The sequence below is a fragment of the Pantherophis guttatus genome, chromosome 10 (genome assembly GCF_059756535.1).
Source record: "Pantherophis guttatus breed Tessera chromosome 10, ASM5975653v1, whole genome shotgun sequence".
Lineage (NCBI taxonomy): Eukaryota > Metazoa > Chordata > Lepidosauria > Squamata > Colubridae > Pantherophis > Pantherophis guttatus.
The window spans coordinates 14,098,680-14,228,268 of record NC_142072.1 but is presented as its reverse complement, the minus strand read 5'-3'; the positions used below and the strand labels follow the sequence as shown (position 1 = coordinate 14,228,268).

Below are 129,589 nucleotides of genomic sequence, written 5' to 3'. Positions count from 1 at the left end.
CTATCCTTGCCAGTGTCCCTCACAGACTCCCCCCTGCCCTCTTGGCAACAGCCTTTTGCTAGATGGTTGTGGTTGCTGCAGGGTATGTTCCCGGCAGCTCGGGGAGCTGTGCTCGCTGCAGGAATCTTGTGATCACCACAAAGGGCTCTACTGTGACTTTTCCAAAACCCAGAAAGACAGTGGCATCTGTTTAGGTGAGTGGTTTGCTCCTATTCTCCTCCTTTTACAAAAGCATAATGTGCATGTCATGGATAGCAATTATTCCACTCAATATCTGTGCTGGTCCCTCCCACTGCTCCCATTTCTGGGGAACCATTTGGAATAGCAATGAAGAAAGGTAATGTTTGAAAATGTGAGCTTTCCCCCCAATAGTATGCTTGGTCTGGCACCTGGTGGGAAGAGTTTTGTTTTATCTTGCTGTTTTTATTTGTTAGACTGGACTAGACTAGACTCAATCCCATTCAGTTTATTGCAGCCTTAGACCAGACACCAGAACACATAAAAACGCTCCGTAAATATACAATTAAAAATTCTAGTGTAAAATAATACATAACAACTACACTCTATAATAAAATCCAGTCTGTCAATTATACATGGTCTAACTATACTACATTTACAATCCATAAACTGTGTGGCCCGTTGTAGGTTCAACGCTAAAAGGGAAAAGACTAAGCAGTGCAGAGGGTTTGCCACATTTGTTATATAACATCGCTATGCTGGAGAAGACATGTGTTTGTGATGAATCCCCAGTGCTGCTGTGCAGAATCTGGCCACCTGGGCTGTAGTTATGGACTGTTCATCCTTAAGCAACCACTGAAGATAGGTAGTATCGGAATGGCCAGGATACCTAGCAGTTATTGGCAGAATATGTTTTTTCCTAATCTCTGTGTAAAAGGAACATCTAAGGAGAATGTGACCCACAGTCTCCACCTCTCCTAAATCACAGGGACAGAGTCTTTCCGTCAATGGTATGGACTAGACTAGACTAGAATACATGTTATGATCCACCAGCAGCCTACGGAGCTGGCAGCAGAGTCGGACAGTGAGGAGGCTGGGGAGGACCATGGACCAGTCCTGGAGTCTGGGGAAGGCTCGGACGAGGGCTCTGCATCGGAGGCAGAGAAAGGGCCATCTGGGATGTACGTGCTGCCTCCGGAGCCTCCAAAGTCGGACCTTAGCGAGGCAGAGAAACAGGGGGAGCCTGTTCCCAGTGCGTGCATGTGCAGAGCTGCCAGAAGTCAAGAACAGCTAAAACAAAGGAGACGACTTGGGAGTAGGGCTTGGAGATGATTGGCCCCTCCCATAAGACTTAAAAGAGGAGCAAAGGCATGTGGGCCTTTGCATGAAGCAACGTTTGTTCATTCGGTTCAGCTTAAAGCCTGAAGCTCTGTTTGATTCTGGACTCCATGTGGTTTTGCCAATTAGGTCTTTGGCAGCGTATTAAGGGAGATAAAGGTGGGTGATTATCCCGAAGGACTTCTCCCAAAGGACTCTTTATAACTAATTGGGACTCATCTGTGAATGAACAGAATTCACAGCTATTGCAATAAAAGAGGTTTTTGGGACTACTCGTGTGTTTTAAAGACTCAGGTAGCCTAGGTCAGAACAATAGATTAGATTAGACAGGCAGGTAGATATACAGTACATACTGACAGACAGACAGACAGGCCATGCCAGAGGAGGAGGGAGTGAAGGAATTGACTATGTCTAGCTTTGAAAAATGGGAATACAGTAGAAAGCAACATACGGTAACATTTTTCAAGTCCCTGAAAGAATATTGCACAGAAGAGACTTCTTCTCTGTCATCCCAAGACATAAGACCGAATAATTTTCTTAACTTATAGGAAGGCAGATCTTTTCGAACATCAGAAAAAGCTCCTTAATACCAGTTTAACACCAGTTTAGTGGAACCAATCATGGAGGGAGTTGGTGGGTTACCTTCAATGAAGTTTTGCAGGTCAAGATTGAATGCCTTAATTTGGATTTTTGCAGAGAACTGGATTTGATGGTTTAAGTGACCCTTTCCCATACTTTGAAGCTACAAAAAGTTTGTTCTTTATAAGAAGATTATAGACAAGTAGATTTATAAGAAGATAGATTTCATCTGCACTTTAAGGGTAAAAGCATTGTCCAATTACTAAATGGACAATAGGCGAAAATAATCTCTTGTGTGGTCTCTTGATATGAATGACCTATGACAGTGTTGTTTCCCAGTCTGGAAAATCAAGATGTATAGACTTCAACTCCCAGAATTCTTAGTAGTGTCTATGCTGCCTAGGGGATTCTGTGAGTTGAAGTCCAATATCTCAAAATTACCCCAGTTGGGAAATACTGTTCAACACATTTCCCATTTCATTGGTTCTACGAATCCATACTTTTATGTTCCAAGATTTCAGTGACACATTTACTAATCTCTTTTCAAGGACTTTAATGTGTATTCATACTGTTCAGGGGGAAAAATTCAAATGAACCAAAGCAAAGCAAAGCAAGAATTCATTCATTTCCAATCAATGGAAACTTGAATGAATGGAAATGCATCTATTTTTGTTTTTATTACTCTGTAGTGGGAGCATTATTTTGCATGGAAGAAGAAGAACTTTAGTTCATTCAAAGGTCATGAAGAGTAGCCAAAAAGAGAATGTTAATAAAATTGTAAGTTTTATTTTGTTTAGATAAGTGGCAGTCTTTGTGTCCAGTCTTTAGCACAATATACTAAAAATGGCTACCCTTTTGACATCTTCATGGAATTTGGCAAGCTGGGGACTAATACACCGGAAATGTCATGCCATTTCATTGGAAAATACCAAAGGTTACAAACATCAGAAGACTCATTGGATGGTAATTGAAATGAAAGCAGAAAGAAGGGAGGGAGGAAAAATTATTAAACTGTCTAAAACAAAGACCAATTTCCTGGTATTAATGATAGATTTGCTGACATTTGACTGCTTTTGTAGAAAATATGGCTATATCTATATATATATAAATGGCTCTCTGTGTGTCTGTATGTTCCAGCATAACTCTGGAACGCCTCGAGCAATTTCAACCAAACTTGGTACACAGATGACTTATTCTCTGGAAAAAAATACTGTGGGGGTAAGACATCCCTAACATCCCTCGGGGGTGGTGGTGTTCTGTTAAGATACAGCTCGTTGTGCCTTAAAATGGCTTCTACTGTGCAGCACAGTGGAGTTGCCATGGTAACGGTTTCACAGTACTCCACAAGGGGGCTCCCTCTGATAAGGGGGAAAATCCAACATTAGAAATTACGTTTGGTCCGGACATTTTCAACAAGGCTTTGATTATTCTTGAAAACAAATGTATGGCCATGATCAATAAAACATTACTGCAACTCGGCCTGCCTGCACCACTACAAGACTGACACAACGTACTTCACACTGATTACATACAAGAAAAGAACTACAATGTCAAACAGCTTAGTGCATATATCGCGGACAAGAAGCCGCTTCTAAATCAAGATCAGAAAAAAGCATACCAAATGATCATGGATCAACTAGCAAAACAACAAGGTGGTATCATTTTACTTGACGCTTCTGGGGGCACAGGGAAAATATTTTTAACTAATTTAATTCTCGCCGAAATCAGGACTCAGGGTGAAGTTGCTCTTCCTGTCTAATACAGGATTGGGATAAATAAATACCCAGGCAATGCCGAGTTATCAGCTAGTTTATAATAAAATATGCACAGCTTTCCATTTTGAGTCCACTAGGAGAAGGGCGGTATATAAATTGAATAAATAAATAAATAAATAAATAAATAAATAAATAAATTAATGCCACCCAATTCAAGTGTGATGGTTGCTTATGTGGACTGTACATATTCTGTGTTAAACTCTTGCTCACACACACCTTTGTGTTCCTCCTCCAGCTCACAAAGGGTCCTCCTGTGTCCTGATGGGAAAAACCTATCTAAATGGAGAGAGCTTCCAGCCCAGTTGTCAGCTGCAGTGTATCTGCATGGGCGGGTCCATTGGCTGCATTCCCCTTTGCCCTGATGGGGCACGTCTCCCGCCCCCTGATTGTCCCTTTCACCACTGGGTAAAAGCGCAAAACAAGTGTTGCGAAGAGTGGGTCTGTGAAAGAAGCAGTGAAAAGACCCCTTCCGAGAAAGGTATGAGTGATGAGATGGGAGAACTATGAACGGGGACAGGGAGGAGATGTTGTAATTGCTGAATCAAGGTAGATCTTATGGCTCTGTAGAAGTCATCTTGGATGAAAGGTCAAGAGGAAGTCAAGAGAAGCCCAAACAGTATTGAGGAAGAGGAGAACGAGATTGTTTTATGCATTTAGGATTGGTAAGATTGACAAAATCAGAAATGAGGAGATGATAAGCCGCCTGGGAAATCATCAAAACCATTAAAAAGCTAAAGTTGAAATATTTCAGACATGTGATGCAACACCCAGAAAAATACAGCATATTTCACTTAATAGCAATAGCAATAATACTTAGACTTATATACCGCTTCATAGTGCTTTTACAGCCCTCTCTAAGAGTCAGCCTATTGCCCCCAACAATCTGAGTCCTCATTTTACCCACCTCGGAAGGATGGAAGGCTGAGTCAACCCTGAGCCTGGTGAGATTTGAACTGCTGAACTGAAGCTAGCACTCAGCTGAAGTAGCCTGCAGTACTGCACTCTAACCACTGTGTCACCTCGGCTCTTAAATCTTTTAATCCTCCAGGGAAAGATTGAAGGAAAACAAGGTCCAGGCAGAAGAAGAACATCATGGCTTCAAAATCTAAGGGACCGGTTTGGATAAAACTCAGCAGCACTTTTTCGTGCGGCTGCTGATAAAAATAGGATCTCCAACATGATCACCAATGTCCGATGACAGATATGGCACAAAAAGAAGAAGGATTGGTAGAAGGGAGAGAGGGTCATAAGAAATTACAGAGTGGTTGCTTTGCGTGCAGAACTATGGTATTTCTTAGGGCTGGGCAATGTTGAAGGAAAACTGTGCTGAACGACACTGAAACAAAATCTTGAAACAGAACCAGAAGCTTGCCTGCTTACCCCCTTCCAAAAAAAGAGAAAAACAAGATGGCAATTGAAAAGAGCTCTTCAAGAACAAGCAGAACTGTCTGAAGATTTCAAAAGAAGTAGTCTACTGGATGACAGGAAAAAAAAGAAGGCTCGTCAGTTAGAAAGTTTTATAAACTATTGGCTGAATTCACACATCATATTAAAGAACACAGTACAGTATAATGTGATTTGCTTGGATTTAGAATAGAATAATAGAATAACAGAGTTGGAAGGGACCTTGGAGGTCTTCTAGTCCAACCCCCTGCTTAGGCAGGAAACCCTACACCACTTCAGACAAATGGTTATCCAACATCATCTTAAAAACTTCCAGTGTTGGAGCATTCACAACTTCTGGAGGCAAGTTGTTCCACTGATTAATTGTTCTCACTGTCAGGAAATTTCTCCTTAGTTCTGAGTTGCTTCTCTCCTTGATTAGTTTCCATCCATTGCTTCTTGTCCTGCCCTCAGGTGCTTTGGAGAATAGCTTGACTCCCTCTTCTTTGGGGCAGCCCCTGAGATAGTGGAAGACTGGTATGATGTCTCCCCTAGTTCTTCTTTTCATTAAACTAGACATACCCAGTTCTTGCAACCGTTCATCATATGGTTTAGCCCAGGGATGTCCAAACTTGGCCCCTTGAAGAGTGGTGGACTTCAATTCCCAGAATTCCCCAGCCAACAACTTTCTCATATTTATAGCTCATGCTGGCTGGGGAATTCTGGGAGTTGAAGTCCACCACTCTTCAAGGGGCCAAGTTTGGACACCCCTGGTTTAGCCTCTTCATATGTTTTAGCAATCCATTTGGTTTAATGGATTGTGTGAACTCCGTTGAGCTGCAATGATATGTTCAGAGTCTTGATAGAGGATACATCCTGATCACCCAGATATTCTACTCTTATTTGTTAAGAGAATAGCTTTCTCATCAGTTCACAGAGATCTTAGCAAAGACTGAAAAAGAAGTTTTCTTAATTAGCTGAGATACTGAATTGAGCCCTGATAATGAAAACCTCTCAGCTGCTAAGATTTCTGTAATTTTATTCTCTTCTCTTCCAATAATTTGTGGGAAGAAACCAGGGGGGAAATGCTCCCGGTTCGGACCGGATCGCCTGATCCGGTAGCGATAGAGGCGGGTGGTTCGGAGAACCGGTAGCAAAAATCCCCGCCCCCCCCAAGGGTTTTTTTCTTTTAAATGCTCTGACAATCCCAGCTGAGTTCTCTGATCGGCAGAGGCTTTTTAAAAAAGCCTCTGCTGATCAGGAAACTCAGCTGAGATCGTCCGAGCCTTTTGAAAACCATTTTTTTACAACCTCTTAGCCGAAGAGGTTGTAGAAAAAATGGTTTTAAAAGTAAAAAAAAAAAATGGCCATGCCCACCCAGTCACATTACCCCCTCCCCCACCAAGCCACACCCACAGTAGTAACAAATTTTAGATTTCACCTCTGGAAGAAACCTTAAGAGACTCTTGCTTTTGATTGAAGTGGGCTGTCAGGAGCTTTAAGAACCATGGTTTGTGACTTAGTATTTACTCCTTAAAACATGGGTGACAGATGAAAGCTCAGCATGATGTGTGAACTAGACCTAGTTTCGAAGAAGAGCAAAACAGAAGTAATCCAGGCACACCAAAGTTTGCTGCTGTCCAGTGATTTAAACATGATTTCATCCCTGCCTTTTGGTGCCCCCTCTGAGAAGACCTTACTAAATCTCTTGCACTTAATCTAATGAATTGGTGGAATGAGAGGAGAGCCTGTGAGACTAATAATGGACATTAAATTTTTTTTGAGTAGAACAACATTGTCTCCAGCAATCTCTTTCAGAAAAAAATGTTTCAGTATTTGTCTCTTGCTGGGCAATCCTTTGAAATTTCTCTGTAAGTGACCAATCTCCCATAAAGGTAAAGGTAAAGGTTCCCCTCGCTAGTCGTTCCTGACTCTAGGGGGCGGTACTCATCTCCATTTCCAAGCCGAAGAGCCAGCGCTATCCGAAGACGTCTCCGTGGTCATGTGGCCAGCATGACTAAACACCAAAGGCACACGGAACGCTGTTACCTTCCCACCAAAGGTGGTCCCTATTTTTCTACTTGCATTTTTTATGTGCTTTCAAAGTGCTAGGTTGGCAGAAGCTGGGACAAGGAACAGGAGCTCACCCCATTACATGGCACTAGGGATTCGAACCGCTGAACTGCTGACCTTTCAATCGACAAGCTCAGTGTCTTAGCCACTGAGCCACCATGTCCCTCCCATATGTATAACTAATTTCTAATGCTGTCCCTCTTGGCCATAAGGTGGATTTCTTTTTAAATACACAGCTGCATTATTGCAGAATGAGATGAAGTGAGTGTGGATTTAGTTCAATGAAAGTCAAGTCTTTATATTAGTCTTCTTCAGCTTGGTGCCTTTCAGATGTTTTTGGGCTGCCACAGTTTGGCCAAGTGAAAAAATGAATGAGGTTAGGGCAAGCTATATGAAAAAGAAATCACATTACTTTTAATCTTCAGAATTTGCTCATGGAAGTTCTTTTGCCCATCTCAGTTTACAGGAATAGATTTGCTCACAAGCCTGAGTTAAAGTTTAAATCCACACCAAATGACCTTCAAGTGAACTGCTTGGTGCAAACCACCAAATGGAGTGTCTGTTCTAAGACTTGTGGGATGGGCATCTCAACCCGTGTTACCAATGACAATCCCCAGTGCCAACTGGAGAAGGAGAGCAGGCTGTGCTTCGTTCGATTCTGCAATGTCTCTCTAGACCGGAGCATCAAGGTATCGTGGCAGCTGAGTGAAGTGGGTGCCAAGTATCAGATACCAACTTCTGCAAGGGGCTGGGAGCAGAGTTGGTGGGGACCAGAAATGATGGAGACAAGTTGGATAGAATATGTCAAGAATCTCCTGAGTTTAGTAGGCTGAATTGAACTCATTTTTGTTGAGGTGGCAAATATATCTGATTGTGCATTACAGGGAGGAGCATATATCTGGGGGCTGGATGGCTTCCTTGGACCTGGGGGAGAGATGGCAGAGTATGGGGGTGTTGGTTTGATGGGGGAAGGGCTAGCAGTGGCATCTTGGCAGTGATGGACAGAGGGACATATGACAAAAGACAAGATTATGGTGTTCTGTCCTAGGCTTCCCAAGAGCATGAAGCAGACTCCTTGTCCCGACAAAAAAACCCTTTTTATTAAGTTACTGTGAATTCCTCTCATTCACAGCAAAGTCTTTCAAGGGGGAATTTACAGTCACAGACCTTATCTGGCTTGGAGAGCTGCCAGGCTGATATCTTCAAAAGTTGGCAAGGAGTCTCTGAGAATCACGAACCAATTAAGCGAACTAATTGTCTCCTGCAAACTCCCCTCCCCTTTCACTCCTCTTTATTCCCTATGGGAGGGGCCATTCACCATCCACCTGTGGCTTTACTCCTGAGTCGACCCTTGTTCCTTAGCTGTTCCCTTCTCCTGGCAGCTCTGCGCATGCACACACTCGGAACAGGCTCCAGCTGTTCTTCTGCCCCACTGATGTCCAACTTCAAAGGCAGCTGACAACTGTAAGACGGTCCTGGTCCCATCTCTGCCTCTGACGCAGAGCCCTAATCAGGGCCTTCCCCAGACTCCAGGACTGGCCCATGTTCCTCCCCAATCTCCTCACTGCCTGAGTCTGCCACCAGCTCCACTGGCAGGCCACAACAGGTGGTATCTAGTACCAATTTTGCCTTTCAACCCTCTGGACTGAACCCTGTTTCCTGGTTGTTAGATCCTCAGTGGGCCTATCTTAGGCTGCTCCAGCTTAAAGCCTAGTTAGCCTGTAATGAAATAATCATCATCCTGGACTTTTTCATATCCCCATGTTTGCTCCCTAGCATAAGAAGAAAGAACCACTTGATTGGTCACTCCAGACACCTGATGGACCATGTTGATTTTCAGAGAACACTTATTTATTTATTTATTATATTTTTATACCGCCTTTCTCCCGTAGGACTCAAGGCGGTGTACAGTCAAGAAAAATATAGACACACAAACATCATAAAATTGCTAATTAAAATTATTACTTAGTTTGGTCAATTAAATAAAACCCAGAATTAGATAACATTTAAAAAATCATTCACATGTTTGTATGTTTAGCCCCGCCTGTTGGAACATCAGGGTCTTGAGGGCACGGCGGAAAGCACGGAGATCAGGGATATATGATAACTTCTTGAGGGAAGTTCCTGGTGCATGGGTTGACCAAGATCTTTATTTCAATTAGATCACTTGGAAGAGGTTATCAAGGCACCTCAGTCCAGCCTTTGCAGCCTTTCAGATTAAAACATCCTTGTCAAATTCTATCCAGCATCTCCAGCAAAGGGGAAGCTGGAGCAGGTATCTTAGTATGTTTTATATGTTTTTTTTGGAGTTATCCATTCTGAAAGATCCTTCAGAGGGTGATGGGGTGGGTTTTTTTTTTCCATAATAAACATTTTGTAAGTAACACAAAGAAAACTGTAGAGCTGAGAGAAAACATGCTTTGAATTGTGTTTTTCATATTTATGCCCTGCTTTTCCACTTAATAATTCAAGATAACATTCTCACAGTGTAGATGTTATTTTCATAATAAATCCATAAAATGTGTTTGGTTGAGAATAACCCAAATGGGTGAGCTGGTTGAGTAGTTCAAAGATCCCAACTAAGGACAAGTAGCTGTAAATACCTAGTCAAGGCACTTCCGGTTTCTGGTACTGAAAAATAAAGCATTTTCAGAACCCTGGAGAGCTCCATACAGGAACACAGTTTTTTTTTTTTAATTAACTACCATTGTGAAAATTGTTGTTTTGCATCAATCTAACTAACACCTTAAAACAGAGCTTCTCAATCAAGGCCACTTAAAAATGTGTGAACTTCACAACTGAGTGTATATCACCATCCCCCAGGCATTTTATGAACTTTTGCAGTTGCAACCCTGACGCGTTACATACCCAGAAAGATTTCACAAAGTTGTTAAAAGCCTGTAGAGATTCTCAGTCATGGTTGTCCCAAAGGTGCTTTTTCAGGAGGCAACTGGACTTTTTTCTTTGAAGATGTTTCGCTTCTCATCCAAGAAGCTTCTTCAGTTCTGAAGACTCTGAAGAAGCTTCTTGGATGAGAAGCGAAACGTCTTCAAAGAAAAAAGTCCAGTTGCCTCCTGAAAAAGCACTTTTGGGACACAAAGTTGTTAGTTATCTGATGCTGAAATTAGTGCTGATGGTCACAATGGAACGGATAATCCCAGTTCTATCCAAAGTTTGAACATAGACATGGTAGTCCAGGCACAGATGGAAAAACACAAGGCCCGATTCTCACACATGTTGTTTTTCCACTTGATTGTTGTAAGGCACTGTCCCTTAAACCAAAAGATCCAGCTTTCACCTCTGATCATCTCTGGTACCAAAGCCCAAATCCTCACGGTTGGGTCTGCCTGCGATCGCAGCTCCATCCTTCTCTCCTTCTGATGCAAAGTCATATGTCACAGTTTTGATGGTATGACAACTATCAGGTTGAAAAAGGCTGGGATAACTCAGAACCCATCCAAGGGACTTGCGTCTGTCATCTTTTCTTTCCAGAGAGGGAAGAGGTGCCTGCGAAGCCCTAAATCTCGTGAGGTAATCAACTTTGAGTTCACCGGCTGCACCAGCATCCACTCCTATCAGCCAAAGTTCTGCGGCAGCTGTATGGACAATCGCTGTTGTACGCCACATATCACCAGCACAGTGGAAGTGGAATTTCGGTGCCCAAAGGGAGAGTCGTTTATCCGGAAAATGATGTTCATCAAGTCTTGTTCTTGCCACTATGACTGCCCTGCAGATAATGATGTCTTTCTGGCCAGTTACCACCGGTCAATGGTAGAGGACCACTTCAAACTAAAGAATCAGTAGTGCTGGGTCCAACTCTTACTCTAGATCCAGCAGGTTGAAAGTATCTAAAGATGTATTTGCTGATCATCTTTTAGACAAAGTGGAAATGATCTCAAATGATCCAAGAGAGTTCATGTCCAGTGACCAGTAACATACATCTGGCATGTTGTGTTTTGAGACAAGGCTGATATATTGGGTTCTCTATCAACCACACACAATCTTGCAATGGGGGGTGGGGGTAGCTGGTAATCGCTTGTTCTGGCTCCCCGTTTTATGGCTGATGAATAATAATTTTGGACCAGTCCATTTTTAGAGGTGCTTCCATTCCCCACCATCCAGTCAGAGCTGAAGAAGCTTCTTGGATGAGAAGCGAAACGTCTTCAAAGAAAAACCAGAAAGTCCAGTTGCCTCTTGAAAAAAAAGCACCTTTGGGACAACTAATGTTAATGTTCTCAAATTACTTATGTCATTTATAATCTGAACCCAATTTTCCTAGTGATTCATTCATATTCACTCTCTCTCTCTCTGTCTCTTTCTCTCTCTCTGTCTCTCTGTCTCTCTCTTTGTCTCTCTCTCTCTGTCTCTCTGTCTCTCTCTTTGTCTCTCTCTCTCTGTCGCTCTGTCTCTCTCTGTCTCTCTCTCTGTCTCCCTCTCCCTCTCTCTGTCTCTGTCTCTGTCTCTGTTTCTCTCTATCTCTGTCTCTGTCTGTCTCTCTGTCTGTCTCCCTGTCTCTGTCTCTATCTATCTCTCTCTCTGTGTCTCTGTCTCTGTCTGTCTGTCTCTCTCTCTCTCTCTCTCTCTGTCTCCTCTCCTCTCTCTCAATCCGCTGGTGGAGGAAGAGAGAATTATTTTTCCATTTGTTTTGGATTTGCTTAAACTGCAATGCATGTAGTATCATCCCCAGCACTGTCCGCTAGAGGATGCTGTTCGGTAATGCTTAGAAATCCAACCGTATAAGAAATAAACCCTCAGCTTGTTCATTTTTAAACATCTCAACAACAGCCGATATAAAACCCAAATACTTTAGCAAGTTCTACATGACCAGAGCTGTTCCTGCAGAATAAATGGTGCTGTCGATGACTTCCTGGCTTATCATATCTGCTTGCAGGCCAGTGGAAAGGTAGATAACCGACCAAAATCTAAAGCCCCAAATGTTGAGCTTCAAATGGCCACAGAACAGATGTGCAAAGCAGCTGCCTGGTTGTTGTGGCCTGAACGTAAGCAGGCTTTAGGGAGGCTTAGCAGCTTATGGACTCTACTCCATCAGCATATCCTGCTAGAATGCCAAGCCTTCGGCACTCTAAGCTGCAGTGCATGTAGAAAACCATATTCTGATAGGCTGATGTTGGAGGAAGACCTGCAAGAAGATAGGTTCCTGGTAGGCCCTTCATTAGAGACCTCCACCCCACCTCTTGAATGTCTTGATGCCGTTGCTATTGTCTGTTCTTGACTTCCTCAGAGCTGAATTGGTACAGTGGCAACCAGTCAGATTGGCTCCATTAACGCAGTGGCTGATAAAATCGGTAGTATTTCACTTCCACACAAGGTAAGTAGAAGCCCCTATGATGCCCACAACCAAGACACACTAGGCCTTGTTCCCTTCTGCTCATGATTATTAGCAACGGGTATCCAGAGGTGTACCGCTTTTGACTTTGTAGGAGCAGACCTCCTAACAGCTGTTCATGAACTAACTCAACTTGGCAATCAAGAACAACTGTATGACTTTCCAGGTTTTCTTTTCCTTTCTGATCTTTTTTCCCATTCTGGATCCTGTCCTTTGAATCAACCAGTAAATACTCTAAATCAGGGGTGAAATCCAACAGGTTCTGACAGGTTCTGGAGAACCGGTAGTGGAAATTTTGAGCAGTTTGGAGAACCGGTAGCGGAAATTTTGAGTAGTTTGGAGAACCGGCAAATACCACCTCTGGCTGGCCCCAGAGTGGGGTGGGAATGGAGATTTTGCAATATCCTTCCCTCCAGGAGTGGGGAGGGAATGGGAATTTTGCAGTATCCTTCCGCTGGAGTGGGGTGGGAATGGAGATTTTGCAGTATCCTTCCCCTGTCACGCCTACCATGCCTACCAAGCCACGCCCACAGAACCGGTAGTAAAAAAATTTGGATTTCACCACTGCTCTAAATTCAGAAAGAACAGCAGCACAGGGAGAAAAAGGGATGAAACCAATCCAAAACGTGTTTTCTGTTGCAACCCCATAAGACGCTTTAGATGCTTTGTTATTTCTGCCCCTTTTATGACCTTGACCACTAGGTGGCAGTGTGCACTTTGCTAAGCAGAGCAAATAGTAGTCAAGAACATAAGGTTTCAACTCCATTGAACTGAAATTATCATATTTGTGAGAAGATATACATAATGACACATTATTAGAAACAGCCAGGGGTGGATTCTAAATTTTTTTACTACCGGTTCTGTGGGCGTGGCTTATTTTGTGGGCACGGCTTGATGGTCATGTGACAATTCTTTAGGATTTAGCAGAGGTACTGGTCTACCAGGCTTTTAACTGCTTGCAGAGCTGTACCGGTCTACCCATTTGTTTTTGGAGGCACCGGTCTACCCATTTATTTTTGCAGGCACCGGTCTACTCATTTATTTTTGGAGGCACCGGTCTACCACCACACTGCCTTTTAACACTGATCAGCTATAGGGAGGCCCTTTGAAGCCCCATGGCACAAGTTTAAACAGTTTTTTTTTCCTTCTAGCCAATCAGCTGGGACTCGGGAGGCAGCAATAAATTGGTGGTGGGGCCAAATAAAAGGTAAGAATAACACGGGGGGGCGGGGAGGGCAGAACCAGTTTGGTGACATCATATCATCACCGCTACCGGCTTGGCGGAACTGGGCGGAACCGGGCAGAACCGGGAAACAGCCCAGTATAAGGCAAGGGCAGCAAATTCAACCATACATCCACCGGTTAAAAAATGAGGGGTCCTTGGTGCTCTCTGAGTTTGGTTGTTTTCTTGGAGATGTTTCATTATCCAAACTAGGTAACATCATCAGTGCTAGGGTGGTTTGGGTAATGAAACGCCTGCAAGAAAACCACCAAGTTCAGAGAGCACCAAGGACCCCTCAATTCAAGCCTGAGCTCCAAATATTTCCCTTTATTGGTTAATTTACGATGTCATGTATGAGACCCTTGAGCAAAACGGTAGATAGCAATCCCAGTATGACCCAAATTGCAATCTCTGTTGGATTTTTTTTTTTTTAAAAACTATTCCATGCTATCGTTTATTTATTGCATTTATGTCTCACCTTTTTTTTTTTTTTTTAGGAATTTAAAGCATCACTCATATACCCCTCTCCCTTTTTATTCCTAAAACAACCCCCTATAGTACATTTTGCTGAAAGAGTAATTGACCAACGTCATTTCAGGAAAATGGGTGAAGATCAGAGGTTGTATTCAGCAGATTCTGACCAGTTCTGGAGAACCGGTAGTGGAAATTTTGAGTAGTTTGGAGAACCAGTAAACACCACCTCTGATTGTCCCCGCCCCCATCTATTCTCTGCCTCCCGAGTCCCAGCTGATCGGGAGGAAATGGGGATTTTGCAGTAACCTTCCCCTGGAGTGGAGTGGGAATGGAGATTTTACAGTATCCTTCCCCTTCCACGCCCACCAAGCCACGCCCACCAAGCCACGCCTACAGAACTGGTAGTAAAAAAAAATTGAAACCCATCACTGGTGAAATCACTCTGGGTTTCCTCCCCAATCTAACATTTTAACATGCTTGAAGTAAAATCCACTGAGTCTAATGGAGCAAACTAAGGCATTTTGCTGCTTAACTTACAGCTCTGTTTTGTTGTTCAGTCACTAAGTGGTGTCCAACTCTTTGCAACACCATGGACCACAGCACGCCAGCCCCCCCTGTTCTCCACTGTCTCCTGGAGTTTGCCCAAATTCCTGGTGTGTCCAATCTCACTTGGCCAATAAAGAATTCTAATTCTAATCTATTGCATCAATGACATTGTCTAACCATCTTTTCCTCTGCTGTCCCCTTCTCCTTTTGCCTTCAATTTTTCCCAACATCAGAGTTTCCCCACCCCCACCCCCGACTTCTCATTTGATGGCCAAAGTATTTGAGCTTCAGTTTCCATATCCGTCCTTCCAAAGAAGAAGCTGGATTTCCTTTAGGACCAATTGATTTACTTACAGCTCTACATATCTAAATGTCTATGACAGTGGTGAAATCCAATTTTTTTTACTACTGGTTCTGTGGACGTGGCTTGGTGGGCATGGTGTGGCTTGGTGGGAGTGGCAGGGGAAGGATACTGCAAAATCCACATTCCCTCCCCACTCCTGGAGGAAGGATATTGCAAAATCTCCATTCCCACCCCACTCTGGGGCCAGCCAGAGGTGGTATTTTCTGGTTCTCCGAACTACTCAAAATTTCCGCTACCAGTTCGCCAGAACCTGTCAGAACCTGCTGGATTTCACCCCTGGTTTATGGAGATTCTCCGTCATCCAGGTCATGGTTGTCTCAAAGGTGCTTTTTTTTTTCTTCCTAAGAAGCTTCTTGGATGAGAAGCAAAATGTCTTCCACGAAAAACCAGTTGCCTCTTGGGGAAAAAATTACAGCTCTACACTTTTCACTTAGGGTGATAGAAAGAATCCCTCTTGTTGGGAAACTCAGGTTTTGTGGCTGCACAGGCGGGGGGGGGGGAGGAGAGGGGAGGGAAGGAGTTTGCAGCTGTGGCTCATCATTCATGTGCTTTGACATCCACCCCATTCCGTTCCCTGCAATTAATAACAAGAGGGAGGGCTTGATGGCTTGAGCTACCCAGCAGGGAAAGTCAGCTTCGCACATGACTTGTTCCTGCAAGCGGCAGTCAACACACTGCCTTCCCGATAGCCTTCCTCCCCCCTCCCTCCCCGCCAGCCCTGGGCCTCCCTCCGGGCAGACCTATCGTTTTCTTCCAGGTTATCCTTCTCTGCATGTGTGTGCTCGCCAGATGGGGCCCATCCTGGGTGTGCCAGCTGCTTCTGAAAGGATAAGAGAATCCTTTCTTGGTATTTGGTCCTGAATTTTGCGCAGAAACCTAGCCGAGCCAAGGGACTTATCAACCTAGCCCAGCTAACTTGCTGGCGAACGACAAAGATCCAGTGCTCGGGCAGCCCTTGTGACTTTTTGCAGCTAAAATAAGGCAAGGAAGAACTGGGAAGGTTTTTTTTTTCCCTCTTCCCCCCCCCTTTCCAGAGATCTTCAAAAGGTGGAGCTGTTTGCCAGGACAGAAGTTCTGACTTTGCTGAGTTAAAAGAATTTTTAGAATCTTTTTTTTTTTCCTGGAAAAATTCTATAATTTTGCAAGAGAGTTCAAAACAAAATTCAGTCAGAAACTGAATTGAGGAACTGAATATAGCTCTAGGGCAGGGGTCAGCAATCTTAAACACTCAAAGAGACATTTGGACCCGTTTCCCACAGAAAAGAAAACACCGGGAGCCACAAAACCCTTCCCGTGCCTGACTATTTCCTGAGCAGCCACAAAACTAGCATATGTAGTTGAATTAAATGTTCTGTTTTCTTCTGAAATTTTTCTTTTCTTGGATTTAACCATGGTTGGCCTACTGGGGTCGAAAAGCTCAATAAATCGCGTGCCGGTGGGTGTCGCACATTGGCGGTTGTGACACATATTTTGAGCGACAGGGAGCCGCAGCAGAGGGGTAAAAGAGCCGCATGTGGCTCCAGAGCTGTGGTTACTGACCCCTGCTCTACGGGGGTGTTTTACAAACTTTTAAGATGCATGGACGTCAACTCCCAAAATTCCTCAGCTAGCATGCTACCTGGGAAATTCCAAGAATTGAAGTCCATATGTTTTAAAGTTGCCAAGGTTGAGAAACCCTGCTCTGAAAAGACTATAATCCTGCATTAAGCAAAGGACTATTCTGTCCATAGTGCTATGCTGCACCAAAGCCTGTATTAAGCTAATTAACATGTTATTTTTAATGTGATTGAGATGGGTTAATTGGTTCCATTGATTGAGGTTTTGTCTTGGCTGTACCCCATTTTGGAACAGGCTTTCTGAGATTATTACTCAGAAAACAAGGATGACCTTCTAAACATTTTATCTCTCTGTCCTTTTCCAGATCAAATATTTGTGATCAGAACTGGTTACTAATAATCCAGTACAGTAGGGATTTTACAGAGGCTAGGAAAGTTTGTTTCACCTTTAGGTTGTTTAAATTGTTTTATTTAAATAATTTTTTCTATATTTGTCTTTTTAAAAGTGGAATATAAATGCAAAAAGCCATTTTAAAATAAAAAGTAGAATAAGAACAACCTATGGAAAACAAATGGGACAGAAAGGCCAACACTAAAAGTTGAATTTTTAATAAAGGTATCTTAATAAAGGTACAAAAGATATCAGCATTTAGGACCTGGGATACTGCAAAAGGTGTTTTTATTTTTTTTCAAAGTCAGGTGTTTTAATGCTGATGCTTTGCATTATTGTAATAGTTTAATTTTTGTCTTAACTGGGGTTTATTTAAAAAAAAACATGGTTAAGCAAATTGTAGCCTAGCCCAATTACACATAGTTAGTATAATTCTCAACACTGCTGAGTAGAAGCTAAATGACTACATTGATTTTGTAATAAAGGAAATGACAGCTAAATTGGCCTTTCAGCTAATAGTTTTAAATTAAGCACTATTCCTCTAATGCAACAGTGGATTGGATATCTAAGATTACAGTCGCCAAAGAAAATATGAAGTCGGTAAACAGCTGCACAATGCTCTTATCTAATGCCATTCCAAAATCTATCTTTTCTTCTGAATGTTTATATAAACTGGAATAAAATTTAATATTATTTTAATGGCATCAGAGACAGTGTTATACATTAAAACAGGAGTCTCTAACCTTGGCAAATTTAAGACTTGTGGACTTCAACTCCCAGAATTCCCCAGCCAGTACTGGGGAATTCTGGGAGTTGAAGTCCACAAGTCTTAAACTTGCCAAGATAGGACACCACTGAACTAAAAATGGGAAAAAAACTTGACCGAAGAAACCTGCTTTATAAGGCATGTTTGAAAGCAGGAAAAAAAACGGGAGTCTTGTTAGATTTTCTCGAGGAGGAATGCTACTTCTGCTTAATTTATGGTCTGTAGTGCTACGCAACCACAGAAAACTGAGCTGAGTGCCCGGAGGCTTCTTTAAGTGTGGCAGAGGTGTCATGCCAACACAACCGAGAGATCAGAAAAAAAACAGCCTGCAAAGGGAGCTGAGATTAATGAGAACAAAAGCAATTTTTTGGAAGCATTTTCCAAAACCACAGGGGAGGTTGGGCTTCAATAGGTACTGTTTTGCAGGCCGGCAAAAATCCTTCCCTCGTTCATAAAGGTATATCAGTAGCAGGGGTGGGTTCTAACCGGCTTTACTACCGGTTCTCTTCGTGTACGCACTTCGCGCGCAATTGCCTCTTCGGTCGTGTGTTTTGCACGCGATCGCTGCACGCGTGCTCGGTTCGCTTGCAGGGCACCAAACTTGCGCTTTGCGCAAGCGCGTTGCGAATCTGCCCAGCTGAGGTGCAGCAATCCGCTCTGCCGCACCTCTCAGCTGGACGAAAAAAGCAGACATATAAGGTCAAAATAATGCAGGGGCGGGCAGGAGGGCCCAGCTCCCGAAGACAGAGAACCGGTTCGGTGACGTCATATCGTCACTGCTACCGGCTCTCGCGAACCGGGCTGAACCAGGAGGAACCCACCACTGATCAGTAGTTCCCGACTTATACCCATTCGTTTAGTGGCTGCTCAAAGTTCCTGAAAAAAAAAAAAGGAAAGACTTATGACTCGTTTTTCACACTTATGACTGTTGCAGCATCCCCATGATCATGTGATCCAAATTCCGGCACATGGCCACTGATGCGTATTTATAGCAATAGCAATGGGACTTAGACTTATACACCGCTTCACAGTGCTTTACAGCCCTCTTTAAGCAGTTTACAGAGTCAGCCTATTGCCCCCAACAATCTGGGTCCTCGTTTTTACCAACCTCGGAAGGATGGAAGGCTGAGTCAACCCTGACCCTGGTGAGATTCGAACTGCCAAATTGCAGTCAGCCAGCAGGCAGCAGAAGGAGCCTGCAGTACTGCCCTCTGACCATTGCGCCACCACGGCTCATGTTTATAATAGTTGCATTGTCCTGAGTTCATGTGAACGCCACGTGTAACCTTCCCAGCCAGCTTCCAACAAGCAAAATCAATGGGAGAAGCCAGATTCGCTTAATGACGGATGATTCCTTGAACAGCTGCAGTGATTTGCTTAAATGTGCAAGAAAGGTCGCAAAATGAGGCAAAAAACTCACTTAGCAACTGTCTTGCTTAGCAATGGAAATTTTGGGCACAGTTGTGGTTGCATCCCTGTATAAAGATCATAATAGAGCTCTGAGTCTTACTTCCAGGCACCAACTGGAACAAATGAAATGGGGCTACTTAAGTTTGCTGTGAATATATTTACTATGTTAACATTGGCTGACGGAGAGCCAGTGTGGTGTAGTGATAAAAGCATTGGATTAGGAATAGGGAGGGAGATCCCGGTTCTAATCCTCCCTTAGGCATGGAAGCCAGCTGGGTGACCTTGGGCCAGTCTCTCCCTCTCAAGCCTCGTCTGGGTCACACACTATAGAAAGCTGGCAGACAGCAACCCCCCTTGGCACATGATGCACAATAAGCTTCAGAATTAGGGGGAAAACAATTGGACCCTGTAACTAAATGGGACAGACACTAAGGCAAACAAAGTTGAAAAGTTGATTACTTATTACCAAGTTTTCTTTGCTTCTGAAAAACCTGGAAAGGCAGTTCAGCTGATAAACTGAAATGAAAATTGATTGTACTGTTGCCTTTAAAACAGCCGTCACCAATCTTTTCACCTTGGTGGCCTGAGAGGGGAGGATGGGATTCAAGGGTGAAATGCCCCCGGTTCAGACCGGATCACCTGATCCGGCAGGTCTCCAGAGGATGGTAGAGGACAGGAAGGGCTGGAGGAAAGTTGTCCATGGGGTCGCGATGGGTCGGACATGACTTCGCAACTAACAACAACGATGTAATTACTATGATTGTAGCATCATACAGTCACATGATGGATATTTGCAACCTTCCCAACTGGCTTCTGAGAACCAAAATCAGTGGGAGAAGGTGAAGTCGCTTAACGATTGCAAGATTCACTGAAAAACTGCAATAATTTGCTTAACAACCATGGCAAAAAGGTCATAAAATTGGACATGATTCACTTAACAACCGCCTTACTTAGCAATGGATATTCTGGTCTCAATGTTGATCATAAGTCAAGGACTACCTGTATGGAGGGGCTGGGGTAGAAAGATTGTAATAAAGGGCTTCCTTCTATGTTTGATGGAAATTGCAATAAGCATTTTGGAGAGATTTTTAGTGAATTAGCAAGGAATCAGAAAAAGGACTGAATTGTCACCAAGTTTTGATCTGTTGGGGATAGTTGATAAAAAGAATGAAATATTACAAAGGCCTTGCTTTGAACAGTAATGTTTGCAATTGTCCAGCAAGGGAATTATCAAAGCTTTTTCTTGAAAAATTTTTTAGTATGGTTTAATTCAGTGTTTTTCAACCCTGGCAACTTGAAATCTGCCCATCTTCAAGTTGCCAAGGTTAAGAACCATGCTAATTACCCTGCTTGGGAAGGTCTCCGATTAAAGCTTCTCAAACTGGGGAAATCATAATTGTATTGGGATCTGTAAGGCAGTTTATCTGTTGTGTAAACATCCAAGGGAACACCTATGGCTAGGATGCAGTGGTGGGATTCAGCCAGTTCGCATCATTTCGGGAAAACCGGTTGTTAACTTTCTGAACAGTTTGGCAAATTGGTTGTTGGAAGAAACCATTAGGGTAGAGAACCGGTTGTTAAATTACTCGAATCCCACCACTGCTAGGATGTATGGGAAAAACCGAGCGTGGAAGCTATTTTGTGTCCTGTAATGAAAAGGAACTTGATAAAAAAAAAAAAAAGAATAAATAATATAGATAAGCCGGGATTACGGAGGTAAAGCAACCAGATTCATCATTTTAGCAGATGAAGGCTCAATTCCCACACACCAGACTGTCAATCCATGACAGCAGATGGCAGATAAAGCTGGAATAAAAAGAAAGAAAAGAAAGAAAAACAAGAGCAATACTGCAAGAGAGAGGGATTAACTCAACCCCTCCCTCCCTCCCCAAAGAAACCCCCAAAATTTGACTTCTGCCTTTGCCCTTCCTTTGCAGCCAGACCTTAACTCGGGTTCCCCTTAAGAAAAACGAAAACAAAGCAAAGCTTGCCCGCTTCGCCTCTGACGTCACAGCTTCACCTGCGACACCCGCCAGCCAGCTCCGAGAAGGCTGAGCCCTTAGGGAAATGAAGGGCAGGACCGCTAGCCAATGACCGCTGCGAGCGGCGGGGGAAGGCGTGGCCCGGGCCGCTGGCGTGACGTCAGAGGAGGTAGGTGGGCACCCAGGGGCAGGTGGGAAAGGAGTCTCCGGAGCGGCTGGAAGCCGAAAAGTGGGGGGGGGGGGGAGCGCGGAACTGCTGGGTTTTCCCCGCCTCCTTTTAAAAGGGCGAAGAAGTGAAAACTTTCCCACGGCCGTCGGGGTCGCTCCGGCCTGCTGGGCGAAGAAGAACCCGCGCGGTGCAGGTAAGGGTAGTTTTGCGAAGGACAAGGTGGGATGCGTTGCCGACCCGGAGGACCCGGGGGAGTTTTGCCAGCTGGAAAGGAAGAAGGATGCGGAGAACGGCATGGGGATCAGAATCGGGGGGGGGGAGAGGGGAAGGGGGGTTTCCCTCCTTTCCAAGTCGTTGCAGGTGGGGGGGAAAAAGGAGGGGGGGCTGTGGATAAGGGAATCCTCCTCCTTTCCCTCCCCCCTCCCTCCCATCCCCCCATCCTCCCATCCCCAAATCTGGGATTCTTGCGGGGAGGGCGCCCGCATGACTGCAAATAAAAAGACAAGGGGAGGGAAGGTGGGGGGGGGAAAGAGAGAGATTACGGTGGGTGGGATTTCCCCGATCGGAGGGTCGAACTGGCTCCCCCCCTTTTTTTTTTAGGGTTATGCACCGAGCTTGCAAACCCGGGGAACTTGTTCACTCGCGTCACCTGCTTTTATTTTCTTCCCTGGGGAATGCTTGGAATGACTTTGCAGTTTGTGCGCCGGGGTGCGGTGAAGTTCCCGGTGCCATTAATCAGCAGAAAAGTAATTTATGGGGAAAACAAAACAAAACAAAAAAACAGAAAAGGATTCCGAGTTGCTAATGGACGGAGTGTCGCGGACAGGGGCCTGCGTTTGCCCTTGCCTCTTTTTGGGGTTTGTTGACCCTGGGGAGGACGGTGGTAGAACCCGGTGGCAAAAAATAATAATAATAATAATAAAAATAAAAAAGACAAAATAATAGAAGGAAGACCATGATGAAACGATGCTTAAAAATGATAAGATATATATATATGTTGTATGTTATGTGAATGTCATATATGTGTTATAATAAAAATTATAAATTTTATTTAAAAATAATAATCGTGAGTGTGGGGCGCCCTTTTCTAGTTGGCAAATTTTTACGAAAAGGCACCAGCTTTCCTTGAACTGCAGCTGTCTCCATCAGATGCATAGAGCACTCCATGCGTTTGACAAAAAGAGCTGCAGCCTATGAACGCTTGTGCCTCTTCCTAAAATTTGTCAATGGGAAAAGGGGATGCCACCAGATTCCTGGTGGTCATGCCTTGCTCATCACAGAAATGTTTCTTGTCCCTTTCCCTTTCAGGGGAGGGAAATAAAAAGCTGGGAAGGCACAGCTGTTTACTTTCCAAAATCAGCTGATTGGGCTCTTATGGTTGCTTACTGCCACCTTCATTATTTTGATTGCAAAAGGTTTATCCCTTGAAGTTTTCAAATTCCAGCCAAGGAAACTAAATTGCAATCAGGTTGCAATCCTTGAGGAATTTCTCCTGGGGAACATCTGATCTCTTGGATCCTGTGTCAGAGCCTGGGTGCATTTTGTTGTCTGGCTTGGAATTCAGCAATCTACAACAAGGGTGGAAGGCAAAAGAAACTTTTCTTACAGTTTGTTTTGCCACCTCAGCTTTCAGAGCAGGTTAAAGGTAGAGTAGCTGTAATGCCACAACTGGGGACAATAATAAAACCTTGCAAAGAAATTCATTTAATTATTAAACAATGCATATGGTCACCCAACTTGCGCACAGGTGACTGACCTGGGTGACTTAACAATATTAAAAATCATAACAAATATAAATCCATAAAAAACCCACTTTATGGCAGCAGTGATGCAATATTTATGTATTAAATCTGGTGGGGAGCAGCCTGGGGCAGAAACTAAGAAAGGATCTTGGTTTCTGCAAAGAACCAGGAAATGCTAAGGATGATCGTCTCCCATCACAAGCCTTTAGAATCCTGCTTGAGTCTGATATGGCAATCTCCCTTTAAAAAAATAAAAGACTTGTGTTACTTTAAAAATTAATGCTGGTTTGGTAATACAGTAGCCATGTTGACTGGCGGCTGCTTCATTGCATATGTGTAATGTATCCTTAGCTGGCAAGTACTGTATACCCCTAGATGGAGAAAATGCTCTCAAGTACTAACCGTACCAATCACGGGGCTGGGATCTTGGATTTGACAAGCTCAGGGCAGCGCAACCCTGAAACTTAGGAAGCTCTGCAAGACCGACTTTGCAAGGCTAGAACGTGTCAACTTTATGGTGCACATGGCTGAAGGATCAGTATTCCTAAATAGGTCTCATAATTCACAGCAGCTTCCTGAAAGAATGCATGGTTTGCTTACTTGAGATTGGTTTGGAAGTTTCTAATGTCGGATATTCGAACTGCTTGTTGTGCAATTACTGGCTGTCATTTGCATAAGGAGCTTTGCAAACCAGGGAAGTGGATATTTTAATTGGAGCTTTTCCTTCTGAAGCCCTGATCTATAGATGCTTCTCATTCCTGTGCATTCTGTTTCTTGTTCATCTCCATTTTTTCTCTCTCAAAAGATGAGAAAATCCCTCCCAAGATTAATATAAAGTTAGGTGTTTGCCATTAGCACATTTCACTAGATGGTTTTCCCTTGTGTTTCCTTTATAATTTGAGAACTCCCTCTTGTTAATATCTATATTATTCCTACACTGTCTGGGTTAAATTGTGAAGATGCTAACACTATAGCATACTTTGTATACCCTGGAGTTTTTCATATCTATCAGCTATTTACATCATGTTTGTGGCAGATTTTAGTAAGGGGAGGGTTATATATTCCCAAAATGCATAATTTCTGTTTTCCTTTTACATTTCTGTTGCACAACAAACATAATCCTAACTGGAGCTGGCTTAATCAGAAATACTAGGCATGGCAGGCAACAGGAAGGATTGTCTGAATGATGCAGCATGAACTTTAAAAGTGACATTGGAACTCTTCAACTAAGCAAATGATCTTGGACTGGCTTCTTATTTAATTTTTTCAGAAATTTTTTTTGTAGCATCAGGTTCTGTCATGTGATGTTGTGCTTCATCAGTTGTTATGTTTGAAACCCTGCTGTATAACCACACCCAGTCCTGTGGAAAAGTGTGTGGGTTACATCCTGGGGATTTCTCAATGAAATCTACAGACTTCATTAACATGCATGGGCAAGGCTGTGGTGAGAGAGAGAGGGGGGAGGGAGGGAGGGAGCTTGGGAAACCAGATTCACTTAACCGTGTTACTAGCTTAACAACTTCATTTAACATCTGTGGCAAGAAAGGTCATAAAGTGGAACAAAACTCACTTAAATGTCTCACTTAGCAACTTAAATTGTGGCTGTAAGTTGAAGACTTCTATGTTGTACACACTGTGCCTTCGAGTAAGTTTGGCTGGCGTTTAATGTTGAAGAATTACAACATGGGCTAGGATCTTGCATAAACCCTGTCTTTTCTTCTGTTGTACCTCTTTAATTGAGCCTAGCAAGTGAACATAGTCCAGCATTCTAGCAATTCCATACTCCATACTAAAATTCCATACCTATATCCAATAAGAGTCTCTCTCCATTATTCAGAACCAGCATAGAGTTTGGCAAGTGATAGATAAGGATGATGTCTAGGCCAGTTAGATGGTCTCAGGTTGGACAAGGTAGGCATCCACTAAGAAGGAAGACGGATGCCAGAAGAGGTACAGATAGATACTTATAATTGGTTACTTAGGCATTTGAAATGTCATTAGAAATTATGACAAACCCAAAAAAAGCCCCCATAGAACCTGGATTTCATGTTCTGATGGTGCACCCCCTGCAGGCACATGATTGTAGTTTGGGTGCTTGGCAACCAGCCTCTATGACCATTTGCAGCATCCTGCAGCCATGTGACTGCAATTGATGACTTATTTTGCAGAAAGGTGTTTATTTCTGGTTTCAGGCAAAAAAATGCCCACTGCCTAAAATAGGTCTCCTCAACAATCATCATGTACACTTAACAACTGCAACATTCACTTAACCATTGCGAAAAAGGGTTGCAGAATCAGTCACGTTCACGTGATGATCTGCTTAATGACCGCCACAATTTATGACTAATTCCAGGCTCAGTTAGCATTGTAAATCAAGGGCTAGTGTACTGGGAAATAAGAGGTGGGAGTGCAGGATGTGTTTACTGGAAGGAATCTCAAGATTTTGCAAAAGTTAGCCATGCTGATTAGAGAAGATATTAGCAGATGCCTGCAGATAATGGAATGATGCTGAGCAGTTTTGCTGACAAACATATGGGAATGCATTCTTGATTATGAAACATTTAGAAATGGAACAGTTTAGCCTGGAAAAAGAAACACATTGAAAATGGAAAGATAAAACCAGGCAGAATTATCAAAGAGCAATCCTGGTCTTTCAGCTGGTCATTTATAATTCCCCTGGCATCTGAAAGATGTGCCTCATAGCAATAACAATAGCACTTTGATTTATATACCGCTTTACAGTGCTTTACAGCCTATTGTCCACAACAATCTGGGTCGCCGTTTTACTCACCTCGGAAGGATGGAAGGCTGAGTCAACCTTGAGCCTGGTGAGATTCGATCTGACAAACTGATGGCAATCGGTGATCAGCAGAAGTAGCCTGCAGTACTGCACTCTAACCACTGCGCCACTGCGGTGTTCTCATGGTGTTAATAGTGTTTTAACTTTCAGCACTTCTGAAAATACTTCAGCTGAGCATGTCTTTATGAAAGAACAATGTTTTTCAAACGTGGCTAGGGAATTTTGAGAGTTGACGTCCACACATCATAAAGTTCCCAAGTTTGAAAAACCCTGCTATAGAATTTCTTCCTCAGCAAAGCTGCTAGAAAGGGATCAAAGAAAGCTAAGGATGCCAGCAGGGAATAGCAGTCCTTCACGTAGTTGTTTTCCTTGCAAGCCTGGCATCAGATTCTTTGAGACTGCAGCAGGGGTGGGCTTCAAAAATTTTAGCAAGGGGTTCTCTGCCCGGTTGCTGGATGGGCGTGGCCATGGTGGCCTAGTCAGCCTCCTGCATCACGGTGGGTATGTGTGTGTTTTTGCCTTCCACAGGCTCCAGAGGCTTCCTTCGAGCCTTCGGGAGGGGAAAAACGGCCTCCCCAGGCTCTGGAGGCCCTCTGGAGGCTAGAAATACGCCTGTTTCTGACCTTCCTGAACTTCCGGTAGGCCCATTTTTTGCCCCCCCCCCCCGAGCCTGCATCCAAAAGGGGCCACGTGGGGATTCCTGGGAGGGGCGGGGTGGGATAGGCGGGGCCAGCCAGGAGTGGGATTTGGGGGTTCTCCAAACTGCACAGAATCTTAGCTAGAGGTTCTCCCAAACCCCTGCGAACCCCCAGCAGCCCACCCCCCACCCAGACTGCAGGCTTTTGATTTTAAACTGTAAATTAAAATCCATGTAATCCTATCCTTGTTTGCTCAGAAGTACTGTAAATCCTGTGGAGTTCAATGAGACTTATTCCCAGGTCAGTGTTTGCAGTAGGTTGGGCAAACCTAAGACTCTTCATACTTGAATTCTCTAGCATTTTGATGGCACAAATGCACACAAGCTGCCCTTTAAGCCTATCACAAGAGCTTATCCTATTTCGGTTAAATATTTGAGTAGTCAGGGCTTCTTTTTTGGGGGGACGAAGGAAAATGGTTTGTTTGAGAGCTGCATAAGGGAAAGTACACAGACATCATAAGAAGTGGAAGGCTGGGGGTTTTGGCTTGTGGTTCCCTTGAAGGGAGCATTTAAAAAGCATTTGTGGGGATCAAAAATGTTTCCTATCTTTCACACATCAGTTTTCTTTAGCTTGAAAGTTGATGAAGAAATCATTGTTATTAACATTATAACTACTTCGAAGTGACTGTTTTGGCAAATTGAGAATTTAAAAGCCCTGTTGAATGGGGATGTTGCTGAATTCATGCATCAAAAAATTTCAACTGATCCCAAAAGGTCTCAGCAAACGCAGTGAATTTTAAACACATTACAGTTGTTGTTAATGAAGTATTTTTAATCTGGATCATGTATAACCTGCCTCTGCACCATCAGCCTGTCTATCCCTCTCTTTTCTCCCACCTCACCCCAATTTAAAACCTACATCAGTCCAGCCCCCTCTGCCCATCCAAACATAAGCCACACAAAAGCTTATGTTCTCAATGAAACTCGTTACACCAGTCAGAAAAGGCTGTACCAGACTCCTGATTATTTTTACCATTCTTATTTAGTAAGCGCTTGGAAAAATATGTTTCCAGGGGAAATATTAGAAATTTTGCATCAGAAATGCAAATGTCAAAAAAGAAAAGATGTCTTGGGGGGGAAAAACGTTAAGCAAATTTTGACAGAAAAATGCTATCTATTTTTTTTTTCTTAGAAACTTTGAGAAAATTCTGGTTTGTCTCTGACAGTGCTGATTCATTGGCAGTTTTGACATTGCCAGAAGTGCTGCAAGTTGCTTGGAAAATGCAGCCAAGTCAATAAACAGACCACAAGGGGGAAAAGACGCCGGGGAATTTTTAACACATTGCTGATTGATGAAAGTGAAAAACAGAGAAAGAAACAAAAAAAAATTTAGTCATTATCATGTGGTTGCTGATGTATGCAAATAGGTTTCTGTTTAATATTCTTCAAAATGGGAACTACAAGGAAACGTTGTAGTTGAAGTACTCCTTTTTTGGGGCTAACCAGACACTTACCTAGCCAGATTCAGCATTTTGTAATCACGAAGCATGCTCAATTCTCATGAGCTTGCTTTTATGAAAGGGAAGTTAACACCCCTTTTTAATTTCCTTCTTTTTATTTCTGCAAACTCTGACATTCCTCTGATGGTGCTGATTCTCAGCAGTTTAGTTCACGTGGCTGCAAAGCATAAATTTTTGGTGATCCGGGATACTGTATTAAAAATGGATATCTCACGATTTGAATGGTAGGGTGCTTTGTGAATGGCAGATGCAACCGTAATCTTCAGTTAAATTTACAATCTAGAGCAGGGGTGTCAAACTCAAGGTCCATGGGCTGCATCTGGCCCATGGGGTGCTTAGATCTGACCCGTGTGGCCAGCTTGGAAACAGCAAAGGACCGGCGTGCTGTGCCTCTGCCAGAGAAAACTTTCACTGGCAGAGGACTGCAGGAGGCCGTTGTGGCCAAAAATGGGGCACAGGCTCAAGGTTTAGTCAGCCTTCCATCCTTCCAAGGACAGTAAAATAAGGATTGTTTTGGGGCAATATACTGACTCTGTAACCCGCTTAGAGAGGCCCATAAACCACTGTGGAGCGGTATGTAAGTGCTATTGCTGTTTATAATCTTTGCCATGGTTGTTAAGTGAATCGCCACAGTTATGTGACTCATGCAGTCGCTGAGTGAATCTGTCTTTCCCCATTGACTTTGTTTGTTGGAAGCCAACGGAGAAGGCTGCAAAGGATCATCACGTGACCCCAGGATGCTGCAATCATTATAAATACATGCCAGTTGCCAAGCAGCTGAATATTGATCTTGTGATCTTGTGCAAAAGCTGTGACAATTCATAAATGTGAGGACTGGTCATAAGTCAATATTTTTTTAGTACCATTGTAACTTTGGTGGTCAAACAAAAGGTGGTAAATCAAGGATTACCTGTATTATATATTGTACAGATAATCCTCAACTTGCAAACATTCATTTAGTAACTATTCATCTGACCATGGGGATGGTGTGATGGTCATAAGTGTGAGGACCAATCATAATTCGATTTTTTTTCAGTGTCATTGTAACTTTGAATAGTTGCTAAATGAATGACTGTAACTCAACGATATGTTAAGATATTAATTTAGTAGTTGGAACAGTGAGGTGGTACAATGAGCCAAAACACACAGTTATTATACAGTAGTGGCCAAAATTGTGGAAACCTTTTGGGAAAAGTGTATTTTTTAGATTTGATGGCTAATAACACCACTTTTTTTTTGGCATTTCAAAATAATCATATTCTACTGCTGAAATGGCCTGGGAATAGCCCAGACCTTAAGAAACTTGTTAGTCAGAAGCAACCCAGCAAAAAAACCCAGTTAATAGAAGCCATCCTTCAATCTTGGTTTCACATTATAACAGCTGCAGAACTAAAAGACTTGGTTCATTCCATGGGAAGACATTGTAAGGCCATAATTCATGCTAAAGGTTACCCAACTAAGTATTAACTGACATGGTGATCATTTTTGTATATCTCATTTTTTTCTATGGTGATAATTTTTGTATATCTCATTTTTTATACGTGTTTCACTTTCTTCTTTATATTGTAACTGCTATTCTAATAGCAAATCCTTCATAAAAGTTATCGCATTACATTCTTGATTCAATTATCTTTCCATTAATACATAATTTTATGGTACTACTCCCCGCCCCAAAAGTGGTGTTATTAGCTAGTTTTAGAAAATATACTTTTCCCAAAAGGTTTCCACAATTTTGGCCACTACTGTACATGATTGATTGGAGACGGCTAGCTCTTGCCTGAGGCAATCTGCACTGTGATTGGTTGTTATGGGTGGGGAGGGGGAATTTCTCTTTTTTCCGCCTTTTTCTTCTGTGTGCCCTGTATGCTCTGTGATTTACCTCTGGATGCTCTTGTTTGCCTGACTATCTTGTCTGCTACAAATATAGATGTAAAATATATTTATTTATATAAAACTACACCAATCAGCATCTTTGATGTCATTGGGACACCTGCTGTGCAATTCCCTGACAGATTACCTGTACTTCACCACCAGAGGATGATGCTTATCTGCTAACAGACTTCCTCTTTTGACTTTACCTATTGATTTCGCTCTTTGATGTAAATAGCTGCCTATCTTATGCAGCATAAGTTAACTCTGAGCAGCTCTTAAGCAATCATAAAACAATAAAGGCTGTAAAAAACATAAAAGCTAACATCCAGCTGCCATCCAACATGGCTCATCCCCGGGCATCCAGAAATAAACAGTATTAAAGAGGCTCCCTGAACCCCACCCTCATCCTATCCTAAGGCTTGTGGGAAAAGCCATTCATAGGCCAGAAGGATGGGGACCAGAGGTGGGTTTCAGCAGGTTCTGGCCAGTTCTGGAGAACCGGTAGCGGAAATTTTGAGTAGTTATTCTCTGCCTCCCAAGTCCCAGCTGGTTGAGAGGAAATGGGGATTTTGCAGTAACCTTCCCTTGGATTAGGGAGGGAATGGAGATTTTACAGTATCCTTCCCCTGCCATGCCGACCAAGCCACGCCCACAGAACCGGTAGTAAAAATTTTTGAAACCCACTACTGATGGGGACCTGCTGGATCTGGGATCAGAGTCAGATCTTAAAGGCTTTCCAGAATTCCATATATGACTATATTACAATTTAGGGGCTTATGAGCATTTTAATTTGCACCTTTGAAGTACACCGGGAGTGTCCAATCTTGGTGACTTTATGACTTGTGGACTTCAACATCCACTTGAACATCTTCAGCCACTTTAAAAAAAATACTGAAAATACTTCTGCTCATCATGTCTTTATTATAGAACTGTGTCTTTAAAACATGGGCAACCTTAAGATATGTGGACGGCAACTCCCTGACTTCCCCAGCTGGCTAGGAAATTCTGGGAATTGAAGTCCACCAGTCATAAAGTTGCCAAGGTTGTGTAGGAAGTTAGCACCCTGTCCTGGAAGAGTGAAATATTTTAGGAAATATGAAAAAGGCAGAATATTATATTTCCCTGGATGAGAAATATGAGAAGCATATTTTACAGACAAAGCAGCTCCCACCTTCCTGCCCCCCACCCTTTGTCAATGGGCCATTAAGGCCTGGGCCAGTCTATTCTACATAACGAAGATCTGCCTCCTTCAGGCAGAGCCATAGTAGGAATTGCCAAAGAGCCAACAAAGATAGGATTAGCCCTCTACACAATAGCAGCAGAAACTCACCACATGTGACCTGGGAAGCACATGTGACCATCAGCCAGCAAGGCTAGCTAAGACCCCCACCCCCTGGGAGTCTGACAACCAATCAGGATACTCTTTCGGGGCCCCAAGAAATGCAGAGCCAGAGAGAGCATAAAACCTGGGGACTCGCTGTATCTCGCCCCTTTTTCTGTTCAGGAACTCAAGCCATGTGATCCTGTCCACCATTAAACCATCTTTCCAAGCAGTCTCCATGTTTCCAGTGTCTGTTTCCCCACTTGGAGCAGAACCCAGAAGGATGTTTCTTCCAACAGTTGGACACCCCTGAGATACACTATTGCCGTGATGGCGAACCTATGACACATTTGCCCAAAGTGGCACGCAAAGACATGCCACCTGGCACACATGGCCTTGCCTGTTTGTCTTCCGGGTTTCTGGCACGCATGTGTGCGTGAGGATAAGTTGTCCTTTGCACGCACAGCAGTGTCAAAAACTGATGTGTGCATGTGCGCCAACCAGCTGATTGTTGGACGCACATGCGTGCTAGAACCTGGAAGTTTGGCTTTTCCAGAGCGCAATCCCTTTGTGCGCTTGACAATGCCAAAAATCGGCCTGTGCATGCATGTCAGCCAGCTAGATAGTGCTAGAACCCGGAAGTTTAGCGTTTCTGAAGCATGGCCCTGACAAGAGTGCATGTGTGCGCGTGCAATGTTTCCATGCAACCTTTTCGGCACTTGATGCCGAAAAGGTTTGCCATCACTGCACTACTGCAACAACAAGATTTGAGGTCTCGAGCCCAGAGGCAAAACTTAGTATAGTACAAATTTATACCATGTAAAACAATTAATGCAATTTTTCTCTCTTCCCTTTTAGTGTTTATCTATTTTGAGTTTGTTCAAATGTTCAATGTTACATCTTGTTTTTGTTATATTGGTGTATTCTATCGGTCAGTGACTAAAAATAAGATGTATTATGACTATACCAAAGCTGAAAGGTAACAATATAACAAGAGACAAACAAGGTTAGTTTGTAGTTTAATTGCAAGAAAATGAAACAGATAATCCTAGAATGTAAATAAAATTATTTAAAGGAAACCAAGCACATTTCAACTCACAAATATCAGTTGTCTGGGATTTTTTGTTCCAGAAAGTAAATAAACTATTTTTAGAAGTTTAATACCTACTATTAAAATATAATCATTGCTAAGTACATTCCCTGAACTCCAAATAAAACTGTTTTAAAATGAGAAGAAAAACTATCGGGCGTACTTGTTCCTCTAAAGTCAGATATTTCTTTTTTTACATGCATAAATTCTCTGTTAAAGAGAACAAACACATAATAACCATTGACCATTTTTATTTTCTTGTTTTGACAAAATAAAATCAGTAGAGGTTTGGCAACTGCTCTGAGGTTGCTTTTTACTGTAGCTTTTTTGTGTGGTGAAAGCTGACAGGTGAATCACTGGGCCAAGCAAGTGGAACAAGTTAATTAGTTACAGGAAAGACCGCAAATTGGTATGTATAAAAGTCCTCATGAAACCAGTGGGATGTTCTAAACGGCCACACACAATTGAATTGTTGCAATGAAAAGAAGTAGAACACACGAGCTTGGGATGGGCCTCAGATTAAATCAAGAATTGAGCATTGTGGGATCAAATAAGGAAAATGTGATTTTCTTGATTCAGTACAATTGCTGTCTTTCTCCCGGACTCCTTATGGAGTGACTGGAAAGGATGCTCTCAGCAATCTTCCTTTTCTCTAAACTCAAAATATTAACCCTAAGGAAGATGGAAGGCAAAGAAGAACAGAAATGTGGTTGCTCCATCACTGGAGGTTTTAAAGAAGAGACTGGACAACCATTTATCTGAAATGATATAGGGCCATGATGGCAAACCTATGGCACGCGGGCCCAAAGTGACACTTGGAGCCATATTGCCTGGCATGCATGGTGTCACCCGTTCCTCTTCTGGGTTTCTGGCACACATGTGCGCACGATGATCACCTGGCCTTCATGCGTGCGGCATTGCTGGAAACTGGAAGGGCTGGTCTTCCATTTTCCTGTGTGATCATGCGCACCGACCAGCTGATCATCGCAGCAGAAACCTAGAAGACTAGCTGGCCGAAACTGAAGCCGAAAGTTCATTTTCGGCCACACACATGCGCCCTGGGTAGCTCCTCTTCCGGGTTGCGACCCAGACAAGTGTGTGCATGCATGTATGAAGCCCCCTCCCTTTTTGGCACTCAGTGCCGAAAAGGTTTGCCATCACTAGTATAGGATCTCCTGCTTGAGCAGGAGATTGGACTAGAAAACTTCCAAGGTCGCTTCCAACTCTGTTATTCTGTTCTGTTAAAATCTCTTCTGAAATCCACATCCCAGGATAATGTTGAAGGATCCAATCTGAGTAGGTCACCAGGACTAGAGGTTTAGTCTTCCAAGCTTTTGGACTCATTTTAAGAGCCCATTCTCAGAGAACTTCTCTTTCATCACAATGAAATTCTGGTCCCTATTGTGGTCGTAATACATGAAACTGCTTATGAGAGAAACCCAAACTGCCACGCTACAATTAGCAGCCTAGTTGTCAACTTGCAAAGCTTTCACACTAGTATTATTTGGTTTAGGGCAGTGTTTTTCAACCTCGACAGCTTTAAGATACATGGACTTCAACTCCCAGAATTCCCCGGCCTGCATGCAACTTTACCTCCCAACATCTTAAAGTTGCCGAGGTTGAAAAACATCGATTTAAGGCAATGCTTGATTCTCATCAGGGTACCTGAACACCTTAGGCTGGATTTGCTTGATAGAACAGCTGCTAAGATCAGCCTGTTGGGAAGGAATAATCAAATTTAATTTAATTTAATTTAATTCATTAAATTTATATGCTGCCCCTCTCCGAAGACTCAGGGCGGCTCACAATATATTTAAAAAATCATTATAAAAAGACACTGAAAAATTAAAAAACATTAAAAACATTAAAAACTCATTCACACCATTCATGACTGGATCTCGCCAGATCACAAGAGCGAGATCAACGGCCCCAGGCCTGCCGGAATAGCCAGGTCTTCACCGCTTTTTGGAAGGCCAATAGGGTGGGGATGGTCCGGAACTCAGGAGGTAACTGGTTCCAGAGAGCTGGGGCAGCCACAAAGAAGGCCCTTCCCTGCGGGCCCTTCCAGGAAATTGATTTTCCAATTACAGTGTGAATGCACAACTCCCTGTTTGCTTTTAGCTGCCTTGAATCACACCCCGTCCTTAAACTACTCCCCCACCCCCACCCCATTGCTGGCTGATAAATTCAAGGCTGGCCTTTGCCAGCTGGCAGCAGGTTGAAAACTGGTTCCAGTTTCCTTGTTTGCAATGGAATTGGGGGTGTTTTCACACAATGTGGAACCTGAAAGACTGGCTCTCCAGCTAGAGGAGCATTGTTTGCCAGTTGTCCAGTTTTTCAGAGTTGAGCAAACTTCCTGGGTTGACTTCCAAGTCTGCTTTTTAGAACAGGCCGAGGAGAAAGGGGCAAACAGCAGATTTGTTTGTGTGGCTGGGTGGCACCAAGCCTAATCCTTTTTTCAAGGAGACATTGTTGGTTTCTTGCCATAAATTCTCAGCAATTTCATGCCCCTTGGCAAGGCTCTGTCCAGACTCAGAACTCTCCTCTCCTGGCTTAATGTGTGTTTTGGTAAGTTTCAAGCTGTTTGATCTTCAGAGGATCTCAACTTGTCTGAGCAGTAGATGAGTCGTGTGTAGGGGATAATTCCAGTTTTTCAAAACATTGAACTCTTAAAGGTAATGGAGGAAGGAAGAATGGAAATGTCTTCAGAGTATAGTAAAAAAAATAAAATGGCACCTAGGGCAATGCAGCTGAAGCTTGGCTTGCATCCAGGCAATGCTTTGATTGCAGCATTGTAGGCATTACAGATAATTCTTGATTAACAACAGTTCATTTAGTGACCATTCAAAGTTACAATGGCACTGAAAAAAGTGACTTATGACCCCTTTTCACACGTATGACCATTGCAGCATCTCCATAGTTGTGCGATCAAAATTCAGACACTTGGCAGCTGACTTCTATTTACGACGGTTGCAGTGTCCCGGGGTCACGTGATCCCTTTTGCAACCTTCTGACAAAGTCAGTGGGCAAGCCAGATTCACTTAACAACCATGTTGCTAATTTAACAGCTGCAGTGATTCACTTAACAACTGCGGAAAGAAAGGTCATAAAATGGGGCAAAATTCATTAACACATGTTTCACTTAGCAGCAGAAACTTTGGGCTCAGTAATGGTCATAAATGGAGGACTACCTGATCAGTGCAAGTAACAGATTTTATTATAGTAAATCTGTTAGCGGAGGGGTCACTAACCTTTCGGACCTCGGGGACCACTAAATTCATAATTTTAAATCCTGCGGACCGCTAATACGATCTGCCTAATGACCGGCTGGGTGGACGTGGCTGGGTGGTCATGTGACTGGGTGGGCGTGGTCAAATCGATGTCACTCACATCAAGGGGAGCCTCGCCAGCCTCTACTTGCCCCTCCCCTCCCAGCCACTCCTCCCCTCCCCACCTGGGCTCCTTAGGGCCCCAACAGGAGGCAATTGTTGGAGCTAAGCAGCCACCACGAGAAAGAGTTGGCAAAACAACTCAGTTTAAATTGAATCTGACCGAGAAGGAGGCTCAGCAGAAGCACCTCACTGAGGACTATGAGCATAGGCTTTCCAAGCAGAGGGAAGATCTGCGGGAGTGCAAGGCCAGGTACTGGTGCCAGGAGGCTCAGTGGGCTGAGATGGTCAGTCAGTTCCAGGTCATGAGGCAGTCCCACTGGAACAAGGACCTCTGGCTCTTTGCTACCAGTGGCACTTCCCTCCAGCCTTCGCCCAAAGCCCACACCAGGAGGCTGAAGCAGAGCCCAAGTCGGAATTTCTGCCCCCCTCCAACCCGCACAAAAAGTCCCCAAAGGGGGGGATTCTCTGCAGCAACACAAACATTCATTGCGTGTATCCAGCCCAGGGGCCGTAGTTTGAGGACCCCTGATTTAATGCAATATAAAACATGCAAATAATTTTTCTGCGGACCCCCAGTGGTCCATGGACACCATGGATTGCTGTGTTAGTGGGTTTCTAGCTACTAGCAGTTTTATTCCTTGTTCTCGCTTAACAGAAGTCCCTCCCTGCTTTTTATGATATAACTAAAACCATTGTCCATGAATCAAATGCAAGTAAATCCTCTCCTTTGACGCGATTTCCCATTCAGATTGGCTAAGTAGACCTGAAACAATCATAATTTACTACTGGTTGTCCCCGATTTGGCATTAGAGCAAGAGAGTTCAAACAGAAATACTATCTCTTTGTGTATATGCATGCGCTTTCAGCAACCCTTCGAGATCCCCATTTTGCACACAGCAGGATTTTTTTCTGGGGTTAGAAAACATGTCTTGATGGCATATGAGCAAGCAAAACCCAACCGAATGAAAGTGTCATTTAATTAACTTGCGTTGACATTTACATAAAATTTAAATTAAACGTAGTTAGTATGATTGCCCCCAAATCATCTAATTAATAATCCTCTTGTGTAACAACAAATATTTGGTAGCAAACTTTTGCAAGGGGCACTCGAGGCTTTTAAGGAGCACAAGCAAAATTGGATCCTTACATTACGCACCTCTCTTTGGGATGGCCTTTCTCTCTCTCTCGATTCTGTAAAACACCGGTGTATAAATAGTGCAACCTTTCATTTTTCTTTATTTAAAGTACCCGACCAATGAAACACAGATACAAAATTTTAAGCACAGAATAACCAAATTGGAAACAATTTAAAAAATGAGAACAGGGTTATCAACAAATGTCTGCAAACTATAGCTACGTTTAGAAATTTGACAGCCTTCATCATACAGGTAGTCCTTGACACATAACCATAACAGAGCCTGCCATTATGGTTGTGTGTTGTAAATCGTTGTTGAGGAATTCGCAGAGCAACCCTTGAGTAGCAAGGGTGTGCACATGAAAAGCGATGGAGAGTAGTCATGAAATAACACAGCCAACACACAGATACACTGAGTTATGTTTACTTTTAGGAAATAGTAATAAGGCACAGTCCAATAAACAGTTCAGGTTATTCACATATAAAGCAGTAGATGGTTAAACAATAGTCCAGGGATAATCCAGTAACAAAGTCTTCTTACCAGTTGTTGTAGTCATACACATAAAAGGTTGCAAACAGTAGCAAACACAGCAAACAGCAAAGAAGCATCAAAGAGAAACAAACCATGTTTCTAGCTCCCTCTTAAGGACATTGGCTACAGAGCTAACCAATCAGGACAAAGTATGATGCAATACAGCAGTCTTAAAGCTATATTGATGGTTTTTATATTGCCAACCCAACAAGTTAGGTAAAATCATTTCCTAACAATCATCATAAAACAGGTCAGCCAGGTGACTGGCCCGATTTTATGACCTTTTTTTGTGGTGGTTGTTAATTGAATGCAGCAGTTGTAAAATGGGTGCTGCAATTGTTTAAATAAACCAATGATTCACTAAAGGCACATTTTTGTCAAAAACCTGAGACTGCCAGTTTTTGGCAAAACCATCACCAAATGTGCTGACGTAACTGTGGGGCACTGCCATCAGCCATAAATGCAGCTCTGTTGCCAGGTTCCCAGTCACATGATTACAAAGAGGACTAAACCATTGAAACTTTGAATCCAGCTTGGTCGTAAGTCGAGGACTACCTATAAGTAGATTCCCAAGTTAGGCAGAAGGAAGGTGGTAACATCTTGACCAAAAGTCTATGGAGATTCTCAGTCATCCAGGTCATGGTTGTCCCAAAGGTGCTTTTTCAAGAGGAAATTGGACTTTCTGGTTTTTCTTTGAAGATGTTTCACCTCTCATCAAGAGAGCTGAAGAAGCTTCTTGGATGAGAAGTGAAACGTCTTCAAAGAAAAACCAAAAAGTCCAGTTTCCTCTTGAAAAAGCACCTTTGGGACATCTTGACCAAAAAAACAACTTAAGTGTCTAACAGTGGGACATGGTCAGTGGTGAAATCCAAATTTTTTTACTACCGGTTCTATGGGCGTGACTTGGTGGGCGTGGTGTGGCTTGATGGGCGTGGCTTGGCAGGTTTGTCAGGGGAAGGATACTGCAAAATCTCCATTCCCACCCCACTCCAGGGGAAGGATACTGCAAAATCTCCATTCTCTCTCCACTCTGGGACCAGCCAAAGGTGGCATTTGCCGGTTCTCTGAACTACTCAAAATTTCTATTACCGGTTCTCTGAACTGCTCAAAATTTCCGCTACCGGTTCTTCAGAACCTGTCAGAACCTGCCAGAACCTGCTGGATTTCACCCCTGGACATGGTGCTATATAATAAAACAAAAAAGAAGCATATTTTTAAAAAAAACTGTTTCCCTTTAAAAAAATATTAAGGGATAAAGCCACGCAGCTAGAGGGGAGGGATCTCCTTCTGATAAGTATTGATTGTGATGTTGACATTTCTCACATCATTCCTGCTAGTGTTTTTTTTTTTCCCCATCATGTTTCATTCTGTGGCTGGGTGGGAATTCTCAGGAATGCCCGCAGACCCCCTTTGAACATGATACCTATTCTTAACCTTTGGAAAGACCTTGCTTTGATCTGGCCGATACAACAGCGGAAATAGTGGCTGATTTTTGAAAGCTTCCCCTGGCTGCAGAAAGGAACTATTTTCCCTGTTTCAGGGGAGACTGGAATGGCTTGATAAGGGGGATAATGGAACTGTATATTGATCAGGCTGCAGCCAGATCAGATGGAAGGGGGGGTGGGGGAGTACATTAAGGGGAGGGATTGCTAGGCTCCAGAAGCAGCCCTGAGCACTTTAGAATATTAACTTTTTCTGGCTATTTGCTTTGCTGTAGAAAAAGCCATCTGTATGATTTATGGGGAGGGAAATCAATGGAAGCCACCGAAATAGGTCAGGACCATTACTTGGGCCAGAGAAAGCAAAATGTAGTGCTGTTTCACTTGCCTTTAAACTAGGACAAAGGGCACCAGGGTGATGATGCCATGGAAGATAAGATGGGCCTTATAGTCGGGAACTGTGATGCAATAGGAATGTGTCTGCTTTGAAATTGATTTCAAACCTGCCTTTCATTGAGGACCTGTATACTGCACCAGTCAAAAAGAGGGCTGTGAAAATATCTACAGACCCCTCACATCCTGGACATAAATGGTTTCAACTTCTACCCTCTAAATGACTGCACACCAGAACAACTAGACACAAGAACAGTTTTTTCCCGGATGCCATCACTCTGCTTAACAGCTAATTCCCACAAAACTGTCAAATAATTTATTAAGTCTGTATTACTATCATTCTTCTCTTCCTTACTAGTATCTATCTCTTCCCACTTATGACTGTAATCATGTTGCTTGTATCTTTCAATTTATATTGTTTTTATTTGTTTCCTAGCACGATTTGATAGCTTATTAGTAACCTTGACTATCATTAAGTGTTGTATCTTTTTATTCTCGATGAATGTATTTTATTCTCCTTATGTACACTGAGACCAAAGACCAATTCCTTGTGTGTCCAATCACACTTGGCCAATAAAGAATTCTATTCTATTTGAAAGAAATGCTTTGGGGCTTGATCCCAAGCATAGCCACTCCCTGTGGAACATAAAAGCAACCTGGTCTTTTTTTCGGATTCCCCCATGTGGTGGAGAAGAAAAAACCCAAATGGTTGTAAGCTGAGGACCACCAGTAGTATTAAACGTTCCTTGTAAAAGCCCTCTAATACAGAGATTTGTGATTATTATTACCTGTAGTTGTATCACTCAAATAGGTGAAGCTGGTGTTGTGGTTAGTACCCTCTCTGCAGCCAGAGATCTGGTCTGGATGCATTTATCACCCTAAATAGTAATCCTCTAATCAAGAATTGCTCTCCAGCAGAAGCTCGGTTAATTTGCAGCCTTAGACATCGACGACGTAAGCAACGGGCGGAATGTGACCCACTTACTTGCCCCACCTCCCGCCCACGTTGTGCTGTAATGTGACTTGCTGCGGCTGATTTGTCAAGTACAAGTGTTGGTGGGGAGAAGAGAGATTATCCCCACTGCGGTCTGCTAACTTGCAAGCAAGCGGCTTGATGCTTCCAAAAAGCAGATGGGCATCAGCTTGGGGAGCCCCTCGGAAACGGGAGAGAAGCGAGCCTAAATAGGAAGGTTGGTTCCTACGCTGTGGCTTGGCTGATGTCCCAAACCAGGCCATAGTGGCTTTGGCTGTTTTTAGTGCAGGATTTAAGATGCTGCCACTTGCCAAAATGATGAATGAATAGCAGTGAGGACCGAATGGGGCTGGGACGGGAGAAGAAATAAGCAGATACCTGTTCACAGTGACTTTTTAAAAACATATACCCTGTTTTCCCCCAAAATAAGACATCCCCCGATAACAAGCCCAATCGGGCTTTTGAGCGCATGGCAATAAGGCCAAGTGCTTATTTCAGGGTTCAAAAAAAAATATAAGACAGAGTCTTATTTTCAGAGAAACACGGTATGTATTATGTTTTATCAACAAGAATAAAATGCAAAACAGAAAAAAACAAAACACACATTCAGCAGTAGTAACAACAACAAAAATTTACCCCCCCCCCAAAAAAGGGGGGGATGACCCAGAGGTGGGTTTCAGCAGGTTCTGACCAGTTCTGGAGAACCAATAGTGGAAATTTTGAGTAGTTTGGAGAACCGGTAGTAAAAATTCTGACTGGCCCTGCCCCCATCCATTCTCTGCCTCCCGAGTCCCAGCTGATTGGGAGGAAATGGGGATTTTGCAGTAACCTTCCTCTGGATTGGGGAGAGTTTGGAGATTTTACAGTATCCTTCCCCTGCCACGCCCACCAAGCCATGCCCACTATGCCATGCCACGCCCACAGAACCGGTAGTAAAATATTTTGAAACCCACCACTGGGATGACCAAAATATCAAATACAGGTAATCCTTGACTACAGTGGAGCCCAAAAAGTGAGAAATATGTTAAATGGATTTTGCCGCATTTTACGACCTTTCTTGCCACTGTTGTTAAGTGAATTGCGGCAGCTGTTAGCAACATGGATGTTAAGTGAATCCGGCTTCCCCGTTGACTTTGCTCCTTAGAAGATCATCAAAGGGAATTGCATGACCCCCAACGGTCATAAGTATGAGTCAGTTGCCAAGCATCTGAATTTTCATCACGTGGCCATGGCGCAGCTGCAGTGGTTGTAAGTGTGAAAAAGTCACTCTTTTCAGTGCTGTTGTAACTTTGAATGGTCACTAAATGAAGTCTAACACTGAACATACCAAAAAAAAAAAAAAAAATCCATTCCGGCTGAATGGTGGAAGGAAAAAACCTGATAAATTCTCCTCCATAACGGGTCTACAAATAATTATAAGCTTTCTCATCCTTATTTAATGAGAAAAATATATAAACAAATACAGTATTTCAGATGATGAGTTCTCTATCTAATCCTTTTCACAATGACTTTTCAATCTATAGAAGAGACTCTCAATTTCACGCTGCCTCAGCCCTTCGTAGATGGCTTGCCCAAACAAAATAAGAGAGCAAGGCCTGGAGTAAGTTTTGACAGTATCCCTGACTTATGTTTCAATAAGTTTAATTAAGTTTCAGAAATAAAAAAGTTAAAATATAAAATGACAACACCACACAAGGAAAAGGGGGATGGGGACAGTAGGGAAATTTTAAAAAATGACCTTAAACCAACCCACCAAAAATAACATGGGGAAGAAAATTACTTTCAACTCTCTTTAATAGGGATACAGTTAAACATTAAAATAAAATGAAGCAAAAAGGAAGGCACAAAATTAAAAATATGAGATATACATACCCAACAGTCAAATAATAACAATATATATTATATAGTCTCCTACTCTAAATAAAACATATAACTAACAAATGCATCATGCTAACAATTCCACAAATAGACATATTAGCAAATATTTTTATAATCAATTATCTATAATAAACCAACCTCTACTTTAACTTTAATCAGACACATAAAAGTTTAAAATAAAAGGTGTATCTATTAAGCTCCAACAGCACATGACATTTCTGTAATTAAAACTTATCGGATCATCAGATCCCAAAGTAAAAATTTATTTTTATCTTCATCAAGGCCAAAGTCCAAACATGTTTTTCCACGTACAAAGAAAATCAGTCAAATTATTATCTTTTAATCAAAGCAGTCGATTTCGCCATCTCAGCCGGTCACTTCACAATCCATGCTTCCATTCATTGTGAGAATTTGTCTATCAGCATCTCTGCTGATTGTGCGATCTTGATTGGGTTGTAAAACGTTTGCAACTCCCTCTCTGTTTGAAGATGCCGCATGATACGATGCTGGTCATGTGTTTAAGCAGGCTTTTTCCAAAAAGCCTGAAAAGTCTTCAGATTTCTCTTAAAGCTTCTTTTGTGTCATCTCTACAGTTACCCTTGTTTCTGTAACCCAGAAATCTCACTAATTGCCTTTCCATTCTAAGGAAATTACCTTACAAGTACATTGATCAATTTGCTTGCCTGCATCCTTCCTTTTCAGAAACAATGCCAAAATTTGGGGTTTCAAAATTGGACTACATTACACGTGTCCCTGCTGGGAGAAAACTGCACGTGAGAACACACTGAACAGCGTGAAATAACAGGCTGTGTGATAATAGTTTGTAATTTATGAGGTAGCTAAGGATGATTGGGAACTTTCTGGGGGTGAAATAATGGACAAGTGGACAAAAATGTCAGCAAATGCAGTTTTTTCAGCTTGCGGTCCTGGATAGCTAGCACAGGTAGTCCTCGATTTACAACAGCTCATTTAGTGATTGTTCAGAGTTACAACGGCTCTGGAAAAAAGTGACTTATGACCGTTTTTCACACTTATGTCCATTGCAACATCCCCATGGTCACGTCATCAGAATTCAGCCGCTTGGCAACTGATTCATATTTATGACAGTTGCAGTGTCCTGGGCAGTGGTGAAATGTAAAATTTGTTACTACCAGTTCTGTGGGCGTGGCTTGGTGTGTGTGGGGTAATATGACTGAGTGGGCGTGGCTTTTTTTTTTTAACTTTTAAAACCATTTTTTCTACAATCTCTTCAACTGAAGAGGTGGTAAAAAAAATGCTTTTAAAAGCCTCTGATGATCTCAGCTGAGTTGCCTGATCAGCAGAGGCTTTCTTTTTTTTTTTTTTTTAAAGCCTCTGACAATCCCAGCTGACTTGCCTGATCGGCAGAGGCTTTTTTTCTTTTTAAAAACATTTTTTCTATAACCTCTTCGGCTGAGGATGCTGCAACGGTCATAAGTGTGAAAACTGGTCGTAGGTCACTTTTTTCACTGCCGTTGTAACTTCAAAAAAGCAGAGTCAATGGGGAAAGTCAGATTTGTTTAATGACCTCTTGATTTACTTAAACTCTGCAGTGACTTGCTTAACAACTGTGGCAAAACATGTCATAAAGGTTAGGCATGACTCATCTAACAACTACCTTGCTCAGCAGTGAAAATTCTGGTTCCAGTTGCGGTTGTAAATTGAGGACTGCCTACGGATGAGTTGTTTTTGCAGGCTAGGTTATGAATGGGGAGCGAAGAGGCTGAGGGAGTGGAATGAAAGCTGGTAGGACTGAAGTACACTTGTACAAATAAATAGCCCTAGCATTTCAACTTGTATGCCGCTTCAACGGTGCTTTACAGCTCTCCCTAAGTGGTTTACAGAGTCAGCATATCGCCCCCAACAATCTGGATCCTCATTTTACTGACCTCAGAAAGATGGAAGGCTGAGTCAACCTTGAGCCAGTGAGAATCGAACTGCTGGCAGTTGGCAGAATTAGCCTGCCATACCGCATTCTAACCACTGCGCCACCACGGCTCTTCTAAATACATAAAATAAAGCGAAGGAAGTGCTCAGTGGAAGAGCGCACATGCCTTACGTGTGTAAAATCCCACAGCTAATCCCTGTCACCAACAGCTAAAAGGATCAGGTAGCGGATAATGGAAAAAACCCTGGAGGGCCACTGCCAGGCAGAACAAACAATGCTATAAGAGGGTCCAAGGTCATTGTGATTGCAACATCCTGGAGAGCAGGGGGGGTCAGTTCCTTGTGGGATCTGATGCAGGTTGTGCTGTCTCTTAAAGAGTCTGGTAACCCTCTCAAGAAAGCAAGGAGAAGGGAAGGGGCACCCAGAGGCAAAAAAAAGAAAAAAGGTACCCAGGATTCAGCAGCAGTGATTTCTCGATAAAAATGCACCCTGGCTGGCTCAGGAATTCTGGGAGTTAAAGCCCACAAGTCATAAAAGGGCCATTGTTCCATCCACACCCCTGTACATGAAAAGCAGAAGTCAGAGTCACATTTTTGGGGGGATCAGAACCCTGTAGATGCTCCTGAAGCCAGCCAAGAAATTCTGTCAAACCAGTGGCTCTGTGGCCTTGAAACCATTTTCCAGGGAGGCCCTGAACTGTTTTGAAAGTGTAGCTGGGAGTTTCCAATGAGAACCGACAGCTGAAATGCACCTTGTCTATTTTCAGCCTCTCTATCTAGCAAGGATGGGCTATCAGATACCTACAGCATGCCAGCAATGTCACTGGTGTCATTGCTCCCAAGGCAGCTTTCATGAATATTTGCAAGGGATCTTATGCTGACTCTAAATGTACAGACCCCAAACAGGCTCAGTATTATTCCCAGCCTAAATTAGCCAGCTGGGCATTATCCAGATAGTGTGGACATCCCAAAAGAGGAAGGGGGTCAATTTATTTTCCAAAGCACCAGAAGGCAAGACAAAAGAAACAGTGGATGGAAACTAATCAAGGAGAGAAGCAACCTGGAATTAAAGAGAAACTTCCTGATAGTGAGGACAATTAACCAGCGGGACATCTTGCCTCCAGAAGTAGTGGGTGCTTCATCACTGGAGATTTTTAAGAAGAGACTGGACAGTCACTTGTCAGAAATGGTATAGGGTCTCCTGCTTGAGCAGGGGGCTGGACTAGAAGATCTCCAAGGTCCCTTCCAGCTTTATTCTGATTCTGATTTGAAGCATCTGGAGGCCAGTAAGTTACCAAACCTGTAGAAAAAGATAATATCCAATGTGTAATTACAGGTAGTCTTGGACTTTCAGCCACAGTTGAGATCTGAATCTCCATCGCTAAGCAAGGCAGTTCTTTTGCTCCATTTTACGACCTTTTTTACACCATTGTTAAGCGAAACGGAAGTTGTTAAGTGAATCGTGCGGTCATTAAGCAAATCTGGTTTCTCCCATTGAATTTTCTAGTTGGAAGCCAGCTGGGAAGGTTACAAATGGTGTGAACACATGACCCCAGGAGAGTGCAGCTGTCATAAATACAGGCCAATTGCCAAGCGCCCGAATTGTGATCACATGACCATGGGAATGCTATAGCAATAGCGCTGAGACTTATATACCGCTTCACAGTGCTTTACAGCCCTCTCTAAGCTGTTTATAGAGTCAGCCTCTTGCCCCCAACAATCTGGCTCCTCATTTTACCCACCTCGGAAGGATGGGAGGCTGAGTCAACTCTGAGCCTAGTGAGACTCAAACTGCCAAACTGCAGGCAGCCGGCAGGCAGCAGAAGTAGCCTGCAGTACTGCATTCTAACCACTGCGCCACTGCAGCTCTATAACAGTCATAAGTGTGAAAAACATTTGTAAACTTTGGGTCTGGAGCAGTGGTGGGTTTCAAATTTTTTTACTACCAGTTCTGTGGGTGTGGCTTGGTGGGCATGGCAGGGGAAGGATACTGTAAAATCTCCATTCCCTCCCCACTCCAGGGGAAGGTTTCTGTAAAATCCCCGTTTCCTCCCGATCAGCTTGGACTCGGGAGGCAGAGAATAGATGGGGGTGGGGCCAGGCAGAGGTGGTATTTGCCGGTTCTCCGAACGACTCAAAATTTCCGCTACCGGTTCTCCAGAACTGGTCAGAACCTGCTGAAACTCACTGGGCTTGATATGTTATGGAAAACCAGCCTCGAGTACTTTACGCTGCTTTATGCTTTATTTAGGAAACACGGTTAAGCAAAACATTTCTTAATTAAGTCCTGCAATTTAGCCTTTGGATAAAGGGCTGATATAAGAAGGAATGTAGGAAGCTTATTTTTGTTAAGAGAGAAGGTGACTTCTCTGTGCCTCGTTTTTGAGATTCCCAGTTAAGAGCCCCGGATTTCAGAGCAATTCCATTTTTCTCATCTTCAGAAAGTAACTCCCTTCTCCACATTGTACCATCGAAGCAAGCATGCTTGGGGTGGCAGCCATCTGCACCTTTGTGTGTAGGGCGTGTGTGTGTGTGTGTATGTATGTGTGTGTTCGGTCCTGTGTTTTCTGTTTTGATCCGTACCCGCTGGGACCTTAAGTAATTAATATCCCAAATGATGCCATGTCTCATTTTACACCAGAAGGGACCTAGATGCAAACTGAGCATAATTTTCTTATCCCTTTCATTGTTCAAGCTCGGCCTTTGTGGACACTGCCGTGCGCATGATTGCCTTCCTTTCTTCCTTTCTCTCTCTCTCTCCCCACCCCTCCAGCCCCCCACCCCCAGGTTTGGGTCTTTTCAGCATGATAATATCGACCCATTATTTTGCCCCGCAGCAGGACATGTCCCAGCTGCAAGGCTTTTCTTTACAGTAACTTCGTGGCAAGGATGCTGCTGCCCCAAAGCTCATCGTGCTTAGGTAACTAATAAAATTGTCGAAAGACCAGGAACTGGAGCTGGCCAGCATAGCCATTCGCACTGGGCCACCGGCCTGTCCGGATCCTGGCTTGTTTTTTTTTTTTTTTTAATTTTATTTTCTTAGCCCTGGACCCCTATTGTCCGCCCTGCTTTTTTTTTTTTTTTTAATTTGATTTATATGCCGCCCTTCTCCGGAGACTCAGGGCGGCTTACAATGCGTTAAGCAATAGCCTTCATTCTTTTGTATATTTTATACAAAGTCAGCTTATTGCCCCCACAAACTGGGTCCTCATTTCACCTACCTTAGAAAGGATGGAAGGCTGAGTCAACCTTGAGCCTGGTGAGATTCGAACCAGCAGAAATTGCAGGCAGCTGTGTTAATAACAGGGTGCACTAAACCCCTGTACTATCAAGGCTCTTATTCCTTGATGCTTAGTGAGAGGCCAGAGATAAGCCATTTGTCATGATCTCTTCCCTTCCCCAACTTCCAGGGGCACCTGGCCATCCCCAGTGAGTTGAAGGAGGAAATTCATTTGTGCAGCCATGTTTAATTCCCAGGATAGTCTAATCTCTGGCACCATCTGCGTCCCCCGCCTGGAATGGAGGAGGCCAGAAAGCTCTTGGGATTTCTTCCAGAAGGTGAATGTCAAGAGGCCTTGTTTATTCACTGTCTGTCCAGATAACATCCCGGGGTCACAGGAGGACAGTTTTGTTTGGTTTTGAAAGAGCCGCTGAGCCGGATCTCAGCTAGCCACGGAGACTGGCTTTCAGTAACTCCTTCAAGAGAAAAAGGAAAAAAAGGGGAGCTTCAACCGAAGCAGCAAAGAAGCTTCCCTGGGGCAAGATAGCCCAAGTGGATCTGTGGGTCCTCCACCATCAACTGTCCTATTGTACTCTCCTCTGGCTAGGGGTTCGCTGCTGGGGGTTCGGAAGAACCTCTAGCTAAGATTCTGTACAGTTCAGAGAACCCCCAAATCCCACTCCTGGCTGTTCCCGCCTCTCGCAGGAGTCCCCACGTGGCTCATTTTGGATGCAGGTAAGTGCAGGGCACGCGTGGAGGCTTGGGGAGGGCAAAAAACAGGCCTACCAAAAGTTTGGGAAGGCCAGAAATGGGACCGTTTCCGGCCTCCAGAGGGCCTCTGGAGCCTGGGGAGGCTGTTTTCGCCCTCCCAGAGGCTCAAGGAAAGCCTCCGGAGCCTGGGGAGGGCAAAAACACCCCCCCCTCCGCTGTGGTGCAGGAGGCTGACTAGGCCACACCCACCATGGCCATGCCCACCCAGCAACTGGGCAGAGAACCCCTTGCTAAAATTTTTGAAGCCACCCCTGGCCATAGCAGCTGCAGGCTTGGCCAGCTTCCTGTAAGCAGTGGTCTGTGCCAAGTAGTGCTTGATTTACAACAGTTTGCAAGAGTGGCAACTATCTGTAGCTTGGGTGTAGGATGAAAGTGGAGGTTTGTTCTCCAAGCTCTTGTGGGTTGGTTTCCGGATGTTTCGTTACCAGACTAGGTAACATCTTCAGCGGACGATGAATGCCTTCAATTCCAGTGAAGATGTTAGCAAGCTTGGTCACGAAACGTTCTGAAACCAACCTTAGAAGCTCAGAGAACGAACCTCCACTCTTACAACAGTTCGTTTAGTGACCGTTTGAAGTTCACAACAGCACTGAAAAATGTGACTTATGATCGTTTTCCACACTTACAGCCATTGCAGCATCCCCTTGGTCTCGTGATCAATATTCAGACACTTGGCAACTGGGTCATATTTATGATGTGTCTCGGGGTCGTGTGATCCCCTTCTGCAAACTTCCGCCAAGCAAAGTCAAGGGGGAAGCCAGATTCCCTTAACAACCGTGTTACTGACTTCATAACTGCAGTGATTCACTTAACAACTGTGAAAAGAAAGGTCATAAAATGAGACAAAATTCAATTAACATCTGTCTCACTTAAGAACAGACATTTTGGGCTCTATTGTGGTCATAGGTCAAATATTACCTGTACTATAATCTTCTTGCAATGCCTTATTTTGAGGATACAACACCTTGTATCGTGCCTTTGATGCAAGGGGTCTCCAGTCCTGCTGCCAGGTAGAGGTGGAGCATTGCTTGAACTTAGTTCCTTGACCAAAGCAGCTACTTTATTCTATCTAATGGTGGAGCGAGCCCTGATTGCTGGGTTACTAACAAATATCAGTGTTCTTTGCCTTCATCAAATTGTTGGTCCATGGGGAAAGCTGATTTCTTCCTTTGAGAGTAATTAGTAGAAGTTTCATGTTCAGGGGTTGAGGGACACCTCTTGTTGGCCCAAGAGATGGCTATTAGCTGTTCACAGTTTGCAGGCTTTCTCGGAGCATTTCATTGGTCACTGTATGAACTACATTCAATGGATGTTACGTTTAAGTCATCAGAGTTCAAGGGAAGTCATAGCTTCCTGGAGCAGAAGAGTTCATTTAAGCCATCAATTCTCCTGCTTAGTGCAGAAATCTTGAGAATTGGCTTTCCAGAGTCTGTCTGAAGACAGCAAGCAAAATAGATGCCACCTCCTCCCTAGATCATTCAACTATACCCTGATGAACTGATGTTGCCCTAAGAAATGCTCCTAATATTAAGCCAGAATCTATGTTCCTTGCTATTTTCTGTATTATGCTGTGTCCTGTATTCTGGAACCAATTTAAAGATTTGGATCGCCTTCTGTATGACATCCTTTCAGAACTTTGATGGATGTGGTCATCACTCTTTGGTCATCTTCTCTCAAGGCTAAACATATTTAGTCTCTCCAGTTTCCAGTTCCTTGATCAAAAAGTTTTCAAGATACCTATATTTCAACCAAATTTCTGCAGGATTTGAAATCTACCTAAGAAATGAAATTACCTCTAAAAATGGGAATGCCACTTGGTAGAATTGCATGTTTATGGAAGTTGGATACAATCAACTTCAAAATATTTCTGCTGCAGTTATTTATTGCAAAGATTTGTATTCTACTTTGCTTTTATAGTGGAGTTCGAATGGATGCTCCTGAGCTTCTCAAATGTCTTTTACACATATTGATTAATCTTGCTGGACTTCAGCAGCATTGTTGCCAAGCCTTTGTTGTCCTAGGTCAGAGGTATCAAACTCGATTTCATTGAGGGCCACAACAGGGTTGTGTTTGACCTCGGGGGGGCGTGCGTTTCAGTAACATCTCAGGAGCCGTGGTGGCGCAGTGGTTAGAGTGCAGTACTGCAGGCTACTTCTGCTGGCTGCTGGCTGCAGTTTGGCAGTTCAATTCTCACCGGCTCAACGTTGACTCAGCCTTCCATCCTTCTGAAATCTGTAAAATGAGGACCCAGATTGTTGGGGGCAATATGTTGACTCTGCAAACCTCTTAGAGAGTGCTGTCAAGCACTGTGAAGTGGTATATAAGTTTACGTGCCATTGCTATTGCTATCTCTCTGGGACATTTGAGTCAGTGTTGACTCCTGACAACTAGCTCATACAGCTTCTTCACAAGATTTTGCCATTGCCTCCTTTTTATTGGCCGAAGGTCGCCCAGCTGGCTTTATGCTTAAGGCAGGACTAGAACTCATGGTCTGCTGGTTTCCAGCCTGGTGCATTAAACATTCCACCAAACTAGCATTCTCCAGGACATCTAGCTTTTTAAATAAATAACTTTTTGCGCATTAAGAATGCTTGTATATATGACTGTTTTTCAAACCTATATTGGTTGGCTATTAAATATGTTGCTTCTCTCACTCTTTTTTCCATGTATTCTACACTGATGGATTCTGATGAATTACCTATCGGATTCCTGTAATTGGCTCCATTTTTGGGGGGTGAGTATGAACTTTTAATGAAATTCTTAATGAGTTGAAAGCGTTCTTCCAGAAGCAGAGGCTTTGCTTAGTCTCGTTTCTTTTTTTTAAAAAAAATCAGTTCTTCTGGTTTACATTGCTTAATCCTTCCTTTCTAATGTAACTGAAAGCTTACTGGATTCATTTTTTTGATTTAAAAAAAAATATAGAGTAGAATTCTAGCGGGTTAGTTTGTTATTCTACAGCAATGGATATTTTCTGTCGAATGTTCTTCTTTATGTGGTTAGTTCCATGTTATAAATCATATTTCTGCATGGGAGAAGAATGTAGTAGAGGCATTAATATTTGATCGCTGATTTGCATCACGGAGATTTATATGAAACCTGTCCAGAAAAAAAAAAAAAGAATTTATATTGGAAATCTGTCTTGAATTTCTATCGTAAATATAAGCGCATTATTTATGAGTTACATCCCAAGGCTTGTGTTTAGCAAAGACACTGCTCCCATGTTTATTCAGATGTCAGCTGCCTTGGTTTATTGCGTTTTGTTCCAGATAGGCTGTAGGATTGCAGCAGAACAATGCTAATCTTCCTTAGGTCTTCCTGACTTTTGCAGATTAAGAAAGAGGCTCTTGTGAATAAGGTTGGTGTTGAACTTGAGTTGACCAGATTAACATCAGGCACAAAGAATACAGAAGATTATTTCAAGCCTATTCACAAGAATCTGGTCAACTCAACACTGAATGCGCACCAGATAAGGATCAGTGGAATTCAGGAGAGGTTGGACTTGCAGTGCTTGTGGGAATGCAAGGACTCTAGGCTGATGACTAGTTTAACTCCACCATCACCCACCCAGCTCCGCATGCTCTTCTCCTACAGGCGCTGAATTGAGGGGAGGAGTGAAATGGTTGAGTAGCCTTGAGTGGCTTGTGGGGAGGAAGTGGCTAAAGGGAGAGCCTCCCTAAAACTTCACAGTATTTATCAAGTAGCTATGTAGTGAGCGCTTTAGTCTGACGATATTCCTATCTATAGCCGAGCAACAATAAACATACCACCATGATCAGTTCTTTGAGTTGTTTTGGTTTCCTTGTGCCTGACAGAAGGTGACAGTGTTTTTCCTGTGGTCAGTAATCAAACTGAAGAGGTTTGTCAGTTTCAGCAAACAGGGCAAATGCCTTGACAGTTACCGTATTTTTTGGAGTATAAATACACCGGACTATAAGATGCACCTACCTTTTTTGGTGAGGAAAACAAGAAAAAGAAATCTACCTCTGCCTCCCAGCAATTTTGCCTCATTGCAGCAAATAGTAAATAGCCTGCTTTACTTTCATTTTCGTTTTCAGCATAGCTTGATTAGCACAAGAAAAAAAAAAGAAATCTGCTCCAGCAATTTACCTTCTTGCAGCAAGCAGCAGAGGCCCGTGCAAAACAGCTGAGAGCAAAACAGCTGAGAGTCGGGAGGATGATTCAAAGGACAATCAAGTTGTGCTAATTAGGTTGTGCTGAAGCTGAAAGGAGCTGTTTCTTCTTGCTGCTTGCTACAAGGAGGTAAACTGCTGGGAGGCAGAGGCCAAAGGGGGGCCAGTGGGTGGGTGGGGCTAAATTTGGTGTATAAGATGCACCTAAATTTTCATTCCCTTTTAGGGGGGAAAAAGGTGCGTCTTATACTCTGAAAAATACGGTACACCTTGAACCTGTCCCTTTAAAGGAAATACTAGCAAGTGCCCCAGAGTTTAGGCAGGCACATGGTCAAAGTGAGATAGACTTTCTTCTCTGACAGCAGCATGAAAGGGGAAGCTAACGAAGCATATCTGAATGGGTTCATTCATTCAGACTTTTGGATTCTTCTTTTGCCAAATGTAAAGCAATTCCTTCCAACGCTAAAGAAGTGAGAGGGAGGCATCTGTTTTATCATATTTATATCTCTCTTCCACAGAACACAAAAGTGGTGCATGTAAATTTATTTTTGGCTACGCCAAATAGATCTTGTACTGTGCAAGGCTAACTGAATCTGGATCTGTTTAATTTTAATGAGACTGTAGTATCTGGTGCTTTCAGCCTCTTCTTTGGAAGCCCCAATCTAGTTTGCGTGATGTGGAGTTAATCCATTTGAAAGGGTTTCCTTTTGGACTAAAGAGTGGTGGGAGATGAAAATCAAAGATGTAACATGATTTGTTGCTCTGCAACATGATTTGCTTGGTTTATGGCATAGCATGCTGGGTGAACCCAGAATGATGCTGTGAATTGCAAGTCACGGTTGCTGACTACCAGAGCCCTGGTGGCACAGTGGTTAGAATGCAATATTGCAGGCTAACTCTGCATTCCACTGCCAAGAGTTCGATCCTGACTGGCTCAAGATTGACTCGGCCTTCCATCCTTCTGAGGTCGTTAAAATGAGGATCCAGATTGTTGGGGGACAATATGCTGACTCTGTAAACCTCTTAGACTTAGAGAGTACTGTAAAGTACTATGGAGCAGTATATGTCTAAAGTGCTATGCTATGGCATACAACGTTCAGTAGCAAACCATGATTTGTTAAACTATTCATAATTGAATGTCTGAACTGGGCCAGAGACGCCATTCAATTTTACTGCCCACGTTCCTCTGTGCATTTATTAAATTCCTTTTCTGTATGCATATTTGAAGGAGCAGCATGATATGCCAGTGCTGAATTTCAATACTAGATGCTTGTTGCATAACCTTTCCATGTTTATCTGGAAACAGAAGGCTTAGCTGGATCAACAGATGGGCTTTACTCATTGAGGAATGCTGTAGAACTTAAAAGAACATTAACTACCCTCCTGTTGATGATGCTAATAATACAAGGCATGAAGGTAATGTTTCATTGCAAGAAACCTGACCACAATTGATTTCCCCCCCCAAATGGAGTAGTTATTATTTAATTTATGCCAGCTTTTGACTAATAGTTACATACAGCATTTGTAGCTGACAAGAAATCTTAACTCTTTGCGTTAGGGAAGTGAGAGTTCTTCGCTTTCAGCTTTGGGGACCAACGTATCATATACATGGAGATCTCTCTCACCTGAGGATTGAAGGGTATTGCCTGCACAGGATTTTGCAACTTTTCCAACATCCCCTATAAGTGCCAAACCCTGATTGCGATTTGCTGGGTTTTGGCCGGTACAAATCTGTGGAGAAATTGAATGCCCTTTGGTATTGCTTTCTACTTGATAGCTTTGCTGTCTGTGAACACCATTTCTTCTGGGTATGAGGCAGTGGTGGGTTGCCCCCGGTTCAGACCGGTTTACAAGAACCAGTAGTAAAACCGGTGGGAGGCTCCGCCCACTGACCCGGACGTCATCATAGTGAACTGCGCATGCGGGCATGATGCGAACCGGTAGTAAATGTAAATAGAACCCACCCCTGGTATGGGGGTAAAGCAGCCAAAAGGATGCTAAAGTTAAAGAAGACTGGAGAAGCAAAACAAAACAAAACAAAATGTCAACAGACCACGGAAGTTGCAAACATTGTTTATGAACAAGTGCACAGATTGCAGCCCAGATGTTTTTCTTAGGATAATCAGTTTACGTCTTCTCAAGAAGCACGGCTCCTTCCTCTAAGGAAACATCTGAAGTCAACTTTCCAAAAATGGAAATACCGTAATGGCTCCTAGAAAGAACAGCCTTGCTTTTACAATTTCGCCAGCCTGATGATGAAGTGAAAGGATTTGGGTTGTGGTGCTGATAAGGAAACAAGCTAGATCCACATCAACAACAAAATTGAAGGAAGTTTCTAAAATTTGATCAAGGAAAGCTATGATTGACTGGAAAATATCTCATGTCTCTAATTGGGAAGCTCTGGCCGTGTATTAACCATTAAAATTACAGGTAATCCTCGATTTATAACAATTCATTTAATGACTGTTCCAAGATATGACATTGAAAAAAAGGGACTTATGACCAGTTTTCACACTCACGGTCACATGATCAAAATTCAGAGGCTTGGCAACTGACTTGTATTTATGATGGTTGCAGTGTCCTGGGCTGATATGATCACTTTTTGTGACCTTCTGACAAACAAAGTGAATGGGAAAGCCAGATTCATTTAACAACCGTATTACTAACTTAATTGAAGCCATTCATTTAACAACTGTGGCAAGAAAGGTCGTAAAATGGGGCAAAATTCACTTAACAACTCTCTCACTTAGCAACAGCAATTTTGGGCTCAATTGTGGCCATAAGTCGAGGGCTACCTGTATCTTCCTGTCCAAGGAATATATTCCATGGAGCACCAAGGACAGATTGCCTTGGTAGAAAACTATCTTGCCTAGGACTGTAAAACATTTTCTCCAAACTTTGTGTTTTTAACCAGTCTCCACAAAAGCTGTCCTTTGGGAGCTGCTTTTTTGTCTTTGCTGAGCTTTGAATGTGAATGGAGACACTATTTATAGCTTCAGGATACAGTCTTTTTGCTTTTCATGTTCCAGACCACAAGAGGCAGACAGATTCAATTCTCATTATTTTGTCATGAGCTCTGCAGTATTCCACCCCCTCTTCTTTTTGTAAAATAACCTACATAGCAAAGAGACATTCTAGGTTACTCTGTTTGTTTTGGTAAGAATGGAAGGCAAAAGAACTAAAAGCAAATTTCAAAATGCTTTTCACAAAAAGTAATTTTAAAAGTGGCTAATATTAGAGTTAAGATTTTTAAAAACAGGACAGAGTTTTTAAATACAGAGGTTTAACATGTCTGCCACGACTTGTTTAATATATTGGCAAGGAGCTAGTTGTTTTATTGGTTTTAATATAATTATTTGGCTTGATTCTTTGGACTGAAAAGAAAATGACCATGCACTAAAAAAAAATCAACTAGGGGTTATATCAGTGGTGGGATTCAGCCAGTTCGCACCACTTCGGGAGAACCGGTTGTTAACTTTCTGAGCAGTTTGGCAAACTGGTTGTTGGAAGAAATCATTAGGGCAGAGAACCGGTTGTTAAATTACTTGAATCCCACCACTGGGTTATATGTACAATTTTCCTCTTCAGTGTTCCAAGTTCTTTTATATTAAATTGTTAGATATTGTTACTGGACAAGGTTACAACCTAAATATCTGCCATTCAGATTTCTGAGTTTAAATAATGAAGTTAGCAAGTTGTGGGCTTTGATTTACCATGCTCTATGAATAGAATTAGTGAATGGCTGTTCTAAAATTTGCTTTAGGATAGCAAACCAGACTTTGAAGCTATTGGTATTTTAAAAAATTGACTTATTGATTGTAATCCAGGAACAGCACGATTGCAGATGGACATGGTTTATTTCTGCTTTCTGGGCTTTTTCCTTTTATGCTCTTTTCATTTTCCTGACTGATTCATAGCAGTGCAAACTAACAGTTGCTCAATAATGGGGAATACTTTTTTTTCCTGGAATTACTGGAAAACGATAATGAATGTATTTTGCTTATCTGCAAGATTGAGTTTGTCATACATTTGTTTTACTCAACAAACAAATAGGGCTGATTTTGATATGATTTGGTTATCAGCTGCTTTATATTGTTATAGTTGTTCTTCTGGAGCCCATGCTGTAGGCATGAGTTTGCTTCTGGCCATTGGAGTACTCAAGAGTACAGATGATCAAAAGTTTGCTGTTCTTATTTTGTATATGGATCTGCCAAACTGTGGAGGGGATACCAGACTGGATGGACATACAATGTATATAAAATACAGTGTTTATGTGGATTTTTTTCTCTTAAGATCTATAAGGTCATTCATACCTAAATCTCCTTTTTGGGCTTGTATGCTGTATTATGAAGCTGGCCTATGTTAGACCAGGGAGTGAATCTGCCAGTGAGCTACAGCTCCTGAACCTCAGAGGCCTCCAATAGTACAATAGTGGTGAAGTTTAAATATGAACTATTAAAATAATCAGTACATTTACTTCAATAGGCTGTTCCCATTTTAAAGACATTTTTATACATTCTCTCTTCTGTACTAATTTTTTACTTATAGGTATAGCTACTGGTTTTAAACTGTAATAATAATTTACATGATACTGAGCAATATAATGGCATATAAATAGGCTATGAACAGCAGCAGTAAATCTGCACCCCAAGTTTTGGATATTATAGAACAAAGTGAGAATTCAATGTGGTCCATGAGCTGAATTCAGTCCCATCAGATGGCATAAACAACATGGGAGAGACCAGATTTAAAACAGTCTTCTGCAAAAGCCCTGCTATCTAATGTCATCCATTTGACCACAAAGGAAATAAGCATGTGATAAGAGATCAATCAAAATAAGTGTGATAAGAGATCAATCAGTTGATGGTATTGACTAATACAATTTTGAGATTTATTCACATTTTGTGTAATTTGTATTAAATCATTAAAAGTTTTCAAAAGGTAGCTCTGATAATCCACTATCGCAAAAGCAATAAAGAATCTTTAATAAATTCACTGCTACTTTAAAGGCTCATGAATCGCAAAAGCTTATAAAAATTGTCACGAAGATGCCACAAGTCTGTGCTTCTATTTTTAGAAAACTCATAGTTAAAAAAATAAAATATTCTGTTTATGGTTTTTAATGATTAAACTTCATATTGAAATGTACAAAGGTTTTGAAGTGGTATAGCTTGCCTGCCTCACTCCACTTGTTCATAGGGTTCAAGCCTATTTGGCAATTTAATACCTTAAGAGGTGCTCAGCCAATTGTCAATACCATAACAGTATAATAGTTCATTCAAGTAATCCTGAGGATGCAAGAATACTTGTTTGTTCAAGTAATCCTGAGTAATCACGGGAATGCCACATTAACATAAAATCGAATAATGCAAATGTATTACAAATTGTTGTGTCTGGGCAGTGGATATGTTATTATCAAGCAAATCATTGTATAGCAAAATGAAGATTAGGTCGACTTTGAATCCAAGGCATGATAGGTTTATTTTATTTATATGCTGCCCTTCCCCGGAGACTCGGGGCGGCTTACAATGCGTTAAGCAATAGCCTTCATACTTTTGTATATACCTGCTTAGTAGGGCTTTCCCCCCCCCCAAGCGGTGTTCTTCTTTATACAAAGTCAGTTTATTGCCCCCACAACCGGTTCCTCATTTTACCTACCTCGAAAGGATGGAAGGCTGAGTCAACCTTGAGCCTGGTGAGATTTGAACTTGCAGTAATTGCAGGCAGCTGGTGTTACTTAACAGCATTTTAGTCTGCTGCGCCATCAAGGCTTATTTTATGTGTACATTTGGGGCATCTCACAAGGTGGAACCAAGTCAATGATAACATGACTGTGCAACCAATGTGCTTTTTGTGTGTTGCTTGTACTCAGATTTGGTTAACTTGTTGTGGCAATATTGTCTTTTTTTAACTACCTGCAGACATCTTTGCCTATATAGCAGGTAAAATGGACCCAGCATGGAATAGCTATCATTATCTTTTCTCCCCTAGACTGGCTTTTGGTTATAAAAATGAAATAATAAAAATAACACAGTATTTCTGAGGAATATCTCTGGGGAAAAAGTATTCCAGTGTAACCTAGATCAAGTATGGCTGTTTTGCATTTTTAATGCTCAGCCTCCCTCCTCCCTCCAATTTCTTGGGAAGCCTATAAACTTCTCTGGTCTCCCTGTCAGGCGCTCTAATCCTTTTACCTCTCTCTCTCTCCTCTTAATGATTATTCCAGGATCACCACTGTAAACATGTCGTTTCAAACCCTCACTTAATGACCAATGTTTGTTTTTGTGCTAAATGACAAGTTGAAAGAATCTAAGATGCAGCAGATACGCCTCCTCAAATGGCATCCATTCAAGAAGCTGTCAAGGGCCGGCTGCCTTTAATGTAGTCAAATGTCTTTATTTTAGGAAATCTTTCTAGGAGGCCGCCATTATTAATATGCATGACCAGGAACATTTTTTTTCCATAAAAGGCCTTCAGCATGTGGGGGGCTGCATCTGCGTGTTTTTCTGCAACATGAGTGGTCTATTGTTAGTAACTACCACCTCCCGGGCTGCTGTCTGTGCAGGAGCCCCAAGAGAGGAGGGAAAATGTTTTGAAATTCCCTGAATGGAGAGTTTGCAGCCAGCTGGCTCTGGTACACAGACGGAGGTGAAAAGAGGACTTTTTTTCAGACTTTCTTTCCCTTTTGGCTGCTTTCTCTTCCTGGAAAATAAATGCATTGAAGAAATTAAGCAAAATAAAATATAACCATTTACACGTATTATTTACACAATTCTCAATGAATTATAAAAATAACAAGTAAAGTCTGTATCTCTAGCCCCCAGCTCCTTCATGGAGAAAAGACAAATAGAGTGCCTATAGCAGTGATAGTATTTTACAGTTACATCTTATTTCACACATTTATGTCTTGCCCATCAAAATAAATAACATGGCACATAATCTAACTGTGTAGGATTAAAATTAATAAACTGGAGAGTAATGGATTAGATCAGTGGTGGGTTTGCACCGGTTCTATAGAACCGGTAGTAAAATCGGCCCACCAACCCCGACGTCATCAAAATGCTTCTGCGCATGCGCAGAAGAGTGCGCATGCGAGCGAGCAAAGCGAGCCCCGTTGTGAACCAGTAGTAAAGGTAAGTAGAACCCACCCCTGGATTAGATCCAGAATACTCTCAGAACAGTAGTGGCTTTCACATATTCTTACCACCGGTTCACCCCGTGTGCGCCTTGCTTTGCTCGCACACGCCTTCCGCCCATGAGCCCGGCCTTCTGCATGCTTGCTGTGCACGCGCGCACCTTCTGCACATGCACCTGGCCTCAAAAACGTGGCTAAATAGAACGGCATTATGTCCGGGCGGGTAGGCGAGGGCGGGCTCACCCCCAATCACCGCTACCATTTCGCCCGAACCAGTCTGAAGCAGCTGAATACCACCTCTGTCTCAGAATCATTTACTGAGCAGAAGCTCATTCACTGTTTTCTTGCTGATAGGAGACAGTTGTCCCCTTTCTTCTGCAGCCTTACTATCATTTCACACATTGTTCCATGGATCCCTCCAAAGCTGATTTTCATTTTAAAGTGTGTTAACATCAAAGTAAAGGAGGATGGAAGATAGTTCCTTCAGCATAAAGGCATCATTGAATAGAAAATCTTTCAAAGATTGAAGGAACTCTTCTGTTAATGTGATAAACTCGAGACTAACAAAATTGGTAATGCGCTAAAATACATTGTATTAACTTTAAACAGATACAACAGTATATGAAATACATTCCAAAAACTACCCTTTGGAAAATATGCATCCTGTCTTGTCTGCTGGAAGCTAGAAATAGCAGCAGACAAAAATAGGCCCAGGTGCTTTATTTGGCACCACAGAAGAAAAGAGACAGATATATATATATATCTTGCATGTACCTGCCATAATTCCAATCATTAGTTGACCTGGAGCAGAGTGAAAATTTCTCTGGCAAGATATCTGAGTATAATACATTCTTAAAAGGACCGTGTTTTGTTTCCCTTCCAAATACATTTACTTATGTAATCTTTCTTTTCAGTCTTGGCAAATCTCTCTCTTCTGTGTAATATTTAACTGCAGGGATCACAAGACACACTTGTAGCATAGTTAAACTTTCAAATAGGATTATAGAAAATGTCCCTTCTAATTTAAGGGACTTTTTACCATCTTCATGATGCAAGAGGCAACATGGATTTTTGGCACACTATCAATTCAAGTTTGATTCCTGGGAACTATACAGGCCCATCCATATAGGATTTTGACAACAACATAAAGTGATTTGCCATTGCCTTTTCCTTTGACTTCTCAGCCTAGCCTCCAGGCCTGGGATTTCCTGCTAGCCTTCAACCCAAGCATTATTCAGCACTGTCCCTGCTGAGTTTTGTAAAATTTGATGAGATCAGCTCAGTGCTACAATGGAAATAGCTTTGATAAAAATTCTTGGATTATAATCCAGCCCCTTGACTGTGTAATCACATTTAAAAGTGGCATCTATCTACTGTTCCTTAAGTGAAATTTCTCAAGCACTCCAGTTACAATGTTGGCAGGCATGTTATGGACTATTAAAAACGCTACCCAAGACGGTAGCTCTGACTGCATTCACACTCAGTACCACAATGTTCATCCTTTGGATATCTCTTATACAGTTTCCCTCAAAATTATTCCCTCAAAATAAGATATCCCCTGATAATAAACGCAATCGGGCTTTTGAGCACATGGCAATAAGGCCACATGCTTATTTCAGGGTTCAAAAAAATATAAGAAAGGGTCTTATTTTCAGGGAAACACGGTATAAGATTGTACAGGTAGTCCTCGATTTAAGACCATAATTCAGCCCAAAATTTATGTTGTTAAGTGAGTTTTGCCCCATTTTATTACCTTGCTTGCCATTGTTATTAAGTGAATCACTGCAGTTGTTAGGTTAGTGACATGGTTGTTAAATGAATCTGGCTTCCTCCCTGACTTTGTCAGAAGGTCACAAAAGATGATCCCAGGATGCTGTGACAGTCATAAACATGAGTCAACAGTCATAAGTGTGAAAAACAGTCATAATCACTTTTTTAGTGCCTTGAATGGCCATTAAATGAATTATTGTAAATTGAGGATTACCTGTAATTGGAAATATTATACTGTATGTCCAAATAGAAAGTCAGCTATACTTACTTTGGATTAGTATACATAAAGTTGCACCTTTCATATGTAGTTAAAAGACATCCATAATTCTAAAGCTGTGCTTTTGAAATAGTGAACTGCTTTAGAATTGCAGATTGTTTAAAGATGTTGCCGTGGAAAGGCCACAGTGAGACCATACCTATTTTATTGATTAGAGAATATTGCAGTGAGATCCTTGGTCCGATATTTGAGAATGTAGTAAAGAGATAGTACAACAGTTATGGGGTCAAACCTCAATCAGCAAAAACAGACTTAAATCCACACTTGACCACCAAATTCATTATGTGATTTTGGCTAGTCACTTGCTCTGAGCTCATGATGGTTTTAGGTGGAATAAAATGAGGGGAGGCCTTTAAATAAGCATGAGAGAGAAAATATGGCGTCTACATGCAGTCTATAAAATAGTAATTCTAAGGCCTGGTTCACATAGTGGACAAATCCATAGTTTATTGATTTTGGTTTTGGCTTACTGTCTTGCATCAACCCAACCATTATATACTTTGATTTATAGATTACTGCAGTATGCAAAGCCAGTATGAGAGATTACGCTTTCCTTGTATGTAAAAGGGAGATTAAAAACACACACCACCCAATTGAAAATTATAATTCTTTTCCCTTGTAATAACCTTTCCATATTAAGAACCCTGGAAATTTTTTTAACTCTTATGTGTAGTAAATGGCATGCTGTTTATAAATGTTGGTAACACTGTTAGGAACAAAGAGCTTGTTGGATTGCAGTGTTGATATGTGCATGGAGGTGTATCTGCATTAGATGTGTGTGTGTGTTAATACAATTACTTTTCACCCATTTTTTGTGAAAAGGAAGCCATGGGGTTCAAATGTGCTCAATGACTGGGCGTAAAGTATCTCCTGTGCTGAGAGTGTGATACATACTAGAGAGCGCCATCAGATGCCTTTCTGATAAAGGGATGCATCCTTTTCATTTGTCAACACTATGAAGAATACAGGTAGTCCTTGATTTACGACTGTTGGTTTAATGATGGTTCAAAGCTACAAAGTGATTTACAACCTGTAGTCTCATTTATGATTATTGCACCACCCAGTCATGTGAGCTCAACTGGAATACTTAGCAACCAGCTCGCATTTACAACTGGTTGCAGCCGTCCTGCAGTAATGTGATTGCGATTTGCAATACTTATTTCCAACAAAAAAATCCACCCATTGGGGAAGCTGGATTCATTTAACATCTGCATGATTTACTTAATGACCACCATAACACTTGTTGTGAAATCAGGTCCAATTTACTTATGACCATAACTTGTGACTGAAACTCCAGTCCCAATTGTGGTCGAAAGTTAAGGACTACCTCTATATACCGTTTCCCTGAAAATAAGCCCTAGCATGAGTTTTTTTAACACATACATTTAATATAAGCCCTACCCCCAAAATAAGCCCTAATGAGTCTGCACATCCACACTAGCACACCGCATAGCCTCCTGCCCATTGTGAGCAAGCAGAAATGGGCCTCCCGTACATGGGGGGGGGGATAACACCCCCCAAAATAAGCCCTAGTGCTGACCCAAAAGACAATAAGACCTGGTTTTATTTTCGGGGAAACATGGGTAGTTTAAAAATCTCATGCAAGAGATTTTTGCTGCTATAGCAGGAAGGCCAGCTGCATCATTCTTTACCTGCCCAATGTGTGTGTGTATAGTACTCTTCAGAGCAAATATGTGGTAGAAGCTGTTTTTTCCCCCATGAAAGTCTTATTTTGCTACAACTTCCTCCTTCAGTCGAGCAAGCTGGCATGTTTCAGTTTTAAAGTTTTTAAAGGCATATGCTAAACTTAAATATGCAGAGCCAACATTTCCTGATTTTACTGTGCTTGACGTTTAAGTTGTGTTATGATGCCATAGCAAAGAAAGCGGTAGATATTTGTTTCAAAGAACTTGCAGAAGTAAAATGCATAGGAGGGATGGTCTGCCCTTTTATAGTATGAAGCACTGTTGATATAGTAGTTCTCAGGATACTGGCAAATGGATTAAGCTGCCTCTCGTTCAGACTACAGGTGATCCTTGATTTATGACCACAATTGGGATTGGAACATCTGTCGCTGAGGTAGTTATTAAGTGAGTCCTTAACTTAACCTTAACCTTAAGTGAGTCCAAAACTTTTGCTGTGCTTTTTAAGTAAATCTGGCTTCCCCCATATACTTTGTGGAAAGCTGACTGGAAAAGATCACCAATGGTGATCACATGACCCATGGTGCTATAACTGTTGTAAGTATATGCTGGTTACCAAGCACCCAATTTTTTTTCATGTGACCACAGAAGTGTGATGGAATCAGTTTTAAGTGAGAAGATTGTAAGTCACTTTTTCCACCAGTTATAACTTCCAACAATTGCTAAACAAATGGTTGTAAACTTGAGGACTGTATGGAATTTCTCGTGAGTGTAGCAATATTGGGCACTAAGTACTATCAAGGCTACCAAATAGTGCAAGATTGTATGAGAAATTCAGAACCGATGCAATTAAAAGATCATTTTCTCATACAATCTTGCACCACTTGGCAGCTTTTACAGTGTCGTGTTTCCCCGAAAATAAGATCCTGTCTTATATTTTTTTGAACCCTGAAATGAGTGCTTGGCCTTATTTTTGGGGATGTCGTATTATTTTGGGGCACATGGAACAAGACGGGGCTCCTCTTGCCGTCTTACCTGATTTTCAGCTCTGTCTCTCTAACCCTAACCAGAGGAAATAGCAGGGACCGGCTGCACATGCGGTTAAGTATTTTCAGGGAGAGCTTATTTTCGGGGGTGTGGGGTATTTTAGCACATGCGCTCAAAAGCCCGATTGGGCTTATTATCAGGGGATGTCTTATTTTAGGGGAAACAGGGTAGATACTTATCAGATGGGTAGCAGAGAAAAGAAAGGATTTCACACAACATTTAATTGACTGTTCTCACTGCCACAGATATAGGGCAGATCACCGAGTCAGTGAGATGACAGGATTATCAAAAGCCAAAGAGATGGAAGCCTCCATATTCAGAGGCAGTGTACCCCTCTGTATGCCAAATGCTTGGAAAATTTAAAAAGCAAAACAAAAAACAGTAGGCTGATTTTTTTGGGGGGGGGGAAACAGACTGGATGGCCTTTAATGGCTGCTTCTTGAACCTTGAATCATTTCACTAGACTAGATAATCACCACCTTTTCACCACTTGCGTCGAGTGGACCCAGCACCTCAAGGGATTAGCATAAGGCATGCGGAGACTGCCATAGGAAACTGGATTAATTGAGTAAACCGGGGTTCGGGTTCTCCTGCGAACGCTTTTAAGCCGAGCTGCTTTTTTTTTTCCATCTGACGCAGCGCTCGAGATTCGGCTCCATTGGATGCCTCGCTTCCTTCGTCCATTCCGCTCTTACTATTATTACACCACGGCAGCCCCGCCTTTTGGTCAAAGACGTCTGGGCCGACGAGCCATTGTTATCTTCCCCATCTCCTTCATTTTGGGGTGCGGGGGTGGGTGGTGAAAATGTGAAGAAAAAAGAAAGGAAGAAAAAAAAAGCAGGTTAAGTCCCCCACAGAAAAGGACAGCAACTCCCATAGCGGGAAGGAAACGGGGGAAAGGGGGGGGAGAAATAAGAGAGCGCGCCTGCGCGCGCACCTTTTTTTCCCCTCATAACTGACCCAGATGGCCGTTGGGATTCATTTATTTTGAAGAGGGCGCGAGCCTCGCGCGCGGGCGCGCTCTTTCGCTACCTATTTCCCCCCCCCCGCCTTTCTCCTCCTGCGCGCTTGCGCTTTTTTTTTTTTCCTCCTTCCCGCTGCCGTTGCGTCTCCCACGAAGCCCTCCGCGCGTCCCGCGCTCCCTCGTCCTCACCACCACACAGTCGTCTCTCTCTCTCTCCCCCCACTCTTCCCCTTCTCGCTCCGCTTTGGTTCCCGCCCTCTCCGCGGCCGAGAGCCAATGGTTGAGCCCCTGAGGAACTCCGCCTTCTTCTCTCCGCCAATAGAAACTTACTACTATGTTATGGAGCGGGAGGGGGGAGAGGAAAGGTGGGTGAAGGGGAGAGAGAGAGAGGGAGAGCGCGATTGAACGCGAGCCAGCCGAGCAGCGAGACCGTCTGAGGGGGGGGGAAAAGGGGGGGCGCCTTCGACCACTTGCCGGCATCCTCGCGAAAGGCTATCGGTGTCCAAGCATCCCCCACCTGGGGAGGCGTCAGGCAAGTGAGGCGGCGACGCAAGCGACTTCCGTCCCTCGTCCCTTTTCTTCTCGTTCCCCGCTTTACCTCAGCGAGGTGCGTCGTGAGTGAGAGAGAGACGGCTATCTGTCTGGCCGTCCACAGCCATTCGGCTGGCGGTCGGGTTGACTGACTCGGGCGGCTGAGGGACAGGCGAAGGCGCGTCGGCGCGAGAAGGGACCTGGTCTTCCCCCCCCCTCTCTCTCTCCTGGGGAGGGCGGAGCCGCTGCCTGGACGGCCCCGGGAGGCGCTCAGGTGGCCGTTGGCCTTTTGCCCGGCCGCGCGAGGGCAGCGACAGCCGTGTCCCTCGCTCTGAGGTGCCGAAGAAGCGTCGGGCTTCGTTGCGCCGCGGGGTGGTGGTAATGGTGGGAGACGGTACGGAGAGGTGGTGCAGTGAAGGTGTGGGACGGACGGAGGAGGAGGAGGAAAGGGGGCGCTTTTCGTCAGCCGGGGGGGGGCTGTCTCGAGGGTGGGGGGGGACAGAGAGAAGCGTGTTGAGCGGTGTCTCCGCGCCCGCCTGGCAGCCTCTCGGGCCGGAGGAAGGGAGGGGATTATGGGATGGAAGACGGTGTGACTCAAGTGAGGTGAGGGCGTTGGGTTGAGGAGAGCGCGCGCGCGAATGTCGGTGGTGGTTGGTGGTTGGTTTGGGGGGAAGAGAAGAAGAGAGACGAGGTTGAAAGATTAAAAGGCGAGCTGGCGGGTTTAGCTTCCGCGATAGCCTCCTGCGCTTTCCCCCTTCCCTTTGCTATATCCCTGGTCAGTCGGTTTGTGGTCTGGATTTAAAGCCCTCCCTCTTTTATACTGTCTCTTAGATCTTCTTTTTTGGTTTTTTTTTTTTTTGCAATGGCATCAAAGATACAGCGGTGACAGTTTCGAGTATGAAAGGGGGGGAGGGGCCGTCTCCAGTTGTGTAAGCGTTTTGGGGAGGGGGGGACAGAGAGAGACAAAGCTGATCAGGTATAGGAAATCTCGCATGTACTGAGATGAACTGAACGCCGTTCCTTGGAGCTCGACTGGTTATTTCTCTTGACAGCAAGGTTCTGGATTTCAAAATAAAAACAATAAAGGCCTACTGATACCCTATGATTACATACCCTAATTCTGTTTAATGTTAACTGAAACTACATTGCTTTGATTGCCATACATCTTAGTCCTAAATACAGCAGGAAAACATTTTGTTGGTCTGTCTCAAAGGTGCTTTTTCAAGTTTTTTCAAGACGGTTCACTTCTCATCCAAGCTTCATCCAAGAAGCTTCTTCAGCTCTGACTGGATGATGACTGAATCTTTCCATTCCCCACCATGGATTCTTGGATGAGAAGTGAAACATCTTCAAAGAAAAGCCAGAAAGTCCAGCTGCCTCTTGAAAAAGCACCTTTGGGACAACCATGACCTGGATGACTGAGAATCTACATAGGCATTTTGTTGGTCTCTATTTCAGTTATATATGTTAAAGGGGGTATTTTATAGATATGTCTTATTGTAATTTAGCTTGATTTCTTCTGTCTACATTTAAGTTTTTCAGGTCTGAGGATCATATACCAGATGGAAGATTTTGAAAAAAGCTTTTAAGTTGTTTAATGAGATAAATATTAATGAGTTATGTATATTCTTTTTCACTTACAGTAAATAGGGTGGGTGATTCTTTAAGCAATATTGTGATGTACAAACTTTAACAGTGAGATGATATATGGAACTGCAACCAAGTTATATTATATGATTGCTTTTCTTGCATTTAAAAGTATTGTTTTCATTGCAAAATCATATTGTGGTTACTGTAATAGAAACTAATCAGTTAAAAATTAAAGTGCCCAGATCACTTTTTTAAAAAAACCTACTAGTGAGTTTTCACTTAGCTATGGTTGCCTTAAATTCAGTTTGATAAAGCACTACATGCATTAGCCACATGTAGTTGAACTTAGCTGCTCTCAGAAAGTTAGGCAAAGGTAGTACTTAAATGGATTAATGCCATAACCTGGGAAGTATAAATATCCCAGATAAAGTCAGTGACAAACCACTTCCAAAGTACATGGACTGTTCTGTGAAATAGATTTAAGCTTGTATACCTATTTATTGCAAATGATTTTTGATGATAGTACAGTTGCTTTGTGTTGTTTATAGTCTGTTAACAGTCCTACTGCATTTACTGTAGTTATTTAGCTGGCATTATACAATAAATATTCCAGACCAAAGAATTGACGAAGCTTCTTGGATGAGAAGCAAAATGTCTTCATGGAAAAAACAATTCAGTTGCCTTTTGAAAAACACCTTTGGGACAACCATGATCTGGATGACTGAGAATCTCCATAGACATTCCAGACAAATGTTAAATGCATGATATAATTTGTGGCTTTCACTTCATTATATGCCATGAACATTTTGACTATGTTGGATTTAAAGGTTATTTTTAAATAATTTAACCTTAATTTGATGAAGTATTTCAATTCTGATTTCAGGAAAGATTCCCCTCCCCAACAGTCAGTGGGTTAAAAAATTACCCAGTTTGTCTTAAATTCACTGGCAGTGTTATCAGTTGTGGCAGCTGTCAGAGTTTTGTTTAATGTAATCCTGAGTTAATAAGAGTATTCCAACTATAGTCTTTCAACACTACAACTGTACACTAGTAGAGTATTCAATATTGACTGGGCCTATAAATAACGTTGTGAGACTTTGGATGTCATAAATATCAAATTAGGAGAACTGGAATAAGTTTAAACAGACGAGGGACAAATAAAGATATGGTGCTTGATAGTAACTTATCCTCCAAGATAACTTATTTGTTATCTTGTATTTTAATAGAAATGAAGAAACCAATAAGAAATTGCATAATTGAAGGACTGTATAAAAATACTTTTTTTTCTTACTAAGGTATTAGGGCACTCCAAATTCAGAGGCAATATGAAAATAAATGTTCCAGGACAATGAGACCTACTTAAAATACTTTGCCAACGAGACAAATGATAGACTTAGATTTGATAGCATTTAAAGTTAATAGATGATGAATTTACAACTATAAAATACAACTTAGTTGCATATATTCATGTTCTAGTAGCATATTTTGACTATTTCAGTGTGTTACAGTAATTGGAGAGCATCTGAAAACTTCAGTTGGTACAAACAATCTGAAATTTGTTTGCTTATTTATTACATTTGTTATTTACTACAAGGAACTCTGTCTGGCTTACAGCATCATCCATAAGTGTTTCAATTCTTTTCTATGATGTCAGGAGCAAACTTTAAACATAACCCAAATATCTCCTTGATTATGCAAATATTATTAAAATTGATATAAATAATATATTTATATTAGAAAGGTTAGGGGATACTGGTCCCCTGTTTAAACTATGAACTATCACCATAAGAAATGGTAGAGAATTTTAAAAATCTGAATGAAAGAAAGTAGTTCTTGGAGAAATTATTTAACAATAATGCTTTGTTATGAAATGTGAAGGATAATTGAATGACCATTGATACAATAATTTTATCAGTGATAAACCACTTAACAGATAGTATTTGACTTACAATCATTCATTTAGCAACTGTTCAAAGTTACAATAATGCTGAAAAAGTGACTTACAGCTGTTGCAGCATCCCTGCATTCATGTGATTGTGACTGGATGCTTGACAACCAACTTGTATTTATGATAGTTGCAGCCTCCTGGGTTCACATGATCTCCATTTATCATGTAGTCACATGATGCTTGCTTAGCAACTGCATTGCTTAACAAATTTTCTAGTCCCACTTTTTGTAAGTTGAGGACTACTTGTAGTCTTTTCAGTTGTCTTAAAAGTTTATACAGTTCAGGGATTAAGATCTCTGTTTCATAGACTTCATAGATTCATGTATATCTCTGCCAATTTATAGCCCTTTTTGTATAATATAAAACAAATACTTGCTGTTAGCAACTAATCTTATATGTGTGTTGATCATTTATCTATATTTTATGCTTCTAGGTAAACTGCCTAGTCATTATAGTGTTAAGGTTTCAAAATTATATTCTAGGAAATACAGTGGGGACCAGAATTTCTGTTGGTAAGCAAGGCGCAGTTGTTAAGTGAATTGTGCCTGATTTTATGACCCATTTGTCACATTGTTAAATGAATCACTGCAGTTGTTGGGTGAATCATATGATTGTTAAGCGAATCCTGTTCCTGGCATTGACTGCTTATTGGAAGCCAGCTGGGAATTTCCCAAATAGTGATCACATGGCCTCTCTAAGTGTTATATTAGACTCTAAATAGCCATAAATAGATGTTTAATAGAGCCTGATAAATGAATAATAGAAATGATTTTGTGTTCTATAATATGTTGATTAAATATAGAGACAATTTAATGTCATAGTTAAGGTGTCAGGCTAGAAACCAAGAGATGTGAGTTCTAGTTCCACCTTAGGCACAAAGCCAATAACTTTGGGCTGGTCATTTTCTCAGGACTAGGAAGGAGGCAAACTGCTTCTGAAAAACCTTGCCAAGAAAACCACATGAACTTGTCCAGGCAGTCTCCAAGAATCAGACACAATCAGAAGAAAAATGTATTACTGTACATTTGTATTACTGTTGTACATTTTCTTTGTGAATTATCAACTTCAAAGATAAACATAATTGTGTTGCTTCATCAGAAACGGGTGTGGTCTAACATTTCAAAGGTTAGGCATATTTTTACTTCCCGTTGTCTTTGCTACATTAATTGTTATATTTAATATTCAGAGGCCAGTTTTCCAAATCTGCAGTTTTTTAATGAAAAGAAAAATCGCGTTGGTTAAACATAGTTTGTTTATGAATATTTATATTATGAATATTTATATACAAATATCTAAGCCCTTGTCATCACTGGAGACTTTTAAGAAGAGACTGGACAGCCACTTATCTGGAATGATAGGGTCTCCTGCTTGAGCAGGGGGTTGGACTAGAAGACCTCCAATGTCCCTCCCCACTCTGTTTTTTTGAACATTCTGAATCTTAATTCAGTAGAACATTTTTAAATAATTAACCTGAGTGACAACTAGAAAACAGATGAAGCTGCTTTCATTGTAGCATAACTAGAAAAAAAATCTCAAGTACAGTGCAATATATGCTATTGAATATAAAATGGCCCAGTTCTAATTGGATTACTTTTTATATGCAATTTTTTATCCTTTAAGAACCACATAATCTTTTTTATTTTCTTGAAAGATCAGTACAGAAATAAAAAGGCACTTCATTATATTTTACAATATTAAATATGCAATATTATATGATCAGAGATGTTCAATATTTCATAAATGAGTATTTTTAATATATAATGAAGGAAGTGTAATAGAGTAACTAGTGAGAGCCTGTATTTTATTAAGGCATTCTTCATTAACCCGGTTTGCATTAAAAGAATCCCAAAATGGAGAATCCAGTAAGAACAAAGAGAAATACACTACAGTGAACAACCTCCATCAAACCAAAGTTTACACTGTCAAAACCTAGCATCTTGGCTATCAGTGTGGCAAGAATATAGTATCTGAAAGAATTTATTGCAGACTGAGATACTATTAGATTAATTAATATTATTTATAGGGGTCTTCACTGATGTTAGAGTGAGTGAACTTGAGGAACATAACCAAGTTGCACACCACAAACAGCAAAAATATTTCTTCAGTTTCGCCTCTTTAGCATTATTCATTCCATAATTATTTAATTTAAATAAAAAGTATGTACCATTTTAAAATGGGAAAAGTAAATCTTTTATTTTAATTTCAAACTAGAAAAGAGAGAGTCCTTTGATCTGATTTAGGCAGTTTAAAGTTCAGAAAAGAGTATAATAAGGACAGGATATACAGCAAATCCTTGACCTAAGACCACAATTGAGCCTAAAATTTATGTTGCTAAGTGGGAAATTTGTTAAATGAGTTTTACCCTGTTTACAACTTTTCTTGTCACATTTGTTAAGTGAATCACTGCAGTTAACTTAGTAACATGGTTAAATGAATCAGACTTCCCCATTGACTTTCTTGTCAGAAGGTTGCAAAAGGTGATCACATGACCCCGGGACACTGCAACCGTCATAAATATGAACCAGTTGTCAAGCATCTGTATGTAAAACATGATCACGGGAATGATGCAACAGTCATAAGTGTGAAAAATGGTCTTAACCATTTTTCAGTGCCATTGTAACTTCAAACGGTCACTAAATGAACTGTTGTAATTCGAGGAGTATCTGTACTAAAATAGTTGTGCATGCCTATCTCTGCATCCTTCAGGATTTTTCCTTATCTTTATTTGAAAGTGTTGTGATTTAATGTAATTCTCAGGAAACCATGGAGACATTCATTCACGTAACTGAAACCTTAGGTGGAGTTTGTTTGAAAGATATATATCTCATTAATACACCACACCACACTACTATAAACAATCTGCAAACAAACGTTGTCCTATGTCCATATTTAAAATGGGAAATATCCCCCTCCTGGGATTATGTTGTTTACTTTTTTAAAAAAAACAATTATGGCTGTGGCTGCACGTAAGCATATATCTGGTTCTCCATTTCAAAGCTTGAGTGGTAGAGGAATTTATAAAAACATTCTCTTTTGGCTGGTATTTTCCCAAGTTGTTTTGGCATATAGCCCAAAGTATAACTCAGTTTCTCCTCATTCTTTTTATGGAATATAAACATATCTGTATTAAGCACAAGATGAATGGGAAGGAGTCAGCATAACAGCTATGGTTGTGCTTGGCGGGATAGTATTCCTGAAATGGTTTTAAGCTTCTACATTGCTGTGTAATTTCTAAAGTATAAACAGCATTCATTTTATAATATTACAGTTCTATATTATTTTCAAACCACTTTTTATGGAATGCACCAATAGATTATTTAATTATAACATAGAAAAATTAACATTGGCAACTAATGCAATTGGATGAGGTTAAAATCTGAAGAATCAAATTGCAAACATTTTTATTTGAAATATTTTTGAAAATTATTATTCTTTAATAGTTTTAGAAAATCAGCACTGAAATTTGCAATTATTGTATAGTAAATCCTCCAAATGCTTTTACAGTGATCAAAAGAAATATGTCTTCTGATTTTAAGGCTAAAATATAAATTTTGAAAATGTACGTTTTTACCCCCACTTAGGTAGCAATAGTTTAATTAGAAGCACATGGAGTTATTTAATGCCCTATCTGGTGAAAAAATTTCTCAGCTCCAGTTCAGGACTGAAATTTGGACTCTTAAAGCTTTAAAGATTTTATATAGAATTTACAGTTATATAACCCTTATTTTTTATAGTTATGCTAAACATGGTATCACTTGATAAACTAGCTGCTTTCCAACAGAAAATCCTTTCTTTAGAAACTTGAAAGATAATCTGTTTTCTTCTCTCCCCTGAAATATGTATAGTTTCATATAGGTAGCATTGTAAAGCTTGTTAGATTTCAGTAGCATTCAGTATGATGGGATAAAATTACATTGCTTAAAGGCATAAATTATTTTGTAAAGGGGAAAAAAAGGGGTTTTGTTCAGCCTTGTATATTTTATTTAGCTTTTATTGTTTGACGTTCTTCTGTAGAACAAAAGACGAGATATAGAGTAGTAGATAGAATGTTGGACTTCGAATAGTGGATAGAATGTGTTCAGATATTTGCTTTCTGTTTTATGGAACCAGTTTCTGTCTTCTGCCTTAATAGCTTTGATCCAAAAAAATGTTTTCTAGGCAGGTCAAGACCTCATGTTACATAGTAAAGGTCTCCATGTAATTCCACCTCAGTAGCTGCAGTGGCCAATATAATATTTAATCTTTTTAGGAGATTTTTAGGAGCCTTCAGACTAAGATACGGAAGTGAATGAACACCTGATGTCTCATTCTAACCTCCAGAACAAGATACTAAAGCAAAGAGGCAGCCAGATTGATACACCTTGTTTTGAGGGATGTTTTTGCAGAACAAAGTATTGTTGCTTACCTGCTATCCATCTAATCAGTAGAAATAGTCATCCCTACTTTCTCCCTGGACAAATACAGTAAATTAATTCTTAAGTCATTGATTACCTGTTTGATCTCCAAGTTACATTGATCTCCAAGTTTGATAAAATTGTTTTGAATTTCTTTATTTGCAAATGGCTACGCTCCTTTCACTTTCTGGATTCTGTTGTGTTTTCATATCACATTTTGATCTGGACTTGAAGCTTGAACGTGATTTTTTAAAATAATATCAATTATTATAATTTCTCCTCATCTACCTAATGTACTTGAGTCTAATAGATGAAGGAAAGCTGCATTTCTTCTTCTTTAGATATATTGATATGTATTTTTTCCAGAGACATAATTATCTTGGATTTTCCCCTGTATCAAAGTTAGTAGGAAGAGAAAGTGATGGCAGAAATAAGATGGTCAGAAAGATGCATAACTGGCTTTTGTTGTATAATATTACTGCCCAAAATCTGATTTTATTATTGGTAACATAGTTCACTAGTTTTCAGATAATATATAAATAGGGAATCCATGTGCATTAAGTTGTCTTTTGAGGAGTTCTGTCTGTGGCAAAAAATAGTGGGTCTTGTAATATAGAACACCCAATTTATATGCCTTTGATTAGCCTATTATGACTTTTCATTGTACTTTTAGTATACTCATTCCCCTAGGTGTTAGTGGCAGGTGAACCATCTTCAAGTAGACTACTGTTTTGTTTTATAAGTATTAAGCATTTAGAAAGCCTTGAGAGTAATCCATGTAGTACACAACAAAGTTCTCAAGGTTAATTTTGGCAATCTTGCTTAAATTTTAAGTTTTAGAATTTTGCATTGGATTTTATTTTTTGTACCTGATAAACTGAATTTTGTAATCACAAAGAATTCACGTCCAGTACATTAAAAATATACAGCACACATTATCTTACTAAAATGATGCATTGGAAAAGAAATTTTATAAATTATAAATGTTAGGGTTTTTTTTCTGGATTAAGAAAAATCAGGTAGCTATTTAACATAAAATGTGGTTTTATATTAATATTTCATGTCTTTAAGTTTCTTTTAATTTTTGCCACTAGAAACATGACAACTGAAAAGAGTTTAGTGGCAGAGTCTGAGACTCCTAAACAGCAGCCCCCAAAGGAGGAGGAGGTAGTTACTGAAACTGATCCCCAGGAATCTTTTGTGGAGAAAGCACCCGAGGGGGATAATCCGTCCAAGAAGAAGCTGAAAGCATCCAATGGTGACACACCCACCCGAGAGGACCAGAATAAGAACAAAGAATGCAGTTCTGAAACTCGTGGCCTGTCACGCTTATTTTCATCACTTCTCAAGAGGCCCAAATCTCAGGTATCAGAAGAAGAAGGCAACGGGGCAGGAACAAAAGAACTTGGTGAAGAACTCCAGAAAGAGACTGATATAGAAGCTGATCTCAATGAAGAGATTTTGCTGAAAGCCCCAATAGCAGCTCCTGAACCTGAACTTAAGACTGATCCATCTTTAGATCTTCACTCACTCAGCAGTGCAGAAACTCAGGTAAATATCATGTAAATGTAATATTTTCTAGCTGCTTAGATTTCTAGGGAGATTCCTCCTAATATTGTGCAAATGAGTTTAATTTATTATAGTTTATTTAGTAATTTAGTTTAATATAACTAAAACAGAATATATTTTTATTGGGACTTTCATGGATTTTATTCCCAAGAAAATATAAATGCTCTATTACATCAATATTGAAAAAGCTATACTGTCTTCCAGCTCCAATTCAAGGTGCACAAAGCTTGTGTCAAAGATACTTGTAGTTTTCCCCATCCTGTTTTAAATTCTGGCTTTAACATGGGTATGTCTAACATCCACAAAATGTCTGCTTTTTCAGTGATCCAGCCATAATTGAAAACAAACTTCTTTTGGAGTTGAGGCATGCCCCTCATTTGCATAGGAATTTAAGATACTTTTTATGCTGCTGCTTTATGCTTTTTACTGATTATGTGGGTACCTCTTAGAGCCATTTGGCAGTAGGCAGCATGTAAAATAATTAGCCCAAGTTTTACAACTTAATTTTGAAGAAGTTTATTTAACTAGGTTCAAGTTGGGAAATGTTTCACATCTTTAAGGTATAATTTATGGAGGATGTATTTTGTTACATTTTAAATTATATTGGAAACCAATGGCATTTAAGTAGCAATTCCCAGCATACGCATGTATCCTTTTATTTAAAAAGTCTCCCTCCTCCCCCAATGCAGGTTGTGAATTTCAGCTAGAGTGTCCCAGTTTTAAAAAAGTTTATCAAGTATTTAAAGTAATAAAGATTTATAAAATACAAATATAAACACATATTACAGGGAAATGTTTTATTTATGTTAGAATATTTTAATGATTTCAGCCTGCTCAAGAGGATAGGAGAGAAGATCAGGATCAAGATCCAGAGAACTTAGATCTTGAAATTAAGGAAGAAAAAGAGCAGGTGGAGTGTTCCAATACAGGTGAAAAAAAAGAAAACAAGGGAAAGGTGGAAAAAGAATTAAAAAGTGCTCCCAAAACTGTAAGACGACCCCGAAATAGCATGCATTGCAAGATTACCTTACTGGATGATGCAATTTTTGAGTGTTCTGTGGATGTAAGTATATATTTATTTATTTATTTATTTTATTTATTTTATTTATTTATTTATTTATTTATTGAATTTAATATACCGCCCTACTCCCGAAGGACTCAGGGTGGTGAACAGCCAAAAGATAAAATATATATAATACAAATGTTAAAAAATCATTAAAATACAATTAAATAATTTGGCTCAGAAAACAAAATTTAAAAACCCCAATTATAAGACAGATTTAAAATTTAAAAAATTTAAAAACAATTTAAAAAAGAGGTTAGGCCAGGCTGGCCTGCTGGAATAGGAATGTTTTAAGGGCACGGCGGAAAGTGCGCAGATCAATGATCCTCCGTATCTCCTGGGGGAGCTCCTTCCAGATGGCAGGTGCTCCCACAGAGAAGGCTCTCCCCCTGGGGGCCGCTTGACACTGTTTCACTAACAGCACCCTAAGAAGCCCCTCTTTATGGTAGTGTACTGCTCGGTGAGAGGCTACTGGTGGCAGAAGGCGGTCTCGTAAGTACCCCGGTCCTAGGCCATGGAGCGTTCTAAAGGTGGTAACCAAAACTTTGAAGCACACCCGGAAGACCACCGGGAGCCAGTGCAACTTGCGCAGGAGGGGGGTCACATGGGAGCGCCACGTCGCACCCATAACCACCCGTGCGGTCGCATTCTGGACCAGCTGGAGCCTCCGGGTGCTCCTCAAGGGGAGCCCCATGTAGAGAGCATTGCAGTAATCCAGGCGGGAAGTGACGAGGGCATGAGTAACCGTATTTAACGAGTCTCGATCCAGAAAGGGACGCAACTGGTGAATCAGGCGAACCTGATAAAATGCTCTCTCGGCCACAGCCGTCAGATGCCCTTCTAAAGACAGCTGTGAGTCCAGGAGGACACCCAAGTTGCGGACCCGCTCCGTGGGGGCCAACGACTCGCCCCCAATAGTCAGTGATGGCACCAACTGACTATATCGGGATGTCGGAAACCACAGCCACTCGGTCTTGGATGGGTTGAACCTGAGTCTGTTTCTCCCCATCCAGATCCGTACAGCCTCCAGGCACCGGGACATCACTTCAAGGGCATCATTGGGGAGGTCCGGGGTGGAGATGTACAGCTGAGTGTCATCAGCGTACTTCACCCCGAAACCACGGATGATCTCGCCCAATGGCTTCACATAAATGTTGAACAGAAGGGGCGAGAGGACTGACCCTTGTGGCACCCCACATACAAGGGGCCTCGGGGTCGACCTTTGCCCCCCTGCCAACACAGACTGCGACCGGTCAGAGAGAAAGGAGGAGAACCACCGCAACTCTTCCAGCCGGTGCAGCATGATACCATGGTCGATGGTATCAAAAGCCACTGAGAGGTCTAATAGGACCAGGACAGAGGAACAACCCCTGTCCCGAGCCCTCCAGAGATCATCAACCAATGCGACCAATGCCGTTTCCATGCTGTACCCAGGCCTGAAGCCCGACTGGAACGGATCCAGATAATTTATATCTTACTGATTATTTTTCTTAATTGTAAACCTGTATTAAAACTAATATGGGGGAGGGAATGTGATTGTCCTGATTCATTGTATCTTTTTCAAATGATAGAACACCCTATTTTTCTCTATAGTAGCCTAAACAAATCCACCCTATTTTTAAATTACAAAGTTCATTTTTTAAAAATTGCACTCATAAAATAACTATTTGGAGGAACCACTACTTTATAATTGACCCCAGGAATCTGATTAACTTTTTTTTTTTTAAAGCAACCAGTGGGTTCTAATGTTTGATATGTTGTCAGGAATGAATGACATTGGGTGTAAGGTGAAGAGGTTTGATATTGGTATGAGAGGAACTGACTGGAATATACTACCGGCATCTTTGAGCCTTGCTAATACATAAAATTAATAAAATAAAATAAAATAAAAAAAGTAGTACATAAAATTATCTGCTACAATATCCTACCTGTCAATGACTACTTCAGTTTTAACCACAAAAATACACGAGCACACAATAGATATAAACTTAAGGTAAACCGCTCCAAACTCAATTGCAGAAAATACGACTTCAACAACAGAGTGGTCAATACCTGGAATACACTATCTGACTCTGTGGTTTCTGTCCGAAACCCCCAAAACTTTAACCTTTGATTGTTTACTGTTGACCTCACCCCATTCCTAAGAGGACTGTAAGGGGTATACATAAGCACACCAACGTGCCTAGCCCATTTATTCGTATCCATTTCATGTATTCATAATCATGTTTATACTTATATCTGTTACACACGCCTGACAAATAAATAAATAAATAAAATAAAAAATAAATAAAATAAAAACATAGTTGTTGCACCTTTAAAGTTACGGATAATAGAAGTTGCATGTGATACACTACCTTGTCCCTTTTGCTTGATTGTTGCATAGTAGATTGGGAATTAAGTACCACAGTTCTTTTAAAAAGTTTACTGATATTTCGAGTCACTAATTAAACCTAAATGCATGTTTATTGCCAAGTTGTATTTCTGTATCTGATTGAGCAAAATAGGTGTTTTAATTGACTTAAAATGTTTTAGTCAGTGTATGAATGTTACATTATTATATAATGGTATTAAAATATTGCTATTAGTATTATTTTACCCAGTGGTTACTTTATGTGTGTGTACCTCTAAAGTGTAGTCTTTAATTCTACATGTAGAGAATGGAAGTTGAACAAAAAGGCAAATTTTAGAGATTCTTTTTTCATATGGGAGGCTCATGGTAAAGTCGTGATTTCACTGCCTTGGATTCTACATTCCTTCTGTATAATCTTTGATTAAAGATCCTAGGTTGAAGTCCCTGGAGAACTGCTGCTAGCAGGGAAGACAACAGGCTGATGATATAAAGCAGCTTTTTATATCCTTTCAGCCTGACATCTGTTTGTGGGCTGGGAGGGAAAGGCTTGCTGATGCTTGAAGAAAAAAACCTCTCACCCATCAGTGCCTCAAGCAATGCTCCTATATTGATTTATAATCTTTAGGCTCTAGCGAAAAATTATAGTTTGGCCATCAGCCAAAATCATATTTATGAAATTGTGGAGAAATACAGATGAATTAAACCAGCCATAATTCAACTATCTGTTGTTCTGTTCATTTAACTAATTATTTAGTGGATGGTGATTACTAGAACTTTCATGGGTTTGTTAAAAAATAGGCTGTGCCAGGCAAATCTTTTTTTTTTTTTTGACTAGATTATTAGATTCTCACTTGCCATGCCAATTTACAGTGGCAGTCCCAGTTGCCAATGTAAGGTGAATCCTGCAGAGTTACAGCATCTTGGGGTCATGTGCTTGCCATTTGCAACCTCCTGATGGCTTCTCCAATTATTGCTTCTTAGAAGTTAGTAGTGAAGATAATCACTGGTGATCCCATGATTGTGGGATACTTTGAACAATTGCGAGTAAGATGACAACTGCCAAACTCAACCCATGATTATTGGGACAGTGTGGCAGCCTGGCTGCAACTATGAGGATCTGCCATAAGTGGCCCTTGTTCAGTGCTGTCATAACTTTGAATGGTCATTGAACGAGTGGGTTGTTCAGTGAGGACTACCTATAGATGGAGTGTGATTAGACTTCAGTAAGGCATTTAATAAAGTTGACCATATATATATTGACAGCCCATCTTACCACAGGGTAACTCACTACAAGATTCACAATTGGTTGAATATCTGTACCTAACATGTGAAGAAAGGTATGCAAAGTTAGGAGAATTGCTAACATTTCAGAAGATAGGATCAAGGTTCAGAAGGAACTAATACGCTTGAACATTGGACCCTATCCAACAAAATGCTGCTCAGTGATAAAAAAATGTAAGACTCTGAACCTTAGGTAAAGAAAACCAGGTGCACAGGTACAAAATGGGTGGTACCTGGCCAAACAATAGTATTTGTGAGCAGGATTTGAATGTCTTGATAGACCATAAAATAAGCATGAGCCAATGGTGTGCTGCAGCTGCCAAAAGAGCCACTGCAGTCTTGCGTAGCATCAACATAATTATAATGTCAAGATCATAGAATTGATTGTCCCACTCTACATTACACTGGTCAGACCGCACCAGTGTAGTGTGGAGTGGAATTATCATTCCGATGACTTTGATGTGGTAAGACAGCATTTAAAATACTGCTTCCATTTTTTGTCACTACAATATAAGAAGAATGCAGAGGAATTAGAGTACAGAAAAGCAGCAAAGATAGTGACAGGCTAAGATACCATATCATAAGAAGAACTATTAAAATAATTGGTTATGTTTAAAGAAGAGAAGTCTTAAGAGGAAACATGACTGCAGCCTTCCAATACTTTAAAGAACTATTCAAGGGAAGAGAGTATAGATTGTAAATGATGAAATACATGATTCTCTTTTTTGTGAAGGGATATACTTGTATGCCCAGTCAGATTTATTTAAGGTTTGTTTGTTTGTTTGTTTGTTTGTTTCTGTGGTGGTTTATTTGTCCCTCCCTTCCTCTTTCTATGTCCAAGATTAGACATTTAGTCTTCACATCTCTGCAGCTTGCTTTTGGCCATTTTTCATCTGTTTTTCTTTTTCCCCATTTAGGACCAAAGCTAAAAATACATCTTTACTATAATTATCTGTAATTCTCTTAACCATTTGTATTTTTTTTACAGAAACATGCCAAAGGACAAGATCTTCTTAAGAAAGTATGTGATCACCTCAACCTTTTGGAAGAGGACTATTTTGGACTGGCCATATGGGATACCCCAACGTCTAAGGTAAGAAAACTTGACACAAAAATGTTCTTAATTGGGGAAAATTAATTTGCTTAAATTTGGTGGGGTGGTGGGGAAGAACTGAACTTTATCTGGAGAACAGATAATAGAATGCATGCAACCTGGCACTGGTAAATTTGTAGACACTGGCTCTAACACAGAAAAGTACTAAACGGCATAACGCTGCACATAGAAAGTCTTCTGGATAGATCAGTACCATGGACAGCACCTGCCTCCAGTGACTTCTGCTATTTCTGAACAGGGCAATGTACATGCACATACTATATCTACATATATAGACAGAGAGCTTATATAATGGGGAGGGGGAATTGGCAGTTGTGTTTTGCTTTCAACTTGAAAACTGTCCAAAAATGTCCAAGCTTGTAAAATTATAATTCTGCAGCAATTAGTATTGATAGTCTTTGTTTCTTTATTTTTCACTTTATGATTAGAAAATTTTTAAAATACTTCCTATTCATCAGCTTGACTATGTTAGCATTTTAGTAATATGTGTCATTTTATTCTATTACTGTGCTAGCTTTGTATTGTATTAATGCAGCAATAACTGCATTAAAAACATTTTCACATTGTTATTTTTCAACATTTCAAATGATAAATATTTTCTGTTTTCTTGTAGACATGGTTGGATGCTGCCAAAGAGATAAAAAAACAAGTTCATGGTAAGTGGATTTTTTAATAAAGTGGTAGATATGTATAAATAAAAAGGTAACTGATGTCTGATTCCTCAAACAAGTAGCTGTTAAAAAGGATCAAGGTGAAATGCCTATAGGTCATTCACAGAGTCATCAAAAAGTGATGAAAGGATTCAGCAAATATATTAGTGAAATCTGCCTTGTAGTTTATCAAGTACAATAGCTTATTTCTTAAAACTGATTCTACTGTCAGTTAATTGTGCAGGGATATAATTGCATCATTGAGTTGGAATAAAACTTTTTGAAAATAATTGAAGGATAAAGTAGTCCAATTCATACTTGTAGTTTAAGATTCACTAAAGCCTAAAATATAATTTAATCTATTTTTTCCTTCCTTCCTTCCTCCCTCTCTCCCTCCCTCCCTTCCTCCCTCCCTCATAAAGGTGCAGAATAACGATTCAGTATTTACTCACTTAGGAGATTATAACCTTAATTAATTTGCAGCTATAATAAACCATGAACTCACAGTGCATTTGTAGCTCTGTCACTGGGTTCACCCATCACAATATACCTGGTTTGTTTATTGTTGGCTTAGCTTATGTATTGTGTGAATGCAACAATAAAGAGGTGGTGTCACAAATTGGAGGGGTAGACTTGTACACACAAAGCAGGAGCCCAGTCAGAACTTACTCTCATTCTATCTGAGCAAGTCAGCTGTCAGCTTGTCCAAAGAAAGCAGAAGAAACATGGTTTAGAACAAGCCTAGAGCATGATGTGTTAATACTATAACTGTATGTGCACCAAGCCATGGTTTCCATGTGCAAAGCTGGATTTCTATCTACGAATTTTTGCTGTGCCAGTTTTATACCCTTGCATTTTTATTGAAGGAAACAACAAGTTTGGATTTATTATAAATTTTGAATTTATTAGCTTGGATTTATTAGCTAGTACTTAAAGCAGTGGTCTGTAATAGAAAGTCCTGTTTGTCACCCTACTTGCTGGGGATCAATTATTTCCTCATTTACTATCCAGATATATACTCTGGTGTATAGATACCTAGCATATAATTTGCTGTTGATATTCAATAGGCTAATTAACCTATAATTACGTGAGTCACGCTTTTTACACAAGGAAACAATTATTGCTATCCTCAGTTCTCTGGGATCTTAGCTGTGCAGTTAATATATGAAAATAGAGAGGCCAGTACTGGTGCCCATCAGAGCTATATTTAATTAACTTGGAAAGAATACAATTACAACCTGGAATTTTGCAACACTGAAGTTGATTAATAATATTTTTTACTTGCATATTACTGGGGGCCACTGGGGTAGAGGGATAAAGGCAAATCCATCATGTAGGTGTCGGTATAGGATCATAATACAAGGCTTGCAGATAACATATGCAAGTATGGAAGGGAATACAGTGTATTTGGGTGGCACCGTTATAGGAACAATTTGTCATAATATACCAGTGGTCTTTGACTTTGTAGCTTTGATTAGCTGTGACCATTTTTTCTTCTGACCGAGGAGTTTTCCCTCCCTTTCTGAGCAAACAGTACAGTTTTAGCATCCCAAGTGGCATGGTGGCTTAGAGGTGAAGATGCTTGCCTCCCATTTGGAAATTTGAGAGATCAACTTTTGGCAGCGACAGATGTTTCTCTATCAGGACACAGAAAGAAAATATCTGCTGCAAACACCATGTAGGCATCAGGAAGTCAACTGGCCAGTAAATACTCAGCTCCATTTAATTGCCCTGACTTCATTCCAAATAAAGGGATTACAGAGTTGTAAAAGGAAAAAAAAGTACAGTTTTTGCAGCAATTTGTCATACGAGTTGTTGGAATGGTGACCCCTCCAGTTTAGATTGGTCTTTATTTTCCTTATAAAAGATCGGAGTCTGGTTACAAGCCAATGTTATACATTTGGTTGACTCCTTGAAGGTGACTTTGTTTTAACTTTTAGGAATTGAAGTTGCGATATTACAGCTGGTAGGAATAGGATTAAGATACGTTTTTTAAAGGCAGAGAGATTCCAGGTTTGTTGTTTAGTTGTAATTTATTTTTGGTCTATAATACAGTGGAGAAATTTTGCTTGTAATGTTTATGTTTATAATGTGTTACTTCTATATCTTACTGAATTATAGCAAAACTGATGGAAGGAGTGGAGATCTTGTTGTTTCCAGATCTCTTTTAATGTCTGTTAGCCCTTTAGTCAATTGATGATAAGATTGATAATTTAACAATTTGCCAACTATTGCAAATTAACCAAAAAACCTCTCTTAAATTCAGGAGGTCCATGGATTTTCACTTTCAATGTCAAGTTTTATCCTCCAGACCCAGCACAATTAACAGAAGATATAACAAGGTTTGTGATATCCATAAATCACTATTTCTTAACCTTGACAACTTTAAAGATTTGTAGATTTTAGCTCTTCCCTAACCAGCATGCTGACTGGTGTATTCTGGGGATTGAAGTCCACACATCTTAAAGTTTCTAAGGTCAAGTAACACTATCTTAAACTTATAGAAAATGAAAAATAACAAACAAATTAAAATACTTGATTTTGGATAATGTATATATAAAATATTTATATAAATATAAATAAATAAAATATATAAGAGAAGTCTTAACTGGTGCTCCTCAATCTGCAGGAAAAGATGTAATCAGGACACAAGTATAAGGGAATAGGTAAAACAATTTAATGAGCCCATCAGTCTTTGGAAGACAGATATAGTGTTGGTTTAATGGTGAACTTGGCTTCATTACACATGCCTTATTTGTCCTGTTTTTTTTCGTGAGAGAATTATTTTATTTTTGTATTCATCATCTGCAAATAATAGAGAGGAAAATAATAAAATTCTGCTACATAATGCTGATCTTGTGCTAGTTCCATAAGGTCCAGAGTGAGCAATTTTATCTTTTGTCATGCTTATGCCAAAAACAAGTAATACTTGGTTTTAGGAAGCTTTCTTTAAAACTGAAATAATTTTCAATCCATGTGGTGGATTTTTTTAGTTAGACAGTTGCAAGTGAAGAGGTGCTTTTGTAGTTCTAGTCATTGCTGGGTATTGATGAAATTGAATCTTTGAACTCCTTGGTATGATGTTTGTATTTTGCAGGTATTATTTGTGTCTCCAGCTAAGAAAAGATATTATTAATGGGCGGCTTCCTTGCTCCTTTGCTACGTTAGCTTTGCTGGGTTCCTACACAATCCAATCTGAGTTAGGAGACTATGATACAGATCTACATGGTGCAGATTATGTCAGTGAATTTAAACTGGCCCCAAACCAAACAAAAGAACTAGAAGACAAGATCACAGAATTACATAAAACATACAAGTGAGTATTAAACCTGTCATTGATCAAGTGTTGTATAATCCATTAAAGGTGTGTGTGTGTGTGTGTGTGTGTGTGTGTGTGTGTGTGTGTGTGTAAATATGAATATCTTTAGAACATGGATACAGTGATAATTTATTTTTTTTAATTTATTTTTTTTAAATTTTGATTTATATGCCGCCCTTCTCCGAAGACTCAGGGCGGCTTACAATGTGCTCAGCAATAGCCTTCATCCTTTTGTATATTTTATACAAAGTCAGCTTATTGCCCCCACAAACTGGGTCCTCATTTCACCTACCTTAGAAAGGATGGAAGGCTGAGTCAACCTTGAGCCTTGGCGAGATTCGAACCCTGCAGTAATTGCAGGCAGCTGGTCTTAAGCAGCTTAATAACAGGGTGCCTTAAACCCTTGTACTACCAAGGCTCTTTTATTATTGATTTCACTCAGATTATAATTTATCATTATAACTGCCTCTACAATTATTCTAAAAGTTAAAGTAAATTATTCTTGAAAATTAAAAATTAAAATAAACTTAATATTTTGGGTGAACTCAACTAATTGTGAACAAGTTTAATTAAATTTTCATGGTTCAGTAAACCCAGGATACACTTTAAGTGCTGCTAAAATGCTATTTTGGAACCTATTTGTTTATAGATCTATGAGTCCAGCTCAGGCTGATATGGAATTTCTTGAGAATGCTAAAAAGCTGTCAATGTATGGAGTTGATCTTCATCAAGCCAAGGTAAAAGAATATATTTGTTTATAATATTTCCATTCTTTAATATGTTTTACTTATATATCACACCCAATTGCAACTCTGGTTGGTAAACATAGAATTAAAATCAAACAAATACAATGAGCAAAATAAGAAAGTAAGAAAGAAAGTAGTGGTGACCAAAAGCCAGCCCAATTCCAATAATAATAACAACAGCAGCAACAGCAACGAACAATTTACTGCAATAGATTCACCTAACCTCCAGATTCCATGTCTGAGGAAAGAGCCAATTTTTCAATTTTTTTTTAGAAATACTAGCAGGATTTGGGATTCTCTGAATCCAGGGGATATGGTGTTCAAAAGAGCAGATGCTGTAACAGAGAAAGCTTGCTTCCTGGGACCCACCAGATGGCACTATTTAATAGGCAGGCCCCAGAGTATGGGAGACGGGAAGAATTTGTCTTTTTACACACTCTGAATTCCTGCACATAATCTAACCATACTAATTCTGGCACCCATCTGTCTGTACTCTTGAGTATTCTAAACAAAAAGGACGTAGAGCTAATTCAGAAAAGAATGGTTTCCCACTGGATGGAAACATTCTGAGCTTTGCCAGAAGAGAGAGAGTTGGCCCTTTCCATAATGCTGTTTTGTTTTTATGATGCTTCATATACAAGCAATGAAATCCTGGATTAAATTTAGGAACTTTCGGGAGGGATTTTGCCTTTGGTGAAAACACTGAAAAACGACTTGACAATTATGAAGAGAGAGCTTTTATTTTGGGGGGAATATGTTTGCATGAATGTAAACAATTGTGTCTGAAATTATATTTATCCTGTTGGATCAAGGCTAATACAATAAAAATATGGAACATTTAATGGAGAACTGTATTTGAAGAGAGCATTTTACCCAGGTCAGAATTTTGTCAAGAGAACAGTATATAGAAGAAATTAAAAAATAACTAGTGCAGAAGCCATGGATAGAGTCAAGCATTTTTAATGTTGAGAAGACTTCTGATGAGGAATTGTGTTGTGACACATCTTTGAACAAGAAGAGATGACATCATGACTAACTGAAGTACTGGTGAATAGACTGGTACCATGGAACCTCTCTGGCTAAGGGGCAGATGAGAGATAGCCTGCTTGAGAGGAAACCACAGGAAAGTGATTTCTTGTGGATTTGAGCACTGAGAAACAAAGGAAAGGCAATACACATCTACATTGGAGCCTTTTAAAAGTTTGCTAACCTCACTTTCTTATCACTTTTGAAAATTACCTATTTGTCTTAAGAGTATTAGAGATCTTAAAAACTACAAGTTTGCAAAGCCACCTGTTGAGTTTATCTTTCCAGAATAAAAAAAGTTAAAGCTTAAGAATTAAAGGATTTGAAATAGCAAAAGCAAAATAAGACTTTAATCCAAAAATGTTATAAATGAAATAAGGAACCAGACAAATATGGATTATTAGGAGTTTTGCCATAAGGTTTTGGAAATAATTATAAAAAAATAATCCCTTCGTTAAAACTAAATTGTGCAACCTACCTTAAGTCACAACAGAAATGTGAGACTATGATTTTAGAATTTAGAAATTGGGCTAGATGGGGATTAAAGATTCTAGACATAAAAGAAAAAAGAATAAAAAAGTGAGACAAAATAATAGAAAATAGTATGACAATAGAAATACCCCAAGAGATATTTGAAGACTGGGCACCCAAACTAGCAGCTAAAATATCAGCAATGATTTCTGCCTCTATGGATTTAGTAGATTGTTAGATAATTCATTTGAATGAATTAAAGATCAAGATTGCTTGAAGCCAAAGGAAGGAGTAAAAAGTTGGTTTGTTCAACCAAAATTAAACTAAGACATGTTTCTATAAAATGGGTATCTTTATCGAGTTTTTGCTGACATCAAGACTGAAATGTTAGTGATTTATGGGTTTTGTATATGGACAAGGGATATGTAACCTTATAGGGAGGTAAAGAATCACCAAGTATGTTTGTACTTGTAATGAAGACTGAAAGTCACTTCCTTAAATATTTTTTTTCTTACCTTTTCCTTTTTACCTCTTCCACTTTCTCATATTGACAGCAATATGAGACAGCATATTGCCCCCAATAATCTGAGTCCTCTAATTTTTCTAAGGTTGAAATATTAATGTTTTTAATGTTGAAATAGGAACACATGACTATTATATCCTATTTTCTTTTTTCATAGGACTTGGAAGGTGTAGACATCACTCTAGGAGTCTGTTCCAGTGGTCTTCTTGTCTACAAAGATAAATTGAGAATCAACCGTTTTCCTTGGCCCAAAGTGTTAAAGATTTCTTACAAGCGCAGCAGCTTTTTTATCAAGATCCGGCCTGGCGAGGTAGGCTATGGAGTCATTTTATTTTAGTTCTGATTGAATGCATTTGTCTTCTTATCTTTGAGAAACATTAAGGATAAACTGTTTTTCAAATAACAACTGAATCTGGATGCTAAACAAAAGTCTATCCACAATCATGCATAATTTGGTGGATTATGACTTACTTCCTTTGAGGCGGTTTATGAGGAATTGTCTTTGGACCTCGGTTGAATAGTGCAGATGGTTTGAAACGTGGCTTTGTTGATTAGAAGCACTTAATACACTGTTGCATTTTATGTTAGACATACACCAATCTACATCAAATGAACACGTCTTGGGTGAATTCAGAGTTCTTGCTCTAATGTGGATATTGCTATTAGTTATATCAGCTTTAAAGAGTAAATATTCATTTTAGGTTCAGATATATATGTTTCTGATATACATATTTCTATTGATAATAGCATATTTTACCAGTAAATCTGCACTTCTTGTCAGCATTTAAAAAACATCATCTTGTATTGCAATTTGACCAATTCATGCTGTGATTTTAATGTAAAATCATATTGCATTTTTCTCCGTTGGGAAAATGCTTTTTAAGAATGGTATTTTTAATCACTTCAATTAGGTTTGTACCTATTTTAATCCTAGTGAAAGGAGTATGGTAACTTTTCATAAATTATTTGATTTGCTAAATGGTTAGAATGAAGTATTTAATTTGCTATAGAAACAGCTACATAATGCAATCAACCCATTATAGTTTTAATGCAGCCACATAGTTGAAAGTTTTTAAAAACTATTTTTAGGATTTTACTTTATTTTCTATATTTTACTAATTTGCTCCCCCCACTCCTATTTTCTCCACAATCATTGTGTGAGGTGAGCTGAGCCAAGAAAGAGTGACTGGTCCTTTTCTTCCCTATTTTATTTTTACCAGGGCTTTCCGTCCTGTTTCCCCATTGGTTTTTTTCATTTCCTTTATAATTTCCTTTCTTTAGTTGATGATGATTGGGTAACTTTTTCAATTATACCTTAAATTAAATGAAATTTACTGGCTTTGGTCAATGGTTATTTCTTTTTAAAAATCCAATGAAGATATTTTTTAACTTTAATAAATAATTTAATCCAGTGCATAACTTCTGTGCCAATCAAACTTACTCTTATTATTTTCCATAGCATGAACAATATGAAAGTACTATTGGCTTCAAACTTCCTAGTTACCGAGCAGCTAAGAAATTGTGGAAAGTCTGTGTTGAACACCACACATTTTTCAGGTTTGCATTTATATTTTTTATTGCAGGCTAATTAAGAAATGGTGTTTATAGGTGTACGGCGGTTCAAATCCCTAGTATAGGTCTCCTGTGAGCAGGGGGTTGGATTACATGACCTCCAAGGTCCCTTCCAACTCTGTTACTGTTACATCTACTAACTCCACTTCTGATCTAAGCTAGATGAGATCAAATATGGTTTCAATGACCATTCAAACTTACAATGGCGCTAATCGAATAGCAGTTACAACTAATCCTCATATTTAATAGCTATTGTAGCACCCCGATGGTCATGTGATGGTGATCTCAGTACTTGGCTAACTCACAATTATGCCATTGCAGTTTCTAGCTGTCGTGATCATGATTTGTGACCTTTCCCACCTTAGGACTATTAAAGTCAATGGGGAAGGCGGCGGGAACTTGCAAGTCACTGTCACATGAAGTCCTCCCTTAGCAAGCTGTACGGTCCTCACTTGATGACAACTGGACTGTTGACACTAAAAAAATGCAGTCATGTGATTTTTCAAGTATTAACATAATTAGGCAAAAACTACCTGTATTTTAAATTATTTTGTCTATTTGTAGAATAAAATTGAACTTTTGTTACTAACATGGAGCAAAAAGCAGTCACTTCAGAGAGAAGTTGATTGATGGTTGATGGCATAAAAATGGGAAATAGTCAAGGACATTGGCTGCTAAGGGGAGAAAAACAGAAGTGCTGGGATGATCGGGAGGCTCGTTCTTTACTGCTGAGACCATAGTAGAAAATAACAGGTGCAAAGGCCAGTACATTGGCAGCAGGTGAAGGGAGGAGCACAAAGCTTTGAATAGCATAAAATTGTTCAAGCATTGTCTATATTCATAAATGAATAACTAAATGTAAACAGTCAGATTCTTTCATAATAAAAATTAACTAATTTGTTACATATAATGTTCCATTATTTCAGAACATACAAGCCTGGAGGTAGCCCATTTCCAAAGTTTCTCTAAATAAGAAAGCTTTCTTCTATCAAACACTTCCCCTTTTTAGCTAAGCATAGAAAACTGGAAAGGGGGAACTTTAAAATGTCTTGCCCAAAGCCCACAATTACAGAACTTAATAGAAATTGTGCTTATTTTATAAGGGAAAGCTATAGTCCTATGCAATCTTACACATGGGGAATTTAATGAGAAATTCTCTTACTAAATCAGTGAAGCCAAATCTGTAAATATTTTTTACAAATTGGAAAACAGAAATTTTAGGAAAAAAAAAATGCAACAGTCACACATGCTGCCCGAATGAAGAAAATCTCATTCAAATCTATATTTACCTTTAAAAAGCAGAGTGAATTCTGATCATTTGTTATCTCACAGCTTCACAGCCTTGGGGTTCCTGCTGATGGATGTGAATGGCACTTATAAGTCAATAAAATAAAGATACAATTAAGATAGTGCTCGCTATTGAGTGGCAGTCATTTTATCTGAATTGGAAACATATCCCTGGGTTTTAAATTAATAACATTAGAACATTCATGTATCTTTTAGATTAACATCAACTGAAGCGCTCCCCAAGAGCAGATTCTTGGTGCTGGGTTCTAAATTTCGTTACAGTGGCCGGACACAAGCTCAGACCAGGCAAGCTAGTGCCCTCATAGATAGGCCTGCACCTCAGTTTGAACGAACAGCAAGTAAACGTGCTTCTAGAAGCCTTGATGGTGGTGAGTACCCTATTCTCTTTACTATAAGTTCCAGTTTAAGTTGGTTCTTTACAGATTCTACTGAGTTGGATTTGCCTTACGTGTGTAGTAATTGATTTATTTAAAAATGGTATTGGACTCACATGGGAAGTTTGAAAAAAATGTGGAAATGAAAACTGGCATCTGATTCTTACCATACCCTGGTTACCGCAACTCTGTTATTTTGCCACGTTCTGGAGGTCATGAGGAAATAACTATTATCTCCTGTATGACTCATTGTTTCTTCTGTTATGTAACATGAATGCCTCAGGAAAAGACTTCCATGTTGGTGACATAATATGAAGACAAACAATTTTAAAATGTTCATAAAAGTAGCTTTTAAATCTTCCTTAAACACTTAACAATGCTTCTTCTTTATGATGCTTCATATACAAGCAATGAAATCCTGGATTAAATTTAGGAACTTTCATCAATTGTGAATTTTAAGAACCATTTCAAATTTGGAGATAATTTTAACTGAAGGCAGCTGAATATAAAATTGAAGAAATCAACAAAGCAGTTGTATCCATACTGAAATCTAGCAACTTCTTTTCTATATACAATGTTTTGTATATTCTAAACATGTGCAAAATTTCTTCAGCTAAACGTGGCTCTCAAAAAATTCAGTTCAAACTCGTAGAGGAGGAGAAGCAGGAGGATGTGGTGTTGGTTGGGGTTCCGGAATCAGAACCCGTGGAACAATTTCAGGAGAAGCCAGGTATCGCTGTGGGTAGCACTGATTCTCTCTCTGTCCCTGTCTCTGCGCTGCTTTTTCTATCCTTTTGAGAGCTGAGACATCTTACCTGATTCTGAAATGCTTCACATGTTCTTCTGGGGTATATTTTTCCTCCCAGGAAATTCCCCTCCCCCCAATTTCATAAAGGAATAAAATGAGTTCTTCAATGATTGGAACACAAAGTCCCTCCTGTATATTAATACTTGGATTCTTGCATCAACAATAAAGCCACAAATCTCAGTTGCTTGAGAAAATAGTTTGGTTCTAAGGTGTCAGATGACTGAAGGGGAACCACTTTCCGTATTCGCTATTGTAAAATAAAAAAAAGATACTTTGCAAAAGAGTTCTTCAATATCTCAGGCCAGCTATATTCTTCAGAATGGATAGTGTAGCAACTGCTATGCTGGAAATGTTATTTATGCAGTCCTAAAGTTATATTCAAATTTAGGATATCTTTGGGGTTTTTTTTGCTGTAATTTAAGCATTATTTTTCATGAGGATTTCATCCTATTTTTAAAAACATTATGTTTGTCTATAATAGTATAATCTGTCTTGGAAAGCCTGTACAAAGCAAGTTAGATTACTTCTGACAAACATTTCAGAGCACATTTAAGGCATTGAATTTAGTCTCAGTTCTGCTGCTTTCACAATGCTGTTTTATTTTGTCATTCTTCTAAGTGCTAAGTGCTAAGACATATTTAGAGCAATTTGCTAAATAGTTTATTTTAATATTGTTCAGATGAAATAGGATTATTGTTAGATATTTCCTGTTGTATAATTCAGCTTCTAATTAGATTTTTGAGAATAGAAGTATCAGTTTTTGTGTATATTATTAACAGTTCATATTATAAGACTGAAGAAATTTAATGGGAGAACAGTATCCTTTTATAAACAAAGCAGGATACTACATATATAAACACATCCCCCTTGTTCTTCTTGTGTGTTCAGGTAACAGAATGGTAACAAGTAGCAACCTTCAAAATTGTAACATGTTGTTAGAACAGTGATATTAAATTTGCATTCTATCGTTTATACACAGTAGTAGTACTAGTGAATCATTTATCAAGTTGGATAGAGAAAGCAAGTAGAATAATTAGGTTGTTTATATTTAGATCTAATCTAAAGACAGATTACAAGCTCACTTCATATCTTTGAAGCAGTCACATTTTTTTTCTAGAGCTGAATGACTGCTTCAATAGAAAAAAATGCGGAGCAATGTGTCTGTGCATGTATTTGCATGCAAAAATAGCTGGGCACAGCTATGAGTGAGCTTGGAAGAAGAGACAAAATTCTATTACAAGTTTGCTCCTAGTAATTCTCTTTTTAATTCTTTGAAGTTTTAAAACGCATTCATAACTTTTATAGCTATGCATGTTCTTGACATAAGTACAATAAAAGAAGAGGAGAAAGAAGAAAAATCAGTTGTACAGGATCTAGAGCCAAAATCGCTATTACTTGAAACAATTCAGGAAGAGTCAGGTATCACAGTAACAACTTCTTATATTTTGTGACTAATATATTTTCCTTAGTGACTAATATTCATTCTAATTTATCTAATAATTCAATAGACTTATTATAACAATACTTACCAGTAGTATGACACAAAATAGTACCATAACGGGTAGAGTTTAATACTCTAAGCTTAATATATTTATCTGATAGACTTGAAATTGTGAACGGGAGCATTCACAATTAAAGCTGCTCTAAAAGAGTTTATATATGGTTTAGTCCAATTTTGATAGTATGCATGTTTTCCACTGTTTTCCTCCTCTCTGGAACATTGCCAGTGTGAATGAGCATGAACTAGGAGTGGTAGCATGGAATAGATCCATATTGAGGGAAAGGAAGTGAAGTACAGGTAGTTTTCCACTTACACCATTTGTTTAGTGAAATGTTCAAAGTTAGCTGTCCTTGTGCTTTCTGAGCTTGGTTGTTTTCTTGCAGATGTTTCATTCAGCACACTGATGATGTTACCTAGTTTGGTTAATGAAACATCTGCAAGAAAACAAGCAAACTCAGAGTACCAAGGACCCCTCATGCCTACCCTGAGCTATAAATATTCTTTTTTATTGTTCAAAGTTACAATGGCACTGAAAAAAGTGATTTATGACCGTTTTCACACTTATAATCTTTGCAGCAACTCTGTGGTCTCATGATCAAAATTTGGACATTTAGTAATTGGCATCTACTTATGACTATTGTAGTGTCCTGAGGTCATGGGATCACCTTTTGTGATCTAGCAAGCAAAATCAATGGGGAAGCTAGCTTCACTTAACACCCATATTACTAACTTAACATTGAGTCAGTTAACACTGATTCAGTTAATTGAGCTGAGGTGGTGCAGTGGTTAGAGTGCAGTACTGCAGCTACTTCAGCTGACTGCTAGTTCAGCAGATCAGTGGATCAAATCTCACAGCTGAAGGTTGACTCAGCCTTCCATCCTTCTGAGGTGGGTAAAATGAGGACCCAGATTGTTGGGGGCAATATGCTATTTAGTATACTGTCTTTGGTGTAAGCCGCCCAGAGTCTTCGGAGAGTGGGCGGCATAAAAATATGAATAATAAAATAAATAAATAAATAAATAATAAACACCTGTGGCAAGAAAGGTCGTAAAAAGGGTCAAAACTCAGTTATTGCTTAACAAACTTTGGACTCAATTGTAGTCCTAACTTGAGGAGTACCTATATATGTGTTTGCAAATTAGGAGGACTTTAGTAGTGCCAGATCAGCATTAAAGAACCAAAACAAGATATGGAAGAGATAGTATCAAAGATAATTTTTTTAGCTTGAGTAATATCATTTGACGTTGATCAAGTACAGTATACTTAATTGATGAAATGTGTACTTCAATTTTAAATTAGATTTTGAAAATATCAAACTTGAGGCAATATAATTTTTGGGATAACATTTTGAATAGTAATGAGTATGTAAAATAAATTAATATAGATGTAGCATGAAGTACTATTGCTGCTCATTCTTTTGCTTAGTTTTCTTAGGACCCAGTCTGAATGTATTGTTGCATCTGAGAGGTGATCCAATTTACAGTGTGTTTCACTGTCCCACTTAAAAGAGAGAAAGCTGTTAAAGACTCTTGTCATGTAATCTGGACTTTTTCATACTATTCTCACAACACAGGATATAATTGTGAAAATTGCTTTTAAAAAAGCCAGTGTTACGATTGGGCCACCCTTTGAAACAAAAATACTAATTTATTTAGTTTAATCTTTATAGTAAGGATTCTATGTCTGTCAGTAACTCAAGTGGACTTGTTTTGCATTTATCACTATAATTAACAGCAGTAATTAGGTGATGATGTATTGCCTGTGATAACTATTTGCACCAGTTACCTACTTTGTACAGTGTCTCTTGAAATAAGAAGTTTTTTTACGTACTGTATTGTTCACTAACATTAAATGTGTGGCTCTTGGTGGTATTAAATGTTTTCTTTAACATTTTTCTTCATGCATTATTAAAAATAAATTCTGCTTTAGACATGCCAATCGCTTTGCGTATCTTTATTTTGTAGTGTTGTGGCTTTCTTCTTGATTCTGTTCTGTACTATAACTGAAGATGTATCTATTTCTGCTTAGCAGTAGCAGTGGTTACACCTGATAGAAGCCCGCGGCCTACATCTGCACCAGCTATTGCTCAGAGCCATGTTACTGAGCCAACTGTACCAGTTGCATCTATCAGCAAAGAACCAGCAGTTCTTAAAACTGAAAAGGAAACAGAAAAAAAAGAAGTAAAACTTGAAGGAACTTTGCAAGATAAAGCCAAAGCAGAACCAGCTGAAGGATTTCAGGTATGATCGTCCACCATTTTTATCATTATTGGTAAGATGGTTTTGTTTGTTTTAGAATAAATAAAAGATTGATCCCACTCGTAGTTAAATCACTTGCATAGGCAGCCTGGAAAAGTATTTTACCACTTATTCTGGTTTTATCCTCAGACTAAAGGTGAAAGGGCAAATTACACTGATTTCCAAGCAGTGCTTTCACAACCTAAGAAAGTTTCAAGCCAAACATTCTTCAGGGTTTCCTTCTAACTAAATAATTCTGATTGTGTTGATCAGTGTACTTCCTAAACTTTGCTTTCCAATAGTTTTTTTTTCTTTCATTTTGAGATCTTAAAACCATACTAACTTGTAGTCATTTCTTTTTTTCACACAGTTACCCATCATCTCTAGCTGCAATTAGAGACAGTTTTACCTACCTTTTGGCTCTTCTTCGAAGTTATATTCAACTTATATTTTAACTTTCTTACAAAGTTTCTATACTCATTCACTGCACTTCTTGGAATTTGAAGGAATTGTGAGGAAGTCTATCAGATTGACACTATAAGTGGCAAATTGGATTGCTTGAACAATCATTTGTATTTTAATCATCAATGATGAATGAAATATATTACTAAAAAATAGTTGCTTATAAATTCCCTCTTTCTGTATTTTCACAGAGTTGCTTTTACTTATTCAGACTGTCCTAATAATATTTATTTATTTATTTGATTGATTGATTTGATTGATTGATTTGATTTAGAATAACAGAGTTGGAAGGGACCAAGTCCAACCCCCTGCTTAGGCAGGAAACCCTACACCACTTCAGACAAATGGTTATCCAACATCATCTTAAAACTTCCAGTGTTGGAGCATTCACAACTTCTGGAGGCAAGTTGTTCCACTGATTAATTGTTCTAACTGTCAGGAAATTTCTCCTTAGTTCTAAGTTGTGACTCTCCTTGATTAGTTTCCACCCGTTGCTTCTTGTTCTGCCCTTAGGTGCTTTGGAGAATAGGTTGACACCCCCCGCCCCCCCTTGTGGCAGCCCCTGAGATATCGGAACACTGCTATCATGTCTCCCCTAGTCCTTCTTTTCGTTAGATTAGACATAGTTTAACGGTTCCTGCAACCGTTCTTCATATGGTTTAGCCTCCAGTCTCCTAACCATCTTTGTTGCTCTTCTCTGCACTCTTTCTAGAGTCTCAACATCTTTTTTACATTGTGATGACCAAAACTGGATGCAGTATTCCAAGTGTGTATTCCAAATGCCTTACCAAGGCATTATAAAGTGGTATTAACACTTCACGTGATCTTGATTCTATCCCTCTTTTATGCAGCCTAGAAGTGTGTTGGCTTTTTTGGCAGCTGCTGCACATTGCTGGGTCATATTTAAATGGTTGTCCACTAGGATTTCAAGATCCCTCTCACAGTTACCACTATTGAGCAAGGGACCACCTATACTGTACCTGTGCATTTTGTTTTTCTTGTCTAAGAACCTTCCTTTTTTCCCCATTGAATTTCATTTTGTTAGATAGCGCCCAATGTTCAAGTCTGTCAAAATCCTTCTGTATCTTAAGCCTATCTTCTGGAGTGTTGACTATTCCTGCCAGCTTGGTGTCATCTGCAAATTTGATGAGTTCCCCATCTATCTCCTCATTCAAATCATTGATGAAGATTTACCCCACTGCATCTTGGGGTACTCCACTGCATACTTCCCTCCATGTAGATGCAGTTCCATTGAGGACTACATGTTGAGTGCGGTTGGTCAGCCAGTTACGAATCCATCTGGTGGTGATGCTGTTTAACCCACATTTTTCTACTTTATCTAGTAGTAGGTTGTGGTCTACTTTGTCAAATGCCTTACTGAAGTCCAAGTAAATTATATCGCCACTTTGTCAAAGAATGCAATAAGATTAGTCTGGCATGATCTGTTTTTGACAAACCCATGTTGGCTTTTGGTTATTACTTTGTTTGCTTCTAGGTGTTTGCTGATTCGTTGCTTGATTATCTTTTCCAGAATCTTCTCAGGTATTGAGGTCAGGCTGATAGGTCTGTAGTTTTCTGGATCTATTTTTTTTTTTCCTTTTTTGAAGATGCGAACTACATCAGGTCTTTTCCAGTCCTCTGGCAGTTCCCCAGTGCCCAGGATCTTTGAAAGATATAGTTCAGTGGTTCTGAGATCACGGATGCCAGTTCCTTCAGAACCTTGGGGTATAATCCATCCAGTCCTTGATTTATTTATTTGATTTATTATGTGTGCCAACTCCAAAAGAATCCAAATGTTTAAAAGTCAATACAGGATTTAAACATATTACTTCAAAAGTATGGCTCAGCTGCAGTTAGTTAATTCTTGTCATTGATGCAAGTGAATTCAGCGTTTGGAATGGAACTACTGATAATGATTATTAAGATAAATTTCTTCATCATGCAGTGTGTCAGTAATAGGAATCAATAGGCGGGGATAAGTATTTAAGTTCTGATGCTGTGCTAGAAGACATTTTCCAACTATATGCATTTAACTTTCAATAACACTATAAAGGACTTGCTTGAGAGTCTCTTCAAGAGAAAATCTAAAAGTTATGTAACATCATGCATTGTGTTATGCCCTAAATATGTGAAATGAGACATTATTTTAGATATATTATCTTTCAACTGGGATCTAAAGAGTTTGTTATATACATTATTATTGTGCTAGTAATGTTTTATTATCTTGCTCTGTATCTTAACTCTTACTTTTGATGGCTTTTTCATTGTGCCCTGAAATTCCTTACAGATAAATTACAGTAATTGGTATGGATGCCTGTGGTTTTCTCTTTCTTCAAATTCCATTCCTCAGACTTTTAATAGAGAAAAAAATAGAAAATCCTATTTATAATCCAGACGTCAGCATGAAAATGTCTAAAACAATATATTAAAATTTAATTTTGGTTAAATAAACTTATTCTTGGTTTTATTGCAGTTAAATCCCATATTCTTATATTTAAAAATGCACCCAATTGGTTTCAGCAGGATTTACTGACAACAAATGGGTATAGTTCAGTTCAGCTAATATCATATTATAATATTGTATTAAAGTTGACAGTTGAAATATAGTCTGCTATTGCTTATTATCAGTATTGAGCAATATGTTAACGTTTTAATGTTGGTTTAAAACCTTGGACTGTTTAAAAATGAAAAAAGTGTGCGCTGTCTCCTATATTTAATAGCTGCATAATTGATAATTCACCCAATTCAAACATCGAACTTGCAAGCATCTTTAAGAAACATGTAACAAAAATTTCTGGCTAAGTTCTTTTTTCTGCATATTGATACTTTGATATAATCAGTCTATGATTATATCACTTTATGAGAATTGCCAAGGCTATATGTGTAAGAACAAAGAAATCCAAAATTAATAGAAATACCCTGCTGGGACCTTTTTCCTTCATCCTTTCCTCACTTCTATTAGACACTTTGTATAAACAGTTTGGTTTAAAACTTTTTTGTTTATCCTATAGCTCAAATGTATTGCCTCTGTTCATCTTACGCACTAAGTTTTTTGGATTTCTTTTTTCCGACTAGTACCTTCTTGGCTGCTTCTGCTCTGATACCTAGTTTCTCATTCAGTTGATGTTCTACTGATTCTTGATTCCTTGTTCCACACCTGCTACCCTGCCCTGTGCTTGTTCTCTGTTAGACTTTCACATTGGTCAAACCAGCACAATTCCTTCTCAAGCAAATTTCTCTGTAAGGAATGAATTGCAATCTAATCGATTTCCTCAATTACTGCTCCAAAGTATCACCCCAATTCATTTAGAACATTCATTGCAACAAGTTAAATACAATGTAGAGATTTTCTCATGCTTCTTGTGATTTTTAGAAGCTCATCACAGCCAGAAATAACAAGAAGAGAAAAGTTGGAAGAGACCTTTTGAAGTATACAGCTGTATAACATGTTTTAAGCCTCTTTATATATTTATACTTACAATAAAATTGTTTTGAAGAATTCAAAATGCTGAATAAAATAACATCAACTATATGGGACTAACAAACTGTCATTATAAAGTATGGTGTTTATTTATGTCTTCATAAGAGTGCATGTTAATTAATGCATGCTTATACAATGCTTCAAAAACAAATGGTAGTTTTTGAAGCAATGCTATCCCCAAACCTCTACTAACAAAAAATGTTTTTGCCACTTTATTTTTTAACATAGGTGGGGAAAATGCATATAAAAATGTCAATACCCAGCACAAATGGCGACCAAAATCAGGTTTGTCTGGTTAGGTTGCTTTGCTTTCTTTAAAAAGAAAAAGGGGGAAAAAGGCTAAATCAAATCAAAATAAATGAACCCAATTTTTTTTGTCTTTTTTTAAAAAACTATCATAAAACAGCAGCGTGCAGAAAAAGAGGAAGACCCGATAAGAATGAGGAAGGTTAGCTGGTTTTTTTTCACTTCCATCAAAACAAAATTATATCACTCATGCATATGCAACTTACTTAAAAAGACAATATTTTGGTTTCTTTCTGTGCTTTTATCAGTTGATACTTGTTTGTAAATAAACAAAATCAGAATTAGCTAAAGAATTAGTAAAAGTTTTCTTCTTTATACTTCTCATTTCCTAATTATTTTGCAAAAAACTTTCTATGAGGAGTCAACAATTCAAGAAGTAAAAAACAAGTATTACTGTAATAAAGGTAAATAGATGTATTTAAATTTTGAAATATGTATTAATAAATACTAGTTTCAAAAATGTTTTTATGTACACTAGAGAGCCAGGAAGACATTTCCAGTGTTCTGCATAGCTATATTCTAATTTCTTACTTTTTTTTGGAAATATTGTGTCTCTGTGGAAGAACAGCTTGCAGAATGATGGAGCCATGATAACTGTCTTTTTAAAAAGAATCCATTACATTTTTTTCATCATTCATGAGCAGGACCACACACATTCCTCATATTCTCCACATGATCTTATGATTCCATACACTATACCCCATTCACAAATCATTGCTCTATGAATGTTAGTTTAACCTTTTTCTTTTTCCAATCTGCAAATACCTGCAAGAACAACCTTTTTAATTTTTGTGTGTGTGTTTTTTTTTGTTTTGTTTTTCCCCCCCTTTCTTTCACAGAAAAGATCAAAGAGACTAGATGGTGAAAACATTTATATAAGACATAGCAATTTAATGTTGGAGGTTTGTATGACTTTGAAGCTTCTTTCAGTTGCATTTGCCTGGACCTCTACATTCTTTGCTAAACTCTTTTCGCCTCTGCTGTACCATTTGTGTTTTTGGGGTGAGGTGTGTGCGCATGCTCTTTGCATGACTTTGTTAGAAATAGGCTTTTGCATGTCACAATAAACATGACATTATGCAATCATTTTTCTTATCTGTTTACATTGTTTTCTTGTTATCTGAAAATATGTGATTGGGATCATTCTTCACTTAAATGTATTTCTAAATCTTAGCAACTCATTACACGATTATTTATGCATAACAGTCTCCAAGCATGCAATTATTTGACTGACACAAATAAGGTTGTATTTTGTGATGCCATTCTGTAGGCTAGAATCCCAGAATAGTTATATAAAATGAGTTCAATCAGAGTAGCAGACTTTTGCCCTGATCTTCAGTTTTAATTTCAAAGCCTTTTCTTTTAAGCTTCTCAGGTTGTCTTCGCTTAATGACCACTCATTCAGCAAATGTTTCAATTTATGCTGGAGCTTGAATGAGTGATACTTATGACTGGTCCTCATACTACGATGCTCGCTGAGTATTTTTTGCCATATCCTACATATGGGTAGCATGTTGTAAACCATCTCTATTTCTTTCAGTGCTGTTGATATCAAAACTAGAATGGTTATATATCTTTATAGAAAGGGAAGGGGAAAACTAAGCATGTCCATAGTTAAAAAATTCATGTAATTGTTTCTTCCATCTCAGATGTGGCCAGTTTCTCAACAGCATTCAAACAGAATAATTCCTCCCCTTTAAACTTCCCAATAAATTTGAAAGGAGAAAGTAGAACGTCATCACTTCATTCCTGATGTGCGAGATCATTTATTTTATTCAAGCTGAATAGATTTGATATTTCTGGTCATTCTAAGTGAGAATTTTCAATTTCTTTGGTTACATATATGAGATTGGCAGCCTTGACTGCATTTTCCTCTCATTTGAACATGAGTTTGAATATACTGAACATTCCAATCATATATTACTGATACAGGAGAATGTGTGCTTCTTATACTGATTCTGTTTTTGTGTGTTATTATCTTTTAATCACAATTTCAGAAATAGCATAGGAGATTCTTGTGCAGTGTCAGTATTTTTTTTAATGTACTAATTACTTTTTGAATTTTTAATTTTGTGCTATACAGCTTTGAGTTTGCTATAATGCAGAGATTGGGGCAAAATTAAAATGGTGAAATCCAGTCAATATAAGGTGATCTGGCAAAAGACAGTGAATATTTCATCTATATTATTTTAATTCCTCTATAAGTCAGCTTTTTAAATTCTTATCTATTCTTGGTAGTTTTTTAAAAATCCAATGCACTTACCTCTTTTTTGTAGTAATTTTATCTCCTGTTACCATATCAGATTCTAGAATAAATATGTAGCCCAGTGCCACTTTCTAATTTGTTTCACATATTTAGTTTGACTCCTAACTGTGTTGTTGCAGGTATTCACAGACCATCGGCAATAACAGATCAATCAGATAGATTGTAATAATTGCCTGCTATTCTTTTTCTTTCCTTTTTTGATTCTGTTCATGAAGCATTAGGGTTGTTCCCATCTAATTCTAATAAACAGAAAAAATTTGGTCCAAAGATGCCCATCATAAAGTCAAACAATTTTCAAACAATAAGATGAACAGAAAAGAATTTAAAAGTGCACTAGATACAATTAAACTTTGGTATATCTTTCAATCATTTTAAGATTGCAATATTCATCTAATATTTAAATTGCCACACTATTCTTCAAACCAGTAGTATAATTGATAGTAACCTAAAGTAATCCACGATTTACAACCATTTATTTAATGACCGTTTGAAGTTATAACAGCATGGAAAAAAGTGACATGACAATTTTTCACACTCCTGTGGTCATGTGATCAAAATTTAGATGCTTGGCAACTGGAATGTAGTTATTATAGTTGAGGTGTCCTGGGATGATGTGATTGCTTTTTGCAACCTTCTGACGAAGTCAATGGGGAGGCCATTCACTTAACAGCCATGTTCCTAACTTAACAACTGCAGCGATTCACTTAATAACGGTGGCAAGAAAGGTCATAAAATGGGACAAAACTCATTTAACAACTGTCTTCTTAATTGAAATTTTGGTCTCAATTGTCATAACTTGTACTCTTTATCAGAAAACCTTTTGAATTCTTAATATTGCAATAAAGGCAGGATGACTTTTTCTTTTTATATAATATTTTTGGAAGGTCTCATGTTTTAACAAACATTTGTTTGTTTTAACTCAGACAAGTTTTTTTTACCAGATATAGTAAAATAAAATATTTACATGAAAATATAAAATGAATAATGCTCCTATCCAATAAAAATTTTAAAATTAGCTGAGTTATTATTCTTAAAAATGTTAAACATATACAGTATAAAATGAGGTATAGCCCTTCTTTGGACTCTGCTGCACAATTATTCTTATATTGAGCCTTGAGTTTGATTTTGAAATAGAGAAAACTGAAAATGTCCCAGAATAAACAAAGAAGTAAAATACAAGGATTTTTCAAAACCTGAAAACGTGTGCAATTCAATTTTATTATACAAAGCAAAGATTTTCCTTGTTTGGGAGAACAAAGGTCAAATAAAAAAAGACTAATTATTGCAGTGCAAAGCCGTAGATTCAATATGTACTCGCTGAAGATACATTTGTCAACCTGAGAAATGGCAGCATCAGGGTAGAAAGGCTTCCTTGAGCAGTGCAGGCTATGTCCAATCCTTGTAATGAAGTCACTGGCTGAACATTCTGTGATTAAATATCTTTTCCCAAACATGCATATATGTATCCATAGACAAACCTTTCCCGCAGATCGATGAGCATATGAATGATAAGCTTCTGAGATGTGCATACTAATAAAAAATATTAACCTTCTAATCCGAGTGAAATGGTATTGTCCAAATGAGATTTTCTCGTGTATTAAAGGTAAATCAAGTTACTAATGAAGTCATATTATCCTGGATAATGGAAACCAAAATAATTAGTTGGCTTTTGTTCCTTTTTTGCTCACTAAAATGGTTTTCCCACCATTGAATTTTATACACTAGTCAATTATGTCCACTTAATTCAGCAATCTCATTCATTTTTTTCCCTACCAAGGGTTAGGATTAGGAATGATTAACCTTTGTGGATTTTGGTAACACCATAATCACAAAGATATATACCACACCAATCAGTTATGTCTGCAGCTGGTAAAAGCTTTTTGGATATAAGATTAACAGCAGGCAAAAAAGGTACAAGAGCCAAATTGAGTTCCCTATTGTATGACAGTCTGCTCAGAAAGAAGTATCATCAAGCTTAATAAAATTTACCACTTGTGAATATAGGATTGAAACTTTAAAGAGGCGACATGTTTCAGATTTGATTTCCAAAATGATGCTTTGGAATGTGGAGGCATAAATATAACTCCCTTTTGCAAGTGCTGAAAATAACCACATATTTTCCTATGATTGTGTAGCAATTCTGGAAGATAGCTACACTGTCCCAGGAAAAGAAGCATCTCCTTTAAACATTTGCATGTAGACACTACTTGATAAACTTGGGCATGTTCTGAAGCACTTTCTTGGAATCAACTCCAAAGTACTGAATAGTTCTAGATTCTAATAATATCTGCCGAGTGTGGGAAATGTTTAATAGGAAACTGTTCCAAAGTTAGGAAATTTGAAAAGATTGCCACTCCTGAAATAAAAATTGGGATTTTATTTTTGTAAGTCTAGTTGAAAAAAAAAACGTTGCAAATAATGTTGAGCTTTATTTGGGATATCCTGCACTAACTAGTACATTTTATCTCTGTGAGGGGGAAAAAAAAAGAATTGACTAATTTTCTGCAGCATCAAAGGGGAGCTGTAGATTCGCTTCAGTAAAACTTTCTGTGGTTTGTGTTGGATTTTTTTTCCCTAAAATGATAGGATCTAGATAAAACCCAAGAAGAAATAAAGAAGCATCATGCTAACATCAGTGAACTGAAGAAAAACTTCATGGAATCTGTTCCTGAGCCACGGCCAAGTGAATGGGACAAACGCCTCTCTACTCATTCTCCTTTCAGGACGCTTAACATCAATGGACAGATTCCCACAGGAGTAGAAGGAGTGAGTACTTTATGAAGTACTGATGATTTATTTGGCTTTGATCTTCTAAATAAGACCACTTTTTAATTCTCTAGGAATTGGAATTCCCCTTTGGGGAGAAGGACGTAAACAAAAGGTTAAGCAAGGTTGCTTAAGTGTTTCATTACGCATTTCTTGTATATTGAATGAGCTATTAACTTTTTAAAAGCCAATTTTCTGTTAGGTTACTGTGGATGTTGGGGTTGGAATGTCTTAGCATAAAATATTATAGAAGGAGGGAGGGGAAGAGAGACCGATATATATATAATCATTATACCTCAGGTGGGTGATGAGTGATACAGGGGAAATAATTCCTTCATCCCTAGACTGGGAGGTCGAAAAATATCTTTCTACCAACCCACACTGAATCAGCATGATAGCTTATGTTCTTTATCCTTCAGTAAGAAATCTTGGCATGGCTTGATTTGGTCTGATAATATTTATTTATTTATGAAATTTATAGATTTCCCCAATCAGTTATGACTCTGGGTGGCTTACAAAATACAACCATACAATAAAATACTATGAAATATGAAAGTAATCAAATACCTGAAAAAAACAATCATTAAAAAACCCCAAAACGTCATAGAATCATCACCAACACTAACCCAAATCTTGAGGATTGAGCCAAGTTTTAGGGCTTGTTTAAATAGAATCAGGGTGAGAAATCTTGGGGGAATGTTGTCCCAGAGACAGGTGCCACAAAAGAGGAGCACACCCTCCCCATATATTATAATAATAAAATACAATGGTACCATTAATTGGTTCCAGGAGGCACAATGAGTTCTAAAAATGAGCACCAAATCCATGTGACTAACGTGTGATGCTTTGTTTCCCTTGGAAAGAGTAGCAAGTTCTAGCTTGTGTGTTGAACCCCAAATAAATGAGTACCTGGACAATATTTTCATATCAAATTCATTAAGTACCAAATTTGACTTTAAAACAGTTGAGTACCAAGGTACCACTGTACAAAATATAATAATATTGGACATATGTGCATACTAAGTACTGTTGGTACTTACTAGACAGTTTGCATACATGCTAATTATGTATGTAGTGTTATGTCTCACTTATCATTTACTGTCAGTAGAAGGCATTTAGTCCATCACTGTAAAGTTGGAATGGTAATTCTGCATTGTTAAAAGCATTACAGTATATTTTTTTATTTTAAATAATTGGTATTACACTCTGCAGTGTAATTGTAGATATGTTGGATTAAATCTGATCTAAATATTCATTAAAATACTCAGATACTATTTATCAAAGTACTTGTATGCTCTGGACTCAGAACATAACATTGCTTTGAACTCCTGATTGGCAGTATATTAAATACATCATATATACACATATACTTCTTTTGAAAGAAAATGAAAATCATAGGCTATTGCTGCATTCTGGGATTTGTTTTTTTAAACCTAATATATCTAACAACCTTGGGATTTCCTAATGTATTTAGCTTTTCAAGATAAGCTGTGTTTTTTGCTGGTGAAAAAAAGCTGAATTTAATAATAGCTTTCTGCCTATGCAATAATAATGTACATGATAACTAAATAGCTATTATAGTAGCATGTGAATTTTTTTGCAATCATTATAGATCTAGAATTGTTTTGTTTACTTACTTTAAGAATATCCAAAATTATTAAGGTATAGAAATGAAAAATTGAGAAGAAAAGATTTTGATTTTATTTTGCAGCTGATTGCATTTTTTTGTTGGAAGATAAAAGTAGGAACTGTTGAATTATTATTAATAACAGTTGGAACAGCATGGAAGGCCTTTTCATGATTAGCTTCTGAAGCTCTGATCAAAGTAGAGTTGTTAAAAATGCTATAAAGTTGGATTCATAAAGTTTTGTTCTGATTATATAAACGTTAAACAAGAATAATATATATTTTCATATGAAAGTTCATGTAATTTAAGGGCATTTCAAAATAATTACATTTCTCAGATCATAACTTCAATACTTCAGGTAATAAGTATTAGTGGACTTTTCATTAGAATTAATTTTAAAACACAGACATCTCCAAGTTTCTTAACTTACTTTCTTAAACAGAAGGATGCATTATAATTATTAGTCATAGGGAATTTCATTTTTTTAAATTTAAGTATTGTAATTTTAATAGTCTATAAACTAGGATTTAGTTCTGGATTATCTGTCTATTTATGCTATTTTGAAATACAACTGCATTTTCCATACTTTGTGTATGTCCAGGTCAAGAAAGCCACATTTCAGCCCTGTGAGAGACAGGTCGCTGGGCCAGAGGTAAAGCTGCTGTTTTGATACATGCTTCTAAAGCAGATTTTTGTAACTGCATTGGTACTGGCAATCCCAAACCCTCAACAGCAGCTGCTAGCATTGTTTGGGCTGCCTTTTCAATAATGTCATCTCTCACAGCCTTCTGATCTAACATTTTAAGTGGATTTGCAGTGCTGCAAGCTTTTGCAGCTTTTCAATTGCTTTTTTCAGCGCATGGCTGGTTGACAAAGTTGCATGAAGATGTTGCCATAAAGTTTGAGAGAGAAAAATTATGAAAGTTTAACTCTACCCTGTTCTTTTTATGTTGTCTTCCTCTCTTTTCATGTTCTTCTTTTAATTTTCATGTTACTCTTGCATACTTTATCATTTCATTTTGCTGCCCAGACTTCCAGCTACTTTCTCCCTGATCTCCATTACTTAGGGGTGTGCAAAGACTCTGTCCCTAAATATCAGATTGATCAAAGAAGACTGAATCAACTGAGAGAGCTTAGAGCCAAATTTTTCCTGTCCTAGATGGCAATTTTCATTTGTCATACATGGGGGAAAAAATCAACTTCAGAATTCTCCAGCTTATGCTCAGTTTTCACATAATGCTGCAAAATACTACTCATATTTAAATTATTTACACGCTGATGTCATATGCAAATAAAAATATAGAATAAAAATGTATTCTTTGTAATCTTACTATTAGAAATGCACATTGCATTTTCTTTGTTTTTAGGAAACTGCATATTTTGCACCTGAATCACAATGTAACATGGAGGTAGACATTATGGTATCTTCCATGACAATACTTTCTTCAGTATGCAAGCAATTAACTTTGTGCTATAGTTGAAATATCAGATCTAACAAAGTACAATTTTGAATTTTAGTACAGCATAGGAAGTCACAACCAATATTTTGTATGATATCAGTTCTGTTTGTAAAGCAACAGTTATTATTACATACATAATTTTATATCTTTTAACACTCAAATATATATTTTAACCAATGGATAGAGTTGATTTAGCATGAGTTTCTGCACAAAGAACTATTAGCAATTCAAAATTTGTTTAGTCAATTAAAAAGCAGCTAATTTCTCTGTGGAATTTGGTTTCCACTTTGTAAGGTTAACAGAGGAATTAGTTGCATAATTGGTACAAAACATACTTTGCTCTCATTCTGATAATTTCTATCATTTGTGTCCTTGCATATCCCCAAGTATCATTTTGAGCACTTTTCATCAGTCATTTTGTTCATCTCTCTGTCTTTCTTGATCTCCTACCATGAAAGCAGACACAGGAATGCCCTCTGTTAGTGCAGGATGAAGACTATATTAAAAAGCAAGAGAAAGTTCCCGAGGGAAGTTTACCCCATCGAGCAACTGAAGAAATCCAGGCCAAAATTTCTATTCCAGTTCCTGAGGAGCAGAAAACACTCAAAACATGTCACCTGTATACTAACATTTTTTCTTCTCCACGCTTTCCTTTTCTGATGTCCTTATTGGTGATCCTTGCAATGACTATGTGGTGGCTGGTTTTTCTGTGATTAAGGAACACACAGAGGCTTATATGAAATATCAACAAGACACTGCACCCTTTGATTTCTGGTTAAAGCTGCTGTCTTACTCTTTCTATTTTATTTTTGACTGTAGTTCAGTTTCTCAGAAATTCTGCTTTTTAAAAGGCGTAATTATTTAATACATAACTTCTTGTATTTGTGAGAGATAACAGGAAACATCAGGCAAGTTCCATTGTGGTAAATTTTAATACTGTGCAATCCCTAAAATCAGATTGTGTCAATGATATGCTTGCTTGGATGGTTTCTATCATGTTCAAGACTCATGTCTGCATGTATTAGTATAGGCTTGCTGTTAAAGTTGGATGTTGAGCACAGGAGCTTGTCAAGTGGGGTGGAGCAGTAATTGTTGGGGAAAAAATCAGTATACCTGAGAATACCTGCTATAGACATTTTTAAAGTTGGATCTGTTTCCAACTTGTTTAATAATTCTATAAACAAAGAAATATACAACTTCCATTTAAAATAAAACAGAATAATTCAGAGATGTATATCCAGACAGCAGATAAACCAACGTGATTTAATTTCCTTGGTATTATAAAATAGATTTTACATCTTGCTATTAAAACACTTTTTACACCTCTGTCTTAAAGCCATTTCTTTGGGAAATGTGATTTGTGTATCAATATAATGTAGCGGGGTGAATGATGACTTATTTCAAGAACTGTCTGGGTAGTGGACTTGTGGACTTGTAACATTTGTTGCCTCACATTAATTGTAAGGGTAGAGTAAATTCTTACTATGTCTGCCTATGTATTCCTAGATGCATATTTGTGAATCATTTATCCTCTATGGTTTTACTTAAATGAAGGATTGTAACTTCTAGTTGCTGTTGAGATTGGATTAGAATGATAGAGAGCCAATAATTTATTGGAAGCAGTCATCTATAATTTAAATTGCTCTCTTATCATTACTTTAATTTTTTTTCCTAAATTTTTCTGTGCTTTCCTTTTCTCCGGAATATTTAGTAAATTGTTTTGTTTTTTCTGCAACACCTGTCTGTATGAAACTAGTATGTTCTAAATGTGTGTGTACTGTTTGATGCATGATGTTTTTGCAGTTGTGTTAACACATAACTGAGCATTACTTTAGGTAGAGGTTCTGACATTTAACTATATATTCTGTTCATTTAAATCTTTGCATGTTGCTTAAACTTTGAAACACTCAGATGTAAAGATAGTTATTTGATATCCAATTTATTTGTATAATTTTAAAACATAATTATAAAGTGCTGACTTTGACTCTTCATTACTGCATTATGCAAACACAGATGAATGGATTTTATACTCCTAGAATAAATTGAGGACAACTTCACAAGTTTTTTGAGAGCAGAATTGCAGTATTCAGACTTAGCAGCTATAAACTTGAATCTAGAAAGGAGATGTGTGACAATTAAATTATTGAGCAAAGTTGAATATGAGTGATGTTTAACTAATTCAGATGATATTTTAAAATTAATCTTTAAAATGTTTATTATTTAGAATTATATACAGTATGTTTGTGTTGTATGCGCAGGTGAAAAATACATACGAGGTGTTTATCTTTTTAAGAGTTTTGAAATATAAAATTATTTTTTTTCAGTTTTGCAGTCAAGTTTATATAGATTAACATGCCCCAGCCTGAGGGAAAAGCATAGGTCCACTGATTTCTGGACATCTTACCTGCTTTCAAAACCATGGGCCATGATCTTCTTTTAAAGATGTGGGTCTGAGCCATTGCTTAGATAGCTGCATTTTTCTCTACATTGATATTTTCTGACGGTGATGCTGTTATATTGTTGCTTATAGAATTTCCTGTATTTTTCTGTATAGCTCCCACACTACCTAAGATATTGGAGTGAAGGCCATCAGTCATAGTCAAAGAGGTGAAGCAGTATTTGCAATATACAAACCACATAAGATAAACAAACCACCTACCATCAATGAGTCACTCAAAAGAAGGTTTAACCTTTAACCTTCTCAGCATGGACTCACCTTTGACTCATGAAGGATTGCATTTATAGCTAGCATGCGGTACTACATCCATCCCTTTCTTTGGAAGCTTAAATAGTATCAGTGACCACATGTATATTGATTAATAATCTTAAGGCTAGACTACTGAAGGGAGTCTTCAGTTGCACCAGAGTTCTAGAATCGTAACACACTGGGACCCATACAATATGTGCAGTTACAGTGTCTTTTAATCTATTTCTGAACAGAAGGTTTAAATTATGCCTTCCATACTTTGGGACTTAGTTGTTTTAAGGATCACTTTCACTCACATAGGTATGATCAAATCTTCTGAGGTGAGATGGATAGTAATCATATAATGGGTGTTCCTGCAGATGAGGCTATGGAATGGAATTTCACCAGTAAGATGTATTATATCTTTAATTTTTATAGGTTTAAAAATAATCAGCGATACATTACTGCTAATCTCTCTTTTTCAAGTGTGTGTGTGTGTGTGTCATTTTTAGTGCTTTACTTTTTGATGTTTTTATTTATCCTGCTATACCACCAGAAGACCTCCAGTCAAAATATTTCTAAATTACCAATTTTTCTGAAAGTAGAATATAAAAACATGTACCAAAATTCACGAACAAGTCCATTAATTGTTGTACACTTTCCTGAGTCACTTTTTGTGAGATGGGCAGCTATATAAATTTGATAAATAAATAAAATGGGCACCACAAAATTTTATGTTAGGTTATATAAGGAAATTTAATGAGTTCAGGGTGACAATGTTTTTCCATCTTACTACTTTATGAACTATGGCAAGGCTGAGAAGACCATTTGGGTGAGTTCCAACCATAAATTACTTGGTTCAGTTTGTTCTTGATTATTTATAAAACATTGAATTAAGTACATGTATTTTTTTTAAATCACATTAGGCAAGAAAATGGCTAATGCATAGGTTTGGATCAACCTGCATTTAGTGATTGAATGGACAATTACAGCAAATGTTATTTTCTGTTTTCTGTATCTTATTTATATATGGATTATTGTTCACTAATAATTCAGGACAATCCTTTTACTCACTTAACAGTAGCTAAAGGATCTTGAAAGGCAAAAAACTTGGGCTCTACCTAAGATTTTAGAGAGCTATCTAAGTATGTAGTAATAAGGAAAGGGTTGATAACTTCAAAACTAGTGGAAATTAATCATTTATCATTATCCCTAAAAGTCTTCATTGCGATAAGAACACAGAATACCTAAAAGAATGGTTTTGATCCATACAACCAAACTTCTAATACTCATTTTATGGTTTCATTAGAATTATCCTTTGTTTATTCCTGATTATTTTGAAAAGACAGAACCACAATACTCAATTTATTATTGAGTAATTCAAGTTTTAAAATCCATCCAGTTTGCAGTTATAAATTAATGGCAGTCTATTGCTTTCCCCCCCAAACTTTTGAAGTTTAATGTAAGAATGGTACAAATGAAAACAAGTTAAATTTGGAATGTTGTCATTGTGCTTCATAATGCTGCTTTTTAAAGTTTATTGACCCTTTTGAAATGTATTATCTTTCACTAGTTGGTCTCTGGAAATTCTTGCTGGTGAGTGTAGTATGTTACCAATTGTGCATTTTAAACATTTTAAATATAGCTGCTTCTGTACATATTTCCAGTATGGGGATAATCTAATATTATTGATACATTGCTTGAAATACCCATAATATCCACTTGTTAAGGAAAATTTTTACAGAAGATTTTTTTTTTTTTAATTTGATTTATATGCCGCCCTTCTCCGGAGACTCAGGGCGGCTTACAATGCACTAAGCAATAGTTTATTGCTTAAACCCCTAAGCAAGGGGTTTATCGCTGATTGCTTGCACTATATATTAGTTTATCCCCTTCTTTTTTTTTTTATTTGAATGCTATTTTAATATAGATCCTCTGCCTGATCCAAAAACCTATCAAGAATAGCTGTCTCCATTCACTGCAGTATCAATAATGGAGCTATTAGCAAATTAGTAGAAGCTTTTGAGTGGAAATTTGTAACTTTTGCAAACTAATACAGGGGTTATCTTGAGTCACCCGTTAAATGCTTCTGATGTTCAAAAATACCAAAAGAACACTAAAAGCAATCCGCAATTTCATTGCATATTTTCTTTAGCAAAAAAAGCTGCATTATCCTATGTCTATTTGTATCAAAAAGATTTTAAGTGGTATCTTAGAACAAAGTTCCCAAGTTCTCCAGTTTTTGGACAAGTGAAACACTTGGAATTTTGAGAGCATCATTATGACCATTCTTACCAATTAGTTCTCAAGCATTCAGTATGGATTCGTTTGTATGAAGTAGATTTATGAGATTGATGTCCTTCATACAGCTGTTCTCTTAAGATGCTCTTTTTCATCTCAGCTTCCTTTATATTGTGTTATTCCCAAAAATAATAGGGTGCAACCCTCCATTATTTTTATTTTTCAAGAATGTCTCTGGGATATATGTGGGATTCAGAGGCATTGTTGGAATTAAATGTAATGCTTGAACTGGCACTTGCTTTACAGCATGCTAGTTTTTTGCTGTTTTTTAAATAGTCTTAAAAAATTAAAATCAGGTTAGTTGGTGGCAAGGGAAATAATCCGCAGCACATTTATGATCGTCACCTAATAAACTGTTTATTACAGCTGTGTCTGGAGCAATCTGAACAATCAGGTCATTTTAATCGATGTAGGACTTTTTCTTCAATGAGATTTTTTTAAAAAAAATAATATCAGATACAAATAATTAAAATACAAAATACAGATATCCAGTTATAGAAATGTCCAAATTAAGTCTTACACTAATAGAATAACAGAGTTGAAAGGGACCTTGGAGGTCTCTAGTCCAACCCCCTGCTCAAGCAGGATACCCTATACCTTTTCAAACAAAACTCTTCTTCAAAACCTCCAGTGTTGGAACGTTGTTTTATATAATCTCTTTGAATATCAGAGTATAGCGCTCGTATCATAATTCAAAAGTCTCTTTCCCATTAAATTTATCTTTAATTCCATTGAATTACACACTTAAAGAAACATTGTTCAAACCTTTCTGAAAGCCACAATAGAACTCCTTATGGAATGTGGGAAAGCATATTGAGTAGCAGTGGATAATACAAAAGGAAGACTGGCAATTCCTGGTGTAACAAATCTGTTTACTGTAAATATAAAAATACAGGAGACTTTCCAAAAGGCTACATAGCAACAACAAATTCATCATATCAAATGATACATCTGTATGTGTCCATCCCTCGACTAATTTGCATGTAGCTAAACTACTGTAGCTGTTGTGTTTTGAAAGTGAGCGTGCTTTTGCTTTATAAATAGCATTTCCAATAAAAATTATAGTTATGGTAGAATATTCCCTGAATTTGACAAACTATTTCTAATATAGTTAAATTTTTTGTGTCCTGCATCAAAGTCTACAGTTCACAACTGTTGAGTCATCCCTGCTAATATATGTTGATAATAAGCTGCCATTTTTGAGTTGCTTAATACTGATCATTTCTTTAACCTGAGGCTTCTGTCATCACTAATCAGAAAAAATAAGCTTTTAAATTACTCCCATATTTTAGGTTTGCTTCTCAAGCTAAAAGAAGCAGAAATGGCAAATAATAGGTTAAATTATTTAGCTCCGATTACTTACAAGGGGTCTTAGGCATCCTGATTTGGTGGGGGGTAGGGGCAGATAATGTGTGTGTTATAATATACTCTTTGTATATTTGAGTGTGATATCATGGCACAAATACAGAAGGGCAAAGCTTGCATCATGCCATCATCTATATTCATCATTTTGCTACCATGGTGGATACAGGGTGGATAGGAACAGACACCTTTAGAAAGAATCATGGAGAAGGGAAGAACCAATACAAGTTCATACGTACAAATACGAGTTCACATTTGACATTCAGTCCTGGTGTTTGTCTCATCCAAAATACTATTTGAATATTTTGTCTATCAGACATATAGATGCTAAATTTTAATTGCTGATATTAATAGTCTCTATAGATACAGCACTATTTGACAGAAGCAAAAAGATTTTTGAAAACAAAATTTTGCATATACTATTTGATCTGCTTAGTCAGTGCAGAATTCTCTACCTTAATGTAGACAATGTATTCAAGTGTTTTTTCCCTTATTCAATTGGCTTTCATTTTCCCTCATTGAATAAGGCAAATTTTTAGAAAACTATAATCTGTTATTGCATAGTCATTTAGTGATTTCTTGTCACTTCCAGTCAAAATTGTACTTTGTTGTAGAATATTTCTCAGTCTTTGGATATTTGACAAGCTTTTTATAATGTTTTTAATAAGATTCCATCCCTTGCAGCAAAGTCATGTCATTCATTACAAATACTAATTCCATTCATTGCCTGAGGCTTTTCACTTAATATGAAAAGTTAGATTTGGAAACAAGTATGCTTTATTACTGGGGTTCATGAATTTCTGGCTTTGCCTACACATCTTATTCTTTTAAAAGTAGCATTATATCTTATTCAGTGGGTGATTGGACCAGGCAAATTTTCTATACTATTTCTAATCTTAAGCATGTTTTCATCGTTGCCTTTTTTCTGTTACTCTTCCTTTCCTCAAATTGTAATAGGAGAGCTTGCTGAGATTTATAATGCTCTAGTTGAGAACTTTCCAACAGGCGCATGATGGAAGACAGTATAGTATCATCCTTGGTGAAATTCTCTGGCTTGGCTCTGATGCTAGAGATACCCTTGCTTTCTATTAGGCTGAGTGGATCTCTTTGTTTTATATTATGCTGTTACTCATTTTACAGTAAAAGTTGAAAATAGCATGCAAAAGTTTCCTGTTTGACATTTGCAGTCAGATACTTTCAGGCAAGCAACATCATTGTAAATATATAAATAATGAGGTAGCTTCTCATCATCTCTGTTATATGCCTGGAATTTTCTTGTCATTATATCATTTGGATCATTCTTATAAAAAAAGTCAGTAATAATTTACGTTGTGCTTTGTTGAGAAGTTCAGCTTTGTTGAGAGCTTCAGCAATTAAGATTGCTCCTAGATTTATGTATGAAAAATCCAATTTATAAACCATAAGAAAAGCTGTTGTTTCCAAAGGAACATTTTACAAAATTCTTTATTTCTCTTTAAAAAGCCATACCTGTAGCTTCAGGGTGGACAGCATTATTTTTCAATTATAAGAAATTGAAACGTGTGCTTAGAATTGTACTCCTCAGCAATATGAAAGCATTAATTATGTGCTTATGTTTTCAAAACATAATGAGCTTTCAATATGATAGATCTGTATTTTACAAGTAAGCAGTGAGAGTAATGTATGTATATTTTCCCAGCGCACCTTGCAGGACTTTAGGACAGGAAGGGGACAGTGGCTATTCATAAATAGTACAGGTGGGGCAGCAAAAGCTAACCCCCTCCTTCTCCAAATGGCAAATACCAGATTGTGTCTACTGCCATGATCTCTGAATGTTCAACCTTTTCAAAAGTAGTTGTATTCTCCTGCTGGCAGGAGACTGGTTGATTGGTCCAATGACTTCTTAGTTGATTGAAAGAGTAGTTGTTATTACAGAGAAAGCTGCAGTAGCTTTGCCCACTTCAGACTTGGAGCTGGACCAGGACAAATTCCTCTGACAAAGAGGAGAATATAAACAACTTCTTGACCTTGACTATGGGAGACTGTTATTGTCTGTCAGAGTGACTATAATACAGCCTTTTTGAATGCACTTGAAATATTCATCTTCAGCCATTGTAATAGTGTACACAGGCCCTATGAAGTCTTATTCTAAATTTTGCACTCTTTCTAGATGAAGTGCATTCTATTCCTAATTCTTTCTGGCCTTTTTTGTGTATTCGTTTCTTTTTAGAGTGTGCGTGACTGTCCCTTCAAAGAGGATGCAGATGATGTGACAGAGGGGAAAAATATTGCCTCTCACTTTGAATGGGAGGTTTCAAAGCATTCAGTAGGCTTTAGTGAGAGCCAAATGTCAACCACACTGGCGTCTACACAAATTCATGAATCAGACTCTTTTTCAATAAGCAGCAAGGAGCAGAAAGAGGAGGGTGCCACTGCTCTTCTTGAGAGCAAGGAAGATCTAAGGTGTGAAAAGGGATTTTGCTCAAATATGGAAAAGGAAGCTGAGGATTCTAAACAGGCTGAGGTGGAAATATCTGTAATCCCTGTTTCACCTCCATTGTACCTCCATGAGCAAGAGGAGGAAGCCTGTGGTGTTGAAGAAACAAAATTTACCAGCAAGCCACTTAGAGAGCTAAATGGAGAATATTACAATCCAAATGTTGATCATGAATTTCCTGCTCTCATTCGCTGTTTCCAGGTAGTAAATGTGAACATAGAATATCTTTTGCAAACGCCTGTGCTACATTTTCTGAGTCACTTTGCGAACACTGGAGCAAGCATATTTACATATCCATGAAGGATTAATTTTTGATGTCCTGAAGTAATTCCTGAAAACTAAACAGTTATTCAATTTCATACTGTCTATATAAATTATTAATCCCTTCTTCATCCTTATCTGAAATTGACATGTCTTAATTAAACAATTTTTTCTTGATTCGTGCAAAGAAAGGGAAATTCAAAAAGCTAAAGATGTTTAATATATCAGAAAAACTTAAGTACTAATTATTAATACTAATATTTTATTCATTACAACAAAGTCTGGAGTCAACAGATTTGGAAATACCATTTCCCTCCACTTTATTGTATTTTTTTTTTTTTTTGCTTGCTTGCTTCAGTGTTCCTTCCTTATTAATCCTATCTGCTAAAAAACTAAATATGTAATCTGATAATAAGGTGATACTTTGGGTATGCAAAGGGATATGATGGTTATGCGGTCCACTTACTAACATTATATTCTCTTTGAGTTAATTATCAGGTGGTGGCACAGCTGATTTTTCTTTTCCTGTTATTCTTAATACTTGAATATTCATAAATGGTGATTTGGCAGTGATTTAATATAAACTGGTGGACTTCACATTTCAAACTGCAGGTGTTGCCTATGCACTCTCTGTAGGTTTCCTACATTCAATTTAAATTCATCTAGTTTCTGAACAAATAAATAAATACTGTGGCATGTAAATGATATTCTTCCTACATGGTATAGCATATATGTGGAGATATATATGTAGATGTCTATGATTAAATTTCTCATTAAATATTAATATTGATCACTGAAGTGAATCCATTTCCATTATTTGGCCAATCAGATTTTTAAAATGTGTGAAATCATTGCATTTCATCTTAATTTTCACAATTCTGCAAATGAGTGCAAACAACATAACAGTTGTGATGTATAGTTGAGTTCATGATGCATCTATAAGTTGCACATTGGAATTCTGTTAAGTAATACTCACATGAGGTGACTAAATCTACTTTGAAACTATTTTGTAGCCCCCCCTTGTGAAAACTCAGACCGTTACCATCTCTGATGTGTCTAATACTGTGAAAAGTGAAATTCCAACTAAAGACGTTCCAATTGTCCACACAGAGACCAAGACTATAACTTACGAAGCTGCACAGGTAGGCTGCTTCCCATCTAGTGTTACGATTTTATTGTAATATTTCATACGATTGTTAGAAAATCCAAGCAGTTTCATTCATCAATTTTAATCTACTTTGACTTTGAACATTTTATTTCAGTGGGATGTTTCGGTTCTTGCAGGGAATTCCACTGGTGACAATTGCTGTGAGAAATATCATTATCAGAAAAGTCATGTTTTTCTGAAACAGAATTGCATGAGTTCCCCTACTTTGGTCCATAAAGCTCCTTCTGGCCATAATTGCTGAAAAACAGACAATACACTCTCCCAACCTTTTGAAGTGGGAAACAGATGAAACTGATAATGTAAGACCTAAAAGGGTGTACCACATTTACAAACACCATCTCCAGAATCCTAAAACAGTTCTGCTCCCATGCCTGATGAGGCCACTTTGTGGCTGTAAGTTTCCTGAAAAATCTTTTGAGTGTGGTGCTTACTAGCCAAATGATACCCAGCCCTGAATTAGAAAAATTAGGCAAGTCTTTGCTGAGAGCTGAGCTGGCTTACACTGTGATGAAGGAGCTTGAAGGAGCTTCCTGAGACAGTAAAAAGCATATGATTAGTCCCCAAAACCCTGTTTTTATTTCAACAACTGTGAATTATGTTCATTCACAGCCGGTAATGAGTCACAAATAGTTTGTAAAGACTCCAACAGAAGTTTGCCACAATCCTTTGGGATAAGGCTGATAAGCACCCACCTTTATCTCCCTTGACCCACTGCCAAAGACCTAATTGGCAATTAGCTTTGCAAGGCCACACCGAGTCAAAACGGAGCTTCAGAATTTAAACCGACCAGAACGACCAAAGTTGCTTCCTGCAAAGGCTCATGTGCCTTTGCTCTTCCTTTATGTCTTATGGGAGGGGCCAATCATCTCTGAGCCCTATTCCCGAGTCGTCCCTTTTGTTTTAACTGTTCTTGCCTTCTGGCAGCTCTGCGCACGCATGCACTGGGAACAGGCTCTCCCTGTTCCTCTACCTCGCTGACGTCAGATTCTGGAGGCTCCAGAGTTCGCACATAACTTCCAGATGGCCCTGGCCCCCTCTCTGCCTTCGACGCAGAGCCCTCCACCGAGCCTTCCCCAGACTCCAGGACTCGTCCGTGGTCCTCCCCAGCCTCCTCACTGTCTGACTCCGCAGGCCGCTGGCGGACCACAACAATTGCTCTCCAGAATCATTTGTGGACAACTGCTGTGGATCCTGGAAACATAAGTAATAGCCCCAGAGTTTAAAAAAAAAAAAAAAGATATCCATCATCTTTGGTAATTTGTACACTTGAGTTAAAAATTCCCCAATGTATACTCTCACTAAGGTAAGTTGCATGTTGGGTGGTACCAGAAGGAGCTAGATGTGTGGGAAGCTTTTTTCAAAAATCTACCCAAAAATAGACTTAAGGGTAAACCATTTTCTTACTATTTTTGTAGCTACAAAGTGCTTTCCATTTTTTTCCCCCTAAGGCAAATATGCTTGATAAATATGGTCTTTCAGCTTAAATATGTAAACTGGATGCTTTTGACAAACTGTCCTCCTTTACGCAGAAAACTATGTATATACATTCAACAAGAGGAAGTTTGTTACTGCTTTGAAAAAAACATCTCAAAAGATTTTTAAAAGTACATTGTTTTCATTGTATAGACAAGTGGGACAGGAATGGAATTTAATCATAGTTGCTACATTTATTACTGCGGGGAACTGAGCAGCTTTTACCAATATATCCTTGAGAAGATGCCGTTGCACAAAGGTTCTATTTGTAAACTTCCTATGGCATCTAATTGTTTACTGGGAGTATTGGATTAAATTGGTACGGGCCTTGTCTGATCCAGAATGTTGTTGTTAGTGTCCTACATGTATACAGTAGTTGATTAGCTAATACTATCTCTTTTCACTTAGAAGCAGTCTTTCAGTTTGTTTCTTTTTTATGAATGTCATCTTTCCTACCAGGTGAGTTACTCACTGTAGGTGGGCAAGGAAGTCATTTATACTTCCATGTATTTCTGCCTTAGATTGATGATGGCAGTGGGGATTTAGATCCTGGAGTTCTCCTAACTGCTCAGACGATCACTTCAGAGACCACCAGCAGCACTACGACCACACAGATAACGAAGGTAAAACCTCTGCTAAACAAGTATTTGGTCTCATTGATAAGCTGTATGCCTGTCAAAAAAATTACATGCATATATTTCATTTTCTGTGTGCCTTGGTAATCCTCACAGGATTGGACAGTAGAATGCAGAGAACACAGAAGCACTATTTTGTTATAAGACAGTGTTGCTATAGATCGGAAAAGCTTACGTTTTGATGACAATTATGGTTGTGTTAGAAATAAAATAATATTGTATCCAAGAGAAGGATCTTATTTCCTTGGCTACATAAAGTCTCTTCCCTGGCTACAAAGTTGCAATGAGCTCAAGTTATCCTTTAGATTTACAACTTTTGGTAATGGATATAAAGTCAAAAAAATAATAATACACTATAGCCAAATGGTATGACTTATTCTGAGTTACAGATGCCCTCTTGAAAGTTTTGTTGCATACAAAGAACCAACCTGTTTTGATACTTGAACTTCTGGCATTTATGGTGAAGTTGGGGAAACCTGCTTAACCAGTGTTAGAAACCACAGAGAGAAAAAAAGTTAAACAAATGTATCTTGTAATATGGAGTTTTAAAGGCTTTGCCTCAAATTATGTCTACATTAAAATTGAGAATCAAGGAATTGCAAGTTTTCTTGCCAAAACATTTTTTTAGTTTAGTTTGAGCTTAATTGAGTTCTGACTAAATATTTTCTATTTCCAGACTTATTTTAAAAAAGAATCTATTATATTAACTTCACTTTTAAAATCATTTTTATGCTCTTTATAACCAAATTTTATATTTTGTAAAGCAACTTTCCTGTGGTTCGCAAGAATGGGATATTTGTCTAGTCTAAATTTTGTAAAAAAAAATTGAAAATAATGAAATCATAATTATGAAAAAGAAAGTTCAAAAGATGATACAAGTTTATTCTAATGCACCTATGAACTAGATTTTTATTTACATTCCTATTTAATAAATTGATTACATTTCTCTTTTAAAAATAATTAAAATCTCTAGGTTTTATAATTTTTTAATTATAAAAATGTTAATATTTGTCTTCTCATGACAGACTGTAAAAGGTGGAATTTCAGAAACACGAATTGAAAAACGAATTGTCATCACAGGAGATACAGACATTGATCATGATCAAGTAAGAGATTGTTGTAATTATTGATAATGGAAGGAGGGGTTTTTTTTTAACAATAGAAGAGTAACTTTAAATTCAGATTCTGAAGTTATTTTTGAAGCATTGAAAATCTTTTAAACTCAGTTCAAATGTTTCTAGGTGATAACAGATAACAAGATGCCATTCACAAACTTGAAGCTGTTTTGTTAAGTATATAATTAAAATGAATTTTTTAAAAAAAACACTTGGATAAAATATTGCTATGATAGTACTAATGTGGTCTTCCTCAAGTGTTAAACTTGATCAGGCTGATTGTAAAATAACACAGGTTGAGCCCCTCCCCCCATTCCGTAGGATGTCAGACTGCAAATTAAGTTAGGCAGCACAGAAATAATGTGCTCTTTATACTCTTTTCCTTCAGGTTCTTGTTCAGGCCATCAAAGAAGCTAAAGAGCAACATCCAGATATGTCTGTGACCAAGGTCGTCGTTCATCAGGAGACTGAGATTGCAGAATAAATAGTTTATACCAGGTAAGTTCCCTTTTAGCGCCACTTCATAAAATATTTTAACTTTAGTCATAAATAAGGATTGTTATCAGGTGTCTTAAAGAAGCTCCCTGTTCTTGATATCTCAAGTTTAATTCATTATAGTAAATCTTTACAGGCACAAACTGCTGCTAAAATGTACATATATTGGGGGAAGAATCCAGCCATAATAGAAATGAGAATGTTTAAAATAGTAGCCTGTTTCTGACTCTAATTGTAAATCATATCATAAGTACCCTTGAAATTTAGCCTCCCACTAATGTTTGAAAGTGGTAGCAATGATTGTTTAGGATTAAATAGGCTGGGTCTGCAGAACATAAGACCTGCAAATATCATGTCATATTGTACTTCTTGTTGCCTGCCAGGTCTTGTTCCTGCACTATTATAAGCAGTCCACTCACCACCAATTGGCGGAGAGAAACCTATAGTAAACTATTTTAAAAATATTGGGTGCTACTGCTATTGCCATTAGAAGCAACACTAAGAATGCTGAAGGGGGCTAAAATAAATGTTTCAAATTCACCAATAACCTTTTACCTTGTCCATATTTTTAATTTTTATATAGCTCTAATAAAGTCCTACTTTTTCAAATTATTTTTTAATCTGTACTTTAAGAAAAGGGAAACTGGTGTGACCTGTTCAAGATAACAAAAAGGCATTCACAGTCGCTTGCGTTGTTCAGTCCTGCAGTAGGCGTCTCAATCACGGTGGGCATCCATTGCAAGTTACCTGAAATTTGTAGAGAAGTGTCCTCTGATAAAGCTAAGAATAAATTAATTATTCATGTTCTTCCCAGTACAGTACGGAGATAATGTGCAACTTGGGAATGAAACCTCAGCATACCATTTAATTTGAGAAATTGTCTCTGTGTTTCTTCTTATGGATTATTTATGCAACAGATTTGTTTCACCTGACATACTGTTTGATGGTGATTTAGTTGTACATAAGGACCAAAATAGCATGGGTTTTTTTGATAACTTAAGAGTATTTTTTCTCCTGTTTCCTTTTGATCAATGCTAATGTTTCTCAACAAGGCACCATTTTATGAGTGAGCTATCTCGCCGGTATTTAAAGCCCAAGAGCTATACAAGTGGTCAAGAATTGTTTCATACACGAGTGAACAAGAACTGGGCCCTTGTGCTAAGAAACATCCTTAATGCCATGAATTAACCGAGCATCACATTCTGATTTAAACCTTTATATTTTAAAACTAAGTTATCCGTGGAAGAATGATCCTATGGTCAATTTAGGGAACCTAAGTTTTTCTTGGGGAGGGGGGAGTTTTCTGAATTTTGAGTATGCTTTGCAACAGACTAGAGTGCCATTTATGAGCAAACATCTAGACAGGAATTCTCCATTTGTGTATCCTTGGAGGCTACCTTCAGGCATATGGATTTTATGTAGTTATTTAATTTTTTATCCTATCGTTCTGCAGTTATGTCCCATTATCAGACAAAAGTAAGAAAAAAGATCCAAAGTAATGATATAATAAAAAGCTGGTTTTTAAAGTTAAAACATCATCTAAAATACAAACTTAACCAGGTAGTTTACCTTGAAACACTTATGCACATAATATAATAAGGAAAGCAAAGATGATTGATCATTATTGATACTTTTTCTTAAATATAACTTGGCTATGTTCTCACTTCAACATTCATATTCTGATCCTCATAATAAGACACATTTGAGCAAAATTTATGTATATGTTTAGTAACATGCATTTATTTCATATAGCAGTAACACTTAGCTATGGCACTTACTTATATACTGCTCAACAGTGCTTTACAGCGCTCTCTAAACGGTTTACAGAGTCAGCATATTACCCCAGCAATCTGGGTCCTTATTTTACCGACCTCAGAAGGATGAGTCAACCTTGAGCAGGACAGGATTGAACTACTGGCAGTGGGCAGGGTTAGCCTGCAATACTGCATTCTATCCACCGAGCCACCATGACTCATGGATTTAGCTTTTCATAGAAAACGTCTTTCCTACTATGCCACAGCTTTCATCATGTTCATTCAGCAATCACTCTCACTGAAGGACACTGTCAGTTGTGCTGCCCAGAATATGGAATGGTCTTTCTATTGTTGAAGACGTGCTTATTTGTCCTGGCTTTGATATATTTTTTATATTGCCAGCTAAGTCTTATTATTAATTGATCCAGTGATATTTTATTAGTTCAGGCTTTTTGTTTATGTACGGTATACTTTTGCATTTTTCTATGTTGCTATAAAAAGCTTAGACTTTCCAGTTAAGATGAATATTAATCAATTATTTGAAAATATTATATAATTGATGCATTCTGTCCCATTTGCAGAATATCAGGAGTTCACAAACATTTTGTAAGATACTAAATGTGTGTCCATTTTCATTAAGAAATTTGTATCTTCCTAGGTGATGCCTGCTTCATTCTTTGAAGGCCACCCAAGACATACCAGCAGAACTACAAAGGAACTTTCAAACACCATGACCTCAAACTTGCCAGATTTATTCTCAATCACACATTCTATCATTTATTGTTAGGAAGTTATGCTTTTTGATGTTTACTTGGAATTATCTTTAATACTATATGTCCCTTTTCATTGTTTTTAATATTGTGACCGACAATTTGCCATATTTTACATGTGCTGATGTGCTTTTTTTTTTTTTTTAATCATTTTTTTCCCATTTCCTTTTCCTTTGCCATTTTCTGAATCTGTATTAAGATGTCAAAAAGAGTACACAGGGCTTATCAAAAATGTTGCCTTTAAGTGTGATGATATTCACCTTTCTGTTCCTCAAGTAGCTTGCATTCTCTCCTACTTTTTGAATAGGTTACCGTGTGGTATATCAGTGACTTACAAGTAGCCACCCTTGTCAGAAAAATCACTGTGTGCAAAACTTTAATTTGATTGGTTGATCTATAAAATGTCCAGAGTATCCTAACCACAGCATACTTGGCTTGTGGATTTCCTTCGCTTTTGTGGATATGTCTGTCTTTAGATGCTTGAACATATCCGGAGGTTGTGGTGTTTATATAAGTAATTCAGTAGTTGCCTAGGTTCAGGGACAATGGAAGTTGCTTTTTTATACTGTGAATTGTAAAGCTTTTAAATGAATTGTGGTAAGTCATTCAACTCTCATCTGCTCTTTTCTCCCTCCACCTTTGTTTTGCTTCCCAGTCCTTGGTAGGTGTTCCTTGTAATCCTATCTGCTGTTTAGCCCCATTAAGCTATGAATTTAAGAGTAAGAGACCCTGAGCACAATTAAGTTAGGCTGTGATTTTATCATGGTGGGTTTTTTTTTTACCCATATTCATTTGTAGGTTTGGGTGGAGGGTTTTGTTTTTTGTTTGTTTGTTTGTGCAAGGTGGGGGGGCAAAAGGCAAAGATTTAAAATCATACCTTTTAAACAAAAGTTAAATTTAGAGCTCTGGCAATGTATCTGGATAAGGGGTGTAATTCCTATTCAGTTGTTAAAGACAATCTGGCATTCTTTTCATGAAGATGGTATCAAAGGCTATCAGTCAGAATAGGGTCTTGTTTCCTCAGTGAAAAGTTATTTGGAGAGGGAATATATTAATTTCCATCAGAAGACAGTACTTTGTCGTTTTTCTTGAGGGGGCAACCCTAACCATGGTGCACTGGTGCTGTATTTCCCTTGTTTCCTTTAGATCATTTAGAATTTCTTATAAAAGAACTTGCTTTCCCTCAAAAACAACAACAATAACAACAACCCACGAACAGAGGTTGTTGCATTTGGTAAATGATGCCCTTAGCTTTTTCCACTGTTAACATTAGAATGAAAGAGTAGAACTCAGCATTGGGTGCTGTCCTCAGCACCTTAATACTGTATGTATTGTCATCATAGAAAAATACAGTATGTACCACCTGGGGAATATGTTCAGAGAAAGAGCAATAAGTAATTTATGAAAGGGGTCAGTGGGAATTTTTTTAAAAAAAGATAATACTGATTTTACATTACTTTCAAACAAAAGTCAAATAGGACTACTCTTTTTCAAAATACTTCACTTTTCTATGTGTATTGCAATCTGCATGTTAAATTATTGGACTCCAATTTGGAATTCCCATCTTTCAAAAATAGATAGACCATTACTTAGCTGGATGGTTCTTTTTCCTAAAATATGTGAAGGCTCTGTAAAGATACAACAAGAAGCAGCTCTACCTTTTCTTAGAAGAACTCAATTTCAGTAAATAAAAGCTTTCATTTACTATTTGAAATAATGCTACCCTGTCATACTGCATGTTCCTTTCCCTCTCAAATGTGAGTGCATTTTGATTAAAGAGTCAGTAGGAATATTTTAGGATTGAAAGATTTAAAGGTAGTGGTATGTGAAACATTTTGAATACAAAACATCCCATTTGAGCTTGAAACCACAATTTTACATTCAAAATGAAGTGTTTGTAACATTTTAGAAGTGTTTTGAGATGGAATGCTGTTCGATCAGTTTTGTTTTAATATGCTCTGGACATTACATCATGTTTCCAATGATTGCTGATTGATGCCAGAGGGAAGCCCATTTAGAAACAGATCCTCCCCCACCCCCAGGAAAATAAACATAGGATTGAGTTGTAATAGAATTAATTAAAGTAATTATGAAAGCAGTAGAGTAAGTAAGCTTCCTAACAATATTACACTGAACTAGAATAAATTCTGGGCACTTAATGTATTTATTACAAAACTAGCTATTTATTGTGGAAGACAACTGATTGGTACACTTTGACTGGTGCAAAATATTAATATTTCTGCTGCTTTTACTGCTCTTTTATTCAAAGCATAAAGCAGTTTTGAAAGCATTCTATTATTTATTATGGAATTCTATTATTCATGAAGCTTGTATTCCATATGGTTTCTAAGGACAGGTTTTGCCCTTTCACCAGCTGTAACTGAGCATGATTTTTGTACACTATGGATAGCTAGCCAGTGATGTTCTGCTCTGTTTAGCTAACCTACACATTCTTGTATGGAATGTGAATCCCACATTATAAAATATTACCTTTACATGATGAGGGGAATGCATTTCAGATTGTACCTCTTCCTGGCCTTCCTTACATCTATTGCTCTCCCATTTTCAGAGTTTTCTACCACCTTACCTTTTGACCTCCGTTTTCATTCATGCACCAGGGTTAATTTTACTGATTCACCATTTTTTGTGTTGTGCAATAGATGACTCCCAACTTCCCTTTTTCTGATTTTTAGCTTATTTATTAAAAGTGTGTAATAAAATCTGCAGTAAGTGTTGCATTAGACTGCAATAAGGAAGTCCAAGGTGGGATGGTATATCTGCATTGTGTCATTACTTGTCTCCTTTTACAATAATCAGAAGCAAAAAATGTTCATTTAACAGTTGGTGTAAGTATTTAGGATTGCTTTTCTAAATATTACTTAGGAATATATTAGTTTCAAGAAATGCTCAAAATCACAGGACACGTGAATGGAAAAAATGAAAAACTATTCTACAAGATAAAAGGAACAAGCAACAAGACGGCCATATTCCTGAGAGAAAGAAAAGTAAGGGTCATTCAAATTTACTTTTTTTTTCTTTTTGGTTCTATATATTCATTAGCAGGGCAATTTGACCTCAGGAATTTAATAAAAGTTTTGCTTTTCTACTCATGGCCAGGCATAAGATCTCCACCTTTGAGTATGCCAGAAGATAAAAGTATTATAAAGCAAGAAAAACTTCATATTTTTGCAGATTAAACTGATTTACATGATATACATCGGGTTGTCCAACCTTGACAACTTTAAGACTTGTGGATTTCAATTCCCAGAATTCCAATCATGGCCGAGGAAATCTGGGAGTGGAAGTCCACAAGTCTTAAAGTTGCCACCGTGGGATACCCTTGATAAACCTAAATGATTGTGCTGTTTTCATGTTATGTTACTCTGCTTCTGATTATTGTAACAAAACATTTAAAACCCCTTAAAAATATGCATGTACACACCTTCCTTTGACTGGTAGTCTTATTGTGCAACAACTCCCACCAGCTTTTATTACCTATTCGCCAAAACTGATAAAACTAAACTTCACACCCGAAAAGGCTGAAAGAGTTTAAGGGTCCTCTTTTAAACCTCTTAGGAATGTGAATCCTGGGGCTGCTGCCACATAGGGATTATTTTCTTTTCTGAAATTCCTTCCTGCATGCAGTGTAAATCCACTCTCTGCTGCGAAGGCGGTTTCTGTTTACCACCTGAGCTTATAAATTGGCACTCCTGCTGGCAGCCTTTGTAACTGAACAAGAGTTGTGAGTTTGTTTCCTCCTGGCTGCTTATATCCCGCAAGTGAGCAATATTTCATTTTGTATAGCCAAGCATGCTGGAGAAATTTAAAAAAAGGAGCTAATAAATCCTTTTAAAATGCATTTGCCAAGGTAATTTAACTTTCCATAGCAGACACAATGAAAATAATTTAGTTTTAGGGTACCAGAAACGTGTCCTGAACTGTCTGCCATTGACAATAGTAATTTTCATGTTTTGAGTAGGAAAAGCATTTGTAGGCTGTTTGTACTCACAATCTCAGAGCTGCCACCATCACCTTAACAGATCACAAAATAAACCAGCTTCTAGCATTCTCGTTTTCTGGGGACCAGCACTGCCATTACTGGAGCAGTAAATAAAATATAGTCTATTTATTTATAATGATGAAATGACTATGCTCCCAGTTATTTCCTTCCCCATTTATGAGATTATCTAGAAACTCTCTTAACTGTATAGTAAATGGAAGCTATTTATCTATGAATGTGTGTACAGAAGGAAGAGCAGCAGTATCCAAATTGGTCAAATTAGAAGGAAAAAAATAGATTTTCACTTGCCAACAATTAAAGTACAAATTAACTTTGGGGACTCGAGATGGTGTTGGGGATTCATAAACTGTGATTTTTTTCCATTTTCATACAAGGGACAGTTTTTAAAAAATGTATTCTAATTATGGGGGGTTGGTTCTCTTTTTTACACATTAAATCACACTATTTCACTGCAGATATGAAGGAGCTTTGTAAATTTTTTTTAAAGACAATTGTATAGAATAGTTCGTTCTTTTTAAAAAAAAGTAGGAACAGAATAAACTATTAGCAAATCTTTATAGTTTATGTAGTTGTTATTTTGGACTTTTGTAGTTAAAGAAAAATTAGATGTAGCATTTAGATATGTGTTCAATCTTGTATTGCATTTTTCAATAAATTTTCAGGTAAAAAAAATGATGCTCTTGTCACTTATTAAAGCTCTACTTTGCCCAGATTATCTGGACTGTAGCTTCTGAAATATGCCGGCTGAAATTTTAATTCTTACAACTATTTGGTTCATCATATGTAGCCCCAAATGCCTAGTTTAAGTATCTGTTAAACCATGACTTTAATGTATACTTTTAAAAACAAGTTGCTGTTACTTTTGCACAACATTGATTGAGCTCACACACTGCGGTGAGCCAAACTGTTAGTTCACGTTGTATGAACCCAGTTTGGTAAATCATGTTTTATCATGTTGAGAATATAACCTTTGATGGCGACCCGTGGAAAGAGCAATAGTGAGCATTGAAACCTCCAAGCAATCTGCCTTGTGACGGTGAGAGTCTTGTCATCTTGCTTCAAGTACACCCTTAGCCTTCTCCTCCACGCAAACTCTGCTGTCCTTAATGCCCAGAAAATTGCAGAATCACAGGAAAAGTCCTCCTACATTAGAGAAGTGGAACCATCACACCTGCGGGCTCTCTCCTTCGTGCTCAATCGATTCTGAGAATAACCATGAGAACCTCAGGATAACTTCTCAGGGACTGATCCTATCAAGTTGATGTGCAGTTGTGTGAAGCTTAAACAATGCTTATTTGCACTTATCTCTAGCTGCAAATAACACTTGCTCTCCTGCATTCTTCTGAATGGAAAGCTGCTTTTTGTAAGCAAGTTTTTCCATAACAGGCTGCAGAATCAGGGAACAGTAC

At 38.9% G+C, this 129,589-nt stretch overlaps 2 protein-coding genes and 2 long non-coding RNA genes across 49 annotated transcripts in view; 2 read left to right on the top strand and 2 right to left on the bottom strand.

Annotated features, from left to right (window-relative positions):
* The window catches only part of LOC117663460 (CCN family member 2-like), a 13,027-nt gene extending 1,150 nt beyond the window's left edge, over positions 1-11,877 (top strand). Inside the window, exons 2-5 of the mRNA XM_087876394.1 lie at positions 1-194; positions 3,886-4,128; positions 7,566-7,795; positions 10,599-11,877. The exon at positions 1-194 is cut by the window's left edge and continues 20 nt beyond it. Of these exons, the coding sequence (XP_087732520.1) occupies positions 1-194; positions 3,886-4,128; positions 7,566-7,795; positions 10,599-10,910 (979 nt within the window). The 3' untranslated portion in view covers positions 10,911-11,877. The remainder of the gene's footprint in view (positions 195-3,885; positions 4,129-7,565; positions 7,796-10,598) is intronic.
* Positions 11,878-21,338: 9,461 nt separating this feature from the next.
* EPB41 (erythrocyte membrane protein band 4.1) lies at positions 21,339-127,605 on the top strand. Of its 46 annotated transcripts, none has more exons than XM_087876336.1 (25): positions 21,339-21,526; positions 74,496-74,933; positions 75,781-76,014; positions 80,634-80,738; positions 81,373-81,415; positions 83,676-83,751; positions 84,507-84,725; positions 85,378-85,465; positions 87,652-87,804; positions 88,954-89,051; positions 90,570-90,742; positions 91,362-91,478; positions 92,862-92,975; positions 95,087-95,298; positions 99,467-99,523; positions 99,645-99,686; positions 100,384-100,446; positions 104,397-104,576; positions 106,805-106,855; positions 116,222-116,689; positions 117,763-117,891; positions 119,912-120,013; positions 121,051-121,131; positions 121,529-121,638; positions 124,048-127,605. In XM_087876336.1, the coding sequence occupies exons 3-24, from the start codon at positions 75,961-75,963 to the stop codon at positions 121,622-121,624; spliced, it is 2,721 nt and encodes a 906-aa protein (XP_087732462.1). In that variant the 5' UTR covers positions 21,339-21,526; positions 74,496-74,933; positions 75,781-75,960; the 3' UTR covers positions 121,625-121,638; positions 124,048-127,605. The 46 variants fall into 46 exon arrangements, with proteins under 46 accessions (XP_087732462.1, XP_034269558.2, XP_060547490.2 ...); XM_034413667.3 differs by lacking the exon at positions 21,339-21,526 and adding an exon at positions 48,971-50,687 and having other exon boundaries at positions 74,477-74,933; XM_060691507.2 differs by lacking the exon at positions 21,339-21,526 and adding an exon at positions 65,247-65,451 and having other exon boundaries at positions 74,477-74,933; positions 95,090-95,298.
* LOC117663462 (uncharacterized) lies at positions 58,455-65,163 on the bottom strand. Its single transcript, XR_004590707.3, has 3 exons — positions 65,109-65,163; positions 64,435-64,727; positions 58,455-58,785 (listed from the first exon to the last, which is right to left on the bottom strand). It is a non-coding gene; the product is annotated as an uncharacterized LOC117663462 (long non-coding RNA).
* Positions 106,255-110,229, bottom strand: LOC148112407 (uncharacterized). The gene is made up of 2 exons (XR_015729453.1): positions 110,068-110,229; positions 106,255-108,370 (listed from the first exon to the last, which is right to left on the bottom strand). It is a non-coding gene; the product is annotated as an uncharacterized LOC148112407 (long non-coding RNA).
* Positions 127,606-129,589: the final 1,984 nt, after the last annotated feature.

Bases quoted from the DNA above. Each gene is read 5' to 3' on its own strand.
- EPB41 (XM_034413667.3), top strand. From the start codon at position 74,481: ATGACAACTGAAAAGAGTTTAGTGGCAGAGTCTGAGACTCCTAAACAG. The intron at 81,416-83,675 runs GTAAGTGGATTT...TCTTAAATTCAG, and splicing joins GATAAAAAAACAAGTTCATG to GAGGTCCATGGATTTTCACT. The intron at 121,132-121,528 runs GTAAGAGATTGT...CTTTTCCTTCAG, and splicing joins CAGACATTGATCATGATCAA to GTTCTTGTTCAGGCCATCAA.